General features: G+C 41.9%; 1 protein-coding gene across 2 annotated transcripts; it reads right to left on the bottom strand.

Moving 5' to 3' along the window:
- Positions 1-86,137: 86,137 nt before the first annotated feature.
- On the bottom strand, positions 86,138-140,110 carry LOC309548349 (uncharacterized protein). Of its 2 annotated transcripts, XM_082248286.1 has the most exons (7): positions 139,984-140,110; positions 122,232-122,390; positions 113,259-113,321; positions 102,000-102,080; positions 92,142-92,221; positions 89,418-89,492; positions 86,138-86,651 (listed from the first exon to the last, which is right to left on the bottom strand). In XM_082248286.1, exons 1-6 carry the CDS (start codon positions 140,036-140,038, stop codon positions 89,418-89,420), a joined length of 513 nt encoding a protein of 170 aa, XP_082104412.1. In that variant the 5' UTR covers positions 140,039-140,110; the 3' UTR covers positions 86,138-86,651. The 2 variants fall into 2 exon arrangements, with proteins under 2 accessions (XP_082104412.1, XP_082104413.1); XM_082248287.1 differs by lacking the exon at positions 113,259-113,321.
- Between the last annotated feature and the right edge of the window lie 4,069 nt (positions 140,111-144,179).

Here is a 144,179-nt window from a genome sequence, read left to right as displayed (position 1 = left end):
TATTTGGCCCTATTGATAGCAATGGTTGTGTTGTGAGGTTTATGCATTGTGGCCAATTTAAAGTCAATATTTGGTGAATTTCCTAAAATGTTATCTAAATTATTTCAAAATTTAAAATTAGAAAGAAGAAACGCACTGTTTTTTTTAGTTGTGAAAAATGCCAGTAGGGCGTCATGTGGGGGGGGGGGGGGCAGAGGGGGCCATGGACATGGCCCCCCCAACATTATGCCGTGCAACAGAATCCCACCTCCTGCTCTGGAATGGCTGGTCGGTAAGCCCAGATTGTGGGTTTCCCGACCCGCCATCCCCAAGCATTATTGTGAAGAATGGAGCCACGCTAGAGGAGGCAGAGCCGATGCTTCCTGTATAGCTCCGGCTCCTGTCACAGGTGGAGTGAAACCAAATGTACTCAGCCTGTGACAGGAGTGATACAGAAAACATTGGCTCTGCTCTCTACTGCAGCCGCATGCTTCCTCCAGCGCCGCTCCTGTCACATCTCCATTGGTGTCTCAGAGGAGCCAGCTGTCCTAGCCAGCAGTACCCACCAGCAGTACCAGCCAGCAGTACCCACCAGCAGTACCAGCCAGTAGTACCTGCCAGCAGTACACACCAGCTGTACCAGTCAGCAGTAGGGATGATCGAACTTTTGAAAAGTTTGGTTCGACCAGAACACCCGAATTTCCCGAAAGTTCAGTTCGGATTCCCGGACCCCATTAAAATCAATGGGACCCGAACTTCGGGAATCAAAAAACACCATTTTGAAGCCATAAAACCTAATAAATGCCCCTAAAAAGTGCCTAGGGTTCTGGGTCATGCCCCAGGGACTATGAATCAGGCAAAAAAAAGTTCTTAAAAATTGTCGTTTTTGATAGAGAGCCAATTATTGAAAAAAAAAATGAAATTTCTTTGGATTTAGTGTCGGGGGGGGGGGGGGGTGTCTAAAAAGTGTACCTGTGAAGTTTCAGCTCTGTAGCATGTACAGAACCAGAATTATAGCATGCCAAACCTTCAAAAATGACTTTTTTGCTTAACCGCTCATTTCTTTTGCTCCTAATCAATTGCACAGCCAATGTGTATGATGGGGACATAATGCAGTGCCCTGGGAACAAGATTAGAGTTTTTTTTGGAAAAAGGTGCTGTCTCTTTAAATGTGGATATAATTAACGGTGTATTTTCACAATGGGGCTATTATTACCAAATGTTTTCAAGAAGTCGAAAGATGCATGTAGATGCACTTTATTTCATGTAAAATGGTGTTTGGTGCACTTTAACTTGAATTCTCACAAGAAACAGACATATATGCACGGATACATTGAGGGTTAGGGATAGGGGCCACAATGTAGTGCACAGTGAACAAGATTAGAGATGTTTTGGATGAATACTGTTGTCTCTTGACTTTGAATAGAAGTAAAGGATGCTTAAAAATTGGGCCTTTGGTGGTGCCGACGATGCCTTGACACCATAACCCTATGAAAGTGCTGGTCATGAAGGCAATAATTGCCTTTGTAAGGAAAAAAATTGCAATGATATGCATCTGTGAAACAGGTGCGCAAAAATTGTTGTTTGGGTGTTGGCGGAGCCATACCACTGTAAGCCCAAAGAGCTGGTGTTGAAGTAGGCGAAAAAAATTAAGAAGATGTGTACCTGTGGATCAGGTGAGCAAACATTGTGTTTTGGGTGTTGGCGGAGCCTCCCCACCGTAAGCCCAAAGAGCTGGTGTTGCAGAAGGCCAAAAAAAAAATTAATCTTTTCTAGTGGAAACTAAAATGAGGTTCTGTGAACCTAAACAGAACGAGAGGAGGGTTGGAGGGTGGCACCCTGATCCAGGCTTAAACTGAGGCTCAGCTGCCACATTGCAACGATAGACTAGTCTACAAGGTCTGCATCAGGTGCATCAAAGCTTGATATCCACGACTGATTCATTTTAATGAATGTCAAACAGTCGACCGAGTCGGTGGAGAGTCCCGTTCGATGGTCTGTGACCAATCCTCCTGCTGCGCTGAATGCCCATTCCGATAGGACACTGGAAGCAGGGCAGGCCAACAACTCCATGGCATACTGGGCCAGTTCTGGCCAGTGGTCTAATCTTAAGACCCAGTATGCCAGTAGATCGGATTCGTCACATGAAAAGCCCTCTGTGTCACTTTGTGCCCTGACGTAATCGTCCACCATGTGATGCAGATGCTGTCGATGCGATGTGGCAGCTGAGAGGCCTGGGCGGTGTGGACTAAAAAAAGGCCCGAAAGGCATCCGTCAACCGCACGCCTTCTCCAACGCTCCTCTCGTGACCCGCAGTAAAGTCCATGGTAGGTTATCCCCGCCCCTGCACCCTACGGGAGTCGGGGAATGTGTTCACCAGAATCCTCTTGAGACTGTCCTCAAGGAATTTGATCCTGTGGACTCTCTGGGTGGATGGGAAAAGCTTTCGCAGGCTCTGAAGCATGATGTTTGCCATGCGTCGCAAATTTGCAAAGGCCTGAGAAGCTGCCTCCTCGGGGTCACTCAAAACGACATGATTTTGAACGTGCTCCTCCTCCTCCCAGTCACGTACTATTCCAAAGTGTCCTGAGGGAGTCAAACTAGGCATTGCAGATTGCCGCATGTCTTCCTCCTCCTCCTCAAAGCCTGCAAAAATTCCAGAAGAATCGTCGTCCTCCTCCTCCTCCTCTTCCACCCCTGGATGCTGCTCGGGCCTCTGGGAGCTAGGCATAATGGGGTCAGGATAAAGGGGGCCTTGAGAGGCAAGGAAGTCAAGGGGCTGCGCAAGCAGTCAGGCTAAAAGATGCCATGCTGTGCTTCAGTTGGTCTGTCTAGGGGATAGGAGTCACACCGGTGCAGAGATTCTGTCAGCTCTGCAGGGGCAGGCTCAGAGATGGTTGAGGCCACGACAGCTTGAGCCAGGAAAGGTTGTATGCGACAATGGCACCGACCTTCTCTCTGCCCTCCGACAGGGACACTTGACACATGTTCCATGCTTGGCACATGTTCTGAATCTGGTGGTTCAGCGTTTCTTGAGCAGATACCTGGGCTTCCAAGATTTCCTGAGGCAGGCCAGGAAAGTCTGTGGCCATTTCCGGCTTTCGTTCAATGCCAGTGCTCGCTTATCTGACATTCCACGGTAAAGTTGCAGAGCTCATCCTGCCTTCTTGAGGAGGCCTTGAAAAAAGGCACCCAGCAAGAGTAACTGCGAGGGCTTGGTTACTGTGTCCAGGCACCACCAACAGCAAAGGCCCAATTTTTGGCACCTGTGTAGCTCATGCAATTTCAAATTTGTGTGGAATTCTTACCAGCAGGTCCCGTTCCTGTACCCAGCATGAGTAACTGTGAGGGCTTGGTTACGGTGTTCAGGCACCACCTATAGCAAAGGCCCGATTTTTGGCACTTGTATAACAAGTACATGCAATTTGAAATTTGTATGGATTTTTTTAGCAGCAGGGCCCGTTCCTGCGCCCAGCAAGAGTAACTGTGAGGAGATATGGTGTTCAGGCACCACCAACAACCAAGGCCAAATTTTTCTGCACCCATATGACAAGTACATACGATTTGAAATTTGTATGTATATTTGTATATGACATTTTTTGCTATAGAAATGTCAGTATTGCTGCAGCAGGCTACATACATCGTAGAGATGCACTACTTTACAGGCAAATTCAGGGGACCCCCCAGGCATAATATTTGAAGGAATTTTTCATTTTTATAGTTTCACTTTAAGCCTCATTAAAATCAGTAAATTGGTGCTCCTTTAAAAACGATCATTTTTAAAAACTTTTTTTTCATTGCTACATGTTCCCCAGGTCAGTACCCGGACCCCCATACACTTTTTTGGGGCAATAACTTGCATTTATGGCTTCAAAATGAGGCCGTTTGATTTTTGAGGTTCGAGTCCCAAAGACTTCAATGGGGTTAGTTTATTCTAACAAACTTTTTCTCTGTTTTCGGTGTTCTGGTGCGAACCGAACCAGGGGGTGTTCGGCTCATCACTAGTGCTGTACTTGTTGAGGATTTTGGGTTTCCACTGTCTTCATACAATTTCCCAGAACAAAAAAAAACTGTATTACAGGTCAGTAGACCCATTTAGCAAATAAGGAAACAGGCTGGGAAAATAACTGGAAAAAATATGACATGACTACACTGTGTATTTGGCCATATTGCTAGAGGTAATTGTAGCCGTATTAGTGCACTTGCGACAGAGACCATTGAGTACTATCCGTGATACTTTTTTTATTTGCACTAACATACAATTTTTTAGGACAAGCTTTCGGGGTATGTCCCCTTCATCAAGATCCAAGCAGTACTGATCCACAAAATGTTTGTTTTTTTTTTTTCCTTTTTTTTTTTTCCTTTGGCTTAGAGATTTTGTGTTTCTTTACCATGCTGCTAACATTTTGTGGATCAGTACTGCTTGGATCTTGATGAAGGGGACATACCCCGAAAGCTTGTCCTGAAAAATTGTATGTTAGTGCAAATAAAAATAGTATCACGGACAGTACTCAATGGTCTCTGCCATATTGCTAGAAATGATTGCAATGGTTGTGTTGTGAGGTTTATGCTTTGTGGCCAATTTAAAGTCAATGGTTGGTGAATTTCCTAAAATGTTATCTAAATAATCGCAAAAGTAGAAAGAAGAAACTCACTGTTTTCATAGTTAGCTGTGTAAATATCATTTTGCTATGCATACTTGCTTAGATATTCTTGAGTCTTTAGTTAATAAAACAAAGAGCAATGTGGAGAATGTAGTAATTCTGCCAAATAACAAGTGTTCATCTTTAAAAGGTAAACTTTTAAATACTAATTAATTGTTGGTTATTATAGCTTATTTAAAATGTTGAAAAAAACCTAGAGGTTCACAAAACGGTAAGATATTTTGTCTATCTTCAAGCTGGAATACACAATTTTACATAGATGTACACTCAGCATCTTTACTGTAGATATCAGCAAAAATACTTAATTTCAATGCCACCAAAAGTTCTTTCTTTTCTTTTATGTTAAGGTCAAACTGTAGGCAAAAAAAGCCCAATACACAGTTCAAATACACATATGATTATTTTTAGTGTGCCACAGAACCTTTAGTTCTGTTTAACCAGTCTCATGACTCACACATCCCTGCCACATAAAACACAAAATGAATGTGCTGTGTCCAAAAAATAAACATAAATATACAAAAACAAAAAGTAATAAATTGGCAGCTACCTCATTAATAATATGCATGCAATGTTAAATCAATAGCAAAGGATCACCTACTTAAATTTGTGTAAACATGTGAATATCATGCCAAAAAAATACAAAACATCCAACATAAAGAAAGTATAGTCAATAAAACATCTATAAGTCCATTATATAAACACCCAAAATGCAAATGAAAATGTTCCTGCCACCATTGTGCTGATAAAGTAGCAATCAAAAACACCCATTGATTAAACCCATAGGAGAGAAGGTAACCGCCACAATCGACTACCAAGAAATAATGGAAGGTCTGAACGCGCTTTTGGAAAATCCACTCCAGACAGCCATCCCCATATGGGAATGGAGATCACAGAAGGATTCATTGAGATGGAAATAACATATGCATAAAAAAGAGGCTAACAATAGTGAAGTACCGCTTAAAAACATTTTACTAAAAAAATGTAAGGCAGAAATTGTTGGCATGTTATTAATCTCACAAAACGCTAGGGATAATGCAAACTGTGGCCATCCAGCAAGTCCAATCGTGCCTCTGTCTCTGGGTGTCATGCTTGTGGCTGTCAGAGTCTTGCTATGCCTAATGGGACTTGTAGTTCAGCAACATCTGGAGGGCCACATTTTGCATATCCCTGCTCTACGGTCTCACACTCCAGTGCTGCAAACCAGGCACTTCCATAGCTCGAACGTGTCCAAGCATGACGAAGACACTGGAAACCCACACTGCATGTACAAGTTTCATCTGAATGACTTCCTCAGGGGCTGAATTATATTACAGTATTATGAATTACTTGACAGGTAAAATATATTTCAATTGTGTATGTGTTTGCCTGAAGTTCCAATTTAACTGTTGATATATCTACATTCTTTTGTACTAGGGATGAGCTCAGTTTTTAGGGTATTTGATGTAGATAAATGTGACAGCTTCTGGCTGTCAATAGTTGCTAAGGAAGCAGGGGGTGCTTGACACCTGCCTCATCCTTACCAACTACTGACTTCATCTGGCCTATTTTTTTACATGGCTGGGAATCTCAATAAAAAGACCTAACAAGAAAAAATATGCATGAGGTCATATTTTTTCTTGTTCAATCTTTTAATCGAGTTTTTGAGTTTATCCATATTTTAGTTATGAATATGATGAACAAATAATGTTAAAAAGAGCATAACATTACAGTTAGCAGAAACATAGTAAGAAGTACGTACAAATACTTAGGACATATTGCATTCCGCATTGTCAATGCGGAGAATGTGCTGGTCAAAACAACAATGTTAACTAAGCAATCAGGAAATATAGAAAAGAGGGAAAGAGAGGAAAAAAAGAGAAGAGGGAATTGTGGGGGGATAAAAGGGGAAAGGGAAAAGGGGAAAGGAGAGTTTTTGTGGTTAGATATGTAGGTTTTACTGTGAGAGCAGTAAATCTTAGTCAAATCCTGCAGGAAGGTGTTGAGAGATCCCTCTCCATATAGCCTAAAATCATTTGACCTTGTCCAAAAGTTTCACTTGGAGTTTTTCATGCATGAGGGCATTGTTAATACTGGATTTGGTTTTAATTAGGGACTACTATGCTCCGGCACTTGTTTGTTTTGCTGCTGTGAAGATGTGCAACAACAACCTAAAGATGTTTTTACCTATATCTGGGGGCTTAAGGTTTAGAGGGGCATACTATGCCACAAAAGGCATGGGTATGTCAAAAAGACCCGAATTTAGCTGGTAAAAACTTGTTAAGAAGCGGCAAGCCACATGACATATCCACCACACATGGAGATGTGTGCCAGATGGCAAGTACCATTTGGTTAGAATTTTATAATTTGTCTTTACTGCTAAGACATTGGTGGAACAGGATTTGGTGGATTGCCAAATTTGGGTCCAGTCCCAGGTATCCATGTTAAGTCCTAAGCCAGACAACCATTCCTGAGTACAGGTGGGCAAATTATGTGTGGCCGGTGTCATCATGAGCTGTGTATAAAGGAATGAGATCATGCTAAAGACATGTGGGTCTGAAGCACACTTAGATTCAAAAGATGTAAGCATACTCAGGTCTTCAGGGCAACATACATTAGTTTGCAGAAAGTGTTTTATCTGAAGATATCGGAAAAATTAATTATGCGGTAATTTCTTTTCCTGTTTCAAATGGGCAAAGGGTTTCACCCTATTGTGGGTATGATGTATTGTATTTGCTTGAGGTTTTTAATGATTCATTACCAATAGGCCAAAGGGATTGATAGCCCCAGGGGAAATGCAGGATTGTAGGTGAACTTCATAAGAGCTGTTGTAGAAATTTCTCATTGAGACGCTATAAATAAAGGTTAACTCTGCAATTGCAGGAACAGATTCATAGGCTGCAATCACTATGTTTAAAATGTCAGTTCATGACAAAATTTATTATTACATGTTATTTTATACATAGATAAAAAAGGGGGGGGGGTGTAAGATGTTAGTAAAAACTGATGTAGCACCCTCCTAGGTAGATGCCAGGTAAAAGCATTGTTGCTCCATCTGCTTATTAGGGGAGCCTGATCATTATTTTTGCCTGTTACATGTGTCCAGGTGGGATTCACTTGGTCTGAGCGAGTGTCCCCACTGTATCCAATGTGGGAGCCTGTTGGACAGTGGAGGAAACCCATCCAGTGACACACAGGCTTTTGTGGCTTTCCCAGTGGGAGAGCACAACCGCGGTGCATCCTGGGATTGGTCATAAAAGCCAAGAGCACATGTGACAGGGCATCTTTGGGCGGGAATCCAGGTCCCAGGAGGAGGGTGACGGCTGTCTCTCCTCCTGTCAGAGTGGAAGGTGGTCACAGGCGGTCGGCCTAGTGGACCAGCAAATGCGGTGCTGAGCTGGATGGTCCAGGATACTGACAGTGGAGTTGAAGGCAGAGCAACCTGAGAGAAAACAGTGTCTGTGAGTACCAGGGAGCTTACCAGGGGTCTGCCCAGGAAGGGGACCACTCCGGTGAGGGTCAGTGGACAGACGTTAGCATGTACAGCAAGTGAGAAAGGGGTTGCCAAGTCTAGGACCCTGAAGGTTCAATATTACAGGATCATTTTCACCATCTTCACTTTAGTGGCAGAGTGAAGCAGCGGCCTTGCCGCATACTCTATAGTTAGATGTCCTCTACATTGTGCATAGTTCAAGTTGGAGTATCCCACTCATCCCTTCTCCTATCCAAGTTCTAAAATAAAACACAAAAAAACAAATCCCCTGGACTGTTCATTGACTGAGCCAAGTGTTAAAGTGCTAAGGTTTTAAAGACTGTTGCTATGGGTAACCCAGGGGAATCCATTCACAGCAGCTCCCAAGGGGGCAGTGCTACACTAACAAATAGAAATATGTTTTTAAAGACTAGCGAATAGAGGTTATATCATAACAATTGCAAAAGTAAATCTTGAGAGGGGATGGGGAGTAAAGAGAGAGAAAGCTTCTAGCAGAAGTTGTGTCTGTAAGATACAGTAAGTGAAGGTTACAGAACACATTTAAACATTGAGAACAAAATGGAGTCTCTTATGCTTAAATGAACAATGCAATGAAAGTCCATGTAATTTCCCACATTTTATTTATTTGACACTATTTTTTTCCACGTTACATTCAGCCGATTGCTGGTAACTCCTGCTACATTGGCCCAGAGAGACGGCGTCCTGTTCAGCTCTCTCCTAGCTTCCTCAGAATAATAGGTTCATCAGGTCTGGTGGACGATATGTTGGTACAGTGGATAGTCACACAGAGGCATTGCCTGATGAGGAAGTACAAGTATGAGAAACAGAAACATCACAATGTAAGTGCCAAATTTTTGTAACCATATTGCTATGCCATATAAAAAGTCACCAAAACCTCCTAATCCCTTAAAGGGGTTCCATCCATCTAAAGCAATACCTCTGGCCTTATTTTTTAATTCTCTTATTTTAGCAAGATACCCTTTGATAATGTCCTCATTATCAGAAATGTATATACAACAGTCCGTGTGAATACCCTTATACATCCCACCTTAAGCTGCAGTGAGATAATTTAACGTTAATCTATGCTCTAATACTACTTTTTTTAAACTGAGCTATTTCTTCATTTAATAAACCTTTATCTGTGGTAGTAAGGTAATAATCTCATTTACAATTCTAGTGTAATTATTTATTCTTTTGATTGCTTCAATTCCCCATCCTGTCCAGGAAGGGAATCATGATAATGTCATGTCACCTTGAGTGAAAAGCTCTCTACAGGGCATTCTGGACTTTGACCTGGTCGCACTGTATCTTTGTGAACAGCCAAAGCAGGTAATAACTTCCCAATATAACATGTACCTGTAACATTATCAGGAAGCCAACCATAAGCCTTATCTCCACATATAAAATAAAGCCCTCTACCTATGGATGGTATTCCAGCTCCTAAAAAACGAGATGCAATAACATGGAATCTCAGGTAACCAATATTTCTACAAACTGAGAACTGTGAGCAATTTGTACGACAAAGGGTTCTATTTAGTTCTGGATCTGGGATATAATACTGAGCACTGTTTCCTCCATAAACTGTAATCGTTGCTCCAGTACAATCTGAATTGCCCAGCTGTGTACATTTTAGGTGAATGGGCATGTAATGTTTAGACAAATCTGTGGGGTATCTATGTATTGTTACTGATCTGTGTTCATTGTGGAGACTATGTTTGAGCCATTTATTCTGGTCCTGTTTAGATCAGTGAAGTTGATAGGCATTGCTATCATGGGTATTGTTCCTGCTAGAGAATGTAAGTGAGAACACACCCAGCAGTAACGCTATGGGTTGCATACAATTTTAAAATTTGGATGAAAGGGTTATTTTTCCATGTCTCATTTCTCACAAACACCAGGAAAAGAAACATCATTTTTTTTCAAAGGATATCATCACTTTTGGATTTTCTTGCAATGGCTGGTATGAATCCAGGTGGGCTTTCTTTCCAACTTGACAGCGGAACCTGTCGTAAAAAGCACCAAATGTGGTATGTCAAATTTTGGTTCTAACAGCTTTCTGATGTGTCGCTTGACCACCACCCAGTTACCGGGTGGAATTCTGTGAATACCTGAAACAGAAATCTGGGTGGGGGTTAGAGTTATAAACACCTTAATGTACTTTATAAAATGTTTTTTGCTAAATCTGAACATATTCTAACAGACTAGAGTGAGACTCCTGCAACTATTGGGGAAAATATAGCCCTGTTCTGGGTGGCCATCCAAATAAAATATCATAGGGGGGACAGCCCATGTGGTTGTTTAGGTGTAGTACGTACAGAATACAGGGCTATTGGCAAAGCTTCCACCCATCCTTTTCCTGTATCTACTTTTATTTTTGCACATCTGTTTTTCAAAATTCTATTGAGTCTCTTAGCTTTACCACTTCTTTGTGGGCGATAAGGTGTATGGAAAGCTTGCTGTATGTGAAGGGCCTCCCTTATCTCCTTTGTTACTTCTCCAGTAAAACGGGTTCCTCTGTCACTCTCAATAGTTTCAGGAACTCCATATCTACAAATTATTTTGTTCAAAATTTTGCTATTGTTTTTGCATTTGCTTTAGCTGACCCTGAGGCCAAGCCTCAGGGTCAGCCTGAGAGCATGTCAACGCAGACTAGAGCATACTCATAAGTGCCTATTCTGGGCATCTGAATGTAGTCTATTTGAATTCTTTGGAAAGGGAAATCTGGCTCAGGAGAATGCTTTTGGGGAACATGAACAAGCCTCCCTGAATTGTACAGAGCACAAGTGAGACATGAAGCACACAACCTGGCTGCAAGTGCACTAAATCCAGGTGCAATGCAATAATAGTCAGTAAGTGCCACCATCGCGCCCTTAGCAAGATGACTGATGCCATATGCCAGTTGTGCTAAAACTGGGTACAAGGTCCTAGGTAGACACCACCTGTTTTCAGCGCTCCGCAGGCTCTGCTCATTTTTTGTAGTATTACCTTTGGTCCACTTATCCTTCTATTCATCAGGCGCCTGGTTCTGAAGCTGAATTAAAGTTTCTTTATCCCACTGCTCTTGATGAAAGGAATCTTTCCCCACTACCTGGGTGACCCCTACAGTGGGTGTGACTCCAAATGCCATAAGGGCAGCATCCCTTGCCACTTGGTCTGTTAAAGCATTTCCTCTGGCTGTCATGTAATTTCCCATTGCATGTCCCTTTACCTTCAAGATGGCAACTTCTTCTGGTTTCTGAAAGGCCTCAAATAGCTTCTCTATGAGTTTTGCATGTCTCACTTGCTTCCCTGCACTAGTCAGAAAGTTTTGTGCTTTCCAAAGGGGCCCAAAATCATGAGCTACTCCAAACGCATATCTGCTGTCAGTGTAAATGTTTCCCCTTTGATTCTCTAGGAGTTGACATGCTTTGACTACAGCACACAACTCAGCTTCCTGTGCTGACATCTGTGGTGTCAATGCTTCTTGATGTAAAATGGTGTCTGTAGTGGTTACAGCAAACCCTGTGTGTGGCTGACTATCATTAGTGTAAAATCTGGAACCATCTACGAATAAGTATGTGTCACAATCTGATAAGGGCTCATCTTTTGCTGGTGTGATATAGGCCCTTTCTACCTCCATCAGAGCTATACATTCATGAGAAAAACTTTCAGGTTCTACATCAGTACCATTTGTTGCATCTTCCTCATCAATTATAGGAAGAAGACCCATTGTTTGATTGGTAAATTTTATGGAGCAAAAAGAGCAGACTGGTACTTGTCAAATCTACTGGCAGACACATGTTTGGTATTCACTTGATTCATGATTTCCTGTACTGCATGTGGCATATACAGGGTCAGAGCAGAATCTAGTACAAGCTCAGTTACTTTGTATAGCAGCAAAATGCAGGCTGCTATGGCTCTCATACAACTGGGGGAGCCTTTGGTGACAGGGTCTAATGAGGGTGATGCATACATCACAGGCCTCTGTTTGTCTCCATGTAGCTGGGTGAGTACACCTGCAGCAAACCCATTGACTTCATGACAAAACAATGAGAAGGTCTTAATATAGTCATTAAGTTCAATAGCGGGAGCTTCAGACAAAATTTTACCAAGCTTCTTTATCTGCAATTCATTGTCCCATGTGAGCTTGAAAAGGTTTGTAGTGGTAGCCTCAAAAAGAGGAACCATAAGTTCTGATTCATTTGGCACCTAGTTGCTGCACATTTCTTGACTTTTCAGGTTTTTGTAGAGTTTTAACTCAATCTGGGGTTAGGTGACGGATTCCATGTGAAATGCAGTGACCCAGGAAGATCAATTTCTCTTGACAGTATTGTAGCTTATCTTTGCTAACATGTTACTGTTGTAGAGAAAAATGAGAAGGCTTACTGTTTCTCTGCTACATATGTCCTTTGTATCCAAACAAACAAGAAAATCATCTATGTACTGAAATAAAACTGTGTTTGGGTGTGAGGGGGACCAGTGGTCAGAGGGGCTACTCACACAGCCTTGGGGCAATCTTGTCCATGCTAGCTTTTGGGCATTATAGATAAATGAAAAAAGGTGCCAGGAATCTGGGTGTATGGGCACCAAAAAAAAAAAGCATTGGCAAGATCAATCACTGTTAAGCAGTTCCTGGAGGCAGGGATTCCACATAGTAAAGTACAGGGGTTGAGCACAATTGGGCTTTCTGCCTCAATTATATTGTTAATGGCTCTGGAATCATGCACCGCACTTGCCCACCCTTGTCTGGCTTCTTTGCAATTGGGAACAGGGGTGTATTTGCTTGGGACTTAATTGGTACAACAACCCCTGCTGCTTTCAATTGAGTGATCTGATTTGTTATCCCCTCAGTCTGAGCAATGTTCAGTGGGTACTGTTTAATCTATGGAAGTTGGGCCCCTGGTTTAATTTTTATCATAACTTGGGTGCAGTCCAACAGGCCTACATCATATTTGCTGGTGGCCCATAAATCACTTCCAATTCTGGTGGAAAAGGCGGAGTGGATTCTTGAATAAAAAATACTCCACAGGCAGAATTTAAAACTTCTCCTGGCAGACTACTGAGCACTTGGACTCTTGTAAGAGTTTAGTCTATGTTTGCTAAAATTTGGTTCAGAATGTCGGTTCCTAAAAGATTAGTAGGAACTGTATCTGAAACCACCACTTTAGTGACAATTTCTGTTTGCTGTCCTAGCCTTAGCCGAGCCTTAGCTTAGCCGAGTTTAAGTGGGTTGGACTCAACCAAATCAGTAGAGGTCCCGGTTAGGCCAACACCAGAGATAACATTTTCAAATAATAATCCTGGATGTAAGTCTTCTATATTAAAAACAGATTGGCTTGCACCAGTATTAGTTAAACAGGATAATTCTGTTTCTCCTCCAGGATAGGAGAGTTCTTGTAAAAATACTTTTACCCTGACCTCGGGGCCATTGTCTCCCCTATTTAACATGATTGACACTGGCATGCCATTTTCCTAGGTCTGATTCACTGCTTTTGGCAGAGAACTGGGATCAGCATGAGGTGCCTCTGAGCTCCTTTCCAGTCTACAGTCAGGAAGATGACAGAATTTGGCTACGTGTCATTCCCCATTACAATTGTAGCATATGATTGGTCCCCGATTGCCATGATTTCTGAATATGCCTCTTCCTTTTCCCCTCTGCTTTCCCCTGTATATAATTTTGGATTTGCTCCCTTTCTGGTTAATCCTGTTTTCCATGGATAACAATATAGGCAGGAGGTCTTGAATAGACATATTGCCTGCCTCAGGTCTTACTGTGAACAACTTTTCTTTCAACTGAGGTATTAAAACTTTGTTTCATCAGTTGTGTAGATCGACTTGCAGTTTCTCCCTTCTTTTCTTCCTCTATTTTATGACCTGCTTCCTTAGCCATATCACTTAGCCTCCTCCAATAAGTCCCTGCAGCTTCCTCTTTCCCTTGCTTAGCATTCATGAATTCAGCACGTCTGGTTTGTCCATATGTTTGGGGCAATTTTTCTTTTAATGTTTCACAAACCTCCCGTCCACTAACCATCCTATCTAGCTTTGTGATGTCTACATCACACTGTTTAAGTATATATCCTGACATGTTGCTTCCCACTGCTTTAATAGGAAGCTGATAAATATCAGTAGCATAAGCCTCATATGCTTCCTGTGCAGCACTAAGTTTCTTTGCAAACCCAATTGGATTCGTTCTAGGATCCCCCAGTCCCTCTAATATGGCTCTCATTTATTGGGGACTAAAAGGTAAAGGCCATTTATTTGATACTCTGTGGTTCATTTACTAAACCTAGAGAGGGTAATGTTAGTCACAATTCTGCAGAGAAACCAATCAGCTTCCAGGTTTTATTGCTAAAGCCTAATTAAACAAGCTGAGGTTAGAAGCTGATTGGTTTCCCTGCAGAATTTGACAAATTTTGCCCTCTCTAGCTTTAGTGAATAAACTTAATTTCCTTCAAAAATGAATTGGGTTCTGACAGGATAAACTGCAATAGATTGCACTGTGATAGGAGCAGAAGGGGTGGCTTCTCCCTTCTTTCTCATTTCATCTTACTGTCACAATTTGGAAATGATGGTTTGCTCCGGAAGTTCAGACACTACCTCTCTTTCTCTGGCCAAACCCTTAAGTTCAGAGAGATCTAGTTTTGCATATGTGCGTTTTGATCTATGCCAATCATTTGTTTCTAAGATGCGAGCCAAATCCATCTTAGTAGGTTGATATGAGGATGTTAAACCTCTGCTCTCTACTATATTGCACAGCTCATCTTTTAAGTGTTTCATGTAATCTGATCTTGTGCTTTTGAGGATGGATCTCTTAAAGCCAAACTGGCAGCCACATAAGGTGGGGGGGGGTCCTCCTATACAGAGTCTTCTGGCCAAATGTAGTAAATTTGGACAGTACTTTTATTAAACATCTCCGACAAGTCAGTTTAATTTTCTAATTTAGCTTCTGTCTTCCATATGGAAGCTATTCTCCAAATTCCTTCACTGCACAGTAGGGGACCATAATCGTGCAGAAAAGTTTGTCATACTTGTAAATCAAAAGTCCCTTCAGATTTTAAAGGTTTAGCTGTTCCTTTTGTCCATTCTACCCATTTATTTAGGGGCTCAATGTAGGGGGAACTGTACCTTCCGTTCATATATTCTCTAGCGCTCATTTTGCGCTGGGCATTTTATGAGGGTCTCTCACCCTTCCTTCCCTTACTTAGTTTAATGCCCATAATGACTGGCCAGTCTTTTCTCATCTCTACTTGTGTCTATACCCTCTTGCCTCTAAAACAAATAGTACAGCAAATCTGCAGACTTACAAGAGTAGTCTCCACTTATCTACGTGGATAGAAGGGGTTTATGACAATAGACAAAACACTCACTAAGAGACCCTCCTCGTCTATTCTCTTCTCTGTGGGTTTTATCTGACCCTACCATGTGCCTCTGACCCAGGTCACCCACAAGGAGTCAATGCAGGAAAATGCAGAGGATTCTCCCTATCCGCACACAGTCCACCCCGTGAAGGGGGACACAAACACATTCACACACACCAGAAAGGTCTGGGAGTGGGTCTGGTTTCCTTGAGAACTGACAGATAGGACACATAGGAAAGGCAGAAAATATAAGCAAGCTTAAGGACAGCTTACCTAGCCAGCATTCAGAGGTCTGCCTTCCTGATGATCCCGATCAAAGCGCGGTTCCTTCTGGAGACTCTGCCCTCTCCTAAAATCGGACTCGCCACGATTGTTGTAGAAACTTCTGCTTGAGACTCTATAAATAAAAGTTAACTCTGCAATTGCAGGAACAGATTCACAAGACATAATCACTATGTTTAAAATGTCCATTCATGCCAAAATTTATTGTTACATGTTCTTTTATACGTATATAGATAAGAAAGGGGTGGTGTGAGATATTATTAAAAACGAACAAATAGAAATGTATCATTAAAGACTAGTGAATATAAGTAATATCATAACAATTGCAAAAGTAAAACCTTGAAAGGGGAGGGGGAGTAAAGAGAGAGAGAGAGCTTCTAGCAGAAGTTGTGTCTGTAAGATAAGTGAAGGTTACAGAAGGTTACAGAACACATTTCAACATTGAGAACAAGATGGAGTCTTCACTGGGTCCCAAATTCTCTGATCAGGAGTGTTTTTTGGCATTATGAGCTAGTTGAGCTACATAATATTTTTAGGATGCAGAAGACTAAGACCGCCAGAGTGCTTGCTTCTGATTAAAGTGGACCTATTTATTCGGGGTCTATGAAATGATTTGATGGTGTAGGGAGCAGAGTGTTGCCATGGGGATCCAAACTGTGAGGGTGGGAAAATAATATAAAAGCTTAGGAATATAGGTCATCTTAGCTATTAACTAACTATACTCTCCCAAGGCACAAGATCAGGTATTTATTCCAATCACACAAAAGTAACTTTCTGCAGTAATGGGTTGTAGTTAGCTGTGTAGAGGTCATAATAATAAAGAACTCCTAATTATGGGAGGGAGAGTGGTTGCCATTAAAATGTATATTAATGCTGAAAGGAAGCTAGTCCTGCAATAAAGTGACATTGAGTGCTTTGGATTTGCTCATTGTTAACCTCCAATCCTGAAGCAGAGGCAAATTCAGCTAAGATGGACCAAATATTGGGAAAGAATAGGTGTGGTTCAGTGATGTACAAAAATCACATCCTCCAAAATGAACAGAGTTTGTATAGGGGTCCCACTATCATGATACCATGTATAGTTGGGTTGGATCAGATCATTATAGCCAGAGGCTCTATAGATAACGTAAATAGCAGGGGTGAGAGGGAGCTCCCCTGGCAAGTGCCTCTGGCTAATAAAACTGAGCAGATTTTTAGGCTCGGTTCACACTATTGCGATGCGGGAAGGCTGCGAATTCGCAGCCTGTTCCCGCATCGCACACGCACCCCCGGCAGTTCACACTGCCATATGCGATCCGCTGGGGGTGTCAATGTAATCTTAACGACACCCCCAGTTTGATCGCATATCGCAGTGCGATCGTGCAGTTCGCACAGGATCGGATCGCACAAGTGTGAACCGCTGTGCGATCCGATCCTGATGCGGCAGCAAAAATGCCTCCTGTGCGTCTTTGCTGCGGGTGCGGTGCGAATTTAGCCATACAAACTGTATGGCTAAACTCGCACCGCACAGCTGATCGCATGTCATGTCGGAGCAGTGCGCTCCGACATGACATGCGAACCCGGCACACGCAGAAGTGTGAACCGGGTCTTAACCTGAATACTTGACATGAGACGTACAGTACTCATTCCCATTTACAGAAATGGGGTCCAAAGCTCGAGCGGCACAGGAGGTGTGAAAGAGATAAAACCAAGAGGCTGAGTCAAAGGCTTTGCATAGGTCCAAGTGGAGTGAAAAAAGAGAATGCTATGTGTTTTGACTATGTGTCAAGTGTATAATATGATGTATATTGGAGTGAAAAAGGCCTGTAATCTGACCCTGTGTTGTGATCTGTCTGATGTTTGGGAATCATAGAGATCAAAGCCAGTAGTGTTTCCTGGCAAAAACTCTGGCTTTCTATGATGTGATTAAAAGCACTCATCAAATAAGGGGTAAGTCGATCAGAGAATGTTTTGAAATAGGATGCTGTAAATTCGTCAGGGCCTGAATAGTTGTGTAATTTAAGAGATTTTGTTGCTTGTAATACCTCTTTTGAGGTCATTTGACCTTCAGATTTGGTTCTGGTACCTGAGGGTAATTTAGGCAAAGGAATGTTGGCAAAACATTTTTGAAAAAAACTAGGGGGTTAGGAGCTGAACATATTTTGGAAAGCGGTGTATGAAATTCAAGTAAAATGTTGTTAGGATTACTAGTGTGCCTTTGTCTAGAAGTCCTAAACTAAGGTCTATAATCTGCATCAAGGCATCTTAGTCTTCTTGCTAAAATGTCATCTTATTTATTCCTTTTTGCATAGAATATGTGTTTGATTCGTCGTATATGCATGTCCCTGGCGTCAGTGAGGAATGCATCAAGATCATAGGGGAGATTCATCCGAAGTGATATTATGCAAGATATAATCTTGTAAAGCCTTGCAGATTGAGGCACAAGAAACTGGATCAATAGGAAGTCCAAGTGGTGTTAGTGTTGTGTGATGATAGAGCTGTCAAATGCAGGAGCATTGCATTATGGTTTGACCAAGGAATATGCTCAATTGCTGAATGACAAATCGAGGATAGGGAAGTTTGTGGCATACAAAATGTGATCAATTTGTGAGAAGGAATTGTTTGGTGATTAAAAAAAGTGTACTCACAATTAGTGGGGTGGGATTCCCGCCATGTGTCTATGAGTTTACATTGATCTAGAAGCCTGCAGAGTTACTGAACATGGCCCTCTCTCCTGTCAAGAGTTGGATAAAGAGTAAGATAGGAATCATCACAGATTACCAAGGTTCCCCTAGTGTGGTGGTTGACAATTTAGAAAAGATGGGGAAAATGGAATGTCTGCATTAGGAGTGTGGTAACAGACAATAGTAAATTCCATGTCCTGTAGTAGACCTTGGACAAGCAAGAATCTTCCAGCTGAATCTGAAATAGTTTTCCATGCTAGAAAGGGAGAGGAATGGCAGAAGCTAAAAGAGAACCCGCCTGTGCTTAGTGTGATCATCTGCTAAAAAGATTTGGAGATAGGTGGAACTAATAAACTTTGGGGCTCAATCTGTAGAGAAGTGGGTCTCTTGAAGATAGATTATGTATAAAATTTGTAACTTATAGTACAGTATGTACCATCTCGCATGGGTTCTGTGAATTGTGGGAGCCAGGAGAGAGAGTGTATGGATGGAGGGTGCAGTGACTGCTACCCCACAGTAGGCTGATAAACCTGTAGAAATTATAATGTGCTGCAGAGGTAATTGCAAACAGAAGGGTATTAATAAAATTAATGACATCAGAGAGAACACCTATGAACACCAAAGGTGGTACAAAGGATATAATCACAGCAGGAGTATACAGGCAAATGGTCTGGGAAGTTGGGGGACAGGGGAGATGAAGGAGGGGGGGGGGGGTAGGTAGGAGAGGAGGTGAGAAGGATATGGAGGCCTGTAAAAGGCCGGTGAAAGGCATCCAGGTAGCAATAAGGGCTTAAAGTGCACCAGCCTTGTATTGTGGATGGGTATACAACATTTAGTTAAAGGTGCTCTCAATCCTGGGATCTCTCACATGACATCTGCCAAAAAGATGTATAAAACATGACTGATGGAGTTAAGGGAACCCACATACCCCTGGACTATCATTAGAATATTTATATAACTGTGATGAATGGTAAGTGGATATAGGTAAGAGAGGGGAGGAGCAGATTGGTACAGTATTGGTTTACAGGGTGTCATTTAGTATGCATCCTGAGCATGGGACTACTACCAACTGCATAAGCTACCAAAATATCAGAGCAATGCCCAAATTAACATAAAAGTGAACAGGTGGATCAAAGCTATAGACGTATGCACTACTGTGTAAAGCACAAGAAAGTAGAGAACTCTATTGGACATATCAGCATAGGGTACTTATCTGCTAAACAGGCACAAATAGAGAGCTAGAGTTCTGTATCAACTCAGGTCACCCATGATAGTTAAATGCTGAAGAGTTCACTGAAGTTAGCCAATGTCTGCTATCGGGAGTTTGTCATTGCTGTAGTGGTGGTCTTGGCAGGGGAGACAGCCAGGTGGTCAATGGAGCGAGTGGAAAGCAAGATCTGTGCAGAAATTTAGCCATGTAGAGGGCTCCTCTTGAGTCAGGCTTTCCAAGAGGAAGAGAATTTGAATTTCTTCTGGGGTAGTGCCACTGTACTGCCTCTCATTATATAAAAAATGTAGGGTAAATGTAGGCTAAAAGGGAAGCCCCATTAATAGTGAATTTTATATAGGAGTTTGTATACAGGGTTTCATGGTTAGCAGAGCAAGGTCTTGGTATAGTTGGTATTCATGGCCTTGGAAAGAGAGTGAACCCTTGTCCCTGGAGGCTTGGAGCAAGGTTTTCTTGGTGCAGAAGAAATGTAAACAGACTATGATGTCTCTCGGTGGGCAGTCTGATGTCAGGAGTGTCTTCAGTATGCACCCACCATCCGCAAACTCACACAGGTGCCCTACACAATTTTTTTTTTCATTCTTGCTGTATGATGCGCTACAGCAAAAGTGACATTTACAAAGGAAAAAAAAAACAGCATACAGACCCCTAAAAAGGTTCCCCTAAAACACATAGTAGACCCTAGGAGGGGGTCTCTATTTTTATTTTTTTGTTTAAAGATGCTGGTAATGAAATGTCATTTTTAAACACTTTTTCCTTTGTAAAAGTCGGTGCTACTGCAGCACTTTGTGTATATCGCAGTGTCGCACCCTTTTATAGGTAGGATTAGGAAACCCCAGGCATGTTATCTAAGGGAATTGGGCATTTATAACGTTTAATTTTAGGCATTTAAAAAGCATTAAAAAAAAAAACCTGCTCCTGGCTAAATTAATAAATTAATTTAAACTTTTTTTTTTTTTTTTTTTTTTTTTTGCATTGGCACCTGTTCTCCTGGGCAGTGCCCAATCTCGTTCTATTTTTAGCATCTCCTACCCCTTGCCCAGAAAATTTTAATTTTTTAATTTGACAGATTTGGCTCCCATTGATTTCAATGGAGCTTGAGTTCGACATCTTAACTTCTTTGATGTTCATTGAACCCTGCTCAAATTGAACTCAGGTCAGTTAAGCTCATCCGTACTGTATACATTATTAATTAAAGGTCATTTTGGCGTATGTGAGAAGTTTCTCTTATTTAAAACTGGAGTCTGGAATTTCCCTCTCCAATCCTGTGTTAAATTCTTAAAATTGAGTTTCTAACACAAAGCATGGTGATGGTAATCTGCAGGGGTCAGATGTCAGTTTCTCTCCTTTACTGTACAAGTGGAAACAGTCATTATAGTTGGAGGGTATGGTATAGAGAAGGATCCTCATTCCAGACTGTAATGCTGACCTTCAAAAGAAGTTTGCAGCTTTTTCAATGTATTATTTTGTAATATAACCCAACATGTATTACAAAAGTGCACCATTATACTACCAATCTACCAACATAAGGTTGTTTGGAACAATTTGGTGCCATACGCTAGTATGTGAGAGCCCCATAAGAGGTCTCTTGTACCTATGTAGATATTTTTTATGTAGTTTAAAAAAAAATCAAATCTTCTTGTTTCTGATTTCAGAATCATGATCAACTTTGTTGGATGTTCTTCTCCATTCAATATAGATGTATTTTATATATATATATATATTTTTTAATATAGGATATAAATAGCCTTTAATGCATTAAATTGCGTTGTAGACATTTAATTAGGCAAAGCTTTAAATGCCCATTCCTTTGTATTCATTTCTTTATATGGTGTTGTCCAGATCTTTTTACTACTTACAATAGTGAATAAAAAGAAGAAAACAACTACTTTATTCAAAGACCTTTGTGTACTGTAGAAGATGTTCTTAAACATTGAGATACAGTCATTTGGCAAAGGATGTTCTAATGGATGCATGTTCTACAACAAAAAGACTGATTAACATGCTTCAAACCATAGATAGAAGTGAGTGCGCCAAGGACTCTAGATAAGATGTATAAACACTTAACAGAAAAACATAGCAACAGAAAAACACATCTGCCTAGTTTGGTGATATAGTGCATTTGTCATAGTTAAAGGCAGAGCAAGTCAAGCACCCGCAGCACAAAAACAAATGTGGATAGAAGACATTCCAGTCATTAAAATGAAGTATCTCGCTGGTAATGTAGACAATGAAGTTTATCCTTCTATAGCCATTTGTGTGGGGGGTCATTTACCTTTTTACCACCATCAACATATAGATTATGTTGGAACAGAACTGCTGTCATCCCAATAACTCTTACATCCACTGCAGTTTACAGGCTCTAAGCTTATAGTCGTTCCCAAGACTGCTTGAAATTATGAATGGATGTGATCAGTGTTTTTTTAATGTACCCCAGCTTGCTGCTGCGGCTCAGTGGCTGCGTTGGGTTTAATTGACATTGCCAGCAAAAAGACCGTCTTGTTCTCTTTTCTTGCTGTTCTCATTACCAGATTTTTTTTTCTCAGGATGTAGAGCGGGAAATCAGTAACCATTACTCTCATGTTTACTGATCTGATCTCCTGCAGAGTACAACTTAATCAGGACACCCCAATATCTCATTAAAGTGGACCTATCTTTGCATGGGTACTGTCTTAGAAATGTTGTCCTCCAGAAACAGTACTAGAAGTGGTTGTAAAGGCACAAAGTTTTTTTTACCTTCATGCATTCTATGCACGAATGTAAAAAAAACCTTCTGTGTGCAGCAGGCGCCCCCCCAGCCCCCCCTAATGTTTACCTGAGCTCCCTCTCAATCCAGCGCTGTCCATGAGAGCCTTGCCTGTCCTGAGAATAGCACTCCTGATTGGCTTTTGGCAGCAGCAGGAGCCATTGGCTGCTGCTGCTGTCAATCACAGCCAGCAAATCAATCAAGAGACAGAGAAGGTGGGGCCGTGCTTCGGCTCCGTGTGTGAATGGTCAGACAGAGATGCTGATTAGGAGCGTGCCTGCCTGGGTACCCCCATTTCAAGCCGCTTGCTGTGGGGGCACCAGGCAGGAGGGAGGAGCCAAGAGCGCTGGCGTGGGACCCGAGAAAAAGAGGATCCAGGCTGATCTTAGTTTTACTCTAAGCTTAATATAGTTTTGGCCTTACTTTAATTCATTGTTTATCTACTTATTTAGGATCTCTGGGCTTTCTATACTCCCCTTTGCGGGAAACTCTGCGTTTTGGGTTGTTCCCCCATGGCTGGTATGTCAAATCCTTCAGACACTCTACATTCAATTGCTAGAACGCTACATCCTTTCAACTGGTATGAATTTTCATTTTCTTTTTCTGTACTTTTGGTATTTTTTGTATAATTACATGTTTTTGCATTTTCTCTGTCTGTATATTTCACCCACAAGGTGTCGTTTGTATGGGATTATGGAACTTGCTAACATGTATGTATACATTTCCTTTGTCTAAAAGTTTCAATGTAACTCGTGTTTTGCTGAAGCCAGTATGACGAAACATGTCAAAACAAAAGTTTGGAAACTTCTAAAATAACATCTGAATGTTACACAGTCTGTATGGTGATACTTGAAAAGCCAATACATTTATAACTGTATTTATTTGTTTAATACATTTTTGAATTTTTAATGGAGTTCTAAAGTTATTCAGTATCAAGTTGCACCCTAAGTCCCCGTTCACACTAAGGCGACCTGTGAGGCGACCTGGTCACCTCACAGGTTGCCGTAGGTCGCCTTCCATAGGGAAGCTGCGGACCCGTTCTAATAGGAGCGACACAAGTCGCTCCGACTTAGAAAAAGGGTCCGGAGCTTCTTTGGGGCGACCCGGAGGCGACCGCCATAGACTTTAATGTTATGAAGTCCGCGGCGGCCGCTCCGAGGTCGCGGCACGCTGCTCGCACCGCGACCTCGGAGGTCGCCCCCCCAAGTCGGATCGCGGCAATGTGAACAGGGCCTAAAAGTCCCACATCTCCACTTTTGTTTATTTGTAAAAGAGGGTTTATTTAATAAATGTAAATAGACTGTGCACTTTGCAAGAGCAGTTGCTCCAGAGCTTAGTAAATGTTTAAAAGCTCTGCTGACTTCCATCATCCAATCAGGTGCAAGCAAAAATGCTGTTTTTTAATTTTACTTGCATGTGATTAGGTATTCTTTGCAAAGTGAAGCTTTATATCATTTACTAAGCTTTGGAGCAGGGGGAGTGAAGTCATTGTGGCTCAGCCATTCATAGAACCGGAGCCAGCGAACCGGGAAGGAAGACCAGGGGAAGATGGAAACCCTGTTAGTAATGACAGCTCACTGCTGGAGGGCTTTGTTCTAAGGTACAAATTTAATAATGTGCTGCTATGCAGTGCATACCAGTACATTATGCCATTGCCTTGCAAGGGATTTTCCTTTTCTTTTAAAAAGCCGTGGTTTACCACTGCTTCAAAAAAACAACGAACATGTGTCCTCTTCTTTTTTAGTTGTATAAACGCAATTGGACTCATTATTAAAAATGCAGAAACTAACACTAAAGATGTACTCCTCAGCATTTCCAGTTGTTATTTTTAGTGATATTAAAGCACCCAATGGGGTCCTGTTTAGATAGGACATTTTTACTTTATTATTCTGGTAATTATCTGTGCTTGTGTTACATTTCCAAAAGTTTTTGAGCTCTTTAAAGTTTTTTTGTCTATGTCTACACACCTTTTAGCTTGTAGCAATGTATTAACTGACAAAGTAATATCTCAATGACAAATCTAAAATCTCCTCTGTTCAAAATGCTATATGAAAAAGTTCCTAGTTACCAACCCAAGCCATTGATTTTTTTTAACCACTTAAGGGTCGGAAGGATTTGCCCCCTTAATGAACAGGCCATTTTTTGGAATACGGCACTGCGTTACTTTAACTGACAATTGCGCGGTCGCACAATGCTGTATCCAAATAAAGTTGATGTTCTTTTTTCCCCACCAAATAGAGCTTTCTTTTGATGGTACTTGATCACCTCTGCTCTGATCACCTTTATTTTTTGTGCAATAAACAAAAAAAGAGCGACAATTCTGAAAAAAAAAAAAAAAAACAATATTTCTAACTTTCTGCTATAAAAACATTCCCAATAAAAAAAATAAAAAAATAAAAATTTTTCATCATTTTACGCCAATTTGTATTCTGCTACATATTTTTGGTAAAATTCCAATAAGTGTATGTTGATTGGTTTGCGCAAAAGTTATCACGTCATCAAACTAGGGGAAAGATTTATGTCATTTTTATTTATTATTTTTACTAGTAATGGCAGCGATTAGTGTTGAGCGAACACGGACTGTATTATTCGTGTTCGTACCGAATAATTGGATTTTTTGTACCCGAACACGGACACGGACACTTTACTGTATGTTCGGGTAAAAATCCGTGTTCGGTCGTTTTATTTCCGGGTTTTGCATGCTTTGGCGCTCTTTTCATGGCGGGCTTTCAACAGCCAATCAACAATCGTTTAACTGGTGTGCCTTAAGCCATCCCAGCCATGCCTGCAAATGTCTCAGTAGCTGTGATTGGCCGTCTGAAGCATGTGACCAAGTCTTTATAAGTTCGAGGCAGCCGCAGCGGCGTCATTATGCTGCTTAGATTCAGGGACAGAGCACACATCAACGTGCTGGCTGCTGATTAGGGAAAGATAGGCAGGAAAAAACCATTTGTGTCCGGATAGAATTGAGGGACAGGTCGGAGTGTTTAGGCAGGGCGAGTTGTAGGCATTTTAGGGATAGAGTCTGCTGAATTATAGGGTCAGTGTCTTCTACAAACTACAATCGATATTGCTGTGTGGGGGGTGGGGTGAATCTGCACTCAATCCTGATCTACGATCTCTTCTCAATCCTGTTAGGGACAGAGTCTGCTGAATTTTAGGGAAACTGTGTTCTACAAACTACAATCGATATTGCTGTGTGGTGTGGGATTGGAGATAGGCAGGTGTCAGTGATCCACATCCATTTTTCTGTGTGTGAGCTGCAGTGAACACAATCTTTTTGGGCTGCAGTGAACACAATCTTTTTGGGCTGCAGTGAACACAATCTTTTTGGGCTGCAGTGAACACAATCTTTTTGGGCTGCAGTGAACACAATCTTTTTGGGGTGCAGTGAACAAAATCTTTTTGGGGTGCAGTGAACACAATCCTTTTTGGTGTGCAGTGAACACAATCTTTGTGGGGTGCAGTGAACAAAATCCTTTGTGGGGTGCAGTGAACACAATCTTTTTGGGGTGCAGTGAACAAAATCCTTTTTGGGGTGCAGTGAACAACATCCTTTTTGGGGTGCAGTGAACACAATCTTTTTGGGGTGCAGTGAACAAAATCCTTTGTGGGGTGCAGTGAACACAATCTTTTTGGGGTGGAGTGAACAACATCCTTTTTGGGGTGCAGTGAACAAAATCCTTTTTGGGGTGCAGTGAACAAAATCATTTTTGGGGTGCAGTGAACACAATCTTTTTGGGGTGCAGTGAACACAATCTTTGTGGGGTGCAGTGAACACAATCTTTTTGGGGTGGAGTGAACAACATCCTTTTTGGGGTGCAGTGAACAACATCCTTTTTGGGGTGCAGTGAACACAATCTTTTTGGGGTGCAGTGAACACAATCTTTGTGGGGTACAGTGAACAGAATCTTTGTGGGGTGCAGTGAACACAATCTTTGGGGGGTACAGTGAACACAATCTTTGTGAGGTGCAGTGAACACAATCTTTGTGGGGTGCAGTGAACACAATCATTGTGGGGTGCAGTGAACTCAATCTTTGTGGGGTACAGTGAACACAATCTCATACTTCTGAAGGTTTGAGGGTGCTGCCTGTTCCATACTCCCCCTACTCCTCATCTAGCCTTTTAGGGGTACAAACAATAGTAATTGGGGCCTAGTGTGGTTGTGTACGTGTGATATACATACACTTTTTTGGGATCATATTTTCTATTCCGCTATTTAATCAAAAACCTTTGGGGATCAGTTAAATTGGGGGAAAGTCTGTGTTGGTACGTGTGAGAGAGATCCACCTTTCCAAGTTGTTGGGGTTCATCTCATACTTCTGAAGGTTTGAGGGTGCTGCCTGTTCCATACTCCCCCTACTCCTAGCCTTTTAGGGGTACAAACAATAGTAATTGGGGCCTAGTGTGGTTGTGTACGTGCGAGATACATACACTTTTTTTGATCATATTTCCTATTCCGCTATTCAATAAAAACCTTTGAGGATCAATTGAATTGCGGGATAGTCTGTGTCGGTACGTGTGAGAGAGATCCACCTTTCCAAGTTGTTGGGGTTCATCTCATACTTCTGAAGGTTTGAAGGTGCTGCCTGTTCCATACTCCCCCTACTCCTCATCTAGCCTTTTAGGGGTACAAACAATAGTAATTGGGGCCTAGTGTGGTTGTGTACGTGTGATATACATACACTTTTTTTGGATCATATTTTCTATTCCGCTATTTAATCAAAAACCTTTGGGGATCAGTTAAATTGGGGGATAGTCTGTGTTGGTACGTGTGAGAGAGATCCACCTTTCCAAGTTGTTGGGGTTCATCTCATACTTCTGAAGGTTTGAGGGGGCTGCCTGTTCCATACTCCCCCTACTCCTAGCCTTTTAGGGGTACAAACAATAGTAATTGGGGCCTAGTGTGGTTGTGTACGTGTGATATACATACACTTTTTTGGGATCATATTTTCTATTCCGCTATTTAATCAAAAACCTTTGGGGATCAGTTAAATTGGGGGATAGTCTGTGTTGGTACGTGTGAGAGAGATCCACCTTTCCAAGTTGTTGGGGTTCATCTCTTACTTCTGAAGGTTTGAGGGTGCTGCCTGTTCCATACTCCCCCTACTCCTAGCCTTTTAGGGGTACAAACAATAGTAATTGGGGCCTAGTGTGGTTGTGTACGTGTGATATACATACACTTTTTTTGGATCATATTTTCTATTCCGCTATTTAATCAAAAACCTTTGGGGATCAGTTAAATTGGGGGATAGTCTGTGTTGGTACGTGTGAGAGAGATCCACCTTTCCAAGTTGTTGGGGTTCATCTCATACTTCTGAAGGTTTGAGGGTGCTGCCTGTTCCATACTCCCCCTACTCCTAGCCTTTTAGGGGTACAAACAATAGTAATTGGGGCCTAGTGTGGTTGTGTACGTGTGATATACATACACTTTTTTGGGATCATATTTTCTATTCCGCTATTTAATCAAAAACCTTTGGGGATCAGTTAAATTGGGGGATAGTCTGTGTTGGTACGTGTGAGAGAGATCCACCTTTCCAAGTTGTTGGGGTTCATCTCATACTTCTGAAGGTTTGAGGGTGCTGCCTGTTCCATACTCCCCCTACTCCTAGCCTTTTAGGGGTACAAACAATAGTAATTGGGGCCTAGTGTGGTTGTGTACGTGTGATATACATACACTTTTTTTGGATCATATTTTCTATTCCGCTATTTAATCAAAAACCTTTGGGGATCAGTTAAATTGGGGGATAGTCTGTGTTGGTACGTGTGAGAGAGATCCACCTTTCCAAGTTGTTGGGGTTCATCTCATACTTCTGAAGGTTTGAGGGTGCTGCCTGTTCCATACTCCCCCTACTCCTCATCTAGCCTTTTAGGGGTACAAACAATAGTAATTGGGGCCCAGTGTGGTTGTGTACGTGTGATATACATACACTTTTTTGGGATCATATTTTCTATTCCGCTATTTAATCAAAAACCTTTGGGGATCAGTTAAATTGGGGGATAGTCTGTGTCGGTACGTGTGAGAGAGATCCACCTTTCCAAGTTGTTGGGGTTCATCTCATACTTCTGAAGGTTTGAGGGTGCTGCCTGTTCCATACCCCCCCTACTCCTCATCTAGCCTTTTAGGGGTACAAACAATAGTAATTGGGGCCTAGTGTGGTTGTGTACGTGCGAGATACATACACTTTTTTTGATCATATTTCCTATTCCGCTATTCAATAAAAACCTTTGAGGATCAATTGAATTGCGGGATAGTCTGTGTCGGTACGTGTGAGAGAGATCCACCTTTCCAAGTTGTTGGGGTTCATCTCATACTTCTGAAGGTTTGAGGGTGCTGCCTGTTCCATACTCCCCCTACTCCTCATCTAGCCTTTTAGGGGTACAAACAATAGTAATTGGGGCCTAGTGTGGTTGTGTACGTGTGATATACATACACTTTTTTTGGATCATATTTTCTATTCCGCTATTTAATCAAAAACCTTTGGGGATCAGTTAAATTGGGGGATAGTCTGTGTTGGTACGTGTGAGAGAGATCCACCTTTCCAAGTTGTTGGGGTTCATCTCATACTTCTGAAGGTTTGAGGGTGCTGCCTGTTCCATACTCCCCCTACTCCTCATCTAGCCTTTTAGGGGTACAAACAATAGTAATTGGGGCCCAGTGTGGTTGTGTACGTGTGATATACATACACTTTTTTGGGATCATATTTTCTATTCCGCTATTTAATCAAAAACCTTTGGGGATCAGTTAAATTGGGGGATAGTCTGTGTCGGTACGTGTGAGAGAGATCCACCTTTCCAAGTTGTTGGGGTTCATCTCATACTTCTGAAGGTTTGAGGGTGCTGCCTGTTCCATACCCCCCCTACTCCTCATCTAGCCTTTTAGGGGTACAAACAATAGTAATTGGGGCCTAGTGTGGTTGTGTACGTGCGAGATACATACACTTTTTTTGATCATATTTCCTATTCCGCTATTCAATAAAAACCTTTGAGGATCAATTGAATTGCGGGATAGTCTGTGTCGGTACGTGTGAGAGAGATCCACCTTTCCAAGTTGTTGGGGTTCATCTCATACTTCTGAAGGTTTGAGGGTGCTGCCTGTTCCATACTCCCCCTACTCCTCATCTAGCCTTTTAGGGGTACAAACAATAGTAATTGGGGCCCAGTGTGGTTGTGTACGTGTGATATACATACACTTTTTTTGGATCATATTTTCTATTCCGCTATTTAATTTAACTGGGCCTCCATGCGAGACCTGTGTGCCTTGTTGCGCTGTTTTGAGTACTCCACCAACATGGCCAGTGGCAATGACGCCGTTCTCAGCTTAACTATCCCACTTCTATGCCTCCTTGAAAAAACAATTCGGGCGATGATGGAAGAGGATGTGGCACAGGATGAGGAGGAGGAGGAGGATGAAGAGGTAACATTTCCAAGGCTTTCAGGGCAGTCATTCGCAAGGGGCTCCGAGGGTGGGTTCCTGCACACGCAAACGCCAGGGACGCAATTGTCCAGCAGGGGCACAGTTCTGGAGGATGAGGAGGATGAGGAGGAGGAGGAGCTGGAGGAGGAGATGGAACCATGTTCACAGCAGGGTGGCACCCAGGCCAGCTCATGGCCATCACTGGTGCGTGGCTGGGGGGATACAGAGGACACGGACGATACACCTCCCACAGAGGACAGCCTTTCGTCGCCTCTGGGCAGCCTGGCACACATGAGCGATTACATGCTGCAGTGTCTCCACAACGACCGCCGAGTTGCCCACATTCTAACTTGTGCTGATTACTGGGTGGCCACGCTGCTGGATCCCCGTTACAAGGACAACGTACCGTCCTTAATTCACTCACTGGAGCGCGATCGCAAGATGCGCGAGTACAAGCGCACGCTGGTAGACGCCATGCTGCTGGCATTCCCATCTGACAGCGGGGCCACAGTGGAAGCACAAGGCAGAGGAGGAGGAGGAGGAGGTCGCCAACGCAACCAGGGCACCGCCAGCACCTCAGAAGGCAGGGTTAGCATGGCCGAAATGTGGAAAAGCTTTGTCAGCACGCCACAACAAACAGCAGCACCAGCAGCTCAGATGGAACGTCTTAGCAGGAGGCAGCATTTTACCAACATGGTGGAGCAGTATGTGTGCACACGCCTACATGTAGTGAATGACGGGTCTGCCCCCTTCAACTTCTGGGTCTCCAAATTGGGCACATGGCTTGAGCTTGCCCTTTACGCCTTGGAGGTGCTGGCGTGCCCTGCAGCCAGTGTATTATCTGAACGGGTATTTAGCACGGCTGGGGGCGTTATAACAGACAAGCGCAGCCGCCTGTCCAGAGACAATGTGGACAAGCTCACGTTCATTAAAATGAACCAGGCATGGATCCCACGGGACTTTTCCGTACCTTATGCAGAATAGCAATGGATACCGACCTTACCCACCCATTGTTCCATTTTTGCTCTTTCTCACTCTTTTGGGGTGTACCCTCATTTAAAATTTTTGAAAAGAAGCAGTGTTGGCTACCTCGTCCTCCTCCTCAGGGCCAGATTAATGTAGGGGCTATTGGAGCTGCAGCTCCAGGCCCCTACCTTTTATATAGGCCCCGGGTTGGCCATATTCACTGTTACCGCTCTTCTGTCACTTGTAAACACAGAAGTCTGGCTTCTATGCTCGCTTCCCCAGGCAGCACCCTCAGAACCTCCCCACACAGCGTGAAGGCCGGACAAGGAGGGACAGTTGGCGATGCATGGATGTGTTTATGGGCTTCAGAGACAGCATCCCATGTTGAATTAGGCATGCATGGCTGCACCCTTCCTCCTCTGGGTGCATGGCAAGGCACGGCCCTTAAGGCCCTTCAAAATCCTCAGCACCAAGCCCATGATGCTGTTAATCCGGCCCTGGTCCTCCTCCACCGCCGCTTCCACCTACACCGCCCATAGGTGTGCGCAGCCTATTGCATTAAGGTGTGCACCCCAAAGTTGAAATACACATGCATGTGTTTGCCAGCAGGGAGAGTAATGTATCGGGGCCATGTACCTGTAGGCAAGGAGAAATAGAGCAGAGCAGGTCCCAGGGAGATCTTTCCCATCTCCTCACTGGCAATGCTATGTGCCCTAGGTGATTAGGGTGTGCCCAGGCACACCCAGCACACCCTGTGCGCACGCCTATGTCACCGCCACATCCACCACCACCTCAACCTCCCTCCTACTCCATATGGGCCTCGTCCTTCAGAGATGAAGAACATTGTTTTATTTTTCTGTTTTTTTTTTGTTGTTTTAAGTTATTTCCCTATCCACATTTGTTTGCAGAGCACTTGCCATGCTCTTAATTACGTTTTGCTGCCATTTGCAGCACTCTAGCCCTTTCCTTTGGTGTTTTAGAGCCATTTTAGTGCCTTAAAGTTCGGGTCCCCATTGACTTCAATGGGGTTCGGTGTCCGGGAAAAGTTCGGTAAAAGTCCGGGACACGGACCCGGACTTTTTTTTAAAGTTCGGCCGAACCCGTCGAACACGGACATCTAGGTGTTCGCTCAACCCTAGCAGCGATCAGCGATTTTTAGCGGGACAGATCGGACACCTGACATGTTTGACACTTTTCGGGGGACCAATGACATTACTACAGTAGTCAGTGCTAAAAATATGCACCGTTACTGTACTAATGACACTGGCAGGGAAGGAGTTAACACCAGGGGCGATCAAAGCGTTAAATGTGTGCCTAGGGGGTGCTTTCTAACCGTGTGGGGGATAGACTCACTAGATGAACACAGAGACCTGTGTTCCTAAACAGAAGGAACACAGGACCCCTGTGTTCATTGTAGGAGCTTGGGACATGCTCCTCCATCTTTAGTATCCATTTAGTATCCATTTTGTATATCTATGTGTTTAAACTCCATTCTGCACGTATCTCGCAATTGACATTATAGCATGTTCTAATTATACTATCATGTTTCCTGTAGAATACTGTCCCTTATAGTTTAGTTCCTCTTTATGAGGATGAGATCAGAAATGTCTAAGCTTTCATTATTAACCAATAGAATTTACTAAATAAATGAATGCCTGTAAATGGAGCGTGTTTCCTATAGCTCGAAATTGATTAGTTTATACCCCCTTATAAGGAATGTACCCTAGACACCCCCCCTTTTACTGTGCATCCTGTATTCTTTGTATAAAGATCTCTGGATATGTATTAAACGGATGAGAAGCCCTTTGTACCACACGCAGACTACTTGATTTTATTCCAGTGGCAAAGGACTCTTCCGGAGGCTCCGCTCTTACATAGAACAGATTAGACTTAACTATAGTGGGGATGGGATTGACCAAATCACTAACAGTTGGGGGCTCGTCCGGGATGGAAGAGAGGTCATCACAGGTCCGAGGATCTCCTGTACTGGGTAAGGAGATATTTTATTTTATCTGTTTACCTGTCCGGGGGACTTGGACTTTTGGCCCTGGTTTCGTTATCTGAACCATACACCAAACGCTCAGGGAGCGTGTTGGATATAGAGCGGCTCTGGGTAGACGCTCTGGATTTATATATATATGACTTGTAAAAATTGCGCCTGCTGACTGCTAATATAACACAGTGTTCCTGATAGCTACAGTCTCATTATTACTGTAAAAATTGACTGACAAATCAAGATAAATGTTTATTATGTGTATTGTTTGTTTGTCTATAATGGTAGGAAAGCCTTCTTGATAGCCACAATACCTGGGAGTATAAGGTGTAATATACATACACCAAATGGCTTTTCAGGAGGGTTTTTAACCATAAAGAGGGTCTAAGGACCCAGATACATTTAAGTGATTTTGTGAATGTGTAAATCTTAGAGACATGTTTTGTTTATGGTTTTGTGAAATTATACTGAAGGTTTAGGTCTGATGCTGGCCATACATGATACAATTTTCTTACAATTTTCAGTGCAATTTTCTTGAAATTTAACTTCAGCTATGTAGTACAAACGTCTGCCTAATTGAATACAAATAAATGTGTTTAATTTTGACCTCTTATGTGGTTTGTGGTGGATCTAACAGAAAATTGTAAGATAAAGAGTTGTCCGGACCTGTGTGGCCAGCCTTAGAGATATTAGGATACAAGTAAATCTTTTAGTAAATGTTTAGTTGTAATATAAAGTACATGGAAAATGCGGGGAGAATTTGTTTATTTATGCCCCGTATTAATACAATAGAATAGGAAAAAAGCTACGTAGAGCTATTAGAAGTGAAAGTGAAAGTTTTTAAACACGTAGATATAGACCACAGCGATTGCCTATAGACAGAAGATGGGTGAGACAATTTGGCGTTTTTGGGCAGTTAAGTGTCACTGCTGAGTAACACAGTCTTCTAATTCAAACATTTGTCGTTAATTTAAAGTCACAGTACATGTTAATTGTAAAACAGCAAGTTTCTGATTGGGCTACTAAAACTTTGTAAGGTTTTCAAAAAAAAAAAAAAGCCATAACAGAGAGCGATGCTGCTGGCTCTTTTGATCTGTCTAAAGAAAAGCAGCCTGTCAGGGTGCATTTTCAAGGGCATGATCAGAAGAGGCAAATAAAAGAGTAGGACATTTTCAACATAGGCCCCCCTACAATAATAATATTACCTTACAAATACCCCTGACCACACCTGCACCCCACTGTTTCATTCTCCAAGGCAGGTGTAGTTTTCTTCGTAAAGTCAGCCAAGCACAAATTTTTGTGTGTGCTTCTTTAAATACCTTATCATATATGCTTTAAGCTTCTACATTTCCTTATGCGAGGGGAAAAGAGGGGGGGGTCACTGCTGCAAATGCACTTCTGCATTCGTTCCCTAATTCAGAACAGTTGTAGAACAAACGGTCTCAGCATTCCCACACATATACAATTATTTTTATAGAATTTTTTAGAAGTTTTGCCATTTATACATTTGTGCCCATCTTGTATGAGCGTAGTAATAATGAATAAAAACACTATTTTATTAGAAAAAAAAGAAAAACATAAATTGCCGTTGTCGGCAGGATATTTTGAAGTTATTTTTTATAGAATTATAGATAATGAAAAATTATATTTGGCAAATGGTCCCCTATGTGAAGGGGAGCCTTCCTGCAAAATTTTGAAAATTGGCTACTTGCCAAGAAAGCGTTCAAACGTCATATCTTTATTCCTGTTACAGTTATGGAATTTATTTTTGGACTGAAAGAGTTACCGCAATTAGTGTGACCATTGGACCCTGTTGGCACAGAGACAAAAGTTTTAACCACTTTAGCCCCAGCCCTATTTCGGACACTTTTTGTTCACAAGTTAAAACCAGTATTTTTTCCTAGAAAACTACTTAGAACCCCCAAACATTATATATATTTTTTTAGCAAAGACTCTGGAGAATAAAATGTCGGTCATTGCAAAATTTTTTGTCACGCGGTATTTGCGCAGCGGTCTTTAAAACGCCATTTTTTTGGAAAAAATTTGAAAAATCACATTTCACTGCATTTAAAAAATACTAAACAGTAAAGTTAGCCCATTTTTTTTGTATATTGTGAAAGATGATGTCACGCCGAGTAAATAGATACCAAACATGTTACGGTTTAAAATTGCGCCCCCCCGTGGGATGGCGACAAACTACGGTCAATAGAGATCTCAATCTGCGACGCTTTAAATTTATTTAACGGTTACCAGTTTAGAGTTAGAGTGTAGCTCTTTTTTTTTAATTATTGCCCACGCTCTGGCGATCGCGGCGATACCTCACATGTGTGGTTTGAACAGCGATTTCATTTGCGGCTCGACTTGCGTATACGTTTTTTTTTGTGCGCGAGCTAACGGTGACGGGGACGGCTAAATTTTTTTTTTTTTTTTTTTTCCTATTTATTTTTTCTTTTTTTTTAAACTTTATTACAGGTTTTTAAAAAAAAAAAAATCTGATCACTTTTATTGCTGTCACAAGCAATGTAAACATCCCTGGTGACAGCAATATGTCGTGACAGGTACTCTTTATGGAGGGATCGAGGGTCTAAAAGACCCTAGACCCCTCCACTACACTTCCCTGTATGCAAAACGCCGAAAACGGCATTTTTGCATACAGCCGTTTTTCAAATCTGCCGCCTTTTGCAGCACAGTAACCCGGACGTGACGTCATGGACGCCGCCTCCGGGTTACGTCATCGGAGACCCGATCGATGCCGTTTCCGGCATTCATCGGGACTCCATCCAGCCGGCGGACGTGCCGGCTGGGTGCTCGGGGCTCCCGGTGGGACGGTAGCCCCGAGCAAAGCCGCGGAAGGCGGCGGGAGGGGGGGGACGTCCCCTCCCGCCCCCCCGGGTAACGATCGAGCGGCTCCCGAGCCGCATCGATCGTTACCGACGGAAAGCCGACCGTCGGCTTCAAACAACGGTACCGGGATGATGCCTCTAGCTAGAGGCATCATCCCGGTATAACCCCGCAAAGTCTGATCACGTAGAGGTTACGTGACTGGTAGTAAAGTGGTTAAATCAGATTAACTTTTTATCTGATTATAGTTTTTAAATTATATTTTATGGGTATCCTCTATTGAAAGAGGGGAACCTCTGGCCAGATTTTTGTTAGAATGGCACGGAAAAATTATTTTTTGGGAAAATTGGCGCTGAGCCAAAAAGTTTTTTAGTTCTTTATTTGATTATAGCATGCAAGAGGTATCTGATGTGCCATCTCTACTGACAGCCATACCATCCGATGCTACCCACTGTACAGTGATTGGTTTAAGTAGTGTGTTTTTTTTAAGCGTCCTATTGGACGAGGAGACACAGCCATCTTTGTTTCTTATTTTTCAGTCAAGGTAACTTACCTGGTGTAGAAATGCCTTAGGGCTAAGGAGACAATTTGATTGTCCACTCTATAGTTCTCCAGACCATGCAAGAGGGGATGGACACCTGCTCATGGGTCAGTCCCGCTACAATATGTATATGACATATGTAGTCACTCTGTGGAGGCCAGTCAGAGCGATTCAGTGAGTTTATTGAAGAAATGTACATGTATGTGGACACAATGTGTCACAGGAATTATGACAGTAGTGTCAGGAAAGTGTTGTTTACCTTGGTTTTGTTCTCACAGAGGGTGATAGTAGAGTCAGTCACATAAGAGCTGCTGCTCTAGTGGGTCTTGCCAGCCCACAGTGGGTCTTGCCCGACCACAGGATCATTGCTTGTTATGGATCTGGACTGCTCCTATCTATAATAACATTTTGAGACAAACCACAGGTCAAGAAATATCACAAGAAATGTTAAATGTGTTCATTTATCTGAAAAATGCTATGGTTGTAGCGCCTGCACTGGGCCTCCCAAATCATGGAAAAATATTTTGTGTTTATGCAAGGGACAATTGTAAGACCATGACAGGTGTACTTGCCCAGGAGTATGGTGGTAAACTTTGCCCTATAGTTTTTGTCCAAAGATGGTCGCAGTCCAGGTCTAAAGGCATGCCTGAAGTGACTCCGAACAAAGCATCTTGTGAGATGGTAATAGGGATGGCCACATCATTTGCCCTAGGTAGGCCCCAGTTTTAAATGGGCTACTGGTATTAAAGGTTGTGTTACACCAGAACATGATGTATAGGCAGCCATAGAGGGAGCAGAGGAAGTTTTTGTGGTTAATTTCCTGCTCCAAGCCAAAAGATCACACATTGTTGAAGCTACAAACGCATGCTACAGAACAGGTTTTAAGGACTTGGGTGATGTTTTAGAAAAAGTTGAGAATAGCCTTTTTCTAAAAGAGGGGAGCTCTTGTGTGTATCCCCGCAGCTAGCGCCCCACTGTTTATTGCCTAGTATTATGGAATAGGACACAGGGGGTGGGAAAGAACATATGAAGTATTACTGACAGTTTAGTACAAGCATATGTTGCTAGATGCATCACCTGTATTAGGAACAAACAATCCAAACATATAAGGCCAAACATGAGCATCTCCAATACCCATCAAACCCATTCACACATCTACAAATAGATTTCACATATAGGCCCAAAGCATGGAAGAAATAAGAGTTCTTTTTTGTCAAATAGTGGACATGTTTAGCAGATGAGTGGAAGCATTTAGGACCACAAAAAGGGAGATGCCCACACGGTGTCATGCATTCTCAACCAAGAGCTTATTCCTGGATGGGGGTGCCTGCCTTGAATTAGGTTTAATAATGCTCCAGCTTTCATATCAAAAATATGCCAGGAACTAGTTAAAATCTTGAAAATAGATTATTATCCGCAGAGTTCAGGTATAATGGAAAGAATGAATAGCACAAATAAAGAGTAATTGAAACGTAAGAATCAAGTGGAACGGAACGAAAAGTTGCTCGCACTTTTCTTTTCTTTTTACAGGAAAATACCCATCCCTTCAGAGAAGGAGACGTAGTAGTAGTGAAGCTGCTGCCCAAAGCAATGGAACAAAAGGATTTCGCCTACGGCCCAGAGACCACTGTGGTAGCAGTTACCAGGACCGCTGTCTTGACCGAACACAGCCCTACTTGGATCCATGCCACTAGAGTGAAGTTGGTGCGGACAGGACCTGAGCCAGAGGATCCAGAAGCAAGAAAGGAGGTACTAACGGGGGCAGACCGCCCTGACCTTGAACAGGAGAGTCAAAGAAAGGAGGTACTAATGGGGGCAGACTGCCCTGACCTTGAACAGGAGAGTCAAGAAAAGGGGGTACTGACAGGGGCAGACCACCCAGACCCTGTAGAAAATGACTTTTCCAGTTTCACCAGACTTGGGCAAACTATGGCTGCTGATAATCCTGATTCCATTCTCAGTGTTTTCCCTTGTAAGGACTGATACTAACTGTATCTATCACCCTGAAGACTTGGGTGTCATGAGAAGTATATGCGGACCATACCCTGCACATGAGACACATAATAGAACAAAGAGAGAATTGAGTATTGGGAATGGTGTAGATGAGAATCCACCCACTTTTCATAGTGAAATGCTATTGACAAAATTTAAATATGCTTATGCAAAGAAGTCAGGTTTCGAGAAATGTTGGATATGTAGCAAACTCCATCCAGAAACAGCCCGCATCCCTCTTATTGCTGTCCCTTTGAATATTACCCAGTTTCTTAAAGAGACCTCTGCTACTTTAACCAATGTGTCAAGTAATAATAATATCACTCAACAATACACTCATATAGCAGCTGAACCAGATATTTACTTTTTATATCTCACAGAGATTCTAGTGATGCAATATCCCCACCAGATATTCAAGCTCTTTTTTTGGGGGCATTAGAAACCCAAAGTATAGTTTCATTTTTTTCCCCAAACAAATTTATAGTTTCATGTTATTGCAATGTATTGGTTATAAAATTAAATTAAAAAATTATGTGGATTTCATCTGCCAGAAAATGCTGCAATTTTATGGCATTTTGGAAAGGGGTGTAACTGCAAACTAGGTCATGGAAAAACGTATCACTCTAAAAATGTGATTCCTTTATTTCCTCAGTTAAAATAACAGTTATTGACAATAAATGTTGGTTTTCTCCTTTGATGAAACAGTTTTTGTGAAAAAATGGTATATACTATATACTGCCAAACTTAGGATATTTAGTAAAGCAGGCCAATTGTTACATACCTATAAATGGCTCTGCACTTGTTATACCAATAATATTATTATTTTTATGTAATTTCTGTGATTTCTAAATGTGTAGTACCCAGATGCAAGCGCATTTTGGGACCTCACGACACTCAAAGAACCATAAGAAGCACTTGCCATGGGAAAAGTGGCGGTAAAAACCCTATTGGGACCAAGACCAATTCATAGTAGAGGGGCCCTCACACATATTCTTTGGAAGGACCGCTTATGTATAAAAGTGGCATGTATCCATGTGGCTGCAGGGTGGAGAATGCCTCTTCTGATAATATTTGGCAAACTGCAGGTTTTCAGTTTCTAACAACAACTATAGTGTATCTCCAGTCTTCGACAGTCTTCTGTAGCATTGCATGCTGTATAATAAATATTATGTGTGGTCTTTTGGGGTTTTCAGGGGCCACTGTTTAGGCCACTACACACTACATGTTGAAAACAACTGGACCAGCTTTTTATCAGGCTTCATAACTGATCAGAGGTTATATAAAGTGGTAAGGATAGGCCTATTATTTTGTAGCATGTAGCATTAGGATCAAATAAAAAAGGAAGAAGCAGATGCATTGAGTATTGGCAGTAAACTCTCACTGGAGAGGAATTCCTTTCAGGGGTCACCTTGGCAAGAAGGCATGATGTGTGGGGGACAATAGTGAGGGTTTCTGCATTTGAGCTTTCTTTATCAAGTTTCTGCCACCTAAATCTTATGTAGTCAAAGAGTTTAAGAGTTTATGGAGCTCTCAGTGTGTGGTATTGTCAGTTTACATTCTGTTGCAGTGCTGACTGGAAAGCAATAGGAAATGAAAAGTATATTTTTATAAATATCTTTATGCCATATGTGCCATTTTTTCGTTTTCTTGCTGAGCTTATGCTGTGCTGAGTAACACCATTACTAGTAAAGCTGTGCAAAGAGCAAGGATAATATGCAAAGTGCAGTTACTTATAGAAACCAATCAGGTGTCAGTTTATCACAGGCCATTAGCAAAAAATTCTGACTGGTGGTTGTGGGCATTGCTTTTTGCTTTACAGAACAGGCTAGTTGCCATGATAAATTAATTTAACAATTTCTGCTATGGCAGAATCAGTAAATAAAAATTGAGCTTGATTTGTGAAAACCTAAACAAATCACAATGGCCCTTTTTGAATTTACTCCTTTATGGCACAACCCTAACTATCCAGAACTACATAAATTGCAGGGGTTTTTCCTATGGAAACAGGGATCTATTTTTTTCTCCAGATATTCACTGGTACCACCCTCAAGGTTTATGACCAATAAGGTGTTGAATTCTTGTTGACCTCTAAACAATTTTATCAATACCTCCAACTCCAACATGCACTGCAGATCCAAAAGCAAACAATAATCTAACTGTATCTAGCTCCTTGTTGGTGTTGGAGATCCTGCAGGTCAATGTCCGCAAAGGTCTGATATCCCGTATCTACTCAGTATTGTTGTCTTTCATTCAGGATCACACCTCGCTAAAATGTAGAGCCCATTGGGTTGCTGACTCACAAGCTATTGGACTGAGGTAATACAGACTATATCTGCTCTTGCTCAAATACCCGTACCTCGATTTCCCTTAGTCTGTCTACTTGGAGCAATAGATTCTGAAAAGGTATCAGGAGGACATCTATATCAGTGTTACTCAACTCTGGTCCTCAGGGCAAACAAACAGGCCGGATTTAAGTATTACCTTGGGGAGATGTAGACTAGAATACTGCAATCACTGAGCAGCAAATGATATCACCTGAGATGTATTTTTGTTTTCTAGCAAACATGGCCTGTTAGCGTGCCCTGAGGACCGAAGTTGAGAAACACTGGTCTATATTATAATAACTAGGCTGTTGTACTTGGCTATGAAACGAATTGCCCAGTTTTAGATATCACCTACAGTGCCTACAAGATCTCAGTGGGTTGAACATGTTAACTACCTCTTACCTAGAGAGCAACTGGCTTTTAGCCACTCAAATGCGATGTGGAAGTTTAGTCTTATCTGGCAGAACTGGCTGGACACCCTTGGACTTGCTCCACCGCAGTTTGTGATGGAAAGACTTTTACAATGTTAACGTTTAGTTGACTCCCTCTGTTAGGAGCCACTGCCTTTTACACCACCAAGTGTTTCAGAGGTTTTGCTTTTGTTCTGAGCCTGTTGTATCCCTTTCTTTTATAAAAGTAGAAAGTAATGTTACCCTGTGTAAAATGCTAAACAACATGCTCAGACCTGTTGTATTTGTGTTTACAACTGTTTGTTTTTGTGTTGTGTATGTCAAGACTGGCTCTTACCTGATTTCTGTACACTATATGTGTTTTGTATTGCTTTATATGCTCTTTGTTGTACAGACCCTTTTTTGATATAAAAAAAAAGAGTTTGGATTAAAAAACAACAAAAAACAAAAAAACAAAAACACAAATATGGCTGATGTATCTCTCAATCAATCAGTCTACTTGGAGCAATAGCTTCTGAATTGTATCAGCAGGGCGTTTATATTATGATAACTAGCCTGTTGTACTTGGCTAGGAAACAAATTGCCTGGTTTTAGATATCACCTATAGTGCAATCAAAATCTCAGTGGGTTGAATATGTTAACGACCTCTTACCTAGAGAGCAACTGGCTTTCAGCCACCGAAATGCGATGTGGAAGTTTAATCTTATCTGGCAGAACTGACTGGACAACCCAGGACTTGCTCCACCGCAGTTTGTGATGGAAAGACTTTTACAATGTTAACGTTTAGTTGACTCCCTCTGTTAGGAGCCACTGCCTTTTACCCCACCAAGTGTTTGAGAATTTTTTCTTTTGTTCAGAGCCTGTTGTATCCCTTTCTTTTATAAAAGTAGAATGTAATGTTACCCTTTGTAAAATGCTAAACAACATGCTCAGACTGACCTGTTGTATTTGTGTTTACAACTGTTTGTTTTTGTGTTGTGTATGTCAAGATTGGCTCTTATCTGATTTCTGTACACTATATGTGTTTTGTATTGATTTATATGCTCTTTGTTATACAGACGCTTTTTTGATATCAATAAAAAAAATTTGGATTAAAAAAACAAAAAAAAAAACACAAAAAAAACAAAAAGCACAAATAGGGCTGATGTATCTCTCAACCAATCAGATGTCACATGTTTTCCTCCTGTACCCGGCATTTGTAAAAAGAAACAAGGAATGTTTCTTTGATCTCGTTTTCATAAAACAGCTCCAGCATTTTGCATTGCACGCTGCACATGCCAAGTCACTACAGTAATAGAGGAAAACCACAAACCTGATATAAAACAAACCATTGAAAACAATTGCAAGACATTTGTCCTCGACCGTGTCATCAAACTCACACACACATTTAACCAAAACCACACTGCCCTTTCCAGAGGAGATTGATTTACTAGTGTTGGAAGCAACCGCTCACTGATTTTTATCATCTGAATGTATTTCTCTCCCAAAGCCAAAATAACCTTTTATATTGTTTGTTTAGTGCACTTAGGAAAATGCAGCCTTGTCAGTCATGCTGAAGGGTTTTATTTAGCAGGCATTGAAATGTGTTTGAAATGTTTCATTAATAACATGTGTTTACTATTGGGAGAAGCAAACTTAGTGTGCGAAGATTTTGTTTGTCTATCATTTACTGTAACCCCACTGTTAATAACATACAATGGTTTGTGGTTATGCCACAATCTAACTCAGGTTTGAATATATAAACTACAATCATGGTGGTCTGCACGAACAGTGGCACAGAGGCATTGCATAACCTGCTATATGAGCCTCTGACCTGGAAGGCGCAGTGATCTAATCATATTTTTGGACTGGAAATAAAACAAAAAAAGCATACTTGGGCTTGCACTCATGTGAGAAACACATTTCTATACTTTATTCCCTTCTTAAAAGAAGGAAAGAAGCAAGTATTTGACATTCTTTCTCCTTTAGGCAAATTAAATGCAGATATCACTAAGGTTTTAATTTTCAACAGCTTTATAAGAACAAGATATTTTCCTATGTGCTTCACACTGTATATGGTGCCTGGGTAAACAGCACAAAACTCCCGCAATCCTCTTCACTTAGCATATTAAATAAATGTTTTGGATGGAAATATCACGCCATGAAAATTGCTGAGAATTAGCTTTGTATTTTCACAAATGAAACAAGTACCTCTTGGAGAAATGGCCAAATTGAAATGGGTGTGACATTTGAAATAGTGTAGAATGGTAGTGTGTTATAGATTTAGATTGGATATTAAAATATGCCAAGCTAGAAGTTCTTGTGGCAGGGAGGGTTAGTTTGGCATGGTAGTATACTGTGTGCTCTTCAACAGTTTATGAAGACCAAAGAGAAGCTAGAAGTTCTTGTGGCAGGGAGGGTCAGTCTGGCATGGTAGTGTACTGTGTGTTCTTCAACAGCCTTTGATTACCAAAGTGGAGCTACCTATAGTGTGCCCAATGAACGGGGCAGATACAACAAAAACATTTAGTTAAGAATTGGCAAATTTGTGTGTTTGACAGGCTGTAAAAGGCAGTACTTTTATATATGGATGTTACTACATCTCCTCATAGACCGATTCAATTGGGGGATACATTAACCGCTTGCCGACCGCCCACAGTATATTTACTGCAGCAGTCAGCCCCTCCTGGGCAAAGCGACGTAGTACTACGTCACTTGCCCAGGAGCCTGCAGGGGGCGAGTGTGCGCCGCCGGAGGCACGCTCCCACTCGTTCAAGGGCATCCCCGCGCGAGTGACCGGCGGCTCCGATGTCCGCCAGTCACTCGCGATCTCCCGCTGGAGAGGTAGAAAGGCAGGCGGCTGATGTAAACAAAGCCGTCTGTCATTCTCCCAGAGATCATACGATCCTGTTTTGTAGGATCGTATGTCTCTGTGGTTACATCACAAACCACGCCCCTTTACAGTTAGAATCACGCCCCTAGGGACACACTTAACCCCTTGATCACTAATAAAGTTAACCCCTTCCCTGCCAGTGTCATTTTTACAGTAACAGTGCATATGTATAGCACTGATTACTGTAGTAATGTCACTGGTACCCCCAAAAGTGTCAAAAATGTTAGTCAGGGGTCTGATCTGTCCGCCGCAATGCCCCAGTCCCGCAAAAAAAATCGCAGATCGCCGCCATTACTAGTTAAAAAAAAAACAATAAAAATGACATAAATCTTTCCCTTAGTTAGTAAACGCAATAACTTTTGCCCAAACCAATCAAAATAAGCTTATTGCAATTTTTTTTACTAAAAATATGTAGCAGAAAACAAATTGGCCTAAAATGTTAAAAAATTTTGATTTTTACATTTTTTTAGGAATTTCATATAAAAAAATGTGAAAAATATTGTTATTTTTTCAAAATTGACGCTCTTTTTTTGTTTATAGTGCAAAAAATTTAAATCGCACAGGTAATCAAATACCACCAAAAGAAAGCTCTGTTTGTGGGAAAAAAAGGACATCAATTTCATTTGGGTACAGCGTCGCACGACCGCGCAATTGTCCGTTAAAATCACACAGTGCCGAATCGCAAAATAGGCCCTGGTCTTTGAGCAGGAAAATCCTCCGGGGCTTAAGTGGTTAAAGACAAGCAAAACTTTCAAAATCAGTTACATTATGTTCTGTTTCAAATGCCACTTTATGTATAGATCTCGATCTATCTGGACAGTATGATCACCTACTTATACAGCACAATCCTCAGACAGCTAAACCTGATGCAGTTTTCATTTCTGTACCAAATGTGAGGTCATCTGGCTCTTTCCGACGCGTTGCGTCATAGATCACATGAATTTTTAGGGAACCAAGGACCAGAGGAGTGGGTGAGAAACACATTTTGTGTTGTACTACATGCTATTCTGAGACATGCTGGATTTGTTTTGTTTTTTAAGTTGTGTGTTATTTATTGTCTAAAAAAGTGTCTTTAGCTTTTAATTACAACTCTTTACTACACTATTGGCGATTTTTCTTTCTTTGGAGTGGCACAGGTATATGAGGAGGGAGGTATGTGATGCCTTTAAGGGCCTTATACATGCCACCACTTACCTCCAGAGTACAGTTGGAGAGAACTATATACAGTACCATCCAGTGATACCTGAGCTGAGGATTGAGGGCATGAGACCTATATAATACATATTATATAGGTCCAAGTGCAAGGGTGAGTGCATAGGTGGTAAGGTGGTAGAAACCTGCCCTATACTTTCACCAGGACACTACTTTGCACCAGCAGAGAAGATATTTTGCGAAAAGGATATTTTATTCTCTCTCTCTCTCTCTCTCTCTCTCTCTCTCTCACACACACACACTTTCTCTCTTTCTTTCTCCTTTTCTCTCTCTCTCTCTTTCTCTCTTTCTTTCTCTTTCTTTCTCTCTTTCTTTCTCTTTCTTTCTCTCTCTTTCTTTCTTTCTCTCTCTCTCTCTTTCTTTCTTTCTTTCTCTCTCTCTCTTTCTTTCTCTTTCTCTCTCTCTTTCTCTCTCTCTCTCTCTCTCTCTTTCTCTATCTCTTTCTCTATCTCTTTCTCTCTCTCTTTCTCTCTCTCTCTTTCTTTCTCTCTTTCTCTCTCTCATTCTCTCACTTTTTTTTTGTCTTCTTAGTCACTTGGATACATGAGCCAAACTGTTGCAGCACTGGGGTTGTTGTATCCACCCTCCCTCTAGTGGTGAGGACATTTAAAAGAGTGAATCTATTGAACACATTCTATAGAAAGATTCACAATATTGAATGTGGGGTAACCCTCATTTTTGAATATACTGGATTTACTGCACTGGGATTGATTTGTATTATCCTTTGTGTATGTGCATTATTCAGGTTTTCTCACTTTCAATTAGCACTGCAGATATGTTTTTCAGTAATATATTTTTGTGAATGGTGACACATAAAATTTTTATTGGACTATACTATATGTGTATACGGTTCCATATAAATATATACCTGTTATTTGGTTGAAATTTAATTAAAATTTTTTTTTATGTATGAATCATGTAGGGGCAGCGCTACTCTTTATTCTTTTTACACTAATCTAAGGCTTCTCATTTCTTGCATATAATGCAGGACAATTTCATGACTCAAATAGTGGAAGCCGGAACTAGAAATAATGCTATGTTGAACCTACTAATTTCAAACAACACAGAGCTGACTGCAGATGTGGAAGTAAAGGGTAATTTAGGTAACAGCGATAACAGAGTAAATACGTTTGCCAAAGTTTATAGGAAAGGAAGACATGAGGGTAGGATAAGAATGATAAACTCAAAAGGGCCAACTTTTCAAGGTAACTAATACTACATGATACAAAATGGAATTCTTGCAACAAAGAACACTGAAGAAAAGTGGGAGTGCTTTAAGGACATAATAAACAGGGCATTCATCAGTGTATTCCACTGGGTAACAACTGTAAAAGCACAAAAGTTAAATACTAATATAGCATAATAATTTAGAAAGGCATACTATTGAGAAAAAACTGTCCTTTAAAAAATAAAATACTGAAGGGTCACCATCGGCATTTGATAACAACAAAGAATGCAATAAGAAACACAAGAGTACGATCAGGGCAGCAAAAATAGATTACGAGAGACACAGCTGAGGACAGTAAATCCCAAAAGATTTTTTCAAATATATTATTAGTAAAAAGTCTAAGTCAAAACATATTGTCCACATAAAGATTGGTCAGGGGAGGTTGGTCATAAGTGGCAGGGAGAGAAATAGAGGGGTATAATAAACAAGACAGTATTGTTAACAACAATATAAAAATGTAGCCTTGTGGCTGACAGAAACCTGTGTTCAAAAAAAGACTAGAAAAACTTACTGTGAACAAATCACTATGGCCAGATGGCTTACACTTGAGAATTCTCAAATAACTTAGCCATGTTGTAGCCAAAAGCTTACAGCTTACAGACTGAAATGGTACCCACAAATTGACGAAATGCAAACATGGCACCAGTATTCAAAAAAGGGCCAAAATATATACCTAAAAACTACAGGCCAGTCAGCATAACATCAATACTAGACTATATGAAGGAATGATGCAGGGCCAAGAATTTACAGAGGAATTTGTCCATTAGTAGTACTAGTAACCAATAGAAATGGGCCGAACACCCCCCTGTTTGGTTCAAAGGTTCCCATTTTGAAGACTTATATGCATGTAATTGGCCATACCCATACCCTAAAAGGGTATTGGGGTCCAGGTTCTTCCCTGGGGGACATGTATCATCACAATTTTTTTTAAAAAAGATTGTTTTTGCAGGAGCAGTAATTTTATTGATGCTTAAAGTTCAACAATAAAAATGAAAATTCCTTTAAATATAGTGCCTGAGAGGTCCACTTAGTTTGCCTGTAAAGTGGCGCATCTTTAGCATGTATAGAGCATGCTGCAGCAAAAATTACATTTCTAAAATAAGAAAATGAATAAAATGACATTTAAATCACTAGCAATACAATGCCATTGTTGGCAATAGAAAGATATTTAAAAAAAAAACAGCATGGGGTCTTCCCCACCCCTAGTCCATACCAGGCCCTTGGGGTGGACCCCACACCAAAATGTAAAAAAAAATTGGCGTGCCCCCCCCCCTCCAAAATCCATACCAGACCCTCATCTGAGCACTAAGCCTGGCAGGCCAGAAAAGGGGAGGGGGGGGGGTGATCGAGCGACCCCCCCCCCACTGAACTATATCAGACCACGTGCCCTTAACATTGATGGGGACAAGGGCCTCATCCCCACAACCCTGGCCTGGGTCTGAGGGCAGTGGGCTTATCAGAATCTGGAAGCCCCCTTTAACAAGGGGCCCCCAGATCCCACTCCCTCATGTGAATGAGTTGTAAAAAAATAAAAAACAGTGTCCCCTGATGTAAATCCATCGTCAATCACGATGCCCGCTGCACCGCCAGACACAAAAAATGGATTTAAAAAAAATGCTCCGCTTTCAACAAAAGGCAAACTGCTGAATGCCTGACTTGCCCTTTGACAATTCTTATATAGGCAAGGGTGGGGCCACCTGACGATGCCACCTTATGGCACCACACCCTTGTGATGTCACAGTATGCACCAGTCGGTGACATCACCAGGGGGGCGGTGCAGACAAGTGACATTACCAGGTGGCTCCTACTGCTATCAATCCGTCCAATGAGTAGTGAGACAGCAGCTGGAGATGCTGCACTCATGCACATCACTGGATCGGATGAGCTCAGGTAAGAAAAAGGTGGGGAGCTGCAGCACAGAATGTTTTTCACCTTAATGAATTAAAATGAAAAAACCTTGAGGCTTTAGAACCACTTTAAGGGGTTCTTTACTAAAGTGGTAAGGATGTGGAATTTCCTTCCACAGTTGGTGGTATCAGCTTGGAATGTTGATAAATTCAAATAACTTTTAGATGTGTTTCTAATAAGAAACAGAATATACAGGGATATTGAAAATTGTAGTAACATAAACACAAACATCTAAAAATCAACTGTCAGTGCTTATGTGGTCTAGGAAAAGCAGCGTGCAATATGTGTCAATATACAAACACAAAAAATATATAAAAAAGAAAAAAGCAGCGCTGTAAGAATAATAATGATACCCTTCAATGAGATGTGCAAGAAAAATTATAATGTCTAATGAAAATGATCACATTAAGTGAAATTTAAGTCCCTAAGTACAAATAAAAACGGTTCCAGTGTTGTTACTCAGCAATTTCAGCAACTCATCTTCTGTGTATTGCCACCACCAAATGTAAGAAGTGGCAACTCACCAAAACCAATTGCTGTCTAGGTTATAGGACAGCAAAAGTGCATTCAATAGTCATAGGTCTTCCTTATGAAGGTATATCTGGTATTCTATGGATGAGGTAGATCTTCCAATCTCACAGGTGAAGTCATCAGGGAAACAGCTCAATCACATCAAGCCTGGCAGAAAGATTACCAGCACCAGAAAAAAATGACAGAGAGTTAACAGAGCTTGTACTTGAATTTGCAATTCACATTGATCCGACTTGTCAGGCGACTTGTCAGCCTGACAAGTTGCGGTCCTCACGCTCCCACTGTGTAGTACAAAAAGGGTCCTGTACTACTTCGGGGCGACCTGGAGGCGACTTGCATAGACATTCATGTTATGAAGTCCGTGCAAGTCGCGCCGAAGTCGCGCTGCACGCGACTCCACAGGTCGCCCCCTAAGTCGGAGCGACCTAATGTGAACGGAGCCTTGGCCTCTTGCACACTGCAGCTTAAAAAAAGCTCAGTGCAGCTTCTTTTTTTTTTTTTTTTTAAATAAAATGAGCTAAAATACAGCCCATTATTTGTAATGTGCCTATGCACACAGGTGCATAAAGAAGTGCCGCACATTCATCAGTAAAAAAAAAAAAAAAAAAAAAGCATACAGAAAAACCTGAATTTTTGGTCAGTAATCTTTGTGTAATTTATGTGCACAAATGCATGCAAATACACATGAATGCGTGCAAATACACGCAAATGTTCATTTGCATATTGTATAGAACGAGAATGCAAGAATAAGTTAGATTAAAATGTGCAGATTGTGGAAATGTGCGAACTGCGCAGATGTGCGAATGCATATACGCGAAAATGAGCGCAAATACATTTTAAAAAAACGCCTGAAATTACGTCTGAAAAAGTAGATGCTCAAACAGGAGTATCAAGTGCAAGAGGCCCTAGGCCCCTTTCACATGGGCGTTCCGTTTGTCCGTTTTTCATCCATCCATTGATGAATGAAAAACGGACATCACTGCATCTCTATGGAAAAATGAATGTAAATGGAAGATCATCCATTTACATCCTTTTACATCCGCTTCCATCAACATCCATTTTTTGAAATGTATCAAAGCTCTATTTTTCTTCTGGTTTAAAAACAGATCGGAGGAAAAACGGATGTAAACTGACAAGTTTTTCATCCGTTTTTGCATTGGCAGTGAATGTAAAAACAACTGATGAAAAACTGATGAATACTTCATCCATTTTGAAATGACTGAACTGATAATATGAACGGTCCGCAGATGTGAAAGGGGCCTAAAGATGTAGGTCTTAGAAATAGTAAGGATGCATGTAGAGCACAGCTACAAACAATAATATACTCTCTCTTGGGAACACGTGCCATACAGTGCAGTAAAGGCTCAATAACACTTGCAGTTACAGGTGCAACAACTCTTGCAGTATAGGCACAACAAAACTTGGAGGAGGTATCAGGAGTGACAACAGTTCCCAGCATACTGTTTTTAAAGATATAGGTGAATATAGCAAGGCAGAATGTCCTGGCACTACAACAATGCTGGAGGGTGCTTGACTGGCAGGGTAGAGGTGCTGGCAGTGGTGGCATAAGAGGAGGTAGGCAAGTCTTCAGTGGAAAAGTCAGAGACCGGTGTCTTGAGGGTGTACCTATGCTTGCCCTCCTCATAGTGGAACCTTTCCCTAATGCTCAATTTCTCCCCCTGACAGAACAGGTTCCTGTCCCTTCACTATGCACTTGCAAAATGTGTGCCAAACCTAGCAGGGCACTATTCATTAGCACTGGCCCAATCAAGATGGCCGCAGAAGGTCACTGGGGGTTGCAGTATCCATTCAGACAACTGCTCCCCTGGTGACACCTATTGGGGCTACAGAGGAACATCATTACCTTGATTTTCCACTCTATTCCCATGGCAGCAAGACGCCATCTATTGGGTGGAGTAGAAACTTCACCTGCCACACCCTTTTTCAAAACAAGAAATGTAGTGCTGATATACAGAGGATGATGTTAAGGAAGAGGAAAAGCACTGTAGTAATTAAGCAGCATCATTGGTAAGAAATCAGCAAAAAATTGCAGGTTGTTGTACGGTGCAGGTTAAGAAACATAGAAACATAGAATGTGTCGGCAGATAAGAACCATTTGGCCCATCTAGTCTGCCCAATATATCTGAATCCTATGAATAGTCCCTGGCCCTATCTTATATGAAGGATAGCCTTATGCCTATCCCATGCATGCTTAAACTCCTTCACTGTATTTGCAGCTACCACTTCTACAGGAAGGTTATTCCATGCATCCACTACTCTCTCAGTAAAGTAATACTTCCTCATATTACTTTTAAACCTTTGCCCCTCTAATTTAAAACTGTGTCCTCTTGTGGTAGTTTTTCTTCTTTTAAATATGCTCTCCTCCTTTAGCGAGTTGATTCCCTTTATGTATTTAAAAGTTTCTATCATATCCCCTCTGTCTCTTCTTTCTTCCAAGCTATACATGTTAAGGTCCTTTAACCTTTCCTGGTAAGTTTTTTCCTGCAATCCATGTACTAGTTTAGTAGCTCTTCTCTGAACTCTCTCTAGAGTATCTATATCCTTCTGGAGATATGGCCTCCAGTACTGCGCACAATACTCCAAGTGTTCTGTACAGCGGCATAAGCACTTCTCTCTTTCTACTGCTTATACCTCTCCCTATACATCCAAGCATTCTGCTGGCATTTCGTGCTGCTCTATTACATTGTCTTCCCACCTTTAAGTCTTCTGAAATAATTACTCCTAAATCCCTTTCCTCAGATACTGAGGTCAGGACTGTGTCAAATATTCTATATTCTGCCCTTGGGTTTTTACATCCCAGGTGCATCATCTTGCACTTATCCACATTAAATTTCAGTTGCCAGAGTTCTGACCATTCTTCTAGTTTTCCTAAATCCTTTTCCATTTGGCGTTTCCCTCCAGGAACATCAACCCTGTTACATATCTTTGTGTCATCAGCAAAAAGACAAACCTTACCATCGAGGCCTTTTGCAATATCACTTATGAAGATATTAAACAAAATTGGTCCCAGTACAGATCCCTGAGGTACCCCACTGGTAACATGACCTTGTTCTGAATGTTCTCCATTGACTACAACCCTCTGTTGTCTGTCACTCAGCCACTGCCTAATCCACTCAACAATATGGGAGTCCATGCTCAATGACTGCAGTTTATTGATAAGTCTTCTATGTGGGACAGTGTCAAAAGCCTTACTAAAATCTAGATATGCAATGTCTACTGCACCTCCACCGTCTATTATTTTAGTCACCCAGTCAAAAAAATCTATAAGATTTGTTTGACATGATCTCCCTGAAGTAAACCCATGTTGTTTTTCATCTTGCAATCCATGGGATTTAAGATGTTCCACAATCCTATCCTTTAATAGGGTTTCCATTAATTTGCCTACTATTGATGTCAGACTCACTGGTCTATAGTTGCTCGATTCCTCCCTACTACCTTTCTTGTGAATGGGCACGACATTTGCCAATTTCCAATCTTCCGGGACGACTCCTGTTACTAATGATTGGTTAAATAAATCTGTTAATGGTTTTGCCAGCTCACCACTAAGCTCTTTTAATAATTTTGGGTGTATCTCATCAGGACCCTGTGACTTATTTGTCTTCACATTAGACAGCAATCTTAGAACGTCTTCCTCTGTAAAGACACATGCATCAAACGATTCATTAGTCATCCTTTCAAGTGGAGGTCCTTCTCCTTCTTTTTCTTCTGTAAAAACTGAACAGAAGTATTCATTAAGGCAGTCGGCTAGACCTTTATTCTCTTCTACATACCTTCCGTCCTTTGTTTTTAATTTAGTTATTCCTTGTTTTAATTTCCTTTTTTCATTTATATATCTGAAGAATGTCTTATCCCCCTTTTTCATAGACTGAGCTAGTTTTTCTTCTGCCTGCGCTTTAGAAGTTCTTATAACTTGCTTGGCCTCTTTCTGCCTAATCTTGTAGATTTCCTTATCTTCATTGCTCGGGGTTTTTTTATAATTACAAAATGCTAGCTTTTTATTTTTAATGATTTGGGCCACTTCTGCTGAGTACCACAGTGGTCTCTTCCTTTTTTGCTTTTACTGACAAGTCTAATGCAATTTTCTGTTGCCTTCAATAATGCACCTTTCAAGTAGTCCCATTTCTCCTGGACTCCATGTAATCCGTACCAGTCTGATAAGGACTCATTTATGACTAATTTCATTTTTGAAAAGTCTGTTTTTCTAAAATCTAAAACTTTTGTTTTTGTGTGGTGTGACTCTTTCACAGTTCTTATATTAAACCACACTGACTGGTGATCACTGGATCCCAAGGTTTCGCCTACAATGACATCATATACCGAATCCCCATTTGTGAATACCAGATCCAAAATGGCCTCCCTCCGGGTTGGCTCCTCAACCACTTGTTGCAGAGACAACCCCAGTAGGGAATTTAGAATATCTGTACTCCTGGTAGAACTTGCTATTTTGGTTTTCCAGTTTATATCTGGAAGATTGAAATCTCCCATAATGATAACTTCTCCTTTCATTGTCATTTTAGCTATTTCTTCAACTAGTAGATCATCTAGTTCTTTGACTTGACCAGGTGGTCTATATATCACACCTACACGAGTTACTGCATGATTAGCAAACTGCAACGTAAAGAATTCTGGCTATGGGAGAGGGACATTAGCTGGTCTTTTACATGGAAAAAGTGGATACGCATTAGCACATCTTTTGGTACACTTTCTGGAGTGGCTTAGGAATGTGATTAATTCTGTCTATAGCCAGTTCAATGTCAGATAAGGACAGATAAGGGAGGGAGATAAGAAAGCAGGAGAAGTGACAGCACAAACTCTGCTGCCAGGGAGACACAAAAGAGTTTAACTTACAAGGATAGTGTCTTTTTTTATCTCCCTGATATTCTCCGCTATCAGCAGTGCTATGAACTTCAGCTATAAGCTTCTGTCAGCCTTTCCATCTAGCTGAGCCAAGCATAATTATTGATGTGGAATGTATGTTGTTTTGTTATCAAACTGGGTAACGTTCCGCTTTATTCCCTTTAAATAAAGGGAATGTGGTCGATTTATATTTTTACATGTTCATGTACTGTACTATGATGACTGCATAAAAATAGGTAGGCAGTATACATTGTTTCCAATGGAGAGCTCATATCAACTGCAGTGAAAAGCTTGAGCTTGTTGAGTGGAAAAGTAATGCTCCCAAGTTCTAAATGATAATAAATAAACACTCTAATATACTGCATGACTAATCTTTATATCTTAACCACCACTGTTCTAAGTCTCAAGACATATTATACTGCGATCAACTGTGATGTTCCCCTACAGATGCCACAATAGTCACTATTCCTGCATTCATTGTTTACTCTCAGCAGCTAAGCATATTTCCCCAATATGCTATTTATAACAATAAGACAGATATATCCTATAATTGTCTAGAAAAATAAATTATAATCAGATCATGTACTGTCGGGAACACAACAATTTGAGACCTAGCTATATTTGCATCAGTAAAAAAAAGTATTCACTACTATAGTGCGGGTAGATTATGTGTTTGTTTTTTGTTTTTTTTTGTTTTTTTAATGTATATCACAGCATTTTCAAAAATTCTAATTTAGCTAATTTTCATCAAATGTATATTACACTTTATTAGAATGTAGTATGCTCAACAAAGGCAAACACCTTCGCAAGATATAGCTAAGGTTCAGAAAATAACTTTGGATATAGTGGTCTATGTAAAATATGTTTCTCTGAGCTGCTATCTACTTTATTACGTAACTATATACTGTAAATACATTTTGCCATAATAATGAATAGAAAAGAAGTAATGCTAAATGTCATTTGCACACAAATTCTGAATATTCTGATCTGAAATATCTTCTAATTGTAGCATAAGAAGATACGTTTTACACTACTGACCTCTAGTGTTGATATTTCATATCACAAGTAATGTAATGCTTGGAACTGTCATGTTAAGCTAATGCTTAATGCACACATGTAATGCTTTAAACTGTCATAGGGCTGCCCATTGCTTACCTCGTTTTTTAAAATGCCAGTTTCCTGGCTGCTATGCTGGCCCATTAGCTTTGATACTTTTAGTGACCTGAACTTATTCTGAACGTATTCTCTCTGGAGAGGAGACAATTGAGAGGGGATATGATATCAATGTACAAATACCGTGCTGGTGACCGTAACATAGGGAACAAAAATTATAAGAGAAGCTGTTTAACCTTAACCACTTAAGCCCCGGAGGATTTGGCTGCTCAAAGACCAGGCCCTATTTTGCGATTCGGCACTGTGTGACTTTAATGGACAATTGCGTGGTCGCGCGACGCTGTACCCAAATTAAATTGACGTCCTTTTTTCCCCACATACAGAGCTTTCTTTTGGTGGTATTTGATCACCTGTGTGATTTTTACTTTTTGCGCTATAAACAAAAAAAGAGCGACAATTTTGAAAAAAATAACAATATTTTTCACATTTTTTTATATGAAATTCCCCCCAAAAAATGTAAAAATCAAAATTTTTTTAACATTTTAGGCCAATTTGTTTTCTGCTACATATGTTTGGTAAAAAAATCGCAATAAGCGTATTTTGATTGGTTTGCGCAAAAGTTATTTCGTTTACTAACTAAGGGAAAGATTTTTGTCATTTTTATTGTTTTTTTTTTTAACGAGAAATGGCGGCGATCTGCGATTTTTTTTTCGGGACTGCGACATTGCGTAGGACAGATCGGACCCTTGACTGATATTTTTGACACTTTTGGGGGTACCAGTGACATTACTACAGTAATCAGTGCTTACCACAGAGACATATGATCCTACATAGCAGGATCGTATGATCTCTGCTGTTACATCAGGGAGAATGACAGGCGGCTTTGTTTACATTAGCCGCCTGCCTTTCTCCCTCTGCACCGGGAGATCGCGGGTGACCGGCGGACATCGGAACCGCCGGTCACTCGCACTGACATGTCCAGGTGCACGCTCGCCCCCTAGAGGCTCGTAGGCGAGTGACGTAGTACTACGTCACTTTGCCTGTACGGGGCTGACTGCCGCAGTAAATAGTCGTGCGGCGGTCGGCAAGTGGTTAAACTGAGTAAAGGGTTCTTTACTGTCAGAGCGGTAAAGATGTGGAATTCTCTTCCACAAACAGTGGTATCAGCGGGGAGCATCGATAATTTAAAAAACAATTAGATGGGCACCTTAACAACCACAACATACAGGGGTATAGGATGTACTATTGACATAAACACTTATACACACACTCATCATTGAACTGGATCAACTGGTGTGTTTTTTCAACCTCACAAACTATGTAACAAACTATGACCTGGAATAGGTATTAAGATCAAGGAAATCAATGAAAAGTTGGACATTTCTATCTGCACGCATGCTCTTTGTCAGTGGTCAGGTGTGTCAGCATTCTAGTTAATTGTATAATCAGTTTCCATTTATAGCTTTTTTAACTTCTGTTTTGTTGACACCAAGTCAGCTTTACACAATATAAGGGTTAAAATCAATCTTGTAGATATATACATACCTACCTCTGTTTTATAGATATGAATGTAGGTCTTACAACAAACAAGAAAAATTCCCAGCTCAACCTTCCAGCTAGCTTGCAACAAACCAAATTGTCCTGTCTAACAGTTCAGTTAAAAACAGGGGTTTAGTTTGCACACATTTGCAAATACAAGTGTAAATTGCAGAGGGCACGTCACAGCACCCCATTATTATCCGCAGTCCTAACTCTATACATTTTGAGAGCCTCCATAGTAGGAGCACATACTGTATCTCACAAAAGTGAGTACACCCCTCACATTTTTGTAAATATTTTATTATATCTTTTCATGTGACAACACTGAAGAAATGACACTTTGCTACAATATAAAGTAGTGAGTGTACAGCTTGAATAAAATTGTAAATCTGCTGTCCCCTCAAAATAAGTCAACACACAGCCATTAATGTCTAAACCGCTGGCAACAAAAGTGAGTACACCCCTAAGTGACAATGTCCAAAGTGTCATTATTTTGTGTGGCCATCATTATTTTCCAGCACTGTCTTAACCCTCTTGGGCATGGAGTTCAAAAGAGCTTCACAGGTTGCCACTTGAGTCCTCTTCCACTCCTCCATGTCGATATCACGGAGCTGGTGGATGTTAGAGACCTTGCCCTCCTCCACCTTCTATTTGAAGATGTCCCACAGATGCTTAATAGGGTTTAGGTCTGGAAACATGCTTGGCCATTCCATCACCTTTACCTTCAGCTTGATTAGCAAGGCAGTGGTCATCTTGGAGGTGTGGTTGGGGTCATTATCATGTCAGAATACTGCCCTGCAGCCCAGTCTCCGAAGGGAGGGGATCATGCTTTGCTTCAGTATGTCACAGTACATGTTGGCATTCACAGTTCCCTCAATGAACTGTAGCTCCCCAGTGCCAGCAGCACTCATGCAGCCCCTGACCATGACACTCCCACCACCATGCTTGACTGTAGGCAAGACACACTTGTCTTTGTACTCCTCACCTGGTTGCCACAATACATGCTAGACACCATCTGGACCAAATAAGTTTATCTTGGTCTCGTCAAACCACAAGGCATGGTACCAGTAATCCATGTCCTTAGTCTGCTTGTCTTTAGCAAACTGTTTGAGGGTGTTTTTTGTGCATAATCTTTAGAAGGGACGACAGCCATGCAGACCAATTTAATGCAGTGTGTGACGTATGGTCTGAGCACTGACAGGCTGATCCCCCACCCCTTCAACCTCTGCAGCATTGCTGGCAGCACTCATACGTCTATTACCCAAAGACAACCTCTGGATATGACGCTGAGCACGTGCACTGAACTTCTTTGGTCAACCATGGTAAGGCCTGTTCTGAGTGGAACCTGTCCTGGTAAACCGCTGTATGGTCTTGGCCTCCGTGCTGCAGCTCAGTTTCAGGGTCTTGGCGATCTTCTTATAGCCTAGGCCATATTTATGTAGAGCAACAATTCTTTTTTCAGAACCTCAGAGAGTTCTTTGCCATGAGGTGTCATTTTGAACTTCCAGTGTCCAATATGAGAGAGTAAGAGCGATAACACCAAATTTAACACACCTGCCCCTCATTCACACCTGAGACCTTGTAACACCCACGAGGCAAAATGGCTAATTGGGCCCAATTTGGACTTTTACACTTAGGGGTGTACTCACTTTTGTTATCAGCGGTTTAGACATTAATGGCTGTGTGTTGAGGTATTTTGAGGGGACAGCAAATGTACACTGTTATACAAGCTGTATACTCACTACTTTACATTGTAGCAAAGTGTCATTTCTTCAGTGTTGTCACATGAAAAGATATAATAAAATATTTACAAAATGTGAGGGGTGTACTCACTTTTGTGAGATACTGTATATAATAATGGATAGATTGAGGGCAGACATGCCTGGAGGGAGCCCATCGTTCCTAAAATTGACAAATAGCAAAAAGGCAGTAACGGTGTCCAGCGCGCCCCTTCATCATAACCATGATGGTTATGAATATAGATCTTGCCAGCATTTTCTAATAGTCAAAGTGCCAAAATGTCAAACTGTAGATTTATTTTTAGTGAAGCTCATTTTTTTCTCGCAAACTTGCTAATTGTACAGCACTTTGTAGCTCAGTCACTCAAAGGTTGAATGACGTTACCAACTACAAATCGCAGTTAATCCCTGACATTAGCAATTTGAAGTGACATTGGATATCTGCTACAAAATCACCCGTCTGACATAGTCCTAAGGCCTCGTACAACCCAGTATTTTTTTTTTCGTTCAACCAAGCAGGCTTGAACGGGAAAAAAAAAACCTGACAGCTCAGGGGGAGCCACTGTACTAACTATCTGACGTTAGTACAGCGATCTCCCCTGGTGTTCCATTGTGTTCTGACAGAGAGACCCCTCCTCCTCCACCAGAACACTCCGGTCAGCGATCTCAGCCATTGGCTGAGAGTGCTGATCGGGAGCTGATCGGCAAACCTTTTTCAGTTGAACGGGCGGCTCTTGTCAGACCATCTCCAGTACACACGGCCCGAATGTCGGCACTGTTTCTATTGAACGTCCGATATTCGGCCCGTGTGTACTAGGCCCAAAGGTTTGCCTTAAATTACATGATCAGGTTTATTGTTGCAAAAAAACAAGGATGCAGCTCTAGATGAAGTAGGTCTTACATTTCTTTCAGGTTTGGTGTTTTTGGCCATCTAGGTCTCCACGTAATTCCCATGTATTCACAAAGGGGTTAATTCATCCCAGCCCCCATCAGCTCAGTATACAGTGCAAAGGAGATTGCAAACAGGGAGGTGAAAATACTTTATTGCAGAATTAATTGTCTTCTCTGCAATAAAAAAAAATCTATCTGCTCACAAATTTGATATTTATTTTTTGGGACAAAACTCCAGTTTAAGATCTCCCTATACCATACAGTTTCCAAAAGCAAAGAATCTACAGAAAAAAAAAAATGTTTTATTCCTCGTTTATTATATCTCAAAATATTTGTGCAAATGACACTGCATCAAGATAATAAATAACAAATAATGTGAATCTGGGTTTAAAATTGTGGATTTAAGCAGAACAGCAAATATTAACATTTTCAAAACTGTAAAGAGTTAGAACATTTAGGATCTATATCGCTTCTAAATCTATATTAAAATAATGTCACTGAAACTCGTATTCCTAGTATGCCACCAAAAACATATTCTTATATGTATAGAGAAAGATGTTGATGAAAATATATTATGTGTACCTACCCTAAATGTGTGCAGGTATATATTGTGATTGTGTTTTTTTTTTCTTTCCTTTTTTTAGACATTTGTTTTTTTTAACCAGTGCTATTTACACATACAGTATTATTATAATATAATGTATATATGTGTGTATATAATATAATATAAAGTGGATCAGAGACAGAAAGTCTTCATTCTCAATATGAGTGCATCTAAGTGTAGAAGATTTCAGTTAACCTCCCTGGTGGTATGATTCTTTCGGATATTAGGCGCTGAAAGCAGTACCATTATTTTGCATGTAATTCTTGAGAATGAGCAGCCCAAACCAACTATTTACATATTTTTTTTTTTTTTACTGTGCGTTCTTCTTTATAACATCTCGGGTATGATAAAGTTTGAGACACAAAATCATAAATTATAATATAATAAAAAACTATAAAATATATAAATATATACATAAATATATATATATATATATGTATGTATATATATATATATATATATATATATATATATATATGTGTGTGTGTGTGTATATATATATGTATATATATGTGTGTATATATATATATATATATATATATGTATATATATACATACGTATATATATATATATATACATACGTGTATATATATATATATATATATATATATATATATATACATATATATATATATATATATCCATATATATATATATACACATACGTATGTATATATATATATATATATATACATACGTATATATATATATATATATATATATATATATATATATATATATATAAAAAGTACAGTAAAACTGCAGGAAAGGGCACTGGGGGGCAATGTAATGTGAATTTATTTTATTTTGAATGGTATCAGTGTGTTTGGTGTGTTTTACATTTGAATTTGCCGCCGGTTCCATCTCCGTGCGAACATCACATCGAAGGAGAAGGAAGGATCTGGTGGAAGATCCGCCGCCACATACCGCTGAGATACATCGCTGGATCCCGGTGACAAGGTAAGAAACCTCTTTTTCAGGATCCAGCGATGCTTCTGGCGGTACCCCGAGTGTGGCTCGGGGTTACCGCTTTTGGCTCTGAAATTTAACCCCGAGCCACGCTCGGGAATACCGCTAAGAAGGTTAATGGTAAAGGGTGGGACACAATAAATTGAGAAACAGAAAAGAATGTGTAAACAAAGTGACCTTGTCTTAAAGTAGAACTATAGGCAAAACTATTTTTTTCCATTTTGGATAAAGTAAGGGAGGGTTATAACACCTGTCATGTTATTTTCTGCCATTCGTGTCCCTTTGTAGAGATTTACCTTCACTTCAAGTCCCATCGCCAAACAGGAAGTGAGAGAAAATCCCTGCAAATTAAGGGAATCCCTTGGGGACCCCCCAGGTCGCCGGAACTAGTGTCCCCATTGGAAGAATTCCCCTCTATCAGTTTTCTGGGGACTACCTACAATTTTGGATTTTCTTTACTTTCACTTCCAATGATGATGGTAAACAGGACAAATAGAAAGGGTTAATCTCCTTAACCATTTTAAGACCGGAAGGATTTGCCCCCTCAATGACCAGGCCCTATTTTGCGATTCGGCACTGCGTTACTTTAACGGACAATTGCGCAGTCCTGCGATGCTGTACCCAAATAAAATTGATGTTCTTTTTTTCTCACAAATAGAGCTTTCTTTTGGTGGTATTTGATCACCTCTGCGATTTTTATTTTTTGCGCTATAAACAAAAAAAGAGCGACAATTTAAAGAAAAAAAAAACAATATTTTTCACATTCTGCTATATGACATTCTCAAAAAAAATTTAAAAATCAAAATTTTTTAACATTTTAGGCCAATTTGTTTTCTGCTACATATTTGTGGTAAAAAAAAATCGCAATAAGCGTATTTTGATTGGTTTGCGCAAAAGTTATTGCGTCTACTAACTACGGAAAAGATTCATGTCATTTTTTTTTACTAGTAATGGCGGCAATCTGCAATTTTTTGCGGGACTGTGACATTGCAGTGGACAGATCGGATCCCTGACCTACATTTTTGACACTTTTGGGGGTACCAGTGACATTACTACAGTAATCAGTGCTAAAGATATGCACTGTTACTGTAATAATGACATTGGCAGGGAAGGGGTTAACATTATGGGTGATCAAGGGGATCCAGGACTGCCTTCACCATTAAAACAGGACCCAGATGCGATTATCCTTCATCTTGCATCTTCCATCGGATTCACTGTGGGGACTGTCCTTTTGCACCATGCATGCTGTCTTATTGGAATACCTGTTTTTAAAATGTAAGTTACTACATTAAATTATACAGCTGTTCATCTACCTTTATGACTTGGCGCCCTTGTTCTTTTTCTTTGTTAGGGGAGTGATTCTGACTGTGGGGGGGGGGGCGTGGCTTCTGAAATGACCATAGAGATATGTGATCCTACATAGAAGGATCACAGGGGCTCTATGATCATTTCAGGGAGAAGAACGTTCAGCTGTGTTTACAGCAGCTGACCGTTCTTCTCTCTCAGCGGGGAACGATCGCAGGTGTCAGGCGGCAATCGGAGCTGCCTGCCAACTGCATTGGCTTCCCCGCTGATGAGCGGAGGCGGGAGCGTGCCGCCGCCAGCGCGCACACGCCCCCTAGCCTCCCGAGAGCAAGCGCCGTACATGCACAGTGCTTCGCCTGGGAGTGGCTGCCTGCCACAGTAGATCTGCGGCGGGCGGTCGTAAACAGGTTAATAGGGGCACAGACAGCAAAAAAAAAAAACAGGGGTTCTAATTCCTCTCCACTCAATCCAAAACTAAAAAAAATATAAATAAATAAATAAAAGTTTTGCCTTTAGTTATAGGGTCCTTTCACACGGCCGCTCCGTGTGTCCGCAAATCATCCTAATTTTTTGCGGATGATTTGCGGACATAATGTAAGTCAATGGCATTGCGGATGTCAGCGGATGACCATCCGCTGACATCCGATTTGCCTCCTTTCAGTTCTGTTCCGTTTTTTGGAACGGAACAGAACCCTATTTTTTCATCCGTGTAAAAAACGGAAAGGAAGGAAAATCGGATGTCAACGGTGTCATCCGCAATGCCATAGACTTACATTAGGTCCGCATATCATCCGCAAACGGATGGGATGATATGCGGGCACACGGAGCGGATGACACAAATGTCATCCGCTCCGTGAAAAAAAAAAAAAAAAAAAGCACCAGAGCGGAGAAGAAATCCGGAGCGGCCGTGTGAAAGAAGCCATACTTTAATCATTTAATTACCATGACATACCAGTATTTCTTTCTCAGTCAGCATTCCATGCAGCTGAGTCTGGATGTATTCCTATACTCTCATATCTAGGATTACATTGTCTTGATGGAGCTAAATATTTTTTTACTGTTTTTTGCTCATTTGATCTAAATTGTGATGAAAACTGCAGTCTTTTCAGTACCTAAAGTCTAAACAAAATTGTACAGTTATTTCTCATGTCTCACAAATTCATTTGAAACAAACAAACTTTTCCGAAAGTTCTTTTTCAATTTGACTGTAAAATAAATTTGGCCGAAAGTAATCAAAATAAATTGCACTCATACTCATGGTTCAGTTTTTTGTAGATCTAATTATGATTGGAATTGAAGTCTATTATGCATTGGTATAATCAGAGAGGGGAGACTTTAGCATCCCTCCTCTTTTGTTTGCTGTGGTTTGTCTAACTTGGCCCTGTGCTAAGAATGTTAAGCAGTCACTTTCTTCTAGATATGACATGACCTAATACCAGGGTCAGACTGGCAACTTTCGGCCCAGGGGGCAAGTACAAACCAGAGGCCCATGATGCAACGACTCGGCCCCCCTCCCACTCTCCCTCTTCCCGTCCTCCTCCTGACCCCCATTCAAAGTTGAAGCCCTGCTCCAGATACTCTCCACTTACTGGCTGAATCCAGGTTCCCAACCTGGCCAGCAGGGATCGGTTGGGGGGAGCTGGGACAGCTCGGTCAGAGTCTCCAGTGGGTCATGGAACCGGCCTCTGCTCAGACACAGTTTACACCATCCATGCTGGCGGGGGGCGGGGGGGGGAGTCCTGCCCTCTGTCCTTGTCTTCAACCTGCACTCAGTAGATCATTGGTCAGGACTTTTTTCTTCTCTTCACCAGGAATCCTTTAGGCATGTCTGTGGCAGAAGCCGTGCAGCCTTTTTACAGGGCATCAGAGTGGCCCAGGGGGCAATTGCCCCCCTGCCCAGTCCTCCCCTGCCTAATACCCACCTAATACCCACCTTGATGTGTTGTGACCAAGGTGGTGGGTAGAGTTTTGGGTTCTTGGAAGAGATGTGGTCTGGTTCTAAGAACAGCTGATTCCATTTGTGTTCACTGAAAACTGAGAACATCTTTAGCTAATTTTAATATAAAAGTATTGTGTGCTGTATATTTAGTAAACTATAGAGAATGCAAAAAATATCTGTACTAAAGAATTTTAATGCAATGCCTATGTGTGTAAAGGCTGTGCAAGGCATTAGCATGGACTGAAAACATTTATCTCAATTGGCACTTTCTTTACATTGCCTATTCCGTCTAGATTTATTTGAAACAATCCAAACTTGAGAAAAATTGTAGACTAACTGAACACAGCTGCTTCATAGCATCTCTACAGTGGGTGTTAAGTAGTTAAATGCAGCTGTTCACAGGAAATTAGACTTTACTGCACACCTCTTGTAATGGATTAGTTCAAACGATTCTCATTAAAACTATTCCCAAGGCTGAATGTTGTGTAGGAACAGGTGCCTAATGCCTGTGTGCCCCATGCAACGGAACACAAAACTGCACTAAAAGACCTTGAGATTATGGTAATCTTATCTAAGCATAATATACAACCATTATACACATTGTTACCACTTAGTAGGCAGGATTTTAGCTACTTTTGAGGACTAGTAAAATCAAAACTAAAAGCGTTATATTATGTGCAAAAGATATTTACATTGTTCATAAATGTAGGTCAAAGGACCCCAAAAAAAAAAAATACATATATATATATATATATATATATATATATATATATATATATATATATATATATATATATATATATACACATTATCTCACAAAAGTGAGTACACCCCTCACATTTTTGTAAATATTTTATTATACCTTTTCATGTGACAACACTGAAGAAAAGTAGTGAGTGTACATCTTGTATAACAGTGTAAATTTGCTGTCCCCTCAAAATAACTCAACACACAGCCATTAATGTCTAAACCGCTAGCAACAAAAGTAAGTACACCCCTAAGTGAAAATGTCCAAACTGGGCCAAAGTGTCAATATTTTGTGTGGCCACCATTATTTTCCAGCACTGCCTTAACCCTCTTGGGCATGAAGTTCACCAGAGCTTCACAGGTTGCCATTGGAGTTCTCTTCCACTCCCTCATAATGACATCACGGAGCTAGTGGATGTTAGAGACCTTGCTCTCCTCCACCTTCTGTTTGAGGATGCCCCACAGATGCTCAATAAGGCATCTTGGCCAGCCCATGACCTTTATCCTCAGCTTCTTTAGCAAGGCAGTGGTCATCTTGGAGGTGTGTTTGGGGTCGTTATCATGTTGGAATACTGCCCAGCAACCCAGTCTCTGAAGGGAGAGGATCATGCTCTGCTTCAGTACGTCACAGGATATGTTGGCATTTCTGGTTCCCTCAATGAACTGTTGCTACCCAGTGTCGGAAGCACTCATGCAGCCCCAGACCATGACACTCCCACCACCATGCTTGACTGTAGGCAAGACATATTTGTCTTTGTACTCCTCACCTGGTTGGTGCTTGACACCATCTGAACCAAATAAGTTTATCTTGGTCTTATCAGACCGCAGGACATGGTTCCAGTAATCCATGTCCTTAGTCTGTTTGCCTTCAGCAACCTGTTTGCGGGCTTTCTTGTGCATCATCTTTAGAAAAGGCTTCCTTCTGGGACGACAACCATACAGACCAATTTAATGCAGTGTGCGGCGTATGATCTGAGCACTGACGGGCTGACCTCCCACCCCTTCAACCTCTGCAGCAATGCTGGCAGCACTCATACGTCTATTCCCCAATATGATGATGAGCACGTACACTCAACTTCTTTGGTCGACCATGGCGAGGCCTGTTCATAGTGGTATCTGTCCTGTTTAACTGCTGTATGGTCTTGGCCACCGTGCTGCAGCTCAGTTTCAGGGTCTTGGCAATCTTCTTATAGCCTAGGCCATCTTTATATAGAGCAACAATCCTTTTTTTTTCAGATCCTCAGAGAGTTCTTTGCCATGAGGTGCCATGTTGAACTTCCAATGACCAGTATGAAAGAGTGAGAGCGATAACACTAAATTTAACACACCTGCTCCCCATCCACACCTGAGACCTTGTAACACTAACGAGTCACAGGACATCGGGGGGGTGGCTAATTGGGCCCAATTTGGACATTTTCACTTAGGGGTTTACTTACGTTTGTTGCCAGCGGTTTAGCCATTACTGGCTGTGTGTTGAGTTATTTTGAGGGGACAGCAAATGTACACTGTTATACAAGCTGTACACTCACTACTTTACATTGACAAAGTGTCATTTCTTCAGTGTTGTCACATGAAAAGATATAATGAAATATTTACAAAAATGTGAGGAGTGTACTCAATTTTGTGAGATACTGTTTGTGTATATATATATATATACTGTGTATATACATTTGCTTTCTATGATTAGATTGTGGTTTTTGTTTTGGTAGCATTAACAGCAACCTATTTTATTTTAACTAACCTCTAAAAAAACAAAAAAAAAAATTGTTTAAATTTAAAGCAGACAATTTTACACGTTGAAGACTGCTCTCCAACACATATAATGTAAGTAGGGTTGAGCGGACACCTAGATGTCCGTGTTCGACGGGTTTGGCCGAACTTTAAAAAAAAGTCCGGGTCCGTGTCCCGGACTTTTACCGAACTTTTCCCGGACACCGAACCCCATTGAAGTCAATGGGGACCCGAACTTTAAGGCACTAAAATGGCTCTAAAACACCAAAGGAAAGGGCTAGAGTGCTGCAAATGGCAGCAAAACGTAATTAAGAGCATGGCAAGTGCTCTGCAAACAAATGTGGATAGGGAAATAACTTAAAACAACAAAAAAAAACAGAAAAATAAAACAATGTTCTTCTTCATCTCTGAAGGACGAGGCCCATATGGAGTAGGAGGGAGGTTGAGGTGGTGGTGGATGTGGCGGTGACATAGGCGTGCGCACAGGGTGTGCTGGGTGTGCCTGGGCACACCCTAATCACCTAGGGCACATAGCATTGCCAGTGAGGAGATGGGAAAGATCTCCCTGGGACCTGCTCTGCTCTATTTCTCCTTGCCTACAGGTACATGGCCCCGATACATTACTCTCCCTGCTGGCAAACACATGCATGTGTATTTCAACTTTGGGGTGCACACCTTAATGCAATAGGCTGCGCACACCTATGGGCGGTGTAGGTGGAAGCGGCGGTGGAGGAGGACCAGGGCCGGATTAACAGCATCATGGGCTTGGTGCTGAGGATTTTGAAGGGCCTTAGGGCCGTGCCTTGCCATGCACCCAGAGGAGGAAGGGTGCAGCCATGCATGCCTAATTCAACATGGGATGCTGTCTCTGAAGCCCATAAACACATCCATGCATCGCCAACTGTCCCTCCTTGTCCGGCCTTCACGCTGTGTGGGGAGGTTCTGAGGGTGCTGCCTGGGGAAGCGAGCATAGAAGCCAGACTTCTGTGTTTACAAGTGACAGAAGAGCGGTAACAGTGAATATGGCCAACCCGGGGCCTATATAAAAGGTAGGGGCCTGGAGCTGCAGCTCCAATAGCCCCTACATTAATCTGGCCCTGAGGAGGAGGACGAGGTAGCCAACACTGCTTCTTTTCACAAATTTTAAATGAGGGTACACCCCAAAAGAGTGAGAAAGAGCAAAAATGGAACAATGGGTGGGTAAGGTCGGTATCCATTGCTATTCTGCATAAGGTACGGAAAAGTCCCGTGGGATCCATGCCTGGTTCATTTTAATGAACGTGAGCTTGTCCACATTGTCTCTGGACAGGCGGCTGCGCTTGTCTGTTATAACGCCCCCAGCCGTGCTAAATACCCGTTCAGATAATACACTGGCTGCAGGGCACGCCAGCACCTCCAAGGCGTAAAGGGCAAGCTCAGGCCATGTGCCCAATTTGGAGACCCAGAAGTTGAAGGGGGCAGACCCGTCATTCACTACATGTAGGCGTGTGCACACATACTGCTCCACCATGTTGGTAAAATGCTGCCTCCTGCTAAGACGTTCCATCTGAGCTGCTGGTGCTGCTGTTTGTTGTGGCGTGCTGACAAAGCTTTTCCACATTTCGGCCATGCTAACCCTGCCTTCTGAGGTGCTGGCGGTGCCCTGGTTGCGTTGGCGACCTCCTCCTCCTCCTCCTCTGCCTTGTGCTTCCACTGTGGCCCCGCTGTCAGATGGGAATGCCAGCAGCATGGCGTCTACCAGCGTGCGCTTGTACTCGCGCATCTTGCGATCGCGCTCCAGTGAGTGAATTAAGGACGGTACGTTGTCCTTGTAACGGGGATCCAGCAGCGTGGCCACCCAGTAATCAGCACAAGTTAGAATGTGGGCAACTCGGCGGTCGTTGTGGAGACACTGCAGCATGTAATCGCTCATGTGTGCCAGGCTGCCCAGAGGCAACGAAAGGCTGTCCTCTGTGGGAGGTGTATGGTCCGTGTCCTCTGTATCCCCCCAGCCACGCACCAGTGATGGCCATGAGCTGGCCTGGGTGCCACCCTGCTGTGAACATGGTTCCATCTCCTCCTCCAGCTCCTCCTCCTCCTCATCCTCCTCATCCTCCAGAACTGTGCCCCTGCTGGACAATTGCGTCCCTGGCGTTTGCGTGTGCAGGAACCCACCCTCGGAGCCCCTTGCGAATGACTGCCCTGAAAGCCTTGGAAATGTTACCTCTTCATCCTCCTCCTCCTCCTCATCCTGTGCCACATCCTCTTCCATCATCGCCCGAATTGTTTTTTCAAGGAGGCATAGAAGTGGGATAGTTAAGCTGAGAACGGCGTCATTGCCACTGGCCATGTTGGTGGAGTACTCAAAACAGCGCAACAAGGCACACAGGTCTCGCATGGAGGCCCAGTTATTGGTGGTGAAGTGGTGCTGTTCCGCAGAGCGACTCACGCGTGCGTGCTGCAGCTGAAACTCCACTATGGCCTGCTGCTGCTCGCACAGTCTTTCCAGCATGTGCAAGGTGGAGTTCCACCTTGTGGGCACGTCACATATGAGGCGGTGAGCGGGAAGGCCGAAGTTACGCTGCAGCGCTGCCAGGCGAGCAGCAGCAGGGTGAGAACGCCGAAAGTGCGCACAAACGGCCCGCACTTTCTGCAGCAGCTCTGACATATCGGGGTAGTTTTTAAGGAACCTCTGCACCACCAAATTCAGCACATGCGCCAGGCAAGGGATGTGCGTCAAACCGGCTAGGCCCAGAGCTGCTATGAGATTTCGCCCGTTATCGCACACCACCAGGCCGGGCTTGAGGCTCGCTGGCAGCAACCACTCATTTGTCTGCTGTTCCATGCTCCTCCACAACTCCTGCGCGGTGTGTGGTTTGTCCCCCAAACAGGCAAGTTGTAAAACTGCCTGCTGTCGTTTACCCCTGGCCGTGCTGAAGTTGGTGGTGAAGGTGTTACGCTGTCCGGATGAGGAGGCGGTAGAGGATGAGGAAGCGGAGTAGGAGGAGTTAGGAACAGGAGGCAAACTGAAGCGCCCTGCAATCCTCGGTGGTGGAAGGACATGCGCCAAATTGCTATCCGCCTCAGGCCCATCCGCCACTGCATTTACCCAGTGTGCCGTTAGGGAGATATAACGCCCCTGACCGTGCTTACTGGTCCACGTATCCGTAGTTAGGTGGACCTTGGCACAGATGGCGTTGCGCAGTGCACACCTGATTTTTTCCCCCACTTGGTTGTGCAGGGAAGGGATGGCTTGCCTGGAAAAGTAGTGGCGGCTGGGCACGACGTACTGTGGGACAGCCACCGACATAAGGTTTTTAAAACTGTGCGTCTCCACCAGACGGAATGACAGCATTTCAAAGGCCAATAATTTTGAAATGCTGGCATTCAGGGCCAGGGATCGCGGGTGGGTAGGGGGGTACTTCCTCTTCCTCTCAAGTGTTTGGGAGATGGAAAGCTGAACGCTTCCACGGGACATTGTGGAGATGGTTGTTGGTGACCCAGGTGGTGGTGTTGCTGACAGATCGTCTGTTTGCGGGGTGGCAGGTGCCGGTATCACTACAGATGTGGCTGGAGCGGCCGAGACTGCAGCAGAAGAGGAAGCAGGATGAGCCAGAGACGTTTCTTGGTTTTGAAGGTGTGTACTCCACTGCAGCTCGTGCTTTGCACTTAGATGCCTGATCATGCAGGTTGTGCTCAGGTTGAGAAGGTTCATGCCTCGCTTCAAGCTCTGATTGCACAGGGTGCAAACCACTCGTGTCCTGTCATCAGCACATTTTCTAAAGAACTTCCACGCTAGAGAACTCCTTTGAGCTGACTTTGGTGCGCTCGTTCCCTTGCTGCGTTGGGCAGTAGCGGGCGTAGTGTCTAGGGCACGGCCGCTCCGCTTCTGCACCCTGCTCCCTCTTCTGCTGTGCTGGTGGCTCTGTGCGACCACCGCCTCTTCCTCCAAACTACTCAGTTCACCTGCATGACGTTCATTCCATGTGGGGTCGAGGACCTCATCGTCCTCCACATCATCTTCCACCCAGTCTTCACCCCTGCCCTCCTTGTCGGTCTCCACAATGCTGAACGCCGCAGCAGTTGGCACCTGCGTTTCGTCATCATCGGAGACGTGCTGCGATGATCCTTGCATGTACTCATCTTGAGAAATAAGTGGTTGGGCATCGCTGCACTCAATCTCTTCCACTTCTGGGGCAGGGCTAGGTGGATGGCCCTGGGAAACCCTGCTGACAGAGTCCTCAAAAAGAATAAGAGACTGCTGTATGGCTTGGGGCTCAGACTGCTGGCCTGATTTGCAAGGGGGTGAGGTGAAAGACGGTTGGACATTGGCTGCAGGTGCCAACTCTGACCTTTCTGCAGTAGACTGGGTGGGAGACAATGTGAAGGAACTGGAGGCACTGTCAGCAGCAAACCAATCTACTATCGCCTCAACTTGTTCTGGCCTCATCACTTCTAGGGGCGTTTGATGCCCTACCAAATACTGATGCAGGTTCTGTCGCCTACTCACACTTGAGGAAGGTGTTTCACTTGTGCGTGTAGCTGGCACAGATCGACCATGTCCTCTCCTTGCAACAGGAGCTCTACCAGCAGCACCACGACCCAGGCCACGGCCCTTATTTGACGGTCTCCTCATATTTCTGTAATTTAAGATCTTGCCCTAGAAAGGTTTTTATTGAATAGCGGAATAGAAAATATGATCCAAAAAAAGTGTATGTATATCACACGTACACAACCACACTAGGCCCCAATTACTATTGTTTGTACCCCTAAAAGGCTAGATGAGGAGTAGGGGGAGTATGGAACAGGCAGCACCCTCAAACCTTCAGAAGTATGAGATGAACCCCAACAACTTGGAAAGGTGGATCTCTCTCACACGTACCGACACAGACTATCCCGCAATTCAATTGATCCTCAAAGGTTTTTATTGAATAGCGGAATAGGAAATATGATCAAAAAAAGTGTATGTATCTCGCACGTACACAACCACACTAGGCCCCAATTACTATTGTTTGTACCCCTAAAAGGCTAGATGAGGAGTAGGGGGGGTATGGAACAGGCAGCACCCTCAAACCTTCAGAAGTATGAGATGAACCCCAACAACTTGGAAAGGTGGATCTCTCTCACACGTACCGACACAGACTATCCCGCAATTCAATTGATCCTCAAAGGTTTTTATTGAATAGCGGAATAGGAAATATGATCAAAAAAAGTGTATGTATCTCGCACGTACACAACCACACTAGGCCCCAATTACTATTGTTTGTACCCCTAAAAGGCTAGATGAGGAGTAGGGGGGGGTATGGAACAGGCAGCACCCTCAAACCTTCAGAAGTATGAGATGAACCCCAACAACTTGGAAAGGTGGATCTCTCTCACACGTACCGACACAGACTATCCCGCAATTCAATTGATCCTCAAAGGTTTTTATTGAATAGCGGAATAGGAAATATGATCAAAAAAAGTGTATGTATCTCGCACGTACACAACCACACTAGGCCCCAATTACTATTGTTTGTACCCCTAAAAGGCTAGATGAGGAGTAGGGGGGGTATGGAACAGGCAGCACCCTCAAACCTTCAGAAGTATGAGATGAACCCCAACAACTTGGAAAGGTGGATCTCTCTCACACGTACCGACACAGACTATCCCGCAATTCAATTGATCCTCAAAGGTTTTTACTGAATAGCGGAATAGGAAATATGATCAAAAAAAGTGTATGTATCTCGCACGTACACAACCACACTAGGCCCCAATTACTATTGTTTGTACCCCTAAAAGGCTAGATGAGGAGTAGGGGGGGTATGGAACAGGCAGCACCCTCAAACCTTCAGAAGTATGAGATGAACCCCAACAACTTGGAAAGGTGGATCTCTCTCACACGTACCGACACAGACTATCCCGCAATTCAATTGATCCTCAAAGGTTTTTATTGAATAGCGGAATAGGAAATATGATCAAAAAAAGTGTATGTATCTCGCACGTACACAACCACACTAGGCCCCAATTACTATTGTTTGTACCCCTAAAAGGCTAGATGAGGAGTAGGGGGGGTATGGAACAGGCAGCACCCTCAAACCTTCAGAAGTATGAGATGAACCCCAACAACTTGGAAAGGTGGATCTCTCTCACACGTACCGACACAGACTATCCCGCAATTCAATTGATCCTCAAAGGTTTTTATTGAATAGCGGAATAGGAAATATGATCAAAAAAAGTGTATGTATCTCGCACGTACACAACCACACTAGGCCCCAATTACTATTGTTTGTACCCCTAAAAGGCTAGATGAGGAGTAGGGGGGGTATGGAACAGGCAGCACCCTCAAACCTTCAGAAGTATGAGATGAACCCCAACAACTTGGAAAGGTGGATCTCTCTCACACGTACCGACACAGACTATCCCGCAATTCAATTGATCCTCAAAGGTTTTTATTGAATAGCGGAATAGGAAATATGATCAAAAAAAGTGTATGTATCTCGCACGTACACAACCACACTAGGCCCCAATTACTATTGTTTGTACCCCTAAAAGGCTAGATGAGGAGTAGGGGGGGTATGGAACAGGCAGCACCCTCAAACCTTCAGAAGTATGAGATGAACCCCAACAACTTGGAAAGGTGGATCTCTCTCACACGTACCGACACAGACTATCCCGCAATTCAATTGATCCTCAAAGGTTTTTATTGAATAGCGGAATAGGAAATATGATCAAAAAAAGTGTATGTATCTCGCACGTACACAACCACACTAGGCCCCAATTACTATTGTTTGTACCCCTAAAAGGCTAGATGAGGAGTAGGGGGGGTATGGAACAGGCAGCACCCTCAAACCTTCAGAAGTATGAGATGAACCCCAACAACTTGGAAAGGTGGATCTCTCTCACACGTACCAACACAGACTATCCCCCAATTTAACTGATCCCCAAAGGTTTTTGATTAAATAGCGGAATAGAAAATATGATCCCAAAAAAGTGTATGTATATCACACGTACACAACCACACTAGGCCCCAATTACTATTGTTTGTACCCCTAAAAGGCTAGGAGTAGGGGGAGTATGGAACAGGCAGCACCCTCAAACCTTCAGAAGTATGAGATGAACCCCAACAACTTGGAAAGGTGGATCTCTCTCACACGTACCAACACAGACTATCCCCCAATTTAACTGATCCCCAAAGGTTTTTGATTAAATAGCGGAATAGAAAATATGATCCCAAAAAAGTGTATGTATATCACACGTACACAACCACACTAGGCCCCAATTACTATTGTTTGTACCCCTAAAAGGCTAGGAGTAGGGGGAGTATGGAACAGGCAGCACCCTCAAACCTTCAGAAGTATGAGATGAACCTCAACAACTTGGAAAGGTGGATCTCTCTCACACGTACCAACACAGACTATCCCCCAATTTAACTGATCCCCAAAGGTTTTTGATTAAATAGCGGAATAGAAAATATGATCCCAAAAAAGTGTATGTATATCACACGTACACAACCACACTAGGCCCCAATTACTATTGTTTGTACCCCTAAAAGGCTAGGAGTAGGGGGAGTATGGAACAGGCAGCACCCTCAAACCTTCAGAAGTATGAGATGAACCTCAACAACTTGGAAAGGTGGATCTCTCTCACACGTACCAACACAGACTATCCCCCAATTTAACTGATCCCCAAAGGTTTTTGATTAAATAGCGGAATAGAAAATATGATCCCAAAAAAGTGTATGTATATCACACGTACACAACCACACTAGGCCCCAATTACTATTGTTTGTACCCCTAAAAGGCTAGGAGTAGGGGGAGTATGGAACAGGCAGCACCCTCAAACCTTCAGAAGTATGAGATGAACCCCAACAGCTTGGAAAGGTGGATCTCTCTCACACGTACCAACACAGACTATCCCCCAATTTAACTGATCCCCAAAGGTTTTTGATTAAATAGCGGAATAGAAAATATGATCCCAAAAAAGTGTATGTATATCACACGTACACAACCACACTAGGCCCCAATTACTATTGTTTGTACCCCTAAAAGGCTAGGAGTAGGGGGAGTATGGAACAGGCAGCACCCTCAAACCTTCAGAAGTATGAGATGAACCCCAACAACTTGGAAAGGTGGATCTCTCTCACACGTACCAACACAGACTATCCCCCAATTTAACTGATCCCCAAAGGTTTTTGATTAAATAGCGGAATAGAAAATATGATCCCAAAAAAGTGTATGTATATCACACGTACACAACCACACTAGGCCCCAATTACTATTGTTTGTACCCCTAAAAGGCTAGGAGTAGGGGGAGTATGGAACAGGCAGCACCCTCAAACCTTCAGAAGTATGAGATGAACCTCAACAACTTGGAAAGGTGGATCTCTCTCACACGTACCAACACAGACTATCCCCCAATTTAACTGATCCCCAAAGGTTTTTGATTAAATAGCGGAATAGAAAATATGATCCCAAAAAAGTGTATGTATATCACACATACACAACCACACTAGGCCCCAATTACTATTGTTTGTACCCCTAAAAGGCTAGGAGTAGGGGGAGTATGGAACAGGCAGCACCCTCAAACCTTCAGAAGTATGAGATGAACCCCAACAACTTGGAAAGGTGGATCTCTCTCACACGTACCAACACAGACTATCCCCCAATTTAACTGATCCCCAAAGGTTTTTGATTAAATAGCGGAATAGAAAATATGATCCCAAAAAAGTGTATGTATATCACACGTACACAACCACACTAGGCCCCAATTACTATTGTTTGTACCCCTAAAAGGCTAGGAGTAGGGGGAGTATGGAACAGGCAGCACCCTCAAACCTTCAGAAGTATGAGATGAACCCCAACAACTTGGAAAGGTGGATCTCTCTCACACGTACCAACACAGACTATCCCCCAATTTAACTGATCCCCAAAGGTTTTTGATTAAATAGCGGAATAGAAAATATGATCCCAAAAAAGTGTATGTATATCACACGTACACAACCACACTAGGCCCCAATTACTATTGTTTGTACCCCTAAAAGGCTAGGAGTAGGGGGAGTATGGAACAGGCAGCACCCTCAAACCTTCAGAAGTATGAGATGAACCCCAACAACTTGGAAAGGTGGATCTCTCTCACACGTACCAACACAGACTATCCCCCAATTTAACTGATCCCCAAAGGTTTTTGATTAAATAGCGGAATAGAAAATATGATCCCAAAAAAGTGTATGTATATCACACGTACACAACCACACTAGGCCCCAATTACTATTGTTTGTACCCCTAAAAGGCTAGGAGTAGGGGGAGTATGGAACAGGCAGCACCCTCAAACCTTCAGAAGTATGAGATGAACCCCAACAACTTGGAAAGGTGGATCTCTCTCACACGTACCAACACAGACTATCCCCCAATTTAACTGATCCCCAAAGGTTTTTGATTAAATAGCGGAATAGAAAATATGATCCCAAAAAAGTGTATGTATATCACACGTACACAACCACACTAGGCCCCAATTACTATTGTTTGTACCCCTAAAAGGCTAGGAGTAGGGGGAGTATGGAACAGGCAGCACCCTCAAACCTTCAGAAGTATGAGATGAACCTCAACAACTTGGAAAGGTGGATCTCTCTCACACGTACCAACACAGACTATCCCCCAATTTAACTGATCCCCAAAGGTTTTTGATTAAATAGCGGAATAGAAAATATGATCCCAAAAAAGTGTATGTATATCACACGTACACAACCACACTAGGCCCCAATTACTATTGTTTGTACCCCTAAAAGGCTAGGAGTAGGGGGAGTATGGAACAGGCAGCACCCTCAAACCTTCAGAAGTATGAGATGAACCCCAACAACTTGGAAAGGTGGATCTCTCTCACACGTACCAACACAGACTATCCCCCAATTTAACTGATCCCCAAAGGTTTTTGATTAAATAGCGGAATAGAAAATATGATCCCAAAAAAGTGTATGTATATCACACGTACACAACCACACTAGGCCCCAATTACTATTGTTTGTACCCCTAAAAGGCTAGGAGTAGGGGGAGTATGGAACAGGCAGCACCCTCAAACCTTCAGAAGTATGAGATGAACCCCAACAACTTGGAAAGGTGGATCTCTCTCACACGTACCAACACAGACTATCCCCCAATTTAACTGATCCCCAAAGGTTTTTGATTAAATAGCGGAATAGAAAATATGATCCCAAAAAAGTGTATGTATATCACACGTACACAACCACACTAGGCCCCAATTACTATTGTTTGTACCCCTAAAAGGCTAGGAGTAGGGGGAGTATGGAACAGGCAGCACCCTCAAACCTTCAGAAGTATGAGATGAACCTCAACAACTTGGAAAGGTGGATCTCTCTCACACGTACCAACACAGACTATCCCCCAATTTAACTGATCCCCAAAGGTTTTTGATTAAATAGCGGAATAGAAAATATGATCCCAAAAAAGTGTATGTATATCACACGTACACAACCACACTAGGCCCCAATTACTATTGTTTGTACCCCTAAAAGGCTAGGAGTAGGGGGAGTATGGAACAGGCAGCACCCTCAAACCTTCAGAAGTATGAGATGAACCCCAACAACTTGGAAAGGTGGATCTCTCTCACACGTACCAACACAGACTATCCCCCAATTTAACTGATCCCCAAAGGTTTTTGATTAAATAGCGGAATAGAAAATATGATCCCAAAAAAGTGTATGTATATCACACGTACACAACCACACTAGGCCCCAATTACTATTGTTTGTACCCCTAAAAGGCTAGGAGTAGGGGGAGTATGGAACAGGCAGCACCCTCAAACCTTCAGAAGTATGAGATGAACCCCAACAACTTGGAAAGGTGGATCTCTCTCACACGTACCAACACAGACTATCCCCCAATTTAACTGATCCCCAAAGGTTTTTGATTAAATAGCGGAATAGAAAATATGATCCCAAAAAAGTGTATGTATATCACACGTACACAACCACACTAGGCCCCAATTACTATTGTTTGTACCCCTAAAAGGCTAGGAGTAGGGGGAGTATGGAACAGGCAGCACCCTCAAACCTTCAGAAGTATGAGATGAACCCCAACAACTTGGAAAGGTGGATCTCTCTCACACGTACCAACACAGACTATCCCCCAATTTAACTGATCCCCAAAGGTTTTTGATTAAATAGCGGAATAGAAAATATGATCCCAAAAAAGTGTATGTATATCACACGTACACAACCACACTAGGCCCCAATTACTATTGTTTGTACCCCTAAAAGGCTAGGAGTAGGGGGAGTATGGAACAGGCAGCACCCTCAAACCTTCAGAAGTATGAGATGAACCTCAACAACTTGGAAAGGTGGATCTCTCTCACACGTACCAACACAGACTATCCCCCAATTTAACTGATCCCCAAAGGTTTTTGATTAAATAGCGGAATAGAAAATATGATCCCAAAAAAGTGTATGTATATCACACGTACACAACCACACTAGGCCCCAATTACTATTGTTTGTACCCCTAAAAGGCTAGGAGTAGGGGGAGTATGGAACAGGCAGCACCCTCAAACCTTCAGAAGTATGAGATGAACCCCAACAACTTGGAAAGGTGGATCTCTCTCACACGTACCAACACAGACTATCCCCCAATTTAACTGATCCCCAAAGGTTTTTGATTAAATAGCGGAATAGAAAATATGATCCCAAAAAAGTGTATGTATATCACACGTACACAACCACACTAGGCCCCAATTACTATTGTTTGTACCCCTAAAAGGCTAGGAGTAGGGGGAGTATGGAACAGGCAGCACCCTCAAACCTTCAGAAGTATGAGATGAACCCCAACAACTTGGAAAGGTGGATCTCTCTCACACGTACCAACACAGACTATCCCCCAATTTAACTGATCCCCAAAGGTTTTTGATTAAATAGCGGAATAGAAAATATGATCCCAAAAAAGTGTATGTATATCACACGTACACAACCACACTAGGCCCCAATTACTATTGTTTGTACCCCTAAAAGGCTAGATGAGGAGTAGGGGGAGTATGGAACAGGCAGCACCCTCAAACCTTCAGTATGAGATTGTGTTCACTGTACCCCACAAAGATTGAGTTCACTGCACCCCACAATGATTGTGTTCACTGCACCCCACAAAGATTGTGTTCACTGCACCTCACAAAGATTGTGTTCACTGTACCCCCCAAAGATTGTGTTCACTGCACCCCACAAAGATTCTGTTCACTGTACCCCACAAAGATTGTGTTCACTGCACCCCAAAAAGATTGTGTTCACTGCACCCCAAAAAGGATGTTGTTCACTGCACCCCAAAAAGGATGTTGTTCACTCCACCCCAAAAAGATTGTGTTCACTGCACCCCACAAAGATTGTGTTCACTGCACCCCAAAAAGATTGTGTTCACTGCACCCCAAAAATGATTTTGTTCACTGCACCCCAAAAAGGATTTTGTTCACTGCACCCCAAAAAGGATGTTGTTCACTCCACCCCAAAAAGATTGTGTTCACTGCACCCCAAAAAGATTGTGTTCACTGCACCCCACAAAGGATTTTGTTCACTGCACCCCAAAAAGATTGTGTTCACTGCACCCCAAAAAGGATGTTGTTCACTGCACCCCAAAAAGGATTTTGTTCACTGCACCCCAAAAAGATTGTGTTCACTGCACCCCACAAAGGATTTTGTTCACTGCACCCCACAAAGATTGTGTTCACTGCACACCAAAAAGGATTGTGTTCACTGCACCCCAAAAAGATTTTGTTCACTGCACCCCAAAAAGATTGTGTTCACTGCAGCCCAAAAAGATTGTGTTCACTGCAGCCCAAAAAGATTGTGTTCACTGCAGCCCAAAAAGATTGTGTTCACTGCAGCCCAAAAAGATTGTGTTCACTGCAGCCCAAAAAGATTGTGTTCACTGCAGCTCACACACAGAAAAATGGATGTGGATCACTGACACCTGCCTATCTCCAATCCCACACCACACAGCAATATCGATTGTAGTTTGTAGAACACAGTTTCCCTAAAATTCAGCAGACTCTGTCCCTAACAGGATTGAGAAGAGATCGTAGATCAGGATTGAGTGCAGACCCCACCCCCCACACAGCAATATCGATTGTAGTTTGTAGAAGACACTGACCCTATATAATTCAGCAGACTCTATCCCTAAAATGCCTACAACTCGCCCTGCCTAAACACTCCGACCTGTCCCTCAATTCTATCCGGACACAAATGGTTTTTTCCTGCCTATCTTTCCCTAATCAGCAGCCAGCACGTTGATGTGTGCTCTGTCCCTGAATCTAAGCAGCATAATGACGCCGCTGCGGCTGCCTCGAACTTATAAAGACTTGGTCACATGCTTCAGACGGCCAATCACAGCTACTGAGACATTTGCAGGCATGGCTGGGATGGCTTAAGGCACACCAGTTAAACGATTGTTGATTGGCTGTTGAAAGCCCGCCATGAAAAGAGCGCCAAAGCATGCAAAACCCGGAAATAAAACGACCGAACACGGATTTTTACCCGAACATACAGTAAAGTGTCCGTGTCCGTGTTCGGGTACAAAAAATCCAATTATTCGGTACGAACACGAATAATACAGTCCGTGTTCGCTCAACACTAATTGTAAGAAAATAAAAACTAAAATAGGATTTTCTCTTGAAAAAGATATGAATCGACTCTTTATCTAGGGTTATATCCTAACCCTATATTGCACTTTGTGTTACATATTTGGGACTTTGAAAGCTGGATTGTGGACCCAAATTACTCTAAAAAATAAGGAGACCTATATAGCCATCCTAAATGTTCAGCTATATCATTGGAGGTCTGTAGGTACTACTGGGGTCAAAACAATAGTCTATGAATAATAAAAGGTAGATTGGCGCTGAAACGTACAATTAATATGAGTAATAATGCGAAATATAAAAAAACACATCCGTGTAAATCAAATTGCAGAGAGTGCATAACATGCAGAAAAAGTTTTAATCAACTCCCAACATGTGAAAAAGTGAATATATTCACTAAAAACAGCTAACTAAAAATAAAAAGTCCATAAATGAGTGAATCAAAGGAGTGAAAAAAAATATCTGATGATCCAAAAAATGTGAATAATGTCCAATTTTAAGGGTGTCACCAATGTGGAATCCCAACAGATAGCATCCACAATCAAGTGCAATGGCTGCTTACCTTAATTTTGGAGTGATAAAGCATTTATCATATGTGATATTCTCATTTGTGAGGCTCATTCCACGGTGACATTATTTAGAAGAGTTGGAAGTGTAGATGCATAGCAATCTTAATGGCTCCTTGGCAGTTGGCTCATGAAATGATAAATGGAAGCTCCATAGTGTAATATGTAAAAGACAATTTATTGTAAAAACAATAAGCAGGAGGCGGGTGACGTCACTTCCGGTCAACAGCCGAGACTGGAAGTTCGGTGATTTTCATGCTGTTTAATGTGGGGACCCCTCAGTCCTATCTAGAAAAGTAGATTACCAGCACCTTCATTTGTGAACCTCAAATGTAGGTTTTCTACAATAAATCGTCTTTTACATAGTTACATAGTTACATAGTAGTTGAGGTTGAATAAAGACAATAGTCCATCCAGTTCAACCTGTGTAGGCGCGCGTGGCCGTAATCATCTCTCATACCCCTTAATGTACTGATCCTTAAGATGTACATCCAAGAGTCTTTTGAAAGTAGCCATACTTCCCGCAGAAACTACCTCTTGTGGTAGAAAATTCCACACTCTTGTAGCCCTAACAGTAAAGAACCCCCTGCGTTGCCTGAGGTCAAAACGCTTCTCCTCTAATTGCATTGTATGTCCTCGAGTCCTTATGCAATCCTTGTGACTGAATAGCTTTTTTTCTATGCTGAGATCATCCCCATTGAGGTATTTATAAATTGCTATCATGTCTCCTCTCGGGCATCTCTTCTCCAGGGAGAATAAATTAAGCGATTGTAGACGCTCTTCATAATTAAGGTCCTCCAATCCCCTAATTTGTTTAGTTGCCCTTCTCTGGACTTTCTCCAGCTCCAACACATCCCTCCTGAGGACTGGCAACCAGAACTGGACAGAATACTCCAGATGTGGTCAGACCAGAGTTTTATAAAGTGGTAGGATTATAGTTTTATAAAGTGGTAGGAGCGCACCCCCTCCTGAATCATACCAGGCCACATGCCCTCAACATGGGAGGGTGGGTTCTTTTGGGCAGGGGGTTCTGCCCCCCCACCCCAAAGCACCTTGCCCCAATGATGATGGGGACAGGGGTCTCTTCCCCACAACTGTGGGCTGTGGGTGTGGGGGTCTGCGGGGGGAGGCCTATCAGAATCTGTAAGCCCTCTTTAACAAGGGGGCCCCCAGATCCCGCCCCCCCTCATGCGAATGGATATCGGGTACATCGTACCCCTACCCATTCACCAAAAAACTGTACAAAAAAAAAAAAGAATGACAAAAGCTCGTTTTGGACAAGTCCTTTATTAAAAAATAAAAATAAAAAAATAGTGTCCCGCGATGTAAATCCATTGTCAATTACGTCGCCTGCCGCGCCGAAAAATAGAAAAAAACAAAACAAAACGCTCCTGCCGCTTCACACGCCTCTTGGTGAATGAGCTGCTAGAGCTGTGACAGCTCTTTTATAAGAAAGGGGCAGGGACATCCGGTGGTGGCAACGCCCCTTCTGACGTGACGTCAGTAGTTTATATACTGCACCAGCAGAGTGCATTATGGTTCTGGTGCAGTGAATACATTTACTGACATCACGTCAGAAGGGGCAGGTGTTCCCGCCCCTTTCTTATAAAAGAGATGTCACAGCTCTAGCCGCTCATTAGGCTGGACGTGTGTAAAGCAGCGGAAGCTCTTTATTTTTTGGGTGCTTTTTGGGTGCTGCGGGCGAACTTCCCGCCGAACGCCCTATTACGTTTGACTCGAACATTCGACTCAAACGTTCGACTCAAACATCAAGCCCATCCTTACTCAACAATACACAGGTACTTAACAATACACAGGTACTCAATACTACTCAACTATACACAGGTACTCAACAATACTCAGTTACTCAACAATAATCAGTTACTCAACATAACACAGGTACTCAATACTACTCTACAATACTCAGTTACTCAACAAAAATCAGTTACTCAATAATACACAAGTACTCAACAAAACACAGGTATTCAATACTACTCAACAATACACAAATACTCAACAATACTCAGTTACTCAACAATAATCAGTCATTCAACAATACACAGGTACTCAACAATAATGAACTAGTACAGGGTGCCAGACAGTCAGCCACCCACCACAGGGTGCCAGCCAGCCACCCACCGCAGCGTGCCAGACAGCCAGCCAGCCACCCACCACAGGGTGCCAGACAGCCACCCACGGACAGGGTGACAGACAGTCAGCCACCCACAGGCCCTGTACTAGCCAGCCACAGGCACTGTACCAGCCAGCCGCCCACAGGCCCTGTATTAGCCAGCCAACCCCAGGCCCTGTGCCAGCCACCCACCCACTACAGGGTGCCAGCTAGCCAGCCACCCACCCACCACCATGACACTCCCACCACCATGCTGGACTGTAGGCAAAACACAAATGTCTTTGTACTCTTCACCTGGTTGCCACCACATACCATCTGAACCAAATAAGTTTATATTGGTCTCATCAACAGTTGCAGTAATCCATGTCCTTAGTCTGCTTGTCTTTAGCAAACTGATTGCGGGCTTTGTGGTGCATCGTCTTAAGAAGAGGCTTCCTTCTGAGACCATAGCCATGCATACCAATTTGATGCAGTGTGCAGCGTATGGTCTGAGCACTGACAGGCTGACACCCTATACCTTCAACCTCTGCAGCAATGCTGGCAGCACTCATACGTTTATTTCCCAAAGGCAACCTCTGGACATGACGCTGAGCACGTGTACTCAACTTCTTTGTTCGACCATGGCGAGGCCTGTTCTGAGTGGAACCTGTCCTGTTAAACCGCTGTATGGTCTTGGCCACCATGCTGCAGCTCAGTTTAAGGGTCTTGGCAATCTTCTTATAGCCTAGGCCATCTTTATGTAGATCAAAAATTCTTTTTTCAGAGAGTGCTTTGCTGCGAGGTGCCATGTTGAACTTCCAGTGACCAGTATGAGATAGTGAGGGCAATAACACCAAATTTAACACACCTGCTCCCCATTCACACCTGAGACCTTGTAACACTAACGAGTCACATGACATTGGGGAGGGAAAATGGCTAATTGGGCCCAATTTGGACGTTTTCAATCAGGGGGGGTACTCACTTTTGTTGCCAGCAGGTTAGACATTAATGGCGTGTGTTGAGTTATTTTGACTTTAAATTTACACTGTTATAAAAGCTGTACACTCACTACATTGTAGCAAAGTGTCATTTCTGCAGTGTTGTCACATGAAAAGGTATAATAAAATATTTTGTTAGATACTGTAAGTCTAATGAACCTTTGTAGCTATATAATCAACTTTTTATGAAATGAATATGTTAAATATAAAGGAAAAGATCTATTGTGTATATGGTGGGATATTACCATTTCTGGACACCATGGTTATGACAGGATTTAACTCTAAATGGGGGCAAAATTTATGTTGGGTCAGAAGAAAAATGGTTGGCTTTTTGTCATTGATATCATTGTAATAGAGATCTCGTAGGGTTTTTGATGAGAATAAAAAGGAGGAAACTAGCTAAAATGAATTAAACACACTTTTTATTGAAGTACAGTACTTGTAAACGTTCTGTATCTTCTTGAAATTTGACAAATGTAATATAGAGCTGTAAAGATTAGTAGACACTAGTACAGTTGCAAATTTTTTTTTTTTTTTTACCAAAAATGTGCCATTTTTTTGTTTGCCATTTTCCCATGCCAGTCAGTGGCTTGATCCTTTATAAATGCGACCAAAGGCAGCAGGTGAACTCCCCAAAAAACTATGATCTCTTTAAAGGCCAAGCAAACATATTCTAGATAATAACATTTGCACTTTTGAGTAAATGTACAGTATATTCAATGATTTATTTTGCATAAATATGTAATAGAGATCAGGTTCATGAAACATGTGTATTCATGTTTCCCTTACAGTTTTTAATTATATGCGAACAAGAGGACAGCCATATTGCTTACATTACATACAAAGGCTTTATAAGCAGTGCCACATTGATTCTGTGTTATTGTACCCTCTAACAATGCAGTTATGTGAGTTAATCTATTCAGAGGTTTTAATTAAAGCAGAATGAAACTGTATCTGAGCACCACAAACTTAAAACGCTATTTATTCATTTTTAATATTCAAGGCAAACTCGCCCATCCATCAATGACTGCATGCTGTATTTTGCTGAGAAATCACTTTGAAAAACACCCCCTAGCATTTCTGGCCATCATTAGTAAGGACAGATGATTCATGTAGCATTTAATGCCTGGAATCCATCAGCCCTTAGCTCAAGCATAGCAGCATAAGGATTAAAGATATTTAATGTTGATTGAGAGAGTTTAGTTCCACTTTAACTAAAGCACTAAGGTGAGATGTAGTAAATTAGCCACCAAACCTCTAGAAGTTAATCTCCAAATCTCTACTTTTATATCTAAACCCAATAACAAACATGTAATATGCTGAAGCTTACCAATTTATAGATGTGGTGGCTGCATTTGTTTTCTATTTTCATGTTTTTTACGCTTTACGTTCACCTGGTAATCCTGTCAACAACACAGTTCCTGTGTTAGGGTGACAATGTTCGCTCACTGCACTGCATTTATAGAGGGGTAGCACTTTCACCCTAGAACAGGACTATACAACTTCTCCCCTTACCTCTTCTCCATAACATGGAGGGGAGGTGACAACTGAAAACATTTCTAACTGATAACAGTCAGCACAGGCTGTCATCCATAGAATAGAGAGAAAATAAGTTTATCAGCTCATAAGATGTTTGGCAGGATCAACAGGTATTTTTGCACTTATCAAAGAGATAATACAAAATGCTCTCAATTGTATAAAAGTAAAATAAGCAAATTAGAGAAGTTCATTGCTAGAGTCTACTGTATATACATTTTAACACAATGCAGAGAAAAACACATACAAATGTTAAAGTATTAATTTTACAAGAAATGTATTCTGATATACAGTAACAGTGTAATAAAAAAATGCACATTTTATCATGAAGGGGTTTATTTAACAATGTTTCCGACAAAGAATAACACAACTTTCACCCAAGGTGTACACATTTCTATAAATGTTTTGTAACCAGATAAATGTGTGAATCTTGGGTGAAAGCTTTGTGAATCTTGGGTAAAAAAACACTGACAAAATTGCCCCTACAAAGCAGTCACTGAGCTCCAGGTTAGTGACTGTGTGCTGAGAGGTGCATTGTGGGGGAACGATATCAGCAGTCTGTTGCAGGCAGGAGGAAGCATTTCCTAAGTCTCCTCTCCCCCCAGTCACAACTCAACTTTATAGCTGGTCATCAGGCGAAAGGCATCATCTAGGAATCAATTTATCTGAACCAATATGTGTGAACACAGCCAATGTAAAATGCTCTATGAATATAGGACAGGCGTATGAATGAAAGTTCCACCTCTTCTGTTCATGGATCGTTTTTCATAGTGGGAAGCGATAGTACAGCTTTTAATAATGGAGTAGGGGATGGGGAATGGGCAGACACAGCTGGCACTTTGATGAAGACCTGTGAAAGTTTCAGTAACTCGTATTAATCCCTGCAACACAAGAAGATCAAAACTGGGGGAGGGGGTATATCATGGGGGTGGTAGAGGAATGAAGATTTCAATAAACATAGCAGTCACCAGCACAAGGGACACTTTCCACTCAATTTAAGTAATGTCCCTGGTGCATACAACAAAAAAAAAAAAAATATTACACTTACCTTAAAGGATAAATTTAACTTTGAGAACATGTTACATGTTTCACGCATTTTTAAGGTGGAACATGTGACATGTATTAGCGCCTACAACCCCCAACCCCCCTTTCCTCCTCTTACAGCAGGCGGGGGATCTTCTCCACATGGCCACATCATCCATTCACAAAATACTGTGAATGAATGAACTACAAGTACCGACATATTTTGCAGCTTATGGCTTATAGTCCTCAATGAACTATCAGCGCACTGTTGAGCACTCCAGGTAGTTAATTGATTTTCCTGTCATTTTGTAACTGCCTGTCGTACGAGGTACATGTAGACAGCTTACACTGGCAGTCTGTAGGAGCCCTGCATTAAACCCAAGATCTGCTGATCACGGGTCCAATACGTTCCAGTCTTTCCAGGTTACACCAGATTATATTTAAATCAGTCAAAGTTAGGAACCCTGGAAATAAACTTACTTATGCCATGCCAATGTAGTACAAATATTCAACTTTGCCTACTACACTTATCTATAAATAGAATTATAATTACAATGATTTTGTTCAGGGCGCATTTTACACTTTCAACACAGCTATGCTATTAAATGGTTGCTGATGCAGATTCGTTTAATTGTATTACTCTAGACATTTATTCCTTAAGATAATAGTAAGTTGCAAACATAAGAAGGAATGGGAAATCATCAGGCTGTTCCATTGATGAGAAGGATTCTTTCGCTGGATAAATTGTTCATAAAGCAGGTATATAATAAGCTAATGGAAACAAAAAAAGAGTAACAAAAGTTTTAGCAAAATAGTAATTACTTTCTAAATACTTATCTTCTACTTATATGACTTTAACAGGCTGATTAAAGTATAACTAAAGGCAAAACTATTTAGAACTTTTGGATAGAGTGCAGAGGGATTAGAAAGTTTGTCAGGTTTTAATGCTGTCTGTGTCCCCGTTAGGCAGATTCACCTTCTTCATTTGTCCTGTTTACCATTATCATTGAAAGTGAAAGTAAAAGTAAAACCCAAATTTTGGGTTGTCCCAAGGAAAAGCAATAGAGGGGAAATCTTCCCAGTGCAGGTTTTTAAGTAATAGAGGGGAAATCTTCTCAGTGCAGGTTTTTAAGAGGACTTGAGGTATAGTAGGGGTAGAGATCCCAGATGAGGAGCAAGTAGAAGTGAGAAGTCTACATTTTTTTATGATGTGGGTCTTTCAGGTGCTGTTGCTAATGGACTGCATTGCAGGTCGTCATATGTCGTATCAAGCATTTGGTGCCCAAGCGGCTAGTGTTTTGGCCACGCTTGATCCGCGTCAGACAGAGATTGCAAACAGCAACGCTGCAGTATGCTGCACTTGTGTTGAAAAAAGTCCACACCGATGAACTTTTGAAAGTCAGCGGCACTCTGCACCTGTGAAGCTCAGTGGTGTGATGCAATAGGGTGGCTTCCCCTAATCCGGCCCCTAGAGGACATTCTGCCTCGTTGGAGTTGTGCCGCCTGCTCTTTCCTTTCCTCCTCTATTCTCTCAGGCACCCAAGTACGGTCAATGACCTCATCATCCCCTCCCTCCTCGTCACTGAAGCAAACTTGGCGGTATGCAGCATTTGGGAGAACATGACTGCTAGTTTCTTGTCTGTCATTGTCACCCCCTCTCTCTAGGCTCACGATATTACCTTCATCAACCTGGGAATCAACATTGAAGCATTCAAATTGCTGCGTATCCTCCAGCATCATGTAACTGATACTATGATCAAATATTTCAGGTGACTCCTCCATGCATGATGGTGAGGCTACGGAAGGAGTAGCTGTGGACAAGGAGCCTGTGGATTAGACTGCTTAGGCAGCTGGGGTGGAAAGCAAACTAGTATGAGCCTGGGTGACAGAGGATGAGGGGGATGAGGACGGCTTAGTTATCCACTCCACCATTCTTCTGCATGTTGTGGCTCAATAACACGGCCAGCACCTGTATATAAGGAAAAGCATGCCCCCTTGCAGAGGATGCACCATGTCTGCAACCACCACTTTTCACTGTGGACACAGAGGCTGCTTGCCCTCTTTTAGTGGCCTGTGAGTGTCTGCCTCTCCTTGTTGGCCTTTCAGACATGATGGGGATTTTTGGGGGGTTTTTATAACTTTGTTTATAGAATGTGGCATGGAAATATGATGCTTGCGTGCAATACTTTTGTGCTTGGTTCACTATAACATCTTATTATTGTTTTTTTTTTTTTTTTGGGGGGGGGGGGGTATTTATCATTTTTTATTATAGAGTGTGGGAAGAGAATATGATGCTTGAGCGCAATACTTTTGTACTTGGTGCACTGTAAACCGTTTTATTATATATTTTTTTCTAATAAAGAAAAACGTAATAAAGCCAAAAAAGAGAAAACCCCTGCTGATGCAGAAGGAATAGCACCCTTGGCGCAAAAGGGGAGACAGAAATTATGCCCTTAATAACAAAAGTGCTGCTGCGCCACATAAAAAACCAACTGCTGACGCAGAAGGAATAGCACCTGCGACACAAAAGGGGGGACAGCAATTATGCCTTAAATAAAATGATTGCTGCTGCACCACAAAAAAACCCCACTGCTGATGCTGAAGGAATAGTACCTGCAAAACAAAAGAGTGGACAGCAATTATGCCCTAAATAAAATTAGTGCTGCCGCACCACAAAAAAAACCCCACTGCTGATGCAGAAGAAATAGCACCTGCAACACAGAAGAGAGAGTACTAATATTTCAGCAACAGAGCCTAATGCTGCAAAAAAGAAGAAGAAATTAAAAAAAAAAAAAAAAATGGGATCAGTGGGTGACACAGACGTGTTTTATACACCAACACTTCAGTGGCCCCACTACACTGGGTTACCCAAAAATCACAGCACAGCACTACACTGACTACACTACACTGTGGTACACAAGAATCAGCACAGCACTACACTAAACTGACTGCAGCACACTGTGTTACACAAGATGAACCGACACAGCACTACACTACACTGACTGCACTACACTGTGTTACACAAGAATCAGCCCTACACTGCCCTGCAATGACTGCATTAAATATGAAAGCACAATCCACCAACTACCTGCCTAATCTCCACTAACACACTACACACGGCTGTTGTGTAGACAGCTTTATATAGTGTGGGGCGTGGACTTAGCCCCTAAACCATGATTGGCTCTGACAGGACATTGTGCTGGGATTGGCCGAAGCATACAGTTCAGGTGCATGCTTTGGCCAATCACAAGCACTTAATGCACTGCAATCGCTCAGTGCATTATGGGGTGCTTGTCGGCGGGCAAACTTCCTGCCCAGCACCACATTTGTTCGTGTGTTCAGCGAATTTACGTTCGACTCGAACATTCAGCCCATCATTAGTGATAATGACATAACCTAACAAATGCCACAATATCATCATCAGAGATGGAGCCAATGAAATCAAAGATATGTTATTCCTCATTTGTTCATTAGGCTTTTTTAAATCATGGTGCATAAAGTAGAACATTTTAAATGTAATCGTAAACTTTGACCTACCTATGCTTTCATATTGTTTAGTGGAATCATTGAATCTTCGGGATGTTTGTTGAAGTTCAAAGAATAACTCATTTTCTAAAAACAAAACAAAAAAATATAGAGATGTAAATAAAACACTTTTTTTTAGTTTTGATTGATTTTTATGATCTATCCCCATGTAGTACCCTCCTAGGTAGGTTCTAGTGAGAGAGTATAGTTTTTGGCTCTGTCTGCCTATCAGAGGAGCTGCAGGCACATCTATATTGCTCTCTGCCTATTAGAGAGCAGGATCTGTTAGTGAGGTCTGCTCATTGTGCTCAGTATGCAATTCATTATGTCTAGAGAGTGTTTTACACTGGTACAATAGGGATGCATGTTGGACAGTGGGAGGAAACCTGACAAATGGATGCATAGGCTTTGGTACAGTCCTGGTGATTGGCAGGGGCAGGTCACCTCGGTGCATTATGGGATACTGTATAAAAGCCAAGAGCACATATGCTGCGGGGTCTTTGGCTGGAGAGCAGAGTCCCAGATGGAAGGTGGCGGCTGCCTCCTCCTCTGTAGCAGTGGCACGTAGCCTCAGGAGGTAGTTTTGAGGGCCAGAGGAACGGAGCTGAACCCAGAGGTCCAGGGAAGCTAACTGAGGACAGACACTGGAGACTCTAGAAAAACAGTATCGTGAGTACAGGGGCTCGTGTCGAGGGGCCTGACCTAAGGGGGGCCACCCCAAGTGTAGGATAGTCAGTGGACTGGTGTCAGCAGTCAAGAAAGAGGATACTGAGGATACTGAGGATACTGAGGAGAGTGTCCTGAAGATAACCTTAGTTTATCAAGTCATCTTAGGAAAGAGACTTAAAGCTAAATTCACCTCAGTGGCAAGGTGGATCAACAGCCTGGCTGTACCAAGAAAAAGAAGTCCTCCAATATTGTCTATAGTTAATTTGGATTATCCCACAATTGCTTTATCCCAGCCCTAATTTATAATAAACAACTATACACCCCTGGACTGATTAGTGGACGAGCCAAAGAGGAAAAGTGAGAGACTGTGCATGTCAAGGTTGCTAATGGTAACTCAGGGGGACCCCGTAAGTGTGAAATCTGGCAGTCCTCAAGGGGACAGTGCTACACCTACATTTGTGTAGAAGCCAGAAGTTTTGCAAACTACATTATGATTAAATACTGTGGATTCAGAAAGTTGATTTCCTTTTATTGTCTACGAAGGTACAATTATTCAAGTAGTAGGACACCTGAATTATAGCTGGCTGGGTATAAGAATCAGCCTTCACTGTGCAGATTCAACATTGTACATTTAAAAAAAGTGTAAAATACAGTATATATTCAGACCCTTGTTTGGAAGTATGTGTAGGACAAAATATCTATGTCTTCTGGAGTCATGTATTCCTAATAGGGCCCCAATATATAGGAATAGAGGACACAGAGAAAGCCCCTTAGATCCGTGTGGAGATCATGATAAACCATGTAGGTTGAATTTTATTAAAAAGAATACATAGGATGGGTGCTTAAACAGTAAAAATGCTAGATAGAGGGATTGTCCCTTGTTATAAAATTAACCTCATCTTACCTTCTAATGTGGCCTCAGGTCCTTCAATTGTTTTGCAGATAATTAGTTTACCCAAAACTCATACAAGTCTGCAACTACTGTATAAAATACAGCTTGTATTCCATTGGACAAAAAAATGTGACGGATATCTAATTGATCAATAGTTAGGCACAGGGGGTGAAGGTGGTACAGAGTACATAATAGAGCAACCTAGGTTTGGGAGATCCTAGAGAACACTGAAGATAGTCCAAAGATATGAGGAGGTACACCTGGAGGTGCCTGCCATATAGACTTTTTAGACCTGGGGCTACATTAGAAGGAAAGGTTAAAACAGGGCTTTGCATGATATCTCTCACTTTTCTGTTATGTTAGTCTATGGAGACACAAAGGGATTTGATTTGCTAAAACTGAAGAGTACAAAATCTGGTGCAGCTCTGCACAGAAACCAATCAGCTTCCAGGTTTATTTTTGTCAAAGCTTAATTGAGAAAGCTGAAGTTAAAAGTTGATTGGCGACCATGAACAGCTGCACCAGATTTTGCACTATCCAGTTTTAGTAAATCCCCCCCCCCCCCCCCCAAAAAAAACAAAGTTTAATTCTAATGACCACCTTAGCCCCCCTCCCCCTTTTTTATATTTAATATTTACTTAGATGGGGAAGGGTTTGACCTTCTGTTAAATTCTGTTAAGTTCACTTCTCTATTTATACTGGTGACCTCTGGCCCCAAGAAAGAAATTCAGGGGAAATCAAACATTTTAGAGTTGTTCACACAGGTTAGAGGAAAAAATGTTCCAATGGTTACATTGGTTCCAGAGAAAACTGTCTAATGCAAGGTATACACATTGATTATTTTTGACTTGCGAGCCGAACAAAAATACTCAAACAGCTTCTCCTTTCCATGCTATACAGTGCAGATCGAGAATCTGCCACTATGGCTATTGTTTTTGACAACTGCAACCTGTCAGAATACCTGAACAACAGCTGCATCTGATTGGCGAAAGGTTGGGTAGTTTCATGGTCATTGAGCACCAAGACTACAGAAACTGCTACCCGAAGTGACAGTTTTAGCTGGTTTGGACACCATACATAGATACTAATATTGGAACTGGAACTAATACTGGAACTATTCTAGCCATGTGTATATGACAGGCTGTGATTATTATTTTAAGGTTTAAAATACTTACTCTTTTATTTCTTATATGGTATACTAAACAGCTGATGATGATAATAAAGAAAAAAACCACCAAGCAGCCAATGAGAACACCTTGAGGGAAAAAAATGTATTTAGTAAAAGTATTATTGACATAAATGGAAAACATTTGCTAAAAACAGATTCTATTTATTGTACAATCATCTGCTTCTCTTCTAGCACTAACAAATTTCCAATCCTTAGCAAGAATAATTGGATCTGACTTCCCGAACTGCAGTACCACAGATGAAATCTGACATGTTAAAAAAGACTAATATACAGTATCTCCCATAAGTGAGTACACCCCTCACATTTTTGTAAATACAAAGTATTTTATTATATCTTTTCATGTGACAACACTGAAGACATTACACTTTGCTACAATGTAATGAGTGTACATCTTGTATAACAGTGTAACTTTGCTGTCCCTTCAAAATAATTCAACACACAGAGATTAATGGCTAAACCGCTGGCAACAATAGTAAGTACACCCCTAAGTGAAAATGTCCAAAATGGGCCCAAAGCGTCAATATTTTGTGTGGCCACCATTATTTTCCAGCGCTTCCTTAACCCTTTTGGGCAGGGAGTTCACCAGAGCTTCACAGGTTGCCACTGGAGTCCTCTTCCACTCCTCCATGGCGACATCACTGAGCTGGTGGATGTTAGAGACCTTGCGCTCCTCCACCTTCTGTTTGAGGATGCTCCACAGATGATCAATGGGGTTTAGGTCTGTAGACATGCTTGGCCAGTCCATCACCTTTACCCTCAGCTTCTTGATTAGCAAGGCAGTGGTCATCCTGGAGGTGTGTTTAGGGTTGTTATCATGTTGGAATACTGTCCTGCCGCCCAGTCTCTGAAGGGAGGGGATCATGCTCTGCTTCAGTATGTCACAGTACATGTTGGCATTCATGGTTCCCTCAATGAACTGTAGCTCCCCAGTGCCGGCAGCACTCATGCAGCCCCAGACCAAGACACTCCCACCACCATGCTTGACTGTAGGCAAGACACACTTGTCTTTGTACTCCTCACCTGGTTGCTGTCACACATGCTTGACACCATCTGAACCAAATAAGTTTATCTTGGCCTCATCAGACCACAGGACATAGTTCCAGTAATCCATGTCCTTAGTCTGCTTGTCTTCTGCAAACTGTTTGCTGGCTTTCTTGTGCATCATCTTTAGAAGAGGCTTTCTTCTGGGATGACAGCCATGCAGACCAATTTGATGCAGTGTGCGGCATATAGTCTGAGCACTGACAGGCTGACCCCCCACCCCTTCAACCTCTGCAGGATTGCAGGATGCACTCATACATCTATTTCCGAAAGTCAATCTCTGGATATGACGCTGAGCATGTGCACTCAACTTCTTTGGTCGACGATGGCGAGGCCTGTTCTGAGTGGAACCTGTCCTGTTAAACCACTGTATGGTCTTGACTACTGTGCTGCAGCTCAGTTTCAATGTCTTGGCAAAATTCTTATAGCCTAGGCCATCTTTATGTAGAGCAACAATTATTTTTTTTTTTCGGATCCTCAGAGAGTTCTTTGCCATGAGGTGCCATGTTGAACTTATAATGACCAGTATGAGAGAGTGAGAGCGATAACACCAAATTTAACGCACCTGCTCCCAATTCACACCTGAGACCTTGTAACACTAATGAGTCACATGACACTGGGGAGAGAAGTTGGCTAATTGGGCCCAATTTGGACATTTTCATTTAGGGGTGTACTCACTTTTGTTGCCAGCTGTTTAGACATTAATGACTGTGTGTTGAGTTATTTTGAGGGGACAGCAAATTTACACTGTTATACAAGCTGTACACTCACTACTTTACATTGTAGCAAAGTGTCATTTCTTCAGTGTTGTCACATGAAAAGATATAATTAAATATTTACAAAAATGTGAGGGGTGTACTAGCTTTTGTGAGATACTGTGTAAATATACATATATGTATGTACGTATATATATATATATATATATATATATATATATATATATATATATATAGTGGGTACGGAAAGTATTCAGACCCCCTTAAATTTTTCACTCTTTGTTATATTGCATCCATTTGCTAAAATCATTTAAGTCCATTCTTCTTCCTCATGAATGTACACATAGCACCCCATACTGACAGAAAAACACAGAATTGTTGACATTGTTGCAGATTTATTAAAAAAGAAAAACTGAAATATCACATGGTCCTAAGTATTCAGACCCTTTGCTGTGACACTCATATATTTAACTCAGGTGCTTTCCATTTGTTCTGATCATCCTTGAGATTGTTCTACACCCTCATTTGAGTCCAGCTGTGTTTGATTATACTGATTGGACTTGATTAGGAAAGCCACACACCTGTCTATATAAGACCTTCCAGATCACAATGCATGTCATGAGGTCAAAGGAACTGCCTGAAGAGCTCAGAGACAGAATTGTGGCAAGGCACAGATCTGGCCATGGTTACAAAAAGATTTCTGCTGCACTTAAGGTTCCTAAGAGCACAGTGGCCTCCATAATCCTCAAATGGAAGACGTTTGGGACGACCAGAACCCTTCCTAGAGCTGGCCGTCCGGCCAAACTGAGCTATCGGGGGAGAAGAGCCTTGGTGAGAGAGGTAAAGAAGAACCCAAAGATCACTGTGGCTGAGCTCCAGAGATGCAGTCAGGAGATGGGAGAAAGTTGTAGAAAGTCAACCATCACTGCAGCCCTCCACCAGTCGGGGCTTTATGGCAGAGTGGCCCGACGGAAGCCTCTCCTCAGTGTAAGACACATGAAAGCCCGCATGGAGTTTGCTAAAAAAACACCTGAAGGACTCCAAGATGGTGAGAAATAAGATTCTCTGGTCTGATGAGACCAAAATAGAACTTTTTGGCCTTAATTCTAAGCGGTATGTGTGGAGAAAACCAGGCACTGCTCATCACCTGTCCAATACAGTCCCAACAGTGAAGCATGGTGGTGGCAGCATCATGCTGTGGGGGTGTTTTTCAGCTGCAGGGACAGGACGACTGGTTGCAATCGAGGGAAAGATGAATGCGGCCAAGTACAGGGATATCCTGGACAAAAACCTTCTCCAGAGTGCTCTGGACCTCAGACTGGGCCGAAGGTTTACCTTCCAACAAGACAATGACCCTAAGCACACAGCTAAAATAACGAAGGAGTGGCTTCACAACAACTCAGTGACTGTTCTTGAATGGCCCAGCCAGAGCCCTGACTTAAACCCAATTGAGCATCTCTGGAGAGACCTAAAAATGGCTATCCACCAACGTTTACCATCCAACCTGACAGAACTGGAGAGGATCTGCAAGGAGGAATGGCAGAGGATCCCCAAATCCAGGTGTGAAAGACTTGTTGCATCTCTCCCAAAAAGACTCCTGGCTGTATTAGATCAAAAGGGGGCTTCTACTAAATACTGAGCAAAGGGTCTGAATACTTAGGAGCATGTGATATTTCAGTTTTTCTTTTTTAATAAATCTGCAACAATGTCAACAATTCTGTGTTTTTCTGTCAGTATGGGGTGCTATATGTACATTCATGAGGAAGAAGAATGAACTTAAATGATTTTAGCAAATGGCTGCAATATAACAAAGAGTGAAAAATTTAAGGGGGTCTGAATACTTTCCGTACCCACTGTATGTATGTGTGTATATATATATATATATATATATATATATATATACACCAGCTTACAAGGCTTTATTCCACGCTGTGTGGCAGTGGCTATCTTAGTACAGGATCAGGGCTTAGCTTTCTCATTTTTTAAAGCCATCCTTGCTCTATCCTGGGGCTTTGGGGGCTCCCTGAGAGACTGGGTGCCTGAGGCCTCTTAACTATCACTCTTGGACTTACTGCCTTTAAGGATCTTTGCCAAACATGGACTATACGGACTCTGTGCTTCCTCATGTGGATTATTTGCCAATCATAGACTCTGCATCTAATGAAAAATAGGGACTTGCTGGTGTTATTCAGGTATGATAACCTCATGGGCACTAAAGCAACTTGTACAGGAATTCATGTGAGTAGCTGCCTGATAATAACTGCTCCTGTGTTGCCTTTCTTTAGTAAAGTTATTGTTAACTGTTTAATGTCTAGTCTGAAGTTTCTCTCTCCTAAGTGGTGTATTGCATAGTGTAACCAATAATTTTTGTTTATCGCGCTGGCTGAACAAAAAAAATTATCCCTCTATGACCAAGTTAATGTAAAGATCAATAGGAAGCAAAAGAAGTGGAGTCACAGATCCAATATAAAAAATGAGGCATCAGTAGGAGAGGTGAAAAATGCACAGATATATAGAGCAAGTTAAACAGAAGCAGGGATATGCTTGCACTGCAGGTCCTAAGGTACAGCTTCCCCTCCAGCAGGCCATCAGAAGAACAATGAGCAGAAGTGTAGATGAATCACCAACAGTCACTTAGGATTACACTCCAATAGCAATTACCATAAGCACAATTGGGTGGGCTATGCCTTAGGTGATCCTGCAGACACAGGCTTGCCTAAGCCCTGTCAAATATCAGGAAGTACATTGCAACATCTAATGATGAAATCAATGCAAAAGGTAGATAACCTTTCTAGCTACCCTCTTTAGGACGGTAAATATCCACTTTTTGAGAAAAGGTCAGTTTTATGTATTGTTGTTACAAATGATGATGGCACATCACTGGAATGCTACATGACACTTAGCCTACATGCATAATGGTTTTCCTTTGAGTGCTACTACAACAGAATGGGTTTGCACAACATGGACAGCCATAGACAGGCAGCTGTGGACAACCATAGACATGCTGTATTCTTCTCCTAGAACTCACAACAAAATGTTTTCGATCTCTAATCCGAAGTTCGTGTATGAACAGCCAACAGACTCATCAAACTCTGGCTTTTTTAAGTTTTCCCTGAACTGTCTAGGAACAGCACTGTGCAAGCTCAAAGCAATTTAGCAACCTTTTATGGCCTGCCAGGGAACCTGTTGATCAGTTATTCTGTTTCTGTGTAGCTTCATGTCTGTGTTCCTACGTACTTAGAGTGTTTTGGGAAGGATGCTGGGGGCCCATTAGGTGGGGCAGGAGTTTGCTGTATTCCTACCAGGTTTCAGTCATGCCCCCCAGGGCCAGTGATGTTGGTATCAGGAAGTGGAGAGTCAGCATGGATACATAGTGCTCCGCCCCTGTCTGCCGCACCGTATTATTCATTTGCATGGTGCAGGGGACCGACCAAGATGCACAGCATTATATGTTGATATGTTGCTGGGGGCTGGCTCATCCACCTAATGGAAACGGATAACATTAATCCGGGCAGGCATTTAGAAACAAATGGAAGTCCTGCATCTATCCAGACCTGTTCCATTTCTCACCCTCTGCGGCATCATGACAGAGGGTAGGAGATGGAACAGGTCTGGACAGAAGCAGGAATTTCATGCTTTCAAAATGCCTGCCTTGGATCAAGATTTGAATGTAGGACCCTATTTATGAAAGTGGGACTGAGCAGTCTGTTGTGAAGGGGGGATCTGACTCTAGAGGCTAACTCTGATGAAAAAGAAAGGAGGGGGGGGGGGGGGTAAGGTGACAGGAGATGTATCATTCTGTGCAGATAATACCCTGTAGGTGTCCTTCAGCCTAATAACTACAGTTCAGGACTAGGGTGCCTTGTGACTTTTAAACGACAAGGTGATAAGATTAGGGCATATATTCCCATCTAGGGTGTCTCAATTAGCAGTCCCAAACAACTGGTTACTGACTCACTATATAAATTAATGTGGTTCTTTTTAAGCTAAAGACACAATCCTAATAACACCAGGGAGGCCAAAGAAAGACAACGCACCAAAGTAGCTTCACCAGAGGACCAACAGCAATGTAACCAGTAGAAATACTTTATTGGGATCACTTATCAAAAAAACAATATTTAGCCAAAAGGCATGAAAAATCCCCCGGTCACTGTTAAAGTGATTGTAAATGATCACCTTGTAAAACAACCCATTCAGTTTAAAACAGAAATGAAATGCAAAACATTTTTGTATAGATATTAAAAAGCATTATTAATACCTCTTTTCTCTTATTTATTAATTTTTCATTTTCCCTCTGTTCTCTGCTGCATAAGAGCTGGGGAGAGGGGATGAGAAGCAGAACACTGAGCTTCACAGTAAATGGCTGTGCAGTAGGGGCGTGTCAGGACAAGTCTGATTATTGGAGCACTGAGTTCCCAGCATTGATAGAGAACTGACCACAGTGTACTCTCCTGATTAGTGTGATCAGTTTTTGATAGGAAAGCAAGAGGACTAGCAGAAACACCAGGGATTTTACATTAACCACTTGCCGACTGCCGCATGACTATTTACGGCGGCAGTCAGCCCCTCACAGGCAAAGTGACGTAGGGGTACGTCACTAGCCTGTGAGGCTCTAGGGGGCGAGCGCGCACCGTCGGAGGCGCGCTCCCACCCCCGCTCGCTCCCTAACTTCCCCGCGCGTGTGACCGGCGGACCCGCTGTCCGCCGGTCACTCGCGATCGTCCGTTACAGAGGGAGAAAGGCAGGCGGCTAATGTAAACAAAGCCGCCTGTCATTCTCCCCTGTGTAAGTGCAGAGATCATAAGGTCCTGCTATGTAGGATCGTATATCTCTGTAGTTACACAAACAGCCACATCCCTTTACAGTAAGAAGCAAGCCCCTAGGGACACACTTAACCCCTCCTTCTCCAATAAAGTTAACCCCTTACCCTGCCGGTGTAATTTTTACAGTAACAGTGCATATGTATAGCACTGATTACTGTAGTAATGTCACTGGTACCCCCAAAAGTGTCAAAAATGTCAGTAAGGGGTCCAATCTGTCCGCCGCAATGTCGCAGTCCTGCAAAAAAAATCGCAGATCGCCGCGATTACTCGTTGAAAAAAAACAATAAAAATGACAAAAATCTTTCCCTTAGTTAGTAAACGCAATAACTTTTGCGCAAACCAATCAAAATACGCTTATAGCAGAAAACAAATTGGCTTAAAATGTTAAAAAATTTTGATTTTTACATTTTTTTGGGTGAACTTCATATAAAAAAATTTGAAAAATATTGTTATTTTTGCAAAATTGTCGCTTTTTTTTGTTTATAGCGCACAGGTGATCAAATACCACCAAAAGAAAGCTCTGTTTATGGGAAAAAAAGACGTCAATTTCATTTGGGTACAGTGTCGCACGACCGCGCAATTGTCAAAGTTACGCAGTGCCGAATCGCAAAAAGGGCCATGTCAGGAAGGGGGTAAAATCTTCCGGGGCTCAAGTGGTTAAGGAAGAAATAGAAAGAGAACAGGATACTTTCTCATACAAGTACATGGTACAGCAGGCACAGATCAGGAATAAGAAGTGCTGGGGTAACAACGGCTGAGAGCGCTGATCGAAGTGTTATGGCGGGGGGGGGGGGGGGGTGTCCCCCTGTCAGAACGCAATAGCACAGCAGGGGAGATCTCTGAACTAACATCGGATTGTTAGTACAGTGGCTTCTCCAGAGCAGTCAATTTTTTTTCGTTCAGCCCTGCTGCATTGAATGGGAAAAATGCGAATAGTGTGTACAAGGCTTTAAAATGAAGGATTGACAATGTTATCACCTTAAAACCTCTTGAGCCGGGCCACCACCACATACAATCATGCTGTGATTCATACATATGCAGCATAAGCTTAGCGCTAATCATATATGTTAGAGCAGTCAATCCAGAAGGACATAGCTAACCACAAGGTTTTCCAGGAGTCAGGCTAAATGGTAGTATTATCACCAGATTTCACTATGGTGCTAAGGCAAGCTATCTGGAAATAAGAGCATGGGAACAAGCACTTAACCTACATTGGTGCCTTACTAATAGAGGAAGGAGTGTTCAAGTCAGCAATACTGAACATTATCATTTAAAGTCTCCTAAGCAGGTACACTAATAGGCTTGTATTATGTCCAAATTTAATAATAGTCCCTGGCTGTAGTTGACCCTTGAGGTGTAGCCACCTAGTTGGTATGCCACAAAATTCCAGTAAGGTAAATGTACATTAGTCTTCATGTACGATAGATGGACTGTATCAATTTGAGAGGTGTCTGTATAGTTGTAGCAATTTAGGCCCAAACACACAATCCTAAAATCGGACAACAAATATCGCTTTCGAAGCGATTGTGCAATAATCGTAGTACACAGCTTACTAGAGCTGATCAGTTCATCAAATTTCATCCAATTTTATCTGAAGGGACAAACAGGAAAGTTTTTCTCGTACAATACTAGATTGTACGATTTTTATTTAATCAGTACATTATTCATCCGAAAACACAATACAATACATTACATCGCTTCTGTTTTTTTATTGTTGTACCAGAATTTTCATGACTTTAGTAACCTATTCAGATTCAAAATGTGACTAGCAAGCAAAAAAGTCGGACGATCTCTCATCCGATTTTCGGATCATGTGTACGGGGCTTTAGCCATTTACTCTGGCCATAAAGTAGCTAGTGGAGCCAGCCGCCATATCAGCCAGCCAGGTCAATTAATCCATATGGAGAGATAACATAGTCAGAGAGAACAGTGACAGGAGATAAAAAGTGGCTCAGGCAGTTCCAAAAGCATCATAACTAAGCGTCAATGCATAAGTTCAACAGACAACAATCCATCCAACTCGGCAAATCGGTTCTCTAGGATAACATATGGAAGTCCTAAAACTTGGCCTCAGGATTTGCCAAGAGGCCCTTATCACTTCAATGCCATGTGTCCTGTCACCATTTATCCATTCTCACTTTGCTTAAAATCTTGCTGTCCCTCTTAGTCCCTCGCAAGCAGCTAGCCACTCCCGTCATCACATGCTTTGGCTTGGACAAGGTAGATCTGCCATACAGTATGTGGTTGGTGGGGCGGCATTCAATGTGCCGTATGTATGGACAGAGCCTGCAGCTCATTGACATTGATGTATGCCTTTTGGCTAAATGTAATTTTGATCTCAATAAAGTATTTCTACTGGTTACACTGCTGTTGACCCTCTGGTGAAGCTGCTTTGGTGGGCTGTCTTTCTTTGGCCTCCCTGGTGTTGTTAGAATTGCCTCATGATTTTGCATACTGTTAAAGGAGGGTATGACTGAAGAAAGGTTAAGAAACGCTGGCCAAATACGTTGGATTTGCAAGTTTTATGGCAGCTACCTGAAGATGCAGGGAACTAGCGTCCCCTGTTCACTCCTGCACTACTCATTCATGACTTTGTGTACAGAAGTGCACCATGTGAATAGGGTGTGCTGGTCCCCTGCATCTCTGTCACATCATAACATGACTAGAGTAAATTTAAGTAGAATGAGAGAGTAAGGCTTACCTGTAGTTTCTGTATGGTCTAAACAGAATAGAATGAAAAACAAAACAGGGTGAGAAAGGGTTTGTAAAGGTGTTGGGTACACAGTTATATATAGTTACCAGCCTTATGTTTTACACTGTATTTCTATGGAGCATACAATATATTTTGCTACGCCCGCCAGCGACACTACATATGAATGTACTCTAAAAGCTGAGTCTGTTAATGGCAAGAAGATCCACAAACTTTCTTTATCCTGATAGAGTTGGGAAGATCTGGCTATGATAGAATAATGCAGGCCTGACATTATGTGCAAAGAAGTTTTTGTGATTTTACATTTGCAGAAGCCCTTCCTGCTCCTTGCTGATATTCACTTGAATGTCTTACATTCAGTAGGGCTCCTGCCTACTGAATGTGACAAAGGGTATCATTTTTGTTGCAGCCATGGCATGTGTACAACCCACTCCAGCTGCTGTATTTCATTTAGGGGTACAGTAAAATTGTAGCTCACTGGCCTTTTTTTTTTTTAAGCCCCAGGTCGCAAGTGTGAATGAACCCTTACAGTATGAACCAAGTATTTCACATACGTCCTGGAGGAGTTGTCATGTCTTTTGTAGCTTGTGTTAAGTTGGTGGTGAAGAGTTTATCTGAAGTCGTTTCTGAAATGTCTATAAAAAAAATAAAAACATCAAAAACGTTCATAATAATAATAGTTTAACATCAGTCTGGATGCATGACACTACACCAACAAGTACTGCATGCTAAAAATGCAATGGCAAGCATCGCTGATAGTAACGCATTCTATACGCTATACGTTTCGGGTTTAGGAGAGAGGTTCAGCATTATTTAGGAGTGACATATTTCTATGTGATTTTAACACCAGGTTTTTCTTCTATATGAAAAAGCTTCTTTTGTAAGGTAATTCAAAAAGTGTAGAGTTACTTAGTCCTTTAAAACCTTCATCTATGAAGCATCAGAAAGGGAAAGGGAAAGATGAGATAACTGAATGGATGAATGAGAAGATGGATGAATGGCTGAGAAGGAGGAAAGATGAACTGAAGCTAGAACAAGCAGGAAAACCTCTGCAGCTCCCGCAGATTATTATCATCCCCAAAGGACATTTTATATATAGAGAAAAAAGGACAAGCACATTTCGGATTGTACAGACCAGACAAGGAGAGAACACTTAATACTTATAAAAGCATACAATTTGGATGTTAAGAAGATCATGCAGCATGTATTTAACTGGGTAATTAAAAACTGTAGTAGTCCTGATAAAGTTCACTGTATATATTATATACAGTATATAGACATATGAATATATATTCCCTCCCCGGTGTCATGTGACTCGTTAGTGTTACAAGGTCTCAGGTGTGAATGGGGAGCAGGTGTGTTAAATTGGTGTTATTGCTCTCACTCTCTCATACTGGTCACTGGAAGTTCAAAATGACACCTCATGGCAAAGAACTCTCTGAGGATCTGAAAAAAAGAATTGATGCTCTACATAAGGATGGCCTAGGCTATAAGAAGATTGCCAAGACCCTGAAACTGAGCTGCAGCACGGTGGCAAAGACCATACAGCGGTTTAACAGGACAGGTTCCACTCAGAACAGGCTTCACCATGGTCAGCCAAAGAAGTTCAGTGCACTTACTCTGAGTCATATCCAGAGGTTGTCTTTGGGAAATAGACATAAGAGTGCTGCCAGCATTGCTGCAGAGGTTGAAGGGGTGGGGGTCAGCTTGTCATTGCTCAGACCGCACACTGCATCAAACTGGTCGGCACGGCTGTCATCCAGAAGGAAGCCTCTTGTTAAGATGATGCACAAGAAAGCCCGCAAGCAGTTTGCTGAAGACAAGAAAAATGTATTTGGTTCAGATGGTGTCAAGAGTGTGTGGTGGCAACCAGGTGAGAAGTACAAAGACAAGTGTGTCTTGCCTACAATCAAGCATGGTGGTGGGTGTGTCATGTCTAGGGCTGCATGAGTGCTTCCGGCACTGGGGAGCTACAGTTCATTGAGGGAACCATGATTGCCAACATGTACTGTGGAATACTGAAGCAGGGCATGTTTTACCCTTTGTTGTTGGTGAAACTCTTTTTTGCAATAGTCAACAAATTTACACACTTTATATTTTTATTTTCAACATTTAAACATCCCTACTATATTTAAGAAAGTAGCTACTAAATGGGAAGAGTATTAGTATGTTTGTAACTGCGCTATCCCCCTAGTATATATGGATACTGGGAATGACCCCTGTATCTATTATGCTCCTTATTTATTCCTTCCAAAACAAAGTGCATATAGTGAACTTAGAAATAATGCATATACTGTACATAAAAAACTGGCTAAAAACATATATCATTCAAGGTGCATAAAAATTTTACATTTATATGGCATAAAACTTTTGGCGGTAATATCAAACATAGAAACATAGAAACATAGAATGTGTCGGCAGATAAGAACCATTTGGCCCATCTAGTCTGCCCAATATATCTGAATCCTATGAATAGTCCCTGGCCCTATCTTATATGAAGGATAGCCTTATGCCTATCCCATGCATGCTTAAACTCCTTCACTGTATTTGCAGCTACCACTTCTGCAGGAAGGTTATTCCATGCATCCACTACTCTCTCAGTAAAGTAATACTTCCTCATATTACTTTTAAACCTTTGCCCCTCTAATTTAAAACTGTGTCCTCTTGTGGTAGTTTTTCTTCTTTTAAATATGCTCTCCTACTTTACCGAGTTGATTCCCTTTATGTATTTAAAAGTTTCTATCATATTATCCCCTCTGTCTCTTCTTTCTTCCAAGCTATACATGTTAAGGTCCTTTAACCTTTCCTGGTAAGTTTTTTCCTGCAATCCATGTACTAGTTTAGTAGCTCTTCTCTGAACTTTCTCTAGAGTATCTATATCCTTCTGGAGATATGGCCTCCAGTACTGCGCACAATACTCCAAGTGAGGTCTCACCAGTGTTCTGTACAGCGGCATAAGCACTTCTCTCTTTCTACTGCTTATACCTCTCCCTATACATCCAAGCATTCTGCTGGCATTTCGTGCTGCTCTATTACATTGTCTTCCCACCTTTAAGTCTTCTGAAATAATTACTCCTAAATCCCTTTCCTCAGATACTGAGGTCAGGACTGTGTCAAATATTCTATATTCTGCCCTTGGGTTTTTACGTCCCAGGTGCATTATCTTGCACTTATCCACATTAAATGTCAGTTGCCAGAGTTCTGACCATTCTTCTAGTTTTCCTAAATCCTTTTCCATTTGGCGTTTCCCTCCAGGAACATCAACCCTGTTACATATCTTTGTGTCATCAGCAAAAAGACAAACCTTACCATCGAGGCCTTTTGCAATATCACTTATGAAGATATTAAACAAAATTGGTCCCAGTACAGATCCCTGAGGTACCCCACTGGTAACATGACCTTGTTCTGAATGTTCTCCATTGACTACAACCCTCTGTTGTCTGTCACTCAGCCACTGCCTAATCCACTCAACAATATGGGAGTCCATGCTCAATGACTGCAGTTTATTGATAAGTCTTCTATGTGGGACAGTGTCAAAAGCCTTACTAAAATCTAGATATGCAATGTCTACTGCACCTCCACCATCTATTATTTTAGTCACCCAGTCAAAAAAATCTATAAGATTTGTTTGACATGATCTCCCTGAAGTAAACCCATGTTGTTTTTCATCTTGCAATCCATGGGATTTAAGATGTTCCACAATCCTATCCTTTAATAGGGTTTCCATTAATTTGCCTACTATTGATGTCAGACTCACTGGTCTATAGTTGCTCGATTCCTCCCTACTACCTTTCTTGTGAATGGGCACGACATTTGCCAATTTCCAATCTTCCGGGACGACTCCTGTTACTAATGATTGGTTAAATAAATCTGTTAATGGTTTTGCCAGCTCACCACTAAGCTCTTTTAATAATTTTGGGTGTATCTCATCAGGACCCTGTGACTTATTTGTCTTCACTTTCACTTTCACTACAGTCCTTTGTATTACACGTGGGCTATTGTTTCCACAAGAGCATATAGATAGAGAAAAGTGCCGTGGTGCAAAAGTCCTTCTTATAATATTTTGTGCTCCAATCTCAATGTCGTAACCCTTCACCGGTCACCTTGCTGTGGTATTTGTGGTAAGAAAACTCACTTACCAGATGTTGTAGATTCCTAGTGGCATACGCCAGTGGTAATCAAACTGTGCTTAATGTTTGTTGTGTCCCGGTTCCTCCGTGCCACAACAAACATTAAGCACAGTTTGATTCCCACTGGCGTATGCCACTAGGAATCTACAACATCTGGTATGTGAGTGACCGGTGAAGGGTTACGACATTGAGATTGGAGCACAAAATATTATAAGAAGGACTTTTGCACCACGGCACTTTTCTCTATCTATATGCTCTTGTGGAAACAATAGCCCACGTGTAATACAAAGGACTGTTTGATATTACCGCCAAAAGTTTTATGCCATATAAATGTAAAAGTTTTATGCACCTTGAATGATATATGTTTTTAGCCAGTTTTTTATGTACAGTATATGCATTATTTCTAAGTTCACAATATGCACTTTGTTTTGGAAGGAATAAATAAGGAGCATAATAGGTATAGTGATGTCGCGAACCTAAAATTCGCCGTTCGCGAACGGCGAACGCGAACATCGGCAAATGTTCGCGAACCGGCGAACCGGGCGAACCGCCATAGACTTCAATAGGCAGGCGAATTTTAAAACACACAGGGACTCTTTCTCGCCACAATAGTGATGGAAAAGTTGTTTCAAGGGGACTAACACCTGGACTGTGGCATGCCGGAGAGGGATCACGCAAAAAAAAGTTCTTAAAAATTATAATTTTTTGATAGAGAGCCAATTATTGGAAAAATTAAAAAAAAATAAAAATAAAAAATTTCTTTGGATTTAGCATCTGGGGGGGGTCTAAAAAGTGTACCTGTCAAGTTTCAGCTCTGTAGCATGTCCAGAACCCCTAAAAAACAGCATTTTTCTTATATTTTCAGGAATACGGCTTCTCTGCGGCTGGCTTTTTCTCTTGCAGGCATTTAGCGGGCATTTTTTAAGGCAGGCATGTCATTTTTTGTATTTAGTGTCTGGGGGGTCTAAAAAGTGTACCTGTCAAGTTTCAGCTCTGTAGCATGTCCAGAACCCCTAAAAAACAGCATTTTTCTTATATTTTCAGGAATATGGCTTCTCTGCGGCTGGCTTTTTCTTTTTTTACTTTGCAAGCTGCTGTGCCACCTTATATATCAGTGGTGGGTGGGCAGTGGCACAGTACACTCTCTGTGGACCTGACAGCAGTCACTGGCACCCAGGCAACTGCAATTTAAAAAAATATATATTTTTTTTTACTTTGCAAGCTGCTGTGCCACCTTATATATTAGTGGTGGGTGGGCAGTGGCACAGTACACTCTCTGTGGACCTGACAGCAGTCACTGGCACCCAGGCAACTGCAATTTAAAAAAAATATATATATTTTTTTTTACTTTGCAAGCTGCTGTGCCACCTTATATATCAGTGGTGGGTGGGCACACAGTGGCACTGCAGTGGGCAAAGTACACTCTGTGGACCTGACAGTCACTGGCAGCCCAGGCAACTGCAATAATAAAAAAAATATTTTTTTTTTTTCAATTTATTGCAACAAGATGCTGTGCCACCGTATATATATCAGTGGTGGGCAGTGCACTGCAGTGGGTACAGTACACTCTGTGGACCTGACACAGCACTCACTGCAATTATGACAGAGGAAAAAAAAATATTTTTTAAAATGCCAGGTACTGTGCCTGTGCCACCTGAAATGAGTGTGGTGTGCACACAGTACAGTCTGTGGTAGGTCTGTGGCCTCTCACACACAGCGGGCAGGCAACTGCAGTCACAGTGTACAATATATATATATATATATATATATATATATATATATATATATAGAAAAAACTCTATTACCTTACCAGCCCTTAAAAGGGCTTTTGGGGACGCTATATATATATATATGTATATATATAAATAAAAAAAAAAACCTCAATTACCAGCCCTTAAAAGGGCTTTTGGGGACACTAGATAGATATATATATATATATATATATAAAAAAAAATTACACAAATACCAGCCCTTAGAAGGGCTTTTTGGGGTGCTGTCCTTACAGCAGTAGTGGACCAAGAACACTGCAAGACCAGGAACACTGACTAACTGTCCCTAGCTTAACAGCAGCAGCAGCAGCAGCAGCTCTCTCCCTACTCTCACTACACACACTGCTTCAGAATGATCTAAGATGGATGCTGCCCTGGCTTATTTATAGGAGGTGGGAGGGTGTGGGAGGGAGGTATGCTGATTGGCTGGAAATGTGCCTGCTGACTGTAAAGTTCAGGGTCAAAGTTTGCCTCAATGATGTCTTATGGGGGGCGGACCGAACATCGCATATGTTCGCCGGCAGCGGCGAACGCGAACATGCTAAGTTCGCCGGGAACTGTTCGCCGGCGAACAGTTCTATACATCTCTAAATAGGTACAGGGGTCATTCCCAGTATCCATATATACTAGGGAGATAGTGCAGTTACACACATACTATTTTAAAAATACCTTTTGGTTATTTTTTGACTTGCAGCTTTCATAAATATACACACAAATATACATTATATACACCAGAGGCGCGAGTGAAACCACATACACATAAATGGGAAGAGGGCTTATTGCAGAGTGGTAGTTTGCTGAGGACAATCCTGTTTTTGACATTAGGAGCTCTTTGGTACACAAACTTGGGTCTGCTTGGAAGGACTGGTCCTAACTTGGGGTCCTTCAAAAGTACCTATCAATGTCTAGCAATGACCTTCTCCATCTGTTAAAAACAGGAGAGGAACTAAGTCATACATTTCAGACCCATAGGTGGTCTCTATTTTAACAGCCCTAGTATGGGTGATGGCACATGTTTTAAAGGATTGTTCAACTAATGTGAGGTCAAAACCTTTTTCCAAAAATCTTTGAGGATCTGACCTTGGGAAAAGTAATCCTAATCTAGTGTACTGTTCCTCCGGAGCCAACAAAACTGTCCTTTGGGGATGATAATAATCTGCGGAAGCTGCAGAGGATTTCTTGCTTGTTCTAGCTTTAGTCTATCTTTCCTCCTTCTCAGCCATCCATCCATCCATCTTCTCATTTATCCATTCAGTCGGCGCATGAAGACCTATTGCATCAGCATTAAATCTTTGGTGTATGAATATTCATACACCAACAATGTATTGCTGATGTAATAGTTCTTCATGCGCCGACTGAATAAATAAATAAGAAGATGGATGGATATATATTGTTATACAAGCAGTACACTCACTACTTTACATTGTAGCAAAGTCTCATTTCTTCAGTGTTGTCACATGAAAAGATATAATAAAATATTTACAAAAATGTGAGGGGTGTACTCACTATTGTGAGATGCTGTATATTATTATTATTAATATTATACAGGATTTATATAGCGCCAACAGTTTGTGCAGCGCTTCACAATATGAGGGAAGGCAATATAGTTACAATACCATTCAATACAGGAGGACCTGTAAAGACTTTTAAAGGCTTTTAAAACCGTACGTAGTTTGTTGCCGCAGCACGGGCGTGCGCAATTTTTAAAGCATGTCATGTTAGGTGTCTATGAACTCGGCATAAGATCATCTTTTAAATTTTACCAAACAATTTGGAATTATATAATGTATTTCTGCATTAAATATAAAAAAAGTGTTTTTTTTACGCAAAAATTGCGTTTGGAAAATGTGTGCGCAAATACCGTGTGACAAAAAAAATTGCAACATCCACCATTTTGTTCTGTAGGGCCTCTGCTTTAAAAAAATATATAATGTTTGGGAGTTCAAAGTAATTTTCTTGTGAAAAAAAAATATTTTTTCATGTAAACAAAAACTCACAGAAAAGGCTTGGTTTTCAAGTGGTTAGAAGAGTGGGTGATGTGTTGCTAAAATTGAGCATAAAATGCCAGGACTGTTCAAACACCCCCCAAATGACCCCTTTTTGGAAAGTAGACACCCAAAGCTATTTGCTGAGAGGCATATTGAGTCCATGGAGTATTTTATATTTTGCCCTAAGTTTCAGGAAAATGACAATTTGTTTTTTCTTTTGTTTTTTTTTTTACACAAAGTTGTCACTAAATAATATATTGCTCACGCATGCCATGGGTATATGTGAAATGACACCCCAAAATACATTCTGCTGCTTCTCCTGAGCACAGGGATACCCCATGTGTGAGACTTTTTGGCAGTCTAGCCGCGTACAGGACCCGGAAAACCAATCCGCACCTTCTGGCTTTCTAAGGGCGTAAATTGTTGATCTCACTCCTTACTACCTATCACACTTTTGAAGGCCATGAAATGCCAAAATGGCACAAAACCCCCCCAAATGACCCCATTTTGCAAAGTAGACACTCAAAGCTATTAGCTGAGAGGCATGATGAGCCCATGGAATAGTTTATATTTTGCCACAAGTTTCAGGAAAATTATTATTTTTTTTTTTTTTTTACACAAAGTTGTCAGTAAATGATATAATGCTCACACATGCCATGGGTATATGTGAAATGACACCCCAAAATATATTCTGCTGCTTCTCCTGAGTACAAGGATACCCCATGTGTGAGACTTTTTTGCAGTCTAGCCGCGTACAGGACCCGGAAAACCACTCCCCACCTTCAGGCTTTCTAAGGGCGTAAATTGTTGATCTCACTCCTTACTACCTATCACACTTTTGAAGGCCATGAAATGCCAAGATTGCACAAAACCCCCCAAAATGACCCCATTTTGCAAAGTAGACACTCCAATCTATTTGCTGAGAGGCATTGTGAGTATTTTGCATCTCTCATTTTTTTTTGAAAATGAAGAAAATACAGGAAAATGCATTTTTTTTCCTCTTTTTTCAATTTCCAAAACTTTGTGACAAAAAGTGAGATCTGCAAAACACTCAACATGCCTCTCTGCAAATAGCTTAGGGTGTCTACTTTCCGAAAAGGGGTCATTTGGGGGGGGGGGGGGGTTGTGCTGTCTTGGCATTTCATCGCCTCCGAAACTGTGATAGGTAGTCAGGAGTGAAATCAACAATTTACGCCCTTGGAAAGCCTGAAAGTGGTGATTGATTTTCGGGGGCCTGTACTCGGCTAGACTGCAAAAAAGTCTCACACATGTGGTATCCCTGTACTCAGGAGAAGCAGCAGAATGTATTTTGGGGTGTCATTTCACATATACCCATGTCATGTGTGAGAAATTTATCTTTTAGTGACAACTTTGTGTTAAAAAAAAAATAAATTGTAATTTTCCCAAAACTTGTGGCTAAATATAAAATATTCCATGGACTCACCATGCCTCTCAGAAAATAGCTTGGGGTGTCTACTTTGCAAAATGGGGTAATTTGGGGGGGTTTGTGCTATCTTGAAATTTCAGGGCCTCCGAAACTGTGATGAGTAGTCAGGAGTGAAATCAACAATTTACGCCATTAGAAAACCTAAAGATGGAGATTGATTCTCGGGGTCCTGTACACAGCTAGGCTCCCAAAAAGTCTCACACATGGGGTATCCTCATACTCAGGAGAAGCGGCAGAATGTATTTTGGGGTGTCATTCCACATATACCCATGTCATGTGTGAGAAATTTATCTTTTAGTGACAACTTTGTGTTAAAAAAAAATAAATTGTAATTTTCCCAAAACTTGTGGCAAAATATAAAATATTCCATGGACTCACCATGCCTCTCAGCAAATAGCTTCTGGTGTCTACTTTGCAAAATGGGGTCATTTTGGGGGTTTTGTGCTATCTTGAAATTTCAGGGCCTCCGAAACTGTGATGGGTAGTGAGGAGTAAAATCGAAAATTTACGCCATTAGAAAACCTAAAGATGGAGATTGATTTTCGGGGTCCCGTACACAGCTAGGCTCCCAAAAAGTCTCACATATGTGGTATCCCTGTACTCAGGAGAAGCAGCAGAATATATTTTGGGGTGTAATTACACATATACCCATGGCATGTGTGAGAAATTTATATTTTAGTGACAACTTTGTGTTAAAAAAAAAATTTTTTTTTTTTTAGTCATTTTTCAAACACCTGTGACAAAAAAATTAAATATTCAATGAGCTCAACATGCCTCTCAGAACATTCCTTAGGATGTCTACTTTCCAAAAAGTGGTAATTTGGGGGGGTCTTGTACTGCCCTGCCATTTTAGCACTTCATGAATTGAGATAGGCAGTCAGAAATTAAAGCTGCGTAAAATTTCAGTATTTACACCATAGTTTGTAGACGCTATAACTTTTGCGAAAACCAATAAAAATACGCTCATTGAATTTTTTTTCGTCAAAGACATGTAGCTAAATATATTTTGGCCCAAAAAAATTACATAAATTGAGTATATTGGATATTTTTTGAAAAGACAAAGTTGAAAATGTCATTTTTTTGCAAAATTTTCGCTCTTTTTTTATTAATATCGCAAAAAATAAAAAGCGCAGAGGTGATCAAATACCACCAAAAGAAAGCTCTGTTTGTGGGATAAAAAGGACGTAAATTTCGTTTGGGTACCACATTGCATGACTGCACAATTGTCAGTTAAATTCGCACAGTTCTGAAGCACAAAAAGTGGCCTGGACGTAAGACAGCAAAATCCTCCGGTGGTAAAGTGGTTAACACATCTATATAAACTATGAGTTTCACTTTTTGAATTAAATTAATGAAATCAATTACCTTTTTGATGATATTCTAATTTTTTGAGATGCACCTGTATGGTAGTATTTTACACATACTGTATGCCTATAGCTGCATGTATTCATATATTTTTTTTATTTCAATCTGTTTTATTGATTTTTAGTATTCATATATTTTAATACTTTTTATTTGGGGCAAAACCTCATTCCAGGGTTCCCAACTGTCCATAATTTTACAGACAGTTTGTAAAGATCAGTCGATTTTTATCCAGTTCGTAAATGTCCATTATGGACGATGGCTGCCCATAAAAATATGGCCGTGGGCCAGTTCCAAAACTGCGCGGTGGAGGGGGAGGGGGGGTGAGAATGGCTGGCTCAGGCACTCAGAGACTCACTGAGACCATGAGCCAGGTGCCGGTCCAAGCTTCTGGATGGATCCCAAATGTGGACCTGGTCTTTCCCCTGCCAGGACCGGCTTTGTGACATCAGCCGAGCGCGGGCTTTAATCACCTGTAGGCTGAAAAAGGGTCACAGGAGGGCAGAACAAACTGAACTCATGTGATTCACAGAAGAAGTACAGTCAAACGAGCTTCGGCTGTACTTCTCCTTTAAATAGTATATATAATAGTTTTCCTTGGGGGTCATTGGAAATTTATATTTAATATGTACAGTGCATGGTAACTGGTGATCTCTTTAAGATCTAATAATTGAATTAAGAATCTCCCTAGCCCAAATGGATCTAATGCCTGCCCCGCCCATCACAAGCAGTGGTTCCTCTAATCCAACTTGTATGCTCAGTAGTTATGTAAAAGTTGGTGGGAGAAACCACAGACTATGGAGGGGATAATGTAGTATAGAATACTTGCAGAAACTGGGGCGAAGCGAAGAGGCAGCATATTAACAAAAGGGCCACTGTAAAATGATCCTATGCTTACAAGGTCACTTTTGGATTGTATGCCAAATTTCTCCTCTGCTTCCTAAATACTCCTAATTTGACATTTTCTGAAAGAAATATTAGGTTATTTAAAACACTTTTTAAGACTCATATACAGTAAATTAAAATAAAAATACACAATGACATATTATCTAGAGCAAAAAGGACAGGATTGCAGTTTAGTGCTACTGTGATTTATAGCTGTAGATTGTGCACTTACCACTGTCAGGTGCTTTGGTATCTGCATGCGAGGTGGAAAATACAGGCTGTGTTGTTGGTTCACCTGTTGAATGTTATGATGAGATATATAAATATGTAATTGACTGTATTCCCACTTCTCAGCGTTTAGGGTTCATTCACATGGGTGATTAATCCTGTCCTTCGTACAAAGCCACTTGGAGATTCATGTGTGTCCGCCCCAAACTGCCAGCAGGCAGCCCATACAAGTGGATGCACATGCAGTGGCTGCACGGACACAATCGCATTTCAACGTTTGACATGTGAGTAAGAGTGGGTGCAGGGATCTGAACGCAGACAATGTGTGTTCAGATCCATGCACCCACTAATGTCCATATGTCTGATTTTGATGTAGCGCTAAAGAGCTGCTAAAATTTAACTAGTTCTTTCCCAAAACAGTGCAGAGACAGCCAGGCACACAGCAACAGTTGATTTTCTCCCACTCAATAATCAGTTTAAGGCAGGGATTTCCAAACTAGGGCCCTCCAGCTGTTGTGGAACCACACGTCCCATGAGGCATTGTAGAACTCTGACATTCACAGACATGACTAGGCATGATGGGAATTGTAGTTCCTGAACAACTGGAGGGTCATAGTTTGGAGACCCGTGGTCTTGGGGATGCCTTTTTATAGTTCTTTTTATTGCTGAAGAACGTGGAGGGGTATAGGGGGATATAGGGGATGCTGAATAATAGGAGGAGGACACTTTATCTCGCTAAGCCTCCCTGAAAAGTGTTTATGCAGGAGCAGAGATGGCAAGTATTGAGTCTCTGTAAAAGCTATCTCAGTTAGAGCTAACACTGGCACTTCCACCCAAACAAAAACAGCACACAGTCACTAGGACTGTGAGTTCAGGTCACTACTCACAATGCCACAGGATCACCAGATGCCTCCTTCCACTTTCAACCAGACACTCCTCAGTGGGGGAGAGGTAATGCCCAGAATGCTACAGGACAACCAGACCCTTTCCAACTTCCACCAGGCACTCTTTAGTGATCTTTCCAGACCAGATTTAGTGAAATCTCTTGATTAGCTTCAGAAAAGAATTTGAGGAGTAGGCCCCCCAGCGATGCCACAGCTGGGAACTCAATGAACATGCAGCAGACTCCAGCAATTTGCCCAGAGGGGCAGAGCCCTCATGCTTGGGTCTCCTTCTGCAGGATTAGACCCAGGACTATCTCCCATCTGCTCCAAGCCTCAGACAGTTTATGTGCTCTTCAGCCACCTACTGAGCACACCTACCCAAGGACCGATTGCAGTAAGCATAAATATTCAGACTGCTCATTTGACGTTTTCTGCCCACTATAAGTCTAGAATCTTCTAGAATGTGGGGGGAAACAAATAAAAACCTGCAGCCTGTGATTTCATATGGCAATAGAATTTTAGAAGTATATGAATTGCATTACTTTAAGGTACTCTTTGCTGTAAAAAGCAATTTTTCCAAAATAAAGGAGCCCGCAGTTGCTAACATTTCCTAGACATACTACAGTCAATTTTCTTGGTCTAATTATAATTCCATATACGATGTTACCATATTTAACCAATTTGACATTAAAGTATATGTAAACTCAAACTCGATAATCTCAGATAAACTTTAGCATGTTGATGTCGTTTCAAAATCGATTTGCATTATTTTTAAAGCTGCAGCTTTCATTAAAATAATGATGCACACCGCACAGGGAAAAATAAATGTCAGTCCATTATAATTTATTAGAAAAGCAGTGATTAGCACTATAGTAGCAATTTTAATGAGAATTCAAATTTATGTTTTCTAAGGGGAAAAAAACAGAGGGTAATCAATGTTATTATATAAATATATAAATTACAAACTTACTTTTGTCAGGTGCTTCACTAACTGTGTGAAAGACTGGAAGCACAGATCCATTTGTGGTGGCAGATGTTGCTTGGTCTGTGTTGAGTAATGTAAGAAATAATGTAATTATTTTTCATTACTTTTTATTCCTACAAAAATACATTTTTTTTCCTCTACAATCTCAAACTCAAAATCATGTGACCCAGTTGTTATGAATTTAAAAGGCATGCAGATATTTGTCAGATGCATCAGTTCTTATGATCTTTTAGCTTACATTATAATGCCAGATCATGCTACAAACATGTGGGTGGGGACACTGGAAACTGCACTTGCTAATGGCTCCCTAAGCAGGCAGAGATCGTGGCCAAGTGAAAACAGTATGAATTTGAATTTGGTTCTCCTACTTAGAAGAGAGCAAAAGCCACTGGCACAGTTAACTCTTTGTGTACAATTGTACTTCACAGTGATTCACCCATTCCTAAATGTACTTAAGACTTCTTCTGCCGGGTGCAGCACTTCTGAGGTTATATACCGCAGCGCAGAGCCTGTATCCCCCCTCCTCCAGCACAGCCATCTGGTCACCATACTCCTGGTGACCACTTGAGACATCTCACCAGCATCCATTCTCTACCTAACTCTAGGCTTATGTACTCTTGAGGATCCTCCTGTCTTCCTCTTTCCCTGATATACAGGCTAGATCCATATTTGTTTTGTGCCATGATATGGGTCCCTTATATGGAGCACCGATTGCTAGGGAAAGGATTAAGCTCGAAAACTCCCTTGCTATAAGAGCTCACTGTCATCCCTGCTAAGTCACACTGACCTTCCATTGGCTGGCAGCTCATGTCAATGGTAAAATAGCCTTTCACCCTTCAGTCTTTGACTCTATCATGAACTCCTCTTCAACCTCCATTTCAAGCCCCTTTTTTTGTACGCCTTACATGCACCCCTTTCCCCAGGAACATCAGGCCAGTCATTCTCTTTACATAAATTAGAACTTTGATGAAGTTGATGCAGTTTACAGTCACATATAACAGTATCTTAAAATATAATCTCTATTCTTCAACTCAGACTGTCCAGCTTATACAGTACCTCAGTGCCATTTAGAGTGAATCTGCTTCTCGGTACCCCGACTGGGTACCCACAAAGAGAGACCACATGTTCAGAGTAGAACTACATTCTGCAGGTCCTTCATGTACATTCCCATGTAGAAGGTCCAACCAACTGATAGGCTAGCTTCCCTTGTATTTATAGCCCACCACAAAGGGGGCAGAGCCATCCATGAACACCAGGGAGTCGACAGCCTTAACCCCTTCCTAACCTTCTGGGCAGCCTGCTGGCCCAAAACAATGTTACACAACTCATACTAAACCATATGACAACAGAAGCAAGGTACCATATACCCCAATAATTACCTGCCTACAAGCATTAATCATTGAAACTTTTTTTGTTTATACAAATGTCAGTGCCGATTTTTGCAACAACTAATATAAATGGATGCAAAAACAGATGGAGACTGATGTAAACTGAACTGAACTGATATAAACTGATTTAAACTGAACTGAAAACTGTTGTAAACTGAACTAAATTGAACTAAAGACAGATGTAAAAACCGATGTTAACTGATGTCATCTGAGTCCATATTCATCAGTTTTTTCTTAGCAAAAAACTTAAGTCAATGGATGATGCCCCTGTAAAAGGGCCTAATGGTCCTTTCATATGAGTGGTTTCGCTCGGCAGACTCCGCTTTGCTCAGCAGGGGATCGATCCGCTGTTCCCCGCTGAGCAGGTGGATGACATGCCCGTCTCCGCTCACTGTGCAGAGATAGATCTGTCAGAGTCCCAATCTCCTCTATGGGGAGATCATATAAAAATGGACCGCCTGTCCATTTTCATCCGATCCTCCAGGCGGAAGGAAAATAGGGTCACCATTTGTCTGGATTTGAAGGAGAGGATTGGGTCGGATAGCGGCGGGTGTCATCAGGCATGTCACTGCTGACATAGGGGTGAATGGAGGGTCCGATCAGATCCACCTGAAAAACTGACAGCTGGACCTGATCGGAAAGCCTGTGTGAAAGGGGCCTAAGAGTAAAATCATTCTTTACACCCATTTGTAAGGATATTTTTTTTAAATGTTAGAAAAAATGTCAATTGTATGTGTGTAGTATTTATTTTTTAATTAAATGCAATGTATTCAACATTAGAAAGATTATAGAAATGATACAAATAAAGGCGAATAAAAATGCAATTTCATATGGCAATAGAATTTTAGAAGTATATGAATTGCATTACTTTAAGGTACTTTTTGCTGTAAAAAGCAATTTTTCCAAAATAAAGGAGCCTGCAGTTGCTAACATTTCCTAGACATACTACAGTCAATTTTCTTGGTCTAATTATAATTCCATATACGATGTTACCATATTTAACCAATTTGACATTAAAGTATATGTAAACTCAAACCTAATAATCTCAGATAAACTTTACCATGCTGATGTCGTTTCAAAATCGATTTGCATTATTTTTCAAGCTGCAGCTTTCATTAGAATAATGATTCACATTGCACATGGAAAAATAAATGTCAGTCCATTATACTTATTAGAAAAGCAGTAATTAGCACTATAGTAGCAATTTTAATGACAATTCAAATTTGTGTTTTCTAAGGGGAAAGAAACAGAGGGTAATCAATGTTATTATATAAATATATAAATTACAAACTTACTATTGTCAGGGGCTTCACTAACTGTGTGAAAGACTGGAAGCACAGATCCATTTGTGGTGGCAGATGTTGCTTGGTCTGTGTTGAGTAATGTAAGAAATAATGTAATTATTTTTCATTACTTTTTATTCCTACAAAAATACATTTTTTTTTTCCTCTACAAAAAAAACAAAAAATCCACTCAAAATCATATGTGACCCAGTTGTTATGAATTTAAAAGGCATGCAGATATTTGTCAGATGCATCAGTTCTTATGATCTTTTAGCTTACATTATAATGCCAGATCATGCTACAAACATGTGGGAGGGGACACTGGAAACTGCACTTGCTAATGGCTCCCTAAGCAGGCAGAGATCGTGGCCAAGTGAAAACAGTATGAATTTGGTTCTATTACTAGAAGTGAGCAAAAATCTGCTGGCAGAGTTACTGTAACCCTATGTGTACAATTGTTCTTCACAGTGATTCACCCTTTCCTAAATGTACTTAGAGATTTTCTGCCAGGTGCAGCACTTCTGAGGTGATACAGCAGAGCCTGTATCCCAACTCCTGCAGCACAGCCATCTGGTCACCATACTCCTGGTGACCACTTGAGACTTCTCACCAGCATCCACTCTCTACATAACTCTAGGCTTCTGTACTCTTGAGGATCCTCCTCTCCTCCTCTTTCCCTGATATACAGACTAGATCCATATTTGTTTTGCGCCATGATATGGGTCCCTTATATGGAGCACCGATTGCTAGGGAGAGGATTAAGCTCAAAAACTCCCTTGCGTCAAGAGCTCACTGTCATCCCTGCCAAGTCATACTGACCTTCCGTTGGCAGGCAGTTCATGTCAATGGCAAAATAACATTTTACCCTTCAGACTTCGACTCTATCCTGAATTCCTCTTCATCCCCCAATTCAAGCCCCATTTTTTTGTACGCCTTACATGCACCCCTTTTCCCAGGCACTTCAGACCAGGCATTCTCTTTGCATAACTAGAACTTTACTGAAGTTGATACAGTTTACAGTCACATATAACAGTATCTTAAAACATAATCTCTATTCTTCAAAACTCAGACTGTCCAGCTTATATAGAACCTCAGTGCCATTTAGAGTGAATCTGCTTCTCGGTAGCATTACATCCACCATGGTACCCACAAAGAGAGGCCACATGTTCAGAGTAGAACTACATTCTGCAGGTCCTTCATGTACATTCCCATGTAGAAGGTCCAACCAACTAATAGGCTAGCTTCTCTTGTATTTATAGTCCACCACAAAGGGGGCAGAGCCATCCTTGAACACCAGGAAGTCGACAGCCTTAACCCCTTTCCAACCACCTGGGCAGCCTGCTGGCCCAAAACAGTGTTACACAACAACAGAAGCAAGGCACCATATACCCCAATAATCACCTGCCTACAAGCATATGGGCTGGCATCAACATAGCCAGTCAAGTTCCTCCATGCCAAACTCGCTCATTCATGTTTTTATGGACCTTGCTTTGTGCACTGGTGCGCAGTCACGTTTGAACAGAAAGTGGCCATCCCCACACTGTTTCCACAAAGTTGGGAGCATGAAATTGTTCAAAATGTCTTGTATGCTGACTCCTTAGGTGTTCCCTACACTCGAACTAAGGGCCCAAGTCAACCCCTGAAAAACAACCCAACACCAAAATCCCCCCCCCCCCCCTCCACCACATGATTTGGACCAGTGCACAAAGCAAGGTCCATAAAGATATGGATGAGCGAGTTTGGGGTGGAGGAACTTGACTGGCCTGCACAGAAACTTGACCTCAACCCCGGTAGAATACCTTTGGGATGAATTATAATGGAGACTGCGAACCTGGCCTTCCCGTCCAACATCAGTGCCCGACCTCACAAATGCGCTTCTGGAAGAATGGTCAAACATTCCCATAGACACACTCCGAAACCTTGTGGACATCCTTCCCAGAAGAGTTGAAGCTGTTATAGCTGCAAAGAGTGGGCCAAATCAATATTGAACCCTATGGACTAAGACTGGGATACCATTAAAGTTTATGTGCGTGTAAAGACAGCCATCCCAAAACTTTTGACATTATAGTGTACATCCTCACTAGAGTGCAAGAAGGGTTGGTTTTCTGAACTGATATTCTGTTTACCTGCTATCACTGAGAACAATGCAGTTGCTAGAGTATAGGTTGGTCTGCAAAAAGAAAAATCAAACAGACTGCTCACTTTCTCAATACTGCTACTCTCTGTATATCAGATTAGAAAATGCTTCATGCCCCCACATGTCCTCAACCCAACAGAACACCTTTGGAATGAATTAGAACAGAAACTGCATACCAGGCCTTCTTGTCCAACATCAGTGCTGAATGGTCAAACATTCCCATAAAACACTTCTAAACCTTGTGGACAGCCTTCCCAGAAGAGTTAAAGCTGTTATAGCTGCAAAGAGTGGGCCAAATCAATATTGAACCCTACGGACTAAGACTGGGATGCCATTAAAGTTTATGTGCGTGTAAAAGCAAGTGTCCCAATAATTTTTGACAATATAGTGTATATATCACATATGTAAATATTTGATTTTTCTGTGTATTTTACAGGACCCGTTCACACTGCTGAACCTCCAACTAAAAGCACTTTCAGTGCAGTTTTAGGAGGTTCTTGAATATGTATTATACTACTTTTCACTTTTAACTTTCCTTGTGCATTGTGTTGAGGCTGACAGCGCACCACAGCAGACCAAAAATAGGACAAGCACTAAGCTGGATTGGAAAGGTACATGGGTGCGCCATTCACAATCAATTAATAGAAATACACCAGTGCACATAACAAGCATTTCCACAATGTCCAAGTGTTATTATGTGTTATTCATTACAGGTATATTCATGGCACCATCAATTTACCGATCCTCACTGATTGGGAAGTGGGAGGGAGTGGGGATAATTCAACCACCACCAATGCCTGTAAAGGGGTAGGGGGAATTTTCTTCCCACAGATTAACAGTTCCTTGGGAGGAGAATTCTTCCCACTACTGACACAGAGGCTGGAAGGGGACTTCTTTTTTTTTTTTTTTAATTATGCCTCGTTTCCACTGAGTGGTAATGTACGGTTCGGTTCAGTACGGTACAGTTCGGAACGGTACACCTTGCGTTTCCACTGCCAATAGTACCCTTTCATGATAGGCGTGGTGTAGCAGGAAAGCTGTGATAGACGATTCTCTGTCAACCAATGAAAGTTCTGCAGAGTGTAGCTCCACCCTGTTGGTACGGTACTAATGTGCTTGGTACCCAAGGGTCCCAAAAAAGTGGTAAGGTACGGTTCGGAATTAGGGTACCATTCACAATGGAAACGGCATAAATAGCGTACCGTACCATACCGAACCGAACCGTACCAGAAAGCTCAGTGGAAACGGGGCATTTGATTTTATTTAGAAAGAATTTTACATCTACTTTTCAACAAAGGGACATACAGCTGTGCAGGGCTGCACAGAAACATCTAACATATATAGGGCTCCAACTCCGTTAAGCCATGAGAAATATTCATCGTAATTTAACCATGTCCACTTTTTGTCAAAGGGTGCTGCATGCGCCACAGGTCCTTATCTCTATGAGGCTGTTCCTCTTTCTCAAGTTCTAAAGTTGGGAGATATGTATTATCAGGGCTTTTTTCTCAGAGAATAGGTGCAGGAACTCCCACTTTTGGGGTTACCCCTTGTCTCCACCCCCTACCTACCTCCGAGCACCGTTCCTAGGTTCCACCCTCTACCCACCTCCCAGTACTTCCCCTTTTAGAGAATACAGAATCCAGTATCATTTGTGGTACTAAGTAATTTGTATGGGATTTGTTAATGATAACAAGAAAAAGCAGTAAAATAACAACAAAGAACCCCCCAGAAACAGTAGATCCCACCAGCAACAATGGACCGGCCACAACAAAATACCCCCAGACAACAATAGACCCTCAGCAGCAACAACAGATCTCCCCACAGACAGCATCAATAGACCCACCATTTATAATAGAAGGTTCCCTCAACAGTAGATCCCTCTCAGCAACAACTGACCCCCCCAAGCAACATAAGACCAACCCCAGCAACAATAGACCCCCTCTGTAAAAATAGATCCATTCTGGAGACAATAGGTCCCCAGGAGCAACAGTAGACCTCCCCGGCAACAATAACATCCCTGCAAAAATATATCACCTGCAGCAACAATAGATCCCCCACCAGCCAGCACCAAAAGACACCCATAGCAAAGCCCAGCACCCCTTGCCATTACATACATTCAGTGCTGGAGGTGCCGGAACTGCGTTCTCCCGCGTTCCCGCTGAAAAAAGCCCTGTGTATTATGTAATGCCCACATATACATGGATTAATAGCTAAAAGTGTAAAAACTGACAATATTATTATTACAAAATAAAACCAATGCTGTATTTTCCTTAAAACATATTTTAATTTATACAGCTCACCTGTAGGCTTTTCTGTGGATGTGTTCTGACTTTGAACGTCATATATAGTTGTATTATTTGTGACTGTTATGGTTGTACTCTTTAGGTCAGCATGTGTTGAGGAACCTGTTGTAACAGAACCTTCTACCAGCGAGATTTGTGAAACTCCTAAAAATAACCCTAGGATTGAAACAGAGAGACATGAATTTCAGAAAGTTAAGAATATTTGATCATTGAACTTACGATAGGAGTTTTTCAGTTTTTAAACTGTGTGCAAAAAAGGGTATAGAATGTCAATGGCATCATCAAACCCTATCCAATCCATAGATATGTTCCAAATGATAAATATTTTATTTCAGAAGTAATGTCAAGTTACTAAGTAAACAGTATACTGTATTATTACATTAATGCCATAAACAATATTTTACTGATTATAATGCAGATGCATCTCATAAAATTAGAATATCATCAAAAACTTTAGTAATGAAAATGGTATTATTAGTAATCAGCATGGATTCATGAAAAATCGCTCTTGCCAAACCAATCTATTAACCTTCTACGATGAAGTGAGCTGCCACCTAGATAAGGGAAAGCCTGTGGATGTGGTGTATCTGGACTTTGCAAAGGCCTTTGACACCGTTCCCCACAAACGCTTACTGTACAAACTAAGGAAGGTAGGTATGGACCATAGGGTGAGTATCTGGATAGAGAACTGGCTCCAGGGGAGAGTCCAGAGGGTGGTGATAAATGGGGGGTACTCAGATTTGGCGGGCGTGGAAAGTGGGGTCCCCCAAGGATCCTGGGACCAATCCTGTTTAATTTATTCATAAATGATCTAGAGGAGGGGATATCTAGTACAATCTCAGTATTTGCGGATGATACTAAACTAAGCATGCCAATAGCTTCTATACAGGATGTGGAAACCTTACAAGCGGACCTGAACAAAATATTGGGGTGAACAACTACATGGCAGATGAGGTTTAATGTTGAAAAATATAAGGTAATGCACTTGGGTGCCAGAAACACGAAAGCAAGCTACTCACTAGGGGGGGAACCTCTGGGTGAGTCTAGGATGGAAAAGGACCTGGGGGTCCTAGTGTACAACAGGCATGGCAGTGGCATGCAATGCAAAGCCACTGCAAGCAAAGCCAACAGAATACTGGCATGTATAAAAAGGGGGATTCACTCCAGAAATAAAGAGATTATATTTCCCACTCTACAAGTCCCTGGTCCGGCCACATCTGGAGTATGCTGTCCAGTTCTGGGCACCGGTCCTCAGGAAGGATGTGCTGGAACTGGAGAGAGTCCAGAGAAGGGCAACAAAAATAATTAGGGGAATGGAGGATCTAAGCTATGAGGAAAGACTACAAGCACTGAACTTATTCTGGAGAAGAGACGATTAAGGGGGAATATGATATCAATGTACAAACACTGTACTGGGGACCCTAGAGTAAGGAACAAACTTTTCAGAGAAAGGGAATACAATAATACACGTGGCCACTCGCTAAAACTAGAGGAAAAACAGTTAAACCTTAAAATACGTAGGGGGTTCTTCACTGTCAGAGCAGTGGGGATGTGGAACTCTCTTCCACAAACAGTGGTATCAGCAGGGAGCATCAATAGTTTAAAAAAATGATTAGACAGTCAGCTTAAAGACCACAATATACTGGGGTGTACAAAGTACGGTTAACATCAAACACACAAACACATCATAGGTTGAACTGAAAGGACTGATGTCTTTTTTCAACCTCACTAACTATGAAAAACTACTATTAAAAAAAGTTAATTTATTTCAGTAATTCAATTTGAAAAGTTAAACTTATATATTTTATATAGATGCGTTACATACAGAGTGATACATTTCAAGCATTTCTTTCTTTTAATTTTGATGATTATGGCTTACAGCTAGTGAAAACCGAGAGTTCTGTATCTCATAAAATTAGAATATTACATAAGACCAATAAAAAAAAGGATTTTTAATACAGAAATTTTGGCTTACTGAACAGTATATCCATGTACAGTATAGTATGCACTCAATACTTGGTCGGGGGTCCTTATGCATGATTTTCAGCATCAATGTGGCGTGGCATGGAGGTGATCATCCTGTGGCACTGCTGAGGTGTTATGAAAGCTCAGGTTGCTTTCATAGCGGCTTTCAGCTCGTCTGCATTGTTGGGTCTGGTGTCTCTCATGTTTCTCTTGACAATACCCCAGAGATTCTCTATGGGTTTTAGGTCAGGCGAGTTTACTGGCCAATTAACCACAGTGATACCATGATTATTAAACCAGGTATTGGTACTTTTTGCAGTGTGGGCAGGTGCCAAGTCCTGCTGGAAAATGAAATCAGCATCTCCGTTAAGCTGGTCAGCAGAAGGAATCATGAAGTGCTCAAGGGCTGCACTGACTTTGGACTTGATAAAACACAGCGGACCAACACCAGCAGATGACATGGCTCCCCAAATCACCACTGACTGTGGAAACTTCACATTGGACCTCATGCAACTTGGATTCTGTGCCTCTACACTCTTCCTCCAGATTATGGGACCTTGATATTCAAATGAAATGCAAAATGTTCCACAGTCCGTGATGATTTGGGGAGACATGTCATCTGCTGGTGTTGGTCCACTGTGTTTTATCAAGTCCAAAGTCAGTGCAGCCCTCTACCAGGTAATTCTAGAGCACTTCATGCCTCCCTCTGCTGACCAGCTTTATGGAGATGCTGATTTCATTTTCCAGTAGGACTCGGCACCTGCCTGAATTGCGAAAAGTACCAATATCTGGTTTAATGATCATGGTATTACTGTGCTTGATTGGCCAGTAAACTCGCCTGACCTGAACCCCATAGAGAATCTGTGGGATATTGTCAAGAGGAAGATGAGAGACACCAGACCCAACAAAGCAGATGAGCTTATGGCTGCTATCAAAGAAAAGTGGGCTTCCATAACACCTCAGCAGTGCCACAGGCTGATTGCCTCCATGCCATGCCGCATTGATGGAGAAAATCATGCAAAAAGAGCCCTGACCAAGTATTGAGTGCATACTATATTGTACATATAATTTTTAGTAGGCCAACATTTCTGTATTAAAAAAAACTTTTTTTTTATTGGTCTTTGCTATTTAATATTCTAGTTTTCTGAGAAACTGAATTGTGGGTTTTCACTAGCTGTAAGCCTTAATCGTCAAAATTAAATGAAATAAATACTTGAAATATATCGCTATTTGTGTAGCGCATCTATATAAAATGTACGAGTTTCACTTTTTGAATTGAATTACTGAAATAAATTAACTTTTTGATAATATTCTAATTTTATGATATGCACCTGTATATACAGTAGATGAAAGTCTGCACTCAGATTTAATTGAACTGAACTCTAAAAAAAGACCGGCAGCCAGGTGGCCATCTTTGCAGAGGCAGGGCTATGCTTCCTAATGTCAGAACCTTTAGCAACTAGAACAGTGAGAAGCAGAGTGGTGACATCACCAAATCTCCCATCATATAGCCTGAAACTAACAATAATGCCTTAGATTTCACACTTCAGACACAGGCAGTACCTGAGTTACAACTGTCCGACTGTCAGGAAGGTCCTGCCAGGAGACAAGTTGGCAATCGCAGGCAAGGCCCTGCCCCTTGAATTTCCCAAAGCTAATTGGCTAATTGCCAAATGTGAAAGCCCCAGCATGTGAATTGAGTGTGCTGCGCACCTGATGACAGTTAAGCATCAAGAGGCCTATTTAAGCTAGATCTGCTCCCAGGATCAGTGCTGTCTCGTCTACAGCGTTCCGTGCCAGTCCTGCTTCCTGTTACCTGTGTTGCTCCTGAGATCTTGACCCGGCTTGCCTTTGACTACTCCAGTTCTCTGCCTGCACCGACCCCGGCTTGTCCTTTGACCATTCTCCAGTCTCTCCACTTGTACCTGATCTGATCTCTCTGTGTATGACCCGGCTTGTCTGACTCTGCTTACCTTCCAGTATACCTCGAGGCTCTCTAGCTGCTGCATTGATCCAACTACTCCCAGGACACCTGCCTCCGTCTGGAACTCTACGCTACCAGCAGTCCTGCAGCCTGCACGTCCACCGGCACTCGTGCGACTCTGCACTCTGCGCTTCCTGTTTACTCTATCAGGGGCTCTGAGTCAGAGGTGTAAGAGAGGCCTTCCTCCGCACATTCAGGCTCTACCTACCAGGTACGTGACAGTACGAGACAGCCATGTCTGAGCCTGAGCGGGGAACCTCTCCCCTGGATGAATTATGCCTACACCTGGCCGGCCTCACACAGGCCGTCAAGAGCCTGCAGGAAGGTTATACACGGTTGGAGGAACGTGTTCAGACGCTGTCAACACCATCCACAGCTTCTAATGCTGCGTCCTCACCTTCTGCTGGGAACTCTGCACCATCCACAGTTGTGATGCTCCCCCCGGAGCCCAGAGTACCTACCCCCGAAAGATTCTCGGGTGATCGCAGCAAGTTCAGGGCTTTCTGCACCGCTTGCGAACTTTATTTTGCCTTACAGCCCCGCACCTTCTCTCTGGAGACCACGAAAGTTGGGTTTGTCATCTCCCTGCTGCAGGGGGAACCCCAAGCATGGGCTCATCGTCTTCTAGAGCAGAAAGCCTCTTCACTGGACACCCTGTCCTCTTTCTTCAGCGACATGGCCCAGATCTATGAAGACCCTCAGCGAAATACCACTGCAGAAGCCGCACTTCATTCCCTCCAGCAAGGCCACAAAGCGGTCGAGGAATATGTTTCCGATTTCAGGCGTTGGAGTACAGACACAAATTGGAATGATGCGGCACTCCGCTACCAGTTCCGCATGGGCCTTTCAGAAGCCCTAGGATGGCTAGCCAGAGTTGGGGTCCCACACTCGCTGGACGATCTCATAAAGTTATCCATCCAGATTGATCGGAGATTGAGAGAACGCAGGGCGGAGAGATCTGCCGGACCATATCGTCCCGTGTGGATGTTGCCTCGTGTAGCCAACTCACCAGGCCCGGCTTCTTTTGAACCCTCAGCACCTGCTCAGGATGTGCCTGAACCCATGCAGCTTGGCCTACTCCGTCCTTCGCTTACCAACGAGGAACGACAACGCAGGCGACAGAACAATCTGTGCCTTTACTGTGGGGAACCAGGCCACTATGTGAGAAATTGCCCAGCCAAACTCCGTAAGTGGTTGTCTATCTCTTCTCCCAAGTCCCCAGCCCTGCCAAATGGTTCTTCTCATCTGGTTCTCTCTCTTCTGTTACAGCTTCCAGGAGGAACTATTCAAGTACCGGCTATAATTGATTCCGGGGCCTGCAGCTGCTTCATAGACTTATCCTTTGCCGCTGTACACCGGATACCCTTACAGTCCAAGGCCCGGAAGCTTTCTGTTCATCTGGCAGATGGGTCCACCATCAAATCTGGACTTGTTTCTCAAGAGACCAGCCCTTTACCTGTCACCACCACTTCCAACCACCAGGAACTCTTACGTTTGGATTTCATAGCCTCACCTCTGTTCCCAATTATCCTTGGCATGCCTTGGCTGCAGGCACACAACCCTCACATTGATTGGATTACACAGGAGATCCAGTTTAAATCACCCTACTGCAAACAACATTGCATGCCAGGACCACCATGTTCCCCATCAGCCTTGTTATATATGGATACAGACCCTGAGGTTTGCAAATCTGTCCCTACCACGTACCTGGACTTTTCAGACGTTTTCAGTAAAAATGGAGCAGAAACTCTCCCCCCTCATAGATCCTATGATTGCCCCATTGAGCTACTCCCAGGGGCCGAGGTGCCTTTTGGACGAATCTTCCCCTTATCTGAACTGGAACTCGTAGCTCTCAAGGACTACATTGATGAGAGCCTAAAGAAAGGGTTCATTCGCCCATCAACCTCTCCAGCTAGAGCAGGCATCTTTTTTGTGGAAAAAAAAGATCATTCTCTCCGACCTTGTGTCGACTATTGTGAACTTAACAAAGTCACGGTCAAGAACAGGTACCCCCTACCTTTGGTACCCTAACTTTTTCAAAGACTCAGGTCGGCCACAATCTTTACAAAGCTGGATCTCCGAGGGGCATACAATCTGGTCCGCATACGAGCTGGGGATGAGTGGAAGACGGCATTTCGTACCCGATTCAGGCATTTTGAGTACCTGGTGATGCCTTTTGGCCTATGTAATGCCCCTGCCACATTCCAGCATTTTGTCAATGACATTTTTAGGGACTTTCTGGATCTCTTTGTCATCGTCTACTTGGACGATATTTTGATCTTTTCCCCTTCTTTAGAAATTCACCAAGGACACGTAAGAAAGGTGCTGACCCGCCTCCGACAACATGGCCTGTACGCCAAACCAGAGAAATGTGAGTTTGAGCGCCAAAGCATCCAGTTCCTGGGATTAATAATCTCCACAGAGGGTATAAAGATGGATCCTCAAAAGGTCACAGCCATTCTGGATTGGCCAGCTCCCACAGATAAGAAGGGAGTACAACGCTTTGTAGGATTCGCAAACTTCTACAGAAAATTCATAAAGGGGTTCTCGGCCATCATTTCTCCCATCACACAGTTGACCAAGCATAGCAATCGGTTTTCCTGGACTCCTGAAGCTCAATCCGCTTTCGAGACTCTTAAGCAACTGTTCACATCTGCACCTATTCTTAAACATCCCGATCCAACCTTACCATACGTGTTGGAGGTTGACGCATCTGAATCGGCAGTAGGAGCAGTACTCTCTCAACGCCGGGGGGCCAAAGCCCTTCTGCACCCAGTTGCATTCTTTTCTCGTAAACTGTCATCGGCAGAAAAGAATTATGACGTAGGGGACCGTGAACTTCTTGCAATAAAGGCTGCACTAGAGGAATGGAGATATCTCTTGGAAGGGGCAGCTCACCCCATACTAATTTTTACAGACCATAAGAATCTTGAGTACTTGAGGACAGCAAAACGTCTGAGACCACGTCAAGCCCGGTGGGCATTGTTCTTTTCAAGATTTTCCTTCCACATAACCTTCAGGCCTGGGTCGAAGAATACTAAACCCGACGCTCTTTCCCGCATGTTTGGTGAACCTGAGGAAATAGAGCTTCCTGACACCATTCTTTCCTCTGGAAACTTTCTCTTATTGCAAGAGGACATCTTCTCCCAAATCAGGCAAGCTTCGGTAGGAGTCTCTGCTTCTTCCGAAACACCCTTGCAAGTAAGGAATGGACTTTTATGGCATCAAGACAAAATCTTTGTCCCAGAAGAAGTACGTGTCCCTGTCTTAAGCTTATGCCACGACCACGCATTAGCAGGTCACTTTGGAGCTAGTAAGACAATTGAGCTGGTCCAGCGTACCTTCTGGTGGCCTCATCTGGATAAGGACTGCAGAAAGTATGTGGAGACATGCAACACTTGTGCCCGAAACAAGGGTAACAGGACCAAAGCATGGGGTCTGCTTCAACCACTGCCAATCCCCGGCAGACCATGGAGAATGATCTCAATGGATTTCATCGTGGAACTCCCTCCTTCAGAAGGGTACACAACCATTTATGTAGTCGTTGATCGGCTGTCCAAAATGGCACATTTTCTTCCTATGAAAGGCACACCATCTGCTCTAGAGACAGCACGGATTTTTATCAAGGAGATAGTGAGGCTCCATGGAATCCCAGCTAACATTGTATCTGATCGAGGGGTTCAATTCACCTCAAGGTTTTGGAAAGCCCTCTCAAGAACCCTGGAAATTGACCTATCCTTCTCTTCGGCCTATCACCCCCAAACTAATGGCCAGACGGAAAGGACCAACCAAACCCTGGAGCAATACCTGCGCTGCTTTTCTTCCTTTTCCCAAGATGACTGGATATCATTACTTCCTCTAGCTGAATTTGCCTACAACAATTCGAACCACTCTGCTACCAAACAATCCCCATTCTTTGCCAACTATGGCTTCCACCCATCCTTTCTACCCAGCACTATCACGGAAAGCTCTGTACCAGCTGTGCTAGAAACCGTAACCTTCCTGGAAACCAACAACAAGCTACTACAGGAAACAATAGCCAAGGCACAGGAGTACAACAAAAGAATGTTTGATAGGAAAAAGCGTGGCGAATTAATTCTGGAACCTGGCGATCAAGTGTGGTTATCCACCACCAACTTAAAATTAGCATGTCCATCAAGGAAACTGGGACCTAAGTTTGTGGGGCCATTCCCTGTAAAGAGAAGGATCAATAATGTGGCTTACGAATTGGAATTGCCAGCCTCCTTTAGGATCCACCCGGTCTTTCATGTGACCCTTCTGAAACCTGCCTCTCCCAACCCCTTCCCGGAACGAAACTCTGGCCCACCCGAGCCAACAATAGTAGGGGGAGAAGAGGAATATGAAATTGAGGCAATTATGGACTGCAGGAAAAGAGGTAACCAAATCCAGTTCCTGATCAAATGGAAGGGATATGGCCCTGAGGACAATTCTTGGGAACCCGAAAATAACATCCACGCCAGAAGACTCCTTCAGACGTTTAAACGGTCCCATCCGGATAAGATGGTCCAGTTGGGCATCCAGAGGCTGCCCATTGGGAGGGGGCCATGTCAGGAAGGTCCTGCCAGGAGACAAGTTGGCAATCGCAGGCAAGGCCCTGCCCCTTGAATTTCCCAAAGCTAATTGGCTAATTGCCAAATGTGAAAGCCCCAGCATGTGAATTGAGTGTGCTGCGCACCTGATGACAGTTAAGCGTCAAGAGGCCTATTTAAGCTAGATCTGCTCCCAGGATCAGTGCTGTCTCGTCTACAGCGTTCCGTGCCAGTCCTGCTTCCTGTTACCTGTGTTGCTCCTGAGATCTTGACCCGGCTTGCCTTTGACTACTCCAGTTCTCTGCCTGCACCGACCCCGGCTTGTCCTTTGACCATTCTCCAGTCTCTCCACTTGTACCTGATCTGATCTCTCTGTGTATAACCCGGCTTGTCTGACTCTGCTTACCTTCCAGTATACCTCGAGGCTCTCTAGCTGCTGCATTGATCCAACTACTCCCAGGACACCTGCCTCCGTCTGGAACTCTACGCTACCAGCAGTCCTGCAGCCTGCACGTCCACCGGCACTCGTGCGACTCTGCACTCTGCGCTTCCTGTTTACTCTATCAGGGGCTCTGAGTCAGAGGTGTAAGAGAGGCCTTCCTCCGCACATTCAGGCTCTACCTACCAGGTACGTGACACCGACTTACAAATGACTCATACTTGCAAACGGAGGGAAACAACAGGAAGTGAGAGGAAATCTACCCCTAGGAAGGGAAATTCACTCCTGTAAGAGTTACCATGGGGAAAAGGTGTCTCCTTTAAAGCTTTATCACCCATCCTAATTTCCACAACAACCCAAACATTTCAAAGTCCAATTGTCACAGGGACAGAATGTGAGGTGAAATCTTCTGAACAGAGGCACAGACAGCAAAACAAATGTTACAGGGGTGTTATCCCTTAACTATGCTATCCAATAAACTTGAAAAATATCTTTCTGGCTGAAGATACACTTAAAAAATTTACCTGTTCCAACTTACATACAAATTCACACTGCATCAAATTGGTCTAAATCCCAGAAGAAGTTTCTTCTAAAGATGATGCACAAGAAAGCCTGCAAACAGTTTGTTGAAGACAAGCAGACTAAGGGCATGGATTACTGGAACCATGTCCTGTGGTCTGATGAGATCAAAATAAATGTATTTGGTTTAGATGGTGTCAAGCGTGTGTGGCGGCAACCAGGTGAGGAGTACAAAGACAAGTGTGTCTTGTCTACAGTCACACATGGTGGTGGGAGTATCATGGTCTGGAGCTGCATGAGTGCTGCCGGCACTGGGGAGCTACAGTTCATTGAGGGAACCATGAATGCCAACATGTACTGTGATATACTGAAGCAGAGCATGATCCCCTCCCTTCGGAGACTGGGCCGCAGGGCAATATTCCAACATGATAACCCCCAAACACATCTCCAAGACGACCACTGCCTATTGAGCTTCTGTTGGGTCCTCTAACGAAAGGTGGAGGAGTGCAAGGTCTCTAACATCCACCAGCTCTGTGGTGTCACCATGGAGGAGTGAAAGAGGACTCCAGTGGCAACTTGTAAAGCTCTGGTGAACTCCATGCCCAAGAGGGTTAAGGCAGTGCTGTAAAATAATGGTGGCCACACAAAATATTGACACTTTGGGCCCAATTTGGACATCTTCTTTTAGGGGTGTACTCACTTTTGTTGCCAACGGTTTAGACATTAATGGCTGTGTGTTGAGTTATTTTGAGGGGACAGCAAACTTACACGGTTATACAAGCTGTACACTCACTACTTTACATTGTAGCAAAGTGTCATTTCTTCAGCGTTGTCACATGAAAAGATATAATAAAATATTTACAAAAATGTGAGGGGTGTACTCACTTTTGTGAGATACTGTGCATTGCAATGATTTTAACAAGCTTAGTTGCAGATCCCTACTGTTTGTTATTCTGAAGAAATATCTGTGTGTTTGTCTGAGTGCATGTGGTAAGTGACTCTAATGGGAGGGGTTTCATCATTATCAACCAGCTGCAGCACCTGCAAGGCACTAATGAGGAAAGCTGCTGGGCCTGCGTCCCTTTAGATGTGATTTCCTATTGGGAGTATCTCACCAAAAATGACATTTTTGTTGCAGGGGATGCCTAATATCTGACTTGTATCTTAGTGCAGACTTCTGGGAAAATCAGTGAGCCAATCACATAAGCAGGAAATGATGTTTCTGGGGGGCTTTCTATACACATTCTGTGTACAGAACACCTCCAGGCAGCCAAATTGCATTGCATTTCACAGAAAATTACAGGGCTGCAGATTGAAAAGGAAGGGTCATTTTTAAAAACATTCAATTACAATATTAGTTGTGTCGCAATTGTATACACTTTCATATTTTTTCTTTATTTGTTACTTTTTTCCCCATGAAAGTGGAGTTACCATTTAAGAACAAATCTACAGAACCTATCTTGTTTGTAATCCGGGGCCTGCCTGTATGCAATCATGAGGCTGTAGGCCCAGCAGTGTAAAGCACACTCGCATATATGCCTAGACACACTCACATACACCATATTGTCAAAAGTATTGGGACGCCTGCCTTTACACACACATGAACTTCAATGGCATCCCAGTCTTAGTCTGTAGGTTCAATATTGAGTTGGCCCACTATAACAGCTTCAGCTCTTCTGGGAAGGCTGTTCACAAGGTTTAGGAGTGTTTCTATGGGAATGTTTGACCATTCTTCCAGAAGCACATTTGTGAGGTCAGACATTGATGTTGGATGAGAAGGCCTGGCTTGCAATCTCTGCTCTAATTCATCTCAAAAGCGTTCTGTCTGGTTGAGGTCAGGACTCTGTGCAGGCCAGTCAAGTTCTTCCACCCCAAACTCACTCATTTATCGTTCATCCATGACAAAGGGTTAGTCACCAGTATTCCCTGTGGTCTCACTGCTGCTGGGTTTTTCCCTATTATTGATTTACCATGCAAAAATCTGCACTGTGTGTGTCTGTGTGTTTCTGAGAAGAATCATATGTGAATGTGTGACTCAGAAACAACTGCCTTATATAAATAACTGTGCTCAACCCCAGTCATTGTTCACTTACCACAGTCAGCTATAGCACAGTACAATTATTTTTATTATTATTATACAGGATTTATATAGTGCCAACAGTTTGCGCAGTGCTTTACAACATGAGGGCAGACATTACAGTTACAATACAATTCAATACAGGAGGAATAAGAGGGCCCTGCTCATTAGAGCTTACAATCTAGGAGATGCTCATATAAACAAATATGGGCTGTTGCTTAACATTCTAGAACTCTTTCTGACACTAGACAAGGTCTGTTGAATAATATCTCCCACACTTATATCACTACTTTTCATGAGAATGCTAAAGGAACAGTCTGGCCATACATATATGCATGTACAATATTTAGTTAGTGCTAAGTGGTAATATTATAGATCCCAATTGTCCCTGGTTGAGAGGGACTGTCCCTGATTTGGAGGGACTGTCCCTGATTTGGAACATTGTGCCTCTGTTCCTCTTTCCTCCTCATTTGTCCCTCATTTTGGTCTGATCTATATAGTTGTATATAAAAAGCACATTTCTAGCTTTCAAAAAAGTGTTTCACATTTCTAAATGGCTAAATTTGTAAATGTCAAATGCCAAAAGTTGTAAAAAAAAAAAAAAAACTACTTCTCCTTTAAGGGGGTGTGGCAAGGGGTGTGTCCAGTGCCTACATACTTTTGCTACTAGGTGTCCCTCGTTCCCATTTCAAAAAGTTGGGCAGTATGTAATATATATTTCTCTGTGCACACTAATCAATAGCATATTTTAAAACAAGTAATATATCAGGATTGTTTTACTAAAGGAATAATGACTGTTCACTTTGCAAAGTTATTTTCACATTGAAGTGAATGTTAATTTACCAAAGCAAATAAGGAAATGCTATGTTCAGTTTAATTGTATACATAGAGATATCTCCTCTTTATTATCTCCTCTCCATTTCCTCCTCGTATTTTGCCGGGGAAAGACACTTGGAGGCTTCAGCTGGATATTGACTGACATTTATGGGAAACAATACAATACATTTCCCTGGTTTTTGGGGACACTTTCATTGAAGGGGCCAACTTCTTTTTTGGACAAATATCCAGCAGCCCTACATGGTGTGACTGTGGCTCCAGGGTGAGAACAGGGCATTCCCTTGAAAGCCTGGGGAGCATTGAAATAAAGAAGTGGATATAATATCCCTGAGAAAGAAGTTATTGATGTTTTTTTTAACCACTTAAGCCCTGGAGGATTTGGCTGCTCAATGACCAGGCCCTATTTTGCGATTCGGCACTGCGTGAATTTACCGGATATTTGCGCGGTCGTGCGACTCTGTACCCACATGAAATAGATGTCATTTTTTTTCCCACAAACAGAGCTTTCTTTTGGTGGTATTTGATCACCTGTGTGATTTTTTTTTTTTGCGCTATAAACAAAAAAAGAGTGACAGTTTTGAAAAAATAACAATATTTTTTAACAAAATGTAAAAAAAATGTAAAAATCTAAATTTTTTTTAACATTTTAGGCCAATTTGTTTTCTGCTACATATTTATGGTATAAAAAATCGCAATGATTGGTTTGCGCAAAAGTTATCGCGTTTACTAACTACGGGAAAGATTTATGTCATTTTTATTGTTTCTTTTTTAACTAGTAATGGCGGCGACCTGCGACATTGTGGCGGACAGAAAGGACCCCTGACTGACATTTTTTACACTTTTGGGGGTACCAGTGACATTACTACAGTAATCAGTGCTATAAATGTGCACTGTTACTGTAAAAATGACACTGGCAGGGAAAGGGTTAACTTTATTGGTGATCAAGGGGTTAGGTGTGTCCCTAGGGGCGTGATTCTAACTATTAGGGGGCGTGGCTAGTGAAGTAATCACAGAGACATACGATCCTACATAGCAGGATAGCATAGCCTCTGTCATTACTTCAGGGAGAATGACAGATGGCTGTGTTTACATCAGCCGTCTGTCTTTCTCCCTCTCCTGAGGGAGATTGCGAGCGGCCGGCGGACATCGGCGCGGCCGGTCACACACGCAGGTTAGACAGGGAATGAGCGGAAGCCCCCTACAGGCTCGTGGGCGAGTGACGTACCCCTACGTCACTTTGCCTGTAGGGGGCTGACTGCCGCAGTATATAGTAGTGCGGCGGTCGGCAAGTGGTTAAACGCGTTGGAAACCCCCACCTATTGGGAACCATCCATGGTTGCAATAACCACCATAGAATGTAACAAGCAGTAGTTGGGGAATTCCACTTCTTTGGCAATCTTCAATGTTTCATGATCCATGATGTGTCATTACAGGTCGTTTTTCTTGGCATATACAATATGGTGTATGAATTGTTTTTAACAATTTTATAAAGTGAACAATAAAAATATATTTTTTTATGCATACTGTCGTATAATTGCCTTAAAAATCCCTCCCAAAGAGGAGATACCTCTATATATACAAAAAGTCTATCAAGGGATGTTGGCAATTGCACCCTCAACCATCTGAGAAATTTCAAGAAATGTTCAGTTTAATTATCCAATCATGTACAAGCAAAAAATCCTGATTGGGCATTCAAAAGTAACATATATTTACCTTATTTACTAAGCTATACAAACATAACTATTTCAAATTTTGCTAAATGAACCCTGGTGGTGTTTTAGTAAGTCACCCACAAATGAATCAAGAAAGTGAAGGCTGGACTGTAAACAGTGCATGCTATCTGGATGCTTCAGGAGTATAACACACCCTACACTTCTGCAGTACTGATAACACAATCGAGCAAAGTAGAAATATATATTTCTACATATATTTATATGTAATTTGTGTAGTACTGTAATATATAATAAATGATAATGCAGAATCCGCACACACTAATAAAGGAGCAGCTAGCAATGCATAGAACCAATACCTTTCTAAATGACCAATAAATAAAAAATTGCAGCTCTGGAAGTGTTATAAATAAATGAAAATAAGAATAAAAATAAAAATAAATATCTTGGCTGGGCAATAATCTCACCCTACTTGCTCAAGAAGTTCATAAAACTCCAAAAGTCCACAGATGATTCCAATATCACACGGTTGTCCAATGAAGGATTCTCAAATATACCATTCCGATGTAACATGTGAATAAAATCGAGGGTCCAACATAGTGTAATACTGTAAATAGCAGGTCAATGAAGAGGGGTCACACCAGTGATGGAAGTTTAAACAAACACCAAGTGCTCTCTTCCTTCTTCCCCACACACAATTCAAACTCACCAAAGCAATAATCCAAATAAGCATTACAGGTGGTTTGTATCTTCCGCCATCACACCTTCATCTCCCACAGTCAGGATCTCCAAAGGTAGAACTCTCATACACATCAAATGAGAGAAAAATCGGTGGTTGTAGTTAAAAGTAGAATCCCATTTATTGACTTCAGTAAAAAACATATAACATGGTTACTCACACGTGTCACGCCACTGTATGAACCACAGCGGCGCAACTTGGGATGGCAACCACGCCCAACATGTTTCCAAAGAATGTTGATCATCAAGAGGCGTGCCCCTCTCATACAGTGGCGTGACACATGGGAGTAACCATGTTATATTTTTTTTACTGAAGTAAATAAATGGGATTCTACTTTTAACTACAACCATTGATTTTTACTACTGTATGTCTGACTAGATACAGTCACTGTTCGGCTGACAGTTTTCCACTCGTTTCCTTTGATTTTTCAACTAAAGTTTGTTGAGCTGAGTGGTGCCAATAGGCCACCCACAGCTCAAATATTGGACGACTCAGCAGGAATTTACTGAGATTCGGGCAGTGCATGGATAGCCTAACTGTGACCATTGTCATGGATCCAGAAAATGTAAGCTCCTTGTGTGGGGCCTTGTGCCACAACAGAAGAGCCAGAAATGGAGGGAGCAAGTTCCAAATTAACCCTCCACCAATGTTACTTAGATGTCCCATGCAAATACACCTATATTCCATTGATGGCAGTCTTGAAGGGCACTTATGTTGACTGGGATACACTGAACAATAGAAGTCATGGATCGGGTTTTTCTCCTGCTTTGTGTATATTAGACTCCTGCTGAAGAATGGAGATCACTATATATGTTAAAGCTGAACTCCAGCCTTAGCGTCAGTTGTACGAGCTCTTCCCCTGTACTGAAGATGCTTACTTTGATTTCATTGCAGACATCTAGACCTTTCCTCACCAGCCCGTCTCTGGTCAGCCCCTTTCAGTCATGTGGGCATGACCCAGGCAAATGCAGCCTGCCTAAAAATAGCCACTCATCAAGATAGACATCAACCCATCAAGGCATTTAGATTTTTGCATAACTCCTTCCAATAGCCAGGCTGAAAGAAGCAGAGGCATAACTAGAACCTTCAGGGCCCCGGTGCAAAAAAACATGAAGGGCCGTCTGGACCCCTGGCCGGGGCACTTCCCTTAAAGTTTGGGGCTCCTCCCACTGATCCTGGGGCCCTTTACTCTCATTGTGGGACCCTTTAACAAGTTCTGCAGTGGGCTCCGTTCCTGCCATCTTGGGGCCTCCCCACAGTGGTGGAACACCAGGGCCCAGTCGCAAGTGTGACCTTTGCGATCCTGCTAGTTTGTCCACTGGTGTCAGTAGTTTTTATTTTTTGGTATTCTAATTGTATTATTACAATGTTACTGACTATGACTATGTCCATTCAGAAAAGGAAGGAGTTGGTAAATTACATATTTACCAACCCCTTCCTGGTTCTCTATTGTGACATCCTATCCTATCTTATCCAGGTGTACCTGGGAGCCGCACAGGCCCCCTGGAGCATGGGGCCTGGTTGCAATTGCAACCTCTGCAACCCCTGTAGTTACCCCCCCAGAAAGAAGTACACAGGCAGGGTGCCATGATGTTTTCAGAAATCTATGTATAGCACTCTGCCGACCTCTCCCACCAGCCATGATCTGTTTGTATTGCATAGAGAAGCAAAGAGACCCAAGGATGATGATGTCCCTCGGTCTAAAAAAAAAGTATGAAATTAAAATGGAACCGAGGAAGGCACAATATAAGCAGATTTTAAACGTCAGCTTTAAAGTCAATATTAAGGACCCAAGACTAACGTACTGTCCCTTTGCAGTGAAATAAATAATTATATAAAGTTGAGCCATAATATATAGAGTATGGAATATTTTATTTAGGATGGTGTGCTGGAGAATATTACAGCCTGCTTGGAAAGCAGAGAACATGAGCATATTGGGGTTGATTTACGAGAGGCAAATCCACTTTGCTCTACAAGTGCAGTTGGAAGTGCAGTCGCTGTAGATCTGAGGAGGACATGCAAGGAAATGAAAAAAGGACCCAAGACTAACGTACTGTCCCTTTGCAGTGAAATAAATAATTATATAAAGTTGAGCCATAATATATAGAGTATGGAATATTTTATTTAGGATGGTGTGCTGGAGAATATTACAGCCTGCTTGGAAAGCAGAGAACATGAGCATATTGGGGTTGATTTACGAGAGGCAAATCCACTTTGCTCTACAAGTGCAGTTGGAAGTGCAGTCGCTGTAGATCTGAGGAGGACATGCAAGGAAATGAAAAAACATCGTTTTTGCTTACACATGATTGGATGATAGAAATCAGCAGAGCTTCCCCTCACTTCAGATCTTCCACTCAGATCTACAGCGACGGCACTTCCAAGTGCACTTGCAGCGCAAATTGGATTTGTCTTTAGTAAATCAACCCCATTGCATTGTAATATTGAGGCGTTATCATTACTTTAACTGCATGTTAATGTAAGATGATGAAACAAACTCTAAGTGTATTTTTACTCAGTTCAATCCAAAACTTACACATATCAAAAATGTAAGACAAAAAAAGCTGATTTACTAAATGAGTTGGGAATCTTCACTCAATAACGTGATTGATTATTTACTTCAGTTATCCATTCATATTTAAAGCTAATTCCTGCACATTTAGAATACACAATAAGGGTCAGCTGAATAAAGCAAACTAGAATTTGCTTTTTACATAATTGAAAAATTTAAGTAAATATTCAATTTATTGGCTCTAGATTTTCAACTGCTTTAAAAAAATCAGCCTCATTATCAGCTGTCAAGAACAAATAGTAAGCATACAAAGTAGTGACAACAATAGAGTTGGTGATGATGATGATGATGATGATAATAATATCGGTCCAGGAATAAACGTTACATTACTATCTTGGGAGTGCCAATTGTCAACATATATATATATTTTTTTTAAATATACAAAAATACAAGTGCTTACCTGAGATAAAAAGTAGAACATGTTTAGTCTGACACATCCTGTACTGAAGAATCATCTTTGTATGTTCAAAAAAAATATATAAAAAATAACAAGAGTAAAGCCACTTCCTTTACCAACTGATGACAGGAAAATACTGAGTGTTATTCAAACCTAAAGCTCATTTTTGACATACATAGTGCTGAGAGCTGCTAGCCAATTGTAAGGAGTTATGTGAGCAACCACAGAACTGCGTGTGCAGAGTACGAGCCAGTGTCAAAGGAAAGATGCAGACGATGATATACTCGTTGAAATGTCATAATGGCAGAGTTTGAATACCAGACCCAAAAAGCATAAAATAAAAAAAAGAAAACAGCAGTCATAAACAGTGTGAGTTAAAATATATGAACTACCGAAATGTAAAAGTATGTAAAGAACAACTTGAAGATATATCATTTGAATGAACGAGACCATGTCTGTATAACTAAAACTGGGCAGATTCTACGTTTTTATTTTTTTGTAGTAAACATTCATTTTTACTTTAGTGTCACTTTAGTGCGAATTTAGTGATAGTTCAGTCAGTGTGAGTGTAGTGACCATGAATTTTTACATTAATGTCATTTTATTTTGTCAGAGCAGGTTTACTGCAGTATAGTTAAGTGCGTTAGTGCACGTTTAAACGAAGTATATTTCTGTGTTACTGCAAATTTAACCGAGTATATTTCAGTGCGTTACATGCCATTTACCTCAGTATACAAGTATTTCTGTGCATTAGTCTACGTTTAACGCAGTATGTTTCTGTGCATTACTGCAAGTTTAATGCAGCATATTTCTGTGCGTTAGTGCACGTGTAACACAGTATATTTCTGTGCATTAGTGCACATTTAACACAGTATATTTATGTGCATTAGTGCATGTTTAACAAAATATATTTAAGTGCATTACTGCAGGTTTAACGCAGTATATTTCTGTGCGTTAGTGCACGTTTAATGCAGTATTTTTCTGTGCGTTAGTGCATGCTTAACACAGTATATTTCAGTGCATTAGTGCATGTTAAAACAGTATATTTCAATGCCTTATGTGCCATTTACTGCAGTATAGTTCAGTGTGTTAGTGCACGTTTAACGAAGTATATTTCTGTGCTTTACTGCACGTTTAACACAGTATATTTCTGTGCATTAGTGCATGTTTAAGACAGTTTATTTCAGTACGTTATGTGCCATTTAATGCAATATTTTTCAGTGCGCTAAATTACTTAGTATATTTCTGTGCGTTAGTGCACATTTAACGCAGTATATTTCTGTGCATTAGTGCACGTTTAACAGTATATTTCATTGCGTTATGTGCCTTTAAACGCAGTATATTTCAGTGCATTACGTGTCATTTACTGCAGCATAGTTCAGTGCGTTAGTGCACATTTAACGAAGTAAATGTCTGTGTGTTACTGCACATTTAATGTAGCTAAATTTCAGTGTGTTACATGCCGTTTAATGCAGTATATTTATGTGCATTAGTGAATGTTTAACGCAGTATATTTCAGTGTGTTACGTGCCGTTTAACGCAGTAAATTTTAGTGCGTTAGTACACGTATAACGCAGTATATTTATGTGCATTACTGCACGTTTAAAGCAGTATATTTATGTGCATTAATGCACGTTTATCGCAGTATATATCTGTGTGTAAGTGCACTTTTAACACAGTATACTTCAGTGCATTACTGCATGTTTAACACAGTATATTTCTGTGCGTTAGTGCACATTTAACGCAGTATATTTCAGTGCATTGCCAGCCGTTTAACGCAGTGTATTTCGGTAAGTTAGTGCATGCATAGCAGTAGGTCTCTGTGTGTTAGTGCACGTTTACCGCATTATATTTCTTGCCATTCTGCATGTTTAACACAGTAAATTTCAGTGCGTTACATGCCATTTAATGCAGTATATCTCAGTGCATTAGTGCACATGTAACGCAGTATATTTCAGTGCGTTACATGCCATTTAATGCAGTATAGTTCAAAGTTAGTGCACGTTTAACTAAGTATATTTCTGTGCGCTACTGCACGTTTAACGCAGTATATTTCAGTGTGTTATGTGCCTCTTAACTCAGTATATTTTAGTGTGTTAGTGCACGTTTATCCAGTATATTTCTGTCTGATACAACACATTTAACGCAGTATATTTCTGTGCATTAGTGCACGTTTAACACAGCATATTTCAGTGTGTTACTGCACGTTTAACACTGTATAGTTCAGTGCATTAGTGTACGTTTAACGCAGTATATTTCTGTGCATTAGTGCACGTTTAACGCAGTATATTTCAGTGTGTTATGTACCTCTTAACTCAGTATATTTTAGTGTGTTAGTGCATGTTTATCCAGTATATTTCTGTCTGATACCACACATTTAACGCAGTATATTTCTGTGCATTAGTGCACATTTAACGCAGCATATTTCAGTGTGTTACTGCACGTTTAACACTGTATAGTTCAGTGCATTAGTGCACGTTTAACGCAGTATATTTCTGTGCGTTAGTGCACGTTTAACTAAGTAAATTTCAGTGTATTACATGCAGTTTAAGGCAGTATATTTCTGTGCATTAGTGCATGTTTAGTGCAGTATATTTCAGTGTGTTACATGCCGTTTAATGGAATATATTTATGTGCATTACAGCACATTTAACGCAGTATATATCTGTGTGTAAGTGCATGTTTAACACAGTATACTTCGGTACATTACTGCATTTTTAACGCAATATATTTCTGTACGTTAGTGCATGTTTAACGCAGTATATTTCAGTGTGTTAGTGCATGTATAGCAGTATGTTTCTGTACGTTAATGCACGTTTAACGCAGTATATTCATGTTCATTACTGCACGTTTAACACAGTATATATCTGAGTATAAGTGCACATTTAACACAGTATACTTCAGTGCATTACGGCATGTTTAACGCAGTATATCGGACCGGTTAATCCAATTACATTTAGCCCCTTTTTTTCATTAGAACACATAGCCTTCTGGAAACACATATAGTCCATCACGGCGGTGTTTTCTATATATTGGATGTGGGAAGTAAACAAAGGGGCGGAGAGCCGTTCGGCTTCCTCCGTACAAGACGCGCCTACGCTGCACTGACGTCATTTCCGCTAAGTCCCGGACGTGACGTACAGTGCCAAACGAGCCGTTCTCACATTGAGGCTTGAGGCGCTCGGTGGTGTGTCCACACATTCCGGACATCCCCATGGTCACTGACATCACTTCCTGTCTGTGTTCAGGAAGTGATGCCATGCATCTATAAGGCGGTACTTCACATTGTAGCATGAAATGTCCCCATGGTTACCGACATCGCTTCCTGTGTGGTTTCAGGAAGTGATGTTATGTATTTATTTGGCGGTATTTCACATTGAGGCTTGAAACTCACGCTGGTCTCATTTCCGGTTTTTGGGCGGTCCACGGCTCATTTCCTGCCTAGTTCACTTGTAATCAATTGACATGTTATATATAGAAGTGTTTCTATCTGCTGACAATATCTTTTGAAAAAGGCACGTATGCCGAAACATGTTAAGAGGACTCAGTCAGCACAGCTGTTTTATACTCTACACGCTTTTCTGTCATGGATGTTTGTAAGTGTATCAGCCGTTTTTAGAAATAAATTGTTTTAGCAATAATACGCTATATGTCCCCCATTTTTCTTTTTGATACACCCCCCATTATGGAAGTGGATTCCGTGACTGTTTTCATCTACCGGGGATCTGCACGCTGTCCAACGTGGTCGGTGAATCCTGTGGGGACACTCCATCACTTCTTTTAAGCTCGTTTGATTCCTATGCTATATGGCATCTGGAGTGCTATTCATTTGGTGAGCGCAATCTTTTTTATACCTTCACTGGTGTAGGGATTAGCTGCACTATGAGGTTTCACATTCATTTTTAGCAATATTATGCTATGTGCTCCCCCTTTTGTCTTTTTGATTTACCATCTCTTGGGGAAGTGGAGTCTCCGTCCGATTCTTGTCATCGGTGATTGGCGCGTTGCTCATCGCGGACGGTGAATCCTGTGGAGACACTACAAGATTTCCTTCAAGCATGTTTGACCTCTTTGCCATAAGGTATTTGGGGTCCTATCCATTTGGTGAGCGCAATCTAATTTATACCGTTATTGGTGGAGGGATTTGCTGCACAATTTGGTCACATCATTTACCACCATCTTTCATGATTGGATTTTTC

Source organism: Pelophylax lessonae (genome assembly GCF_965119305.1).
Source record: "Pelophylax lessonae genome assembly, chromosome: 1".
Lineage (NCBI taxonomy): Eukaryota > Metazoa > Chordata > Amphibia > Anura > Ranidae > Pelophylax > Pelophylax lessonae.
Note: the sequence above shows the minus strand (reverse complement) of the source record. Positions and strands in the feature narration are given on the sequence as shown.

Excerpts from the sequence above, each read along its gene's own strand:
- LOC309548349 (XM_082248286.1), bottom strand. The coding sequence starts at position 140,038 with ATGATTCTTCAGTACAGGATGTGTCAGACTAAACATGTTCTACTTTTT. Across the intron at positions 102,081-113,258 it reads TACCAAAGCACCTGACAGTG|ACATTTCAGAAACGACTTCA; the intron begins GTAAGTGCACAA and ends TTTTTTTTATAG. Across the intron at positions 92,222-101,999 it reads CATGACAACTCCTCCAGGAC|GTGTTCTCATTGGCTGCTTG; the intron begins GTATGTGAAATA and ends TTTTCCCTCAAG.